This window comes from Strigops habroptila, chromosome W, assembly GCF_004027225.2.
Source record: "Strigops habroptila isolate Jane chromosome W, bStrHab1.2.pri, whole genome shotgun sequence".
Taxonomy (NCBI): Eukaryota; Metazoa; Chordata; class Aves; order Psittaciformes; family Psittacidae; genus Strigops; species Strigops habroptila.
This window is the reverse complement of record NC_044301.2, coordinates 27,692,604-27,822,357: the sequence shown is the minus strand read 5'-3', so window position 1 is coordinate 27,822,357 and position 129,754 is coordinate 27,692,604. Positions and strand designations below refer to the sequence as shown.

At 44.1% G+C, this 129,754-nt stretch overlaps 2 protein-coding genes across 4 annotated transcripts; both read left to right on the top strand.

Moving 5' to 3' along the window:
* Positions 1-8,236: 8,236 nt before the first annotated feature.
* On the top strand, positions 8,237-35,945 carry LOC115618959 (zinc finger SWIM domain-containing protein 6-like). 3 transcript variants are annotated; one of them, XM_030510951.1, is made up of 2 exons: positions 8,237-8,959; positions 35,912-35,945. In XM_030510951.1, the coding sequence occupies exons 1-2, from the start codon at positions 8,401-8,403 to the stop codon at positions 35,923-35,925; spliced, it is 573 nt and encodes a 190-aa protein (XP_030366811.1). In that variant the 5' UTR covers positions 8,237-8,400; the 3' UTR covers positions 35,926-35,945. The 3 variants fall into 3 exon arrangements, with proteins under 3 accessions (XP_030366811.1, XP_030366809.1, XP_030366810.1); XM_030510949.1 differs by lacking the exon at positions 35,912-35,945 and adding an exon at positions 32,398-32,779; XM_030510950.1 differs by lacking the exon at positions 35,912-35,945 and adding an exon at positions 18,468-19,206.
* Positions 35,946-45,753: 9,808 nt separating this feature from the next.
* LOC115618985 (zinc finger SWIM domain-containing protein 6-like) lies at positions 45,754-114,137 on the top strand. The gene is made up of 14 exons (XM_030511002.1): positions 45,754-45,933; positions 55,058-55,067; positions 55,441-55,589; positions 56,113-56,263; positions 88,542-88,721; positions 90,310-90,486; positions 90,771-90,917; positions 93,599-93,745; positions 97,264-97,524; positions 99,877-100,012; positions 105,506-105,663; positions 106,164-106,327; positions 110,810-110,891; positions 113,234-114,137. The coding sequence occupies exons 1-14, from the start codon at positions 45,754-45,756 to the stop codon at positions 114,094-114,096; spliced, it is 2,805 nt and encodes a 934-aa protein (XP_030366862.1). The 3' UTR covers positions 114,097-114,137.
* The last annotated feature ends 15,617 nt before the right edge of the window (positions 114,138-129,754 follow it).

Sequence of the window (129,754 nt, the reverse complement as noted above, 5' to 3'; positions counted from 1 at the left end):
TCATCCTTGACCATTGTTCTCCTCTTCAGTTCACGCACCCATTGCTCCAGAACTGAGGCAAGTTTTCCATCCCACTTTCTCATGTCTTCTCTGTGATCCCGCAGGTAAAACCATAGGGTGGCCCGTGGCGTGTACCTCCTATATTTTCTTTCTCGAGCAGTAGGGTGCCTTCTGTTAATAGTTGAGACATGGGTTGGTACGCATGGGGAGCTGGATAGATCGGATAAATCGTCTCTCAATTGTTTGAACTCCTAGGACAGTTTTTCCACAGCTGAAATGATGGAAGGGGTGAGATTGTCTTTGAACCCTCGGAGTTGGCGAATCAGGCAATCCACTGTTGGTGATATTCCGTCATTCCAGGTCATTGATGCCAATGTGTGGGCATATGATGATGGCACACTCCGTGTAAGTTTCCGCCACATGGGTCGTGTACATTTGACTTCATCTGGATCTACGGATGTGTTCCTGGCATCCGGCCTACGATAGATCATCTCTATAATGGCTGATTCCCTCAGGGACTGGAGGCCTTTCTCTATCGTGGTCCAGTTGGCTGAGTGACTCGTAATATCGTCTTTGTAGGGAAACCTTTCCTTCACAGCTGCCAGGAGCCGCACCCAAAGGCTGAGGGCTCACTTCTCTCTTGCAATCGCTTTGTCAATTCCTCCTTCCCTAGCAAGTGATCCCAGCTGCTTGGCTTCCCTACCTTCTAGTTCGTGACCGTCGGCCCCATTGTCCCAGCATCGGAGCAACCAGGTGACAACGTGCTCCCCTGGAAGACGGGTGAAATCTTTTCGCATATTGCGCAGCTCGGTTGAGGTCCGGGGTCGAGAAGTCACCTCTTCTTCTTCTTCCTCTTCCTCTGACCCACGTAGTAGTAACTCTTGTTCAGATCCTCTTCCGTGTAGTAATTGCATTGGGACTTCATCTTTCTTCACTTCACGGGTTGCTCTTTGTGCCTCTCGTCTGCTTTTGCTTACAGGGGCAACAGATATTATCACAAACTGGCCATTTGGTTTAGCTGCAGTGTTTGTCACTGTGGTTGGAGTGGCTGCAGTTTCTGCCACTAGGATTGGAGTGGCTGTAATGTCTGTTGCCGGGGTTTGAGTAGCTGCTGTGCTTGTCACTGGAGTTGGTGTAGCCGCGGTGCTTGGAGTAGCCACATTGTCTGTTACTGTCGAGGTGTGAGTAGCTGCTGTGCTTGTCACTGGGGTTGGTGTAGCTGTGGTGCTTGGAATAGCCGCATTGTCTGTTGCTGTCGGGGTTTGAGTAGCTACTGTGCTTGTCACTGGGGTTGGTGTAGCTGCGGTGCTTGGAGTAGCTGCGTTGTCTGTTGTGGTCAGGGTTTGAGTAGCTGTTGTGCTTGTCACTGGCGTTGATGTAGCTGCCGTACTTGGAGTAGCTGCATTGTCTGTTGTTGTCAGGGTTTGAGTAGCTGCTGTGCTTGTAGTTGGAGTAGCTGCGTTGTCTGTTGCTTTGCCATCAGATCCAGAGACATTTTTTTTCCCTTTGAAGGTGCTGGATAGTGTCGAACAGGGCTCTCTAGGCGTAGGCCAAGCCCCAGCACGTTGCCATGATTTGTCCCTCTCTGGTATAACCAGGACAACAGCACACCTCGTCTAAGTGTTCTGCTAATTTTTCCACATTCTGCATTTGTTCAGTGGTGAAGTTCCAAAGCACTGGAGGGGCCCACTGGCCTAGATACTTGCCCATACTATCCCACACACCCTGCCACTCATAACTGTCCAGCCTCAGGGAAAATCTCTTGGTGGTCCTCCTATATCGTCATCTAACCCTAGACCAGATTTGAACCCAATACTGCTTAACATTCAAGATCAGACGAAATAGGGTGTTCCCAGGGCAGGATGGCCGCGGGTAATCACACTCCGTATGTTTGCCAACATGCTGATCCCCAGCACAATCAGCAGGCAGGTCTCAAGGGTATTCAAAGGCCATCCAAAACCTTCAGAACTCTCAACTGCTGCTGCAAAAAGGCTGGTGGGGGAACGGGGGGTGTAAGGGAATGCCTCCTTCCTAGGTTGACCCCCCGAGGAGAAAAAAAAAGATATGCAATTGCTAAAATATTTCATTACATACCTCCCAATGTATAGAGATGATGGCCATGCTGGAAGCACAAACCAGACCAGTTTCATGATCAATGAGTCTATTGTATTACAAGTCATTACCATGAAGTACAGTGAAACAAGAACCTTAGCCCAGGCCCCCCAGTCGATAAACACTAAAACAGCAAATACTGGCTGTAAGTAAGGTACGACATGCTGAAACTCTGAGATCAAGCACAAGAACTCTGAGAGCAAATAAATCAACATTGTGACGAGCGACTATTAATCCGAAACAATGAGTGCTTATCACAAGTATGATTAGACACACTCTGGTCAGATCTGTCGTTATCTCAACCCTTTGTGCCCCACGTTGGGCACCACAGAGAACTGTCATGGTTTAAGCTCAGCTGATATCTCAGAACCACGCAGCCACTTGCTCACTCCCCCCCTTCTTCCTCCCCCCACTCCTGGAGGGATGGGGAGGAGAATCGGAAGAATGTAACTCCCACGGGTTGAGATAAGAACTGTCCAGTAACTAAGATCTAATACAAAACCACTACTGCTACCACCAATAATAATAACGATAAGGGAAATAACAAGGGGAGAGGATACAATTGCTCACCACTTGCCGACCGATACCCAGCCTGACCTGAGCAGCGGTCTGGGCCTTCCGGGTAACTCCCCCCGGTTTATATACTGGGCATGATGTGCTGTGGTATGGAATACCCCTTTGGCTGGTTTGGGTCAGGTGTCCTGTCTCTGCTTCCTCCCGGCTTCCCCTCCTCCCTGGCAGAGCATGAGACTGAGAAAGTCCTTGGTTGGAATAAACATTACTTAGCAACAACTGAAAACATCGGTGTTATCAGCGTTGTTCCCAGGCTGAAAGTCAAAAACACAGCACTGCACCAGCTACTAAGAAGGAGAAAAATGACTGCTATAGCTGAACCCAGGACAGGACAATAGTAGCAGGACAAAGGAACTTCAGAGTCTGATTATAATTTGCAAGCCGTTATGGAGCTACACCAACGCAGAGGGAGCCCAAGGAGAAGCATTCCTTGTGCTTATGGCAGAATTTCAAGAGCAAAGATGCCATTACCTCTTCATGTACTCCCTAGCCCAGTGTCCTGGGTTCAGCTATAGCAGTCATTTTTCTCCTGCTTAGTAGCTGGTGCAGTGCTGTGTTTTTTAACTTTCAGCCTGGGAACAACGCTGATAACACTGATGTTTTTAGTTGTTGCTAAGTAATGTTTATTCCAACCAAGGACTTTCTCAGTCTCATGCTTTGCCAGGGAGGAGGGGAAGCCGGGAGGAAGCAGAGACAGGACACCTGACCCAAACTGGCCAAAGGGGTATTCCATACCACAGCACATCATGCCCAGTATATAAACCGGGGGGAGTTACCCGGAAGGCCCTGATCACTGCTCGGGTCGGGCTGGGTATCGGTCGGCGGGTGGTGAGCAATTGTATCCTCTCCCCTTGTTATTTCACTAATCGTTATTATCATTGGTGGTAGCAGTAGTGGTTTTGTGTTATACCTTAGTTGCGGGACTGCTCTTATCTCAACCCGTGGGAGTTACATTCTTCCCATTCTCCTCCCCATCCCTCCAGGAGCGGGGGGAGGAAGAAGGAGGGGGGGGAGGGGGAGTGAGCGAGCGGCTGTGTGGTTCTGAGTTACCGGCTGGGCTCAAACCACGACACCCAGAAATGAAAAAAAGCCTTCGACAGCATCCTTTGTAGTTATTAATATTCATAGACTGAATGGAAAGTAGCTATTCCTGCCGAGTAGTAGATGGATTAAAAAAAGGTGGATCTATAGGCTTTTCTATCTGCTTATCTCTGGGATTTCTTAAGTGAATTTGATAATTTCTGCCTATATCTGAAGCAACAGAAGAATGAGTAAGTTGAGATAACTGACACATGGGCTACTTCTGCTTATTATAGAAGTTCTTTTTTTTTTTCCCCATTGGCGTAGCTCTCATTCTTCTTATTTCTCAATTTTTATTGTAAAGCTTCTTTACTATGACAGTAAGAATTCTTCCATTGGCATTAGTGTTATTTTTATTGCAGCAGGTGGTTAACAGCTGGTAAAGAACAGCCATTACCCAATTTAGAAGAGTATTTTTACCGACTTGCTAGACACTTGCTTAAAACAGAAATAGCTCTATATGAACACAGAAGAAAAATTGCTTCAGGATGTGAACAATTATTAACACAGCATAAGTGGTGGGGTGAACGTTAAATATAATTTCCCTCTGCTCTTGTACACATGCAATCATGAAATTCTTAATTTTTAACCTTCTATATATTCCCTTTCTCTGCTCTCAGAAATAATGAAATCAATACTATATTAATAGCAAAAGAAAGTACTACATCCTCATCTTTTGCTTGTAGCATTCAGGCTCCCAAATACCTCAAATTTAGTTGAAGTATATAAATCCAATTGTCATGGTTTAAAACCCAGCCGGTAACTCGGAACCACACAGCTGCTCACTCACCCCCTCCCCCCTTCCCCCCTCTGGGCAGGATAGAGAGGAGAATCAAAAGAATGTAAACCCCGCAGGTTAAGAACAGTTTAATAACTAAAGTACAATATAATACAATACTACTGGCAGAGCATGAGAGACTGAAAAGTCCTTGATCAGGGTAAGCACTATTTAGCAACAATTAAAACGTTGGTGTGTTACCAGCATTGTTCTCAGACTGAAGCCAAAACACAGCACTGCACCAGGTACTTGGAAGGAGAAAAAAATAACCGTTACAGCTGAAACCAGGACACCAGTAGATCACTTGTAAAATATATGCATAAAAGTGAAGAAGATGCCAGTTAATATCCCAGCAAGGTATCTGTGAATTTATGAAACTGGCATCTCAAGAGTAACAGATTTGTGCAGTCTATACCCAGAAGCACAAGCATCAGCTTATACTCATTTTCTATCCAGAAGGTAGCTCTCATGAAGCCAAAGAAAAAACACCTTGTAGTATATACAGAAAATAAATTCTGCAGAACACAATTTAGTCCCTGTATGTAGTCTGCAGTTTAAACTCCTTGGTTAAAAAACATTAGCCATTTTCTTGGTATAAACAACTGGCAGCAGAAAAGACAAAAATACGTTCTATACCTAGATGTAAAAAAACCTCTACCTGCGAAATTGCAAATCAATGCTATTGTCTAAGAGCTTGCTAGCATATTAAAAAAAAAAAAAAAGCCAGTACTTGCAATTCTAAACCAACTTCAGGTTTTCTGCTAATCTTGCTTTAAAAATCACATTCCGCAAGTCTGATGCAGTTAATTGAATTGTCCATCCAATTTCAATGGAAAACACTGTTTCTGCAAAGCTCTTCAATCACCTGTTTAGAAAATAAACATCAATAGCAGTAGACTCATTTTTTGATTTTTTGGTGGAAACAAAAAGTAGATGTTACGTTTCAAGTCAACTTGATGTTATTTGTACTTCTTAGACCTTACACCTGACACACTTGACATTTTTTCACTGCATTCCCTGATGAAGCCATCTCCCTACTGTGCACCTCCCAGCTGAACACTTGCATTGCATCATGGAAAACATAGTCTAGTTGTGTTAGCGGAGAGAATGAACACATAACCACTCTAAGGAGGTTATATGTGGTGCTTTATTTTGAGGCCCCGGGAACCAGGGGTACGCACCCAAATCTGGTTCCAAAGACCATCACAATTCGCCCGCAATTTATCCTGTAAAGTATTACATATGCATCGCCTCTCCCAACATGCTGATACATATTCATGACTCATCCCCGCTTCGTATTATAATGAGTATAAAAGTCATTTCCATATGTTCTGCGCTTGCGTAGTGCCTCCTGGTGGTCGTGGGCAGGGGTCTCAGGATGAAGTAAGTAGTCTTCCTCAGATGAAGTAAGACGTCTTCCTCGCTATGTCCTTTTTACCTTTTAGGGTCCTGGATAAATCCCAACGATTGTGTTTGCGCCAGTATTCTTCTCTCTCTCCTTGACTGGTTCTTAGTATACAACTCTGTTTCTTAACACAATTAAAAGTTCTACTTGAATAATCTTTAAAGTACTGTTCCTTCCAAACCACTACCTTATAGGGATATCGCTTGAATAGTCTCATAAATCTATGTCCATATCCTAGGTACTAGGTCTCTCTGACCTAAGACACAAATCAACCAAATCAGTAAGGCTGGCTGCTATATATGTATGTATTGATTAAAATTTGATTAAACTTCTGTTAATCAAACGTTATGATTTCTAACAGTTGGGTAAACTTGCCTATGTGAATGAAGCAACTAGGCACTCAAATTACAGTTTCTGTATTGTATGCTATCAAGTGTTGTTCACTGTTAAATCCAAGCAAGACAAATGTTGTGGTTTAAGCTGAACCCAGGATAAAAAATAAGTATTTTCAACCCTAAGTTGCCAAAAACGTCATTTTCAAGCTGAAGTTCAGAAATAATTAAAGATACTGATTGTTCTAAAATGATACATCAAAGTCTCTCTCCACAAGAAAGATGGTATCAGCTTTATTTGCTAGCTCTGATCCTTATTGTATATTATTTTCATAATATTTTACATTAGCAGTGTGGCTGTAATTAAGGACAGAACTCCTTGCTACAAAGGTAGCATTTGGTGTTTACCCGGTGTTATATCCTCGGCCTGCCACTGTGGCTCATCAGCATTTCCTCTTTTTTTTTTTTCCTCTCTCCAAGAAGGCCATTCGAGGAGTCAGTATGATCCCAAATGGTATGATTTTTAATGAAAACAGAAAAATAAAAAGAATCCTTCTCACTTTATGCTCTGTGGCAACTGTGAGCATTAAGCACCACACTCCTTGCTAAAAATTAACTGGGACAGATGGCCAACACCAGCTGTTTTACGGACCCTTTTGACACAAAGGCAAACGCAACATGTTAATTGTGTTCAGTTTACTCACTGTGGGTCATGGCACAGAGCCCTTCACCTTGGGCTACCGGAGCAGTTCCAAGCCAGACCATCTGCAAAGCGAGCTGGTCACGTGGAGCTCACACCGGACTTCAACCCACGCTTCCAGGGACCAGCCCATGTGCAAACATATAACATGAACTTTCCCTGTTTTAGTTTGAACCCATTCCCCCTTGTCCTATCACTACAGTCCCTGATGAAGAGTCCCTCTCCAGCATCCCCGTAGGCCCCCTTCAGATATTGTAAGGCTGCTATGAGGTCACCACGCAGCCTTCTCTTCTGCAGGCTGAACAGCCCCAACTTTCTTAGCCTGTCTTCATACAGGAGGTATGGATACAGGAGCCGAGGGTACAGTTGGCTTTCTGGGCAGCGAGTGCACGCTGTTGGCTCATATGTTAAGTTTCTCATCAGCCAACACCCCCAAGTCCTTCTCCACAGGGCTACTCTGAATCACTTCTCCACCCAACCTGTAGCTGTGCCTGGGATTGCTCCAACAATGCACTTTGCACTGTTGAACTTCATCCTGCAGCCCAATGGCCATAGCTATCATAGTGCCTCTAATAAAATGGAAAGTTTGGGGCACGCCTCACTGAGCCTCCTCAAGGGTTTGTTGCTGGGACACGTGGGGTCAGCCATCCAGGCTCCGGCCCCAGAGGAGCAGCACGCCGTCAACACCCCAGCTTCACCCATTTCAGCTCGTCTCTTAAGGCAGGAGCCCAGGCCAGTCCAGACCACACCACTCCGTGCGGGACCGCCTGTAGGCGCCTCCTACCTACTCTCTAAAGCTTCTCTGCCACCTCCCAGCAGCTCTCAACTCTCACGGAGCTCCCGCGAAAGGCTGAGCGTCGCTTTACTTCCCCAGGCAAAGCGCTAGAGGCGGACCAACCCCCACTTTTCCGCGGGTGAGGATGACTACCTCAGCTGTTACCATATTTTCCGGCTGCGGGCGCAGTTCTGCTCTGCCACCCGCCGACTTTTATAGCAGAGGTGACCGGGTCGAGGAATCTGCTGCCCCACCCCCGCATTCCATTCTTTACATGTTGTCAAAGACGAGCGCCGCTAGCCACATCCCCCTTTTCCCACCAGGCGCGCGAAGCACTCTCAGGCTTGCGCGCGTGACATCAGCGGGGTGGGAGTAAAGGCGACACATCGATACGGCATCCCGCGCCAGAAGCGGGCGCACTATCTCCTACCAGCACAGAGCAAACCTTTCTTGGGCTATTCTATTTATGTTTGTGGTGCCGATTTGCATAAGGGTCCGCCTCCCGTCGTGGGCAAGGTGGCTGGTACCGCCTCCCGCTGCCATGTAAGAGAAGAGGGGGCGTGAGCCAGGGGGTGGCTTGCTGTCTTCCTGGTGTCGTTTATAGGGTACAGCCACTTCCGCTATCCACTTAGAAGTGGCGTGATCATGGCGGAGCGTGGTCATCTCCCTCCCCCCACCAAGCACCTCTGCTGCAGACCCGGCTATGGCTCAGGGTGCAGGCCAGGCCAGCGGGTGGCCAGCGCTGGACTCAGTAGTGGGGCGCTCTGCGCCGGATCCTCCTCTGCAGCTACTGCTGCTGCTGCAGCAGCAGCAACAGCAGCAGCAGCCGCCGCCGCCGCCGCCGCCTTAGGGCTGCTGCCGCTCGGCAAAACCCAGAGCCCCGACTCCCTACTGGACATCGCGGCTCGCAAGGTGGCGGAGAAGTGGCCCTTCCAGCGGGTGGAGGAGCGCTTCGAGAGGATTCCAGAGCCGGTACAGCGCAGGATCGTCTACTGGTCCTTCCCCCGCAGCGAGAGGGAGATCTGCATGTACTCCTCCTTCAATACCGGTGCCGAGGACCCCGCCATCACCCCCGGAGGGGCTACCGCCGGCGCTGCGCCGGGGGGGGGGGCGGACACCGCCGCCGACGACGAGAACCGCCTGCCCTTCCGTAGGGGCATCGCTCTTCTAGACGGCGGCTGTGTCGATAACGTCCTGCAAGTCGGTGAGTCACCGGCCGGGACCGCACTGCGGAGCTGTGCCGCGGCCACATGGGCAGGGCGCCGCTGGCCTCCTCAGCCGCGGATCTCCCCCTGCGCGTTACCCGTCTGCCATCCCGGGACCTGCCTCCCTTCCTGCGCTCCCCCGGTGGTCGGAGCTCCCCTGCCTCCTTAGCGCGCCCTGGCAGCCCCTCGGGGGCTGCCCCTCCCTCGGCCCGGCCTGTACGAACCCTTCACTCCCAGACTGTAATTCGGGCTGGGCAACTTCCTCTGCCAGTATCCTCCTCGCATCCAGAATACGAAATAAACCCTTCGCCCCGCTCCATGACACATCCACGGCTCCCGCCGCCAGCGGCCGGCCTAGTCTCCGACAAGCGGGCTGAATGCGCTGCCCTCCGCCTGTCCCTTGAACTCCACTGACGCGTCGTACCCCTTCCCTGTAATCCAGAATGCGTAATACCGTTTGGCTCTGCTCCCTCCCACCACCCACCCTCGGTAATCCAGATCATTACCATGCCCCCAGCCACAATAGTGAGGAGATACCACCACACCTCCCCCGGGACCGCCGGTGGAAATGAATCAGCAGAAGGTGGCCGGCGGGGGAAGAGGGTGGAATGCACCGTGGTCCAAAATAAAAGAGGGTGCGAGAGCCCAGGAATGGATGTGCAGTGCTAGGGGAAGGGGAAGGGAGCGAGCCACAAACAAAGGCATTTCTAGGGCAGCAGCGGCGAGCCAGAGGGTGGGGGCGCGGTCCGCCCAAGCCCCGCCACCGAGGAGGGGGGGCGCGCGCGTCGGAAAGGCCCCAGATTCGGAGTGACGGCGTAGAGGGGTCCACGAGTTACTTTGGGATGAGCCTCTGCATGACAACGGCAAGGTGAGGAGGAAAGCGCTGCTCTTCCTCCTCCTGGAACAATGCTTCCCTCATTCCGCCACTGCCCCCGCACCCGGCGGCCGCCGCCTGCCGCTGCTCTTCACCCGTTGCGGGCTGATGCCCCCGGTTAACTCTTCCCTGCTTCCGTTTAAAGGGTACTGGAGGTTGGTGCCCTCTTCCGCGACGAGAGAGCTGCCTGGGGGGAGAGGGGGCTCCATCCCCCAGCCGCAAGCAGCCCCCAGTTTGGGTGGTGATGGCCCCGCGGGGAAGGGGTTTACAGCTTCCCCGGAAAACTTCCGCGGAGGAGTGGTGTGTTTGCACTTCATGCGGTCTGGGTGTGCAGGGCGTATCGCCGTGCGGCGGTGCCTCGAGGACGAGGCGGCGGCAACGACGACGATGACTGGGCACTTTGTTCTCATTTTCATGTTTATTTGTGTTCTCTTCAGTTTTCTGTTTCCCCCTCCCCCGAAAGGGGTAACCAGACAAAAGAGACTGAAAATATCGCTTCTTACAGCCGGCTCGACAGTCGTTGGGCAGGGCGGTACGGCGGCTTCGCGGGGCCGGTTCCTCTGTCGCGCCCTATGTTGGGCCGGACCGTCCCCTGGCGGTGACTCAGCTGTGGCTGCTGCTCGCCTTTTGTTCGCAGCGCCGTATGGGGCTGAGCCGAGCCGAGTTGTGGAGGCGGCGGCACCGGTGCTGTTGCTGCTGCTCGAGGTCGGAGGGTGCTAGCTTCCCCCTCTGCCTTGCCTGCAGTGGATTTCGCTTAGCGGGCAGCCTGCAAACGTGCCTTCTATTTTCCGAAGGGAAGCTCTGTTGCTGTTCTTCGGTTAAGCGCCCTTCCTTCTGCCTAGGTGGAATTCAGCTTTAGACTTAAGGGTTTAAAAAAGTTTTTTCTTTTTTTTTTTTGAATTAGCTTTCTTATAAATTTAATCTTTTGTCTTTCTCTCTTTTTCCAAAGGTCTGAGGTGCATCTGTGGTTCCTCAGGACTGGCAAAACCAGAAGTAGGGCGCTTTTAATTTTGTTGACGGTGCTGAGTTTTTTTTTTCCCTTTTGCTTGCACTTGATTCTGTTTGCAAGCAATGAATAATGACAGGATTGCACATACCGAGGGTTTCTTGGCTGATTAAATTTAAGATAGGAATTCACTGTGGAAATAAAGTGAAGGGGCGATAAATAAAAGATATGCAGTCTTTTATAGGATGCCCAGTGTGGGCTTGGCTTTGCTTGCTTTCAGCAGTGGAATAGGCCTCAATGAGTAGCTGTGAAAGAAAAAAAAAAAGGTATCTTTTTGCATAGCTTCAAAAGGAATAATGTTGGCAAGGGTTAATGTGAAGAAAGAAAATATGCATAAATACAACTGAAGTGTTGACTGCTGCTTCTGGACCCCTTAACTGCAGTCCAAACAAATGCTGTACCTACTGCTGAAAATACATGTTAGGGTTTGTTTGTTGTGTTGGTGGGGATTTCTTGTTTTGTTTTTTGTTTGGTTTTTTTTAACCTTATGCTAGCCTTCTTTGAAAGGCTACACAAAAATAGTAGTGGAAGCTGGTGATATGAAACATGTCAAATGCCTCTTAAACACTGACAAGCATGGGACATTGTTCCTGCTGCATTTAACATTGCTGCTGCCTCACCTCGAGTACTGTGTGCACTTCTGGGCCCCAACAATTTAGGAAGGATGTTCAGGTCCTTGAATGCTTCCGGAGGAGGGCAACAAAGCTGGTGAAAAGGTTGGAAGGCATGTCCTCTGAGGAGTGGCTAAGGACTCTGGGTTTGTCTAGTTTGGAGAAAAGAAGGCTAAGGGGTGACCTCATTGCTCTCTACAGCTTCCTGAGGCAGAGAAGTGGAGATGGAAGTGCTGATCTCCCTTGGTATCCAGTGACAGGACACTTGGGAATGGTTCAAAGCTGTGCCAGAGGAGGTTTAGACTGGATATTAGGAAGCATTTCTTTACCAAGGGGATGGCCAAACACTGGAACAGGCTTCCTAGAGTGGCGGTTGATGCCCCAAGCCTGTCAGCATTTAGAGACATTTGGACAATGCCCTTAATAATATGCTTTAACTTTTGGTCAGCCCTGAAGTAGTCAGGCAGTTGGACTAGATTTTTTTTTTTTATTTTATTTTTAGGATAAAATGTATTGTAAATCGCTTTCCATCAGTTTTTAAAACAAGGAATCTTATTTTCTGTAGAAGCTTTATATTGGGTTGACCTAACAATTTTTCATAATTTCTTTTGAATCAGTTTTCATGTTTCTCCTAATTTCAGGGCTCTCCTTGCTCCTAAGTAAGCTCTGAAAATTGATTTATTTCAGTTTAGGAAAGCAATTCTATCTCTGTATATGATCAGATGTTTTGGTATGTAGCAATTCCTGAATTTGAGCCAGTTGTCATGCCAGCAACCGATGCTTATGCACGTGCACTCTCTCTCTCTGCACTCCAACTTTTAGATGAACAATTAACTAAAAGCAAAATCTGTTTGTGATGGTAGGCTGAAACAATCTAAAAGTCAGCATTGGACAAATTTTTTTCCTTAAAAACAATTGGTTGTAGTATTTTGCCATATCATTTGCTTTTTTTTAATGAACCTGTTAAAATTGAACCCTTACATAAGACAGGTAAAGTTATAGTTAAAAAAACCCAACAAACCCAACACAGAATGCTACCACTAAAAATAACCACAAAAACCCCCCACCAAACCCAAAACCCCCACCCTACTTAAAGTGAGAAGTATATTATGATGAACAGCAGTTTTTACTGGTGAAGGATGAAGTATGTTATGTGGTACACTATAAGATATGTAAGCATGGGTTCAATTCTAATGTCACCTGCTATCTGGGTAATCTAGTTGTTATGTCAAGGCAAATCCTGAAGTTTTGTAGTAGTTAAAGTATGAGTGCAAAGTTATGGTAGAATGCAGCTGACACCCTTTAACTTACTTTCTCTTTAGATGATTTTCTTTGTTGATTAGGTAGGAGAACTTAATGCGTTGTTTAAAAAAAAACAAACACCCACAAACCAAAACAAAACCCATACTATTTTAACTGACAAAAGCTATTCTAATTTATGAATATGCTGTGACAGGAACTAATTTGAAATTTTATAAAGCTTTCATGTGCAGCAAGGGTACAGATTTAATGCAAATTCTGATTGCCTGGAATGCAGTCAACCTGACAGCATATGAATACTTGAGTACTGTCCAACAACTGCACTTGTTCTGGGAGATCTGTCTCCTTGGACTTTGTTTTTCCTTTTGGTTTACTATCATCTAAAACTACTTATGTAAAAAGCTTTTCTTGGCTGGATATGTATGCAGCTCTTGACATGGCTTCATAACCTTCTGTGACCTGTATCATTAGAGATGTTGGCTGGTACTGTACACTGGTTTGCATTTTCCTTCTAGCTACGTGCCAGTTATCATGATTTGTGATGCCCTTGCGATGCATTACCATGCTGTCCTCTGATGAGGTAGCAATATGCATCCAGTCTTTGTTGCCTTGGCCCCACTATTGAAGACCAGGATGTCTAGAAAACTTGTGATGTAAGCCACTACTTTAAATTTTTTTTTTCCCTGACTTAATTCTGCAAATGTGTAAGCAGACCAGAGGAGCGTAGCCTTCTAATAGTAACTAAAGTGTAGAGAATTCCTTTGTGGTAAAGTCAGAACTCATAAAAGGCCTGCTGTAAGAGCTGAGCAGTTGTACAAAATACTTTAATTAATTGTGTCAAATTAGAAAGACTGAAGTGTTTCCTAATGTGGGCTTTTTACCAATGCTTTATTAAACCCTTCTGAAAATTTAAAAATAAAGTGTGAAAGATGGGAATCTTTAGCTGCATTTAAAGTATATCTTAAGATAATTGTGATGTACACCGTTGCATGCTTTAAAAAGGGAGCTTAATCTTTTTATTTATGTATTAATTTTTATTCTAACCATCTACTCTATGTTGCAAGTGACTACATTTGACAGTCTTGAAATATCTGGAATTTTTTGCTTTGGAAATGCATGGGAAATGGCTGAGAAGGTCTGACTTTATTGGAAGGGTGCAGTAAAACTTTTCAGTAAGCTTAAATTCACACTAGTAGAACTAGCTGATCAGATAAATCAGAAGCTCATTTACTGAATTAATGTGCTGAAAATTCAGGTGATTTAGCTTTTGTCCTGCTTTATTTAACAATCTGCCTGTTTACATAAGTCATCTTTCACTTTTAATTGGTGTCAGACCTTTAATATGCGATTATTGGAAAAATGGGGGGGAATGGCACTATAGGCAGAAATTTCACAGTAGTGGGGATTAATATATATTTTTTTTTGGGGGGGAGGTTATTGGCATTCAAATGATCGTTTTAAAGGCTGAGACAATCAAATGTTGCATAGCTGTATGACTTGTAAGAAGTGAGACCTTTGTACGCATGCCAAATTTAACTGCTGACTGGTTACTGACAGCTCTGTAGTAATGCAGATGCAGTATAGAAATTGTGCAGCTGAATACAATGTTTAATTTATACTGACTAATGAAATAAAGAACATTTGACCACTGAGGCACTTAAAATTGGATAAACTTTTATAAAGTGTGTGACAAATTTTCAGTCTGTAATACAGTAGAGGATCAAGTTTGCATGTATTCTAATTATTTTTGTATTTGTAAACTTGTGTTAAAAGCAAGGGTTTGGGTTGAAGGCTTTTGTCATCACTGACTCTCTCGGGTTTGTTTTGTTATGCTTAAAGTTTGACTTTTTCCTATTTTATAGTAGTGGTTTGTATTCTCTCTGCATACCAGTGTTCAGCTATGTGTGCAAGGCATAGTGGCAGCACAAACTCTCTTTAGCAAATCATCTTCTAGCTTACCCTTGTCAGGAGCAGCTGGTGAGCTTTATTAGTATTGAATTTCTATATTCAGCTTTGATATTTTTGACTGGCCTAAAGCTTATAGAGCACTAATCCATATTCAGTGATTAATGGTGATATTTATAATGCATTATAAATAAATGCAGATAGTATGGTCTTCAAGATTTCATATGCTTGTGGTCATTTTGCCTCTTACCTGCAGTTTTGGCTGTGAAAGGATGGCAGGTAAAATGACTGTGTTAAGAATTCATTAACAGAAATGTCTACAGATAATCTGGAAAACATGAGTTAGCAAAGTTGTGTGAAGAACCTTACAGTAAGCTATTGATTATTTGCACAGCAGTTGCCTCAATGAAGCACTTATTTTTCCCCTCTCATGTTTGAGGAATACAGTACACTGCTTTGGGAGGGTGAAAAAGTAGTCTTAGTAAAACACTTGGGTGACATGGTCTAGTGTGAGGCATCCCTGCCCATGGCAAGGGGGTTGGAACTAGATGATCTAAAGTCCTTTCCAACCCTAACCGTTCTACGATTCTATATTTACAAAGTTGGCCTCAGTGACCACATTAAGCACGGCTTGTGCTTCTTCAAGGCAATTCTACTGAGTCTGGTGATTTTTAAGAGTTCAAGAACAGGGAAAAATCGATGTTCTAAACTAATTGTTTAATATATTACCTCAAGGAAAGAAACCTGGAATGCTTTTATTCTGAAATACTGTTATGACCAATGACAACTGGCTGTACTGCTGCTGTTGTACATGTAAAATGAGTCTTGGTTCCCCCACCGATTTAGGTTGTAAACTGAAACCTTGCAAACTGACTACAGTTAGTGTCTTGGGGATAAAATATCAGTCCATTATATTCTGTATCTGGATCTAGTGTAGCTATATTACATAGAAGCATGAAACTTCAATTTTGCTTTTCTAGAGCAGAGGGATGAGTATGACATAAAACTCTTTTTTTAGATCTTTGTTATTGCAAGCCATGATATGTGAGAGAGTCGTCATGCAGCTTTCTTGATCAAATCTAAATGCATGAATTTATAGAGGTGAATTCAGGTAAATGTGCTACTAATGTATGAATGGTAGGCAGTGACTAGGGATGGGATTTGATGTAACAGATACCTTGGCAGTCTGATGGAATAAGGAAGTTGAGAATAACTTGATTGGTGCTACCTTTAGAAACAGCATGCCACTTAATTTTAGTGACAGTTTTCGGCGATCAAACTTTACACTGTCATGTATCTTGGCAATAATTTACAGGCTTAATTTCTAGGTAGTTATATAGATGATAAATGTAAGTGGCTGTTTGGCAGGAGTGAAGAAGTGCTTAGGAGTAAACATTGAATAAGATGTACTTAAAGAGAAGAAATGCAGTAAAATACTGAGTTGACCTTTATAGATGAGAGGCTAGGAAGAGAAGTGGGCAAGCAGCATGCCTGAGATAAGGTAAAGGTCAAAGAACTCAGTAAATCCCTGAAGAAGTGTGTTTAAGGAGGATATAGTCTGAATGACTGCTCCCTCTACATGGTCTACTTTCAATGGGTGAAGGCATGGAAGCTGATAGATTCTTTCCTACAAAATGAAACAAAGCTTTGAAAATGGAAAGCAGGTTGGCAAACTGTAACTTAGCTGTCCTGTAGCTTTTGAAATTGTAAAATATGTTTAAAGTTATGAAGTGGGTGTACTTTTGCTCTTTTTAAACCTTACATCCCAATTTAAATTTTATAAATAAGATGTTTCCTTTGCATGTTAGATAGACACACTCTGTTTTTCAGAAAGTGTTGACCTTCTATTTATTTGAAGGGTGTTTGTCACACTGTACTTTATCAGAAGTAGAAGCTATTTCTGTTGGGTCATGGTGGGGGCTCCATCATTACAGTGGTAAAACAAAACCATTGGCTTCATTTCGTACAACTATTTGAAACAGATTTATTCATAGAGTTAAATATGCATTGGTAAGATCATAGAATATAACTGAATTTTATTATAAGGTATAGTCAAATTGTGTCTTAATTCTCAACAGGCAATAAATGGCTTAATTATAAAGCATTCTGTATTATAAAAAGAGCAGGTATGTGTGGGTTTTTTTTTTTTGTTTGGGTTTTTTTTTGTTTGGGGTTTTTTCTGGGGTTTTTTTTGGTTTGCTTTTTTTTGGTTTTTTTTTTTTTTCCCCTCCATAGTAGTGGATGTTTGTGGTACCCAGACTTGAGAAGAACTGATAGGGTTGTTTTTTGTTTGGTTGGTTTTGTGGGGTTTGTTTTTTTGATTTTTTTTTTTTTTTTAGGCTATATGTTGTGCTGACCTGGGAATAAGGATGGGGGGTGTGTGCAATGTTTGACTGGATAAATGGAATGAGGTGTGAATCATGAACACTCACTTCAGTGAATCCTGTCTGTTATGAGGTCCATCATCCCTTCCCTCCTTGAATAACGAAATGAAGTTAAGAAGTAGAGATGAAGTGTTGAGAAACATCTACTGAAAGGAGGAAGCAGAGGAGGATGACTGTGCAACGAGACACTGAGCTGTGATTTTTTTAGGAAGTAAAAGGAGAGCCACAAAAACCAGTAAAGGTAAAAAGTTCTGGGAGAGGAATCATCAATTTATAGAGGCACTGAAAGGTAAAGGAATATAAATCCTGAAGCATTTCCAGAAAAAAATTCCACTGGGGAACTTGGTGAGAGTCATCCCAGTATGATGCACTGCACTGGAACCAGCAAAGGCTCAATGGCAGAATCATTCCAGGCAAGGGCCTTGGTCTACTCAATTATTTGGCAGTGGAAGTGAGAAGATGGTGATGTGGGGCACGTGGTGTTATAACACAAGCACCTCAGGCAGAAGTTATATGGGTGAATGAGTTGGGGGATTCAGCAGCATGAGTGGAAAAAAAAAAATAGTCTGTATATTAGCCTAGCATACATGTAGCTTGATTGGTGTTTGGGCCAGGTAGCTTGGAAGGGATAGCATTGCATGTGACTTTGGTAAGGAAATTAATGTTCTGAACCTGGGGATGAGGGAGTGTGGTGTGAGGGAATAAGCAGATCCACCTATATTGCAGTTGCTGCCATCTGATGTTGGTTTGAAGTACAGTGGGAAGGGTACGTTTGCAATGTGGGCTGGTGGTGGGACTGCTGCTGAGGTAGCCTGAGATTTAATTTTCCATCAGTAGCTGGGTACAAGTAGTGTAAGATGCCAGGAGCACGTTCAGCACAGGTTGGAGGGACCTTTGGCAGGCTCATCCTCTACAGAGCTTGGTGACATCACACTCTGCTCTCGGCAATAAGCAACTCCTCTTCCATGGGCAAAAGTACTGCCAGGCCTTTGTTCAATTTGCTTTCCTGTGAAAATGAATAGATTTGTGAGCAGGAAGTTGTTGTGAGGTTTGTTAGCAATGTGTTCTAGGTGTCTTAACAGCAGTGTCTAGGGTGGTGGTTACAGCTTGTTAGCCCTGATAAGGGCATGCTGGTGCAGTGATACAGGTACCGGGAGTTGGTGTTATGATGAAAGGGCCTCCATTAACTTAGGCTGTACATGCCAGTCGTTCAGAGACTCTTGTACTCACCTACAAAACCTGGATTGTGTCATAAAGGTGGTGTGCTGATCAGAGGCAGAGACCAGTAGTCTACGGTCTTTGTAAATACAGATTTAAGGCTAAAATCTTCTTTCTAAGGCTGGTAATCTTAGATTGCCTGACAAAGATTATAAATAAAAGCCATAAACCTTTACTCTGAGAGAAGTTGAAACTGTATTTTTAATTATAATTTAGCAGTGTTACACTCTTCCCCTTCCCTTTTTCTAGGGAGTGGGCACATTCCTCATTTACCAAGCCTGCTGCTGTGAGGAAAGTTGCTGATACAACAGCATAGTGTGGTTGTAACACTTCCTTGTGAGCATGGGAGTCCTTCTCCAGGAGCCTATTCCAGCAAACTTGCTCCCTCTTGTCACTTTAACTCCTCCAAGGACAGACTATGAAACAGGCCTAACAAATGTTTTCCATTGTGAAATACTCTAGTCATGAATATGGTAAATCAAATTACTTATTTGCTGTGCTGTGGCTCATTTACTGCTCTGTGCCTCATTGCGTAACTCCTAGAACAGAAAATGCATATTGCTGTGCTTATAAACTTGTGTTTTGGGAATTATTTTTGTGATTGTCATTTGCAAACTTCACCCACTGTGAAGACCACTGTTTGTCATTTACCTTGAAGTTACATGGTTGTTTTAGGCTGGCTTAAATGTAGCCTGCTGTCAAAGGGATGCTGCAGTTCTCAAGTTTGCACTTTGTGCCAGGGTTTGTGGAGCTGTGTGGTGAGCCAGACAACTGGCCTGATTGTGAATTCAGATCTTGCTAGGTGAGTTTTACCTGGTTTATTGTGAAAAATAAACAATTAAAAAAAAGTGGTACTGTTGCGTCAAGGGAGAGTAGATTGTAAGAGGGGGGTACTGAGAAGTGCAGGACTCATTTCTGTGTCAGTCACACTTAGACTGGCTTAAAATGATCATGAAGCTCTGACTGATGCCTGGGGAAAGGAGATGGCTGCTGTGTTTGGGAGTTCACTATTGGCAAAAGGTGGCCTGATTGTTCCAGAGATGGCAGCATAGGCCTTTCCTGAGACATGATGCATGTTGGGCCTGTATGAGTGAGACATCTTCTGCATCTCTTCATCCATACCTAACTATTTATTCCAATTGTGCTTTTTGCCTTCAAAGTTCACATCTTCTTTTGAGACAGTACTGAGCTTCAGCATGCTTATATGTAACACAGACTTTTGAGGCAGTTTTCTCACTTATTATACAGTTGTTTAGGGACCAAATAATGTGTTCTATGTTTTGTTTTCATTCATAGTTGTTGACTTCAGTTGCTAAAATAAGCATTCACAGCTTTTTGTTTGGTTAGGCTTGCTGAGCCAACATAGCTAAGAATGAACTGGAATCTCCTCTTTGTTTCTTGGGCTTTGATCAGTTGCCCCTTGGCAGCCTCACTACAGGCTGCAAGGGTCATGATGGTATAGCAGAGATTTCACTTGGCTTGCATGGCCTTCATTACTGGTAGTAGTGCATGAGAAGGAAATGATGGAACAGGACTTGCAGATCTCAAGCTGAGTTTGTAGGGCTGGCATGTAGGGTGGGGGGAAAACCTCTTATTGCTCGTAAACTGAGTACTTTTGATACGGACCTCACTGAGAGTCTAAAATAGCTTTGTGGGGTTCCAGTATCATTACTGCTTCCCCAAGTAGAACAGCAATTGAGTAGAATGTTGGTGCTTTTGTTTAACTCGTATAGTGTGGAAGTTAAATGAGACAGCTGCTCCAGTAAGTGAGGTGTATTTACTGAATTGATCTGTTTCAGGACTAGAATAAAGCAGGTGTGATCTATTCCAGATGGACTGAACTACACAGCACTAATCTTGCCCATAACTGGTGGAGGGAAGAAGTGATTGGAAGCCCTGTTGCGTGCTTCATAGTGCTAATGAGTCCATTTTCAGGGCAGAAATGGTTTCCCTTTAACATAAATGGAGATTTCATGGGGCTTTATGCAGGCATGTCTGGGAGAGGATGCTTTGGCTTTGTCAACTGCTTGCACTGGGGAGGGGGGGGATTAAAGTTTATCAACAAGACTTGCTTTTACCAGTAGCCTGTTTCAATGTGGAAGGATTAATCTGGGTTGCTCACTTCCTAGAGCCTTCTGTCATGGTTTAACCCCAGCCGGTAACTCGGAACCACGCACCTCACTCCCCCCCTTCCTCCTCCTCCCACTCCTGGAGGGATGGGGAGGAGAATTGGAAGAATGTAACTCCCATGGGTTGAGATAAGAACAGTCCAGTAAGTAAGGTATAATACAAAACCACTACTGCTACCAACAATAATAATAACGATAAGGGAAATAACAAGGGAAGAGGATACAATTGCTCAGCACCCGCCGACTGATACCCAGCCCAACCTGAGCAGCAAACTGGGCCTTCTAGGTAACTCCCCTCGGTTTATATACTGGGCATGATGTGCCATGGTATGGAATACCCCTTTGGCTAGTTTGGGTCAGGTGTCCTGTCTCTGCTTCCTCCCGGCTTCCCCTCCTCCCTGGCAGAGCATGAGACTGAGAGAGTCCTTGGTCAGAATAAACATTACTTAGCAACAACTAAAAACATCGGTGTTATCAGCATTGTTCCCAGGCTGAAAGTCAAAACCACAGCACTGCACCAGCTACTAAGAAGGAGAAAAAATGACTACTGAAGCTGAACCCAGGACAGTATCCACCCCTTATTCCATACCATTCATGTCATGCTCAGATCCCACATTTTTCAATATACCATCGCTTTTGTCTCATATATATATATACACGCACACCCACATGCAAAGAGAGAGATATCATTCCTTAGTCCATGGACCAATCCCTATAAAATTGCTGAATTCATCCAGTCCGTGATGTCACGCTCCACCTCTTGTAATAGTCTTTCAGGGCAGGAGGGATGGTGTGTAGTATTGGGTTGTTGCCTGCTGTTGACACTGCCGAACTCGTCTGGTCACTGCTGAGCTCGTCTGGTTTCCTCAAAATTCATTCTTTGTTGGGGTGATGATCGGAGGGAAGTCAGGGTCAATTGCTGGCGACCTGAAGATATCTAGCTGGTGGGCTATAAAAGTGTTATAGAGCAGGAACAGCATACAATTGAGTTCATTGGCTGTTTTCCCCCAAAATTAAATCCCCTTGAGGTACACATCAGACTTGCCCATCTTCCTGCATTACCCACCAAGAACATCCAGGTCCCTGAGCAAAAGCAACCCCACGAGTGGGTTTGCCTTTACCTGAAGCAGGAATAACCCAGACTGTCTTCCCCAACAAATTCTTTATGTGCACCACAGGAACTTTATCCCCCTCTACAGTACGTAAAAGTTCTGATTGGGCTGGGCCATCCCTGTTGGCAGATCCCCTAGTGTTGACCAACCAGGTGGCTTTTGGTAAATGTGTATCCCAGTGTTTGAAAGTCCCACCACCCATTGCTCTAGGTGGAGTTTTTAACAGCCCATTGTACCATTGGATTTTCCCAGAGGCTGGTGCATGGTAGGGGATGTGATATACCCACTCAATGCTGTGCTCTTTGGCCCAAGTGTCTATGAGGTTGTTCAGGAAATGAGTCACGTTGTCTGACTCAATTCTCTCTGGGGTGCCATGTCACCACAAGACTTGTTTCTCAATTCCCAGGATAGTGTTCCGGGCATTGGTGTGGGGCACAGTGGATATTTCCAGCCATCCGGTGGTTGCTTCCACGACGGTAAGCACATAGTGCTTGCCTTGGCGGGTCGGTGGGAGTGTGATATAGTCAATCTGCCAGGCCACTCCCTACTTGGACTTCAGCCATCGTCCTCCATACCAGAGAGGCTTTAACCGCTTGGCTTGCTTAAATGCAGAACATGTTTCACATTAATGAATAACCTGGGCAATAATGTCTATTGTTAAGTCTACCCCTCGATCACGAGCCCATCTATATGTTGCATCTCTGCCTTGACAGCCTGAGGTGTCATGGGCCCACCAGGCTAAAAATAATTCACCCTTATGTTGCCAATCTAAGTCCATCTGAGCCACTTCAATCTTTGCAGCTTTATCCACCTGTTGGTTGTTCTGGTGCTCCTCAGTGGCCTGACTCTTGGGTACATGAGCATCTAGGTGGCGTACCTTCACCACCAGGTTCTGCACCCGGGCAGTGATATCATGCCGCAGTGCAGCAGCCCAGATGGGCCCAGATGAGTCAGTATAGCGATAAAGTACTGGCCATTTCTTTGTTCTTCAGCAACGTCCAAGGCCAGCTGGATGGCTTTCACCTCTGCAAACTGACTCGATTCACCCTCTCCTTCAGCAGTTTCTGCAACTTGTTGTAGCAGAATCCATACAGCTGCCTTCCATCTCCAATGCTTTCTTACAATATGGCAGGACCCATCAGTAAACAAGGCATATTGCTTCTCACTTTCTGACAGTTCATTATATGGTGGGGCCTCTTCAGCACGCACCACCTCCTCTTCTGGTGACATCCCAAAATCTGTGCCCTCTGGCCAGTCCATGATGACTTCTAGAATTCCTGGACGACTGGGATTTCCTATTTGAGCTCGCTGTGTGATTAGTGCGGCCCACTTACTCCACAAAGAATTGGATACATGATGTGGAGAGGAGACCCTGCCTTTGAACATCCAGCCCAGCATGGACAACTGGGGTGCTAGGAGGAGCTGTGCTTCAGTGCCAGTCTCTTCTGAAGCAGTTCAAACCCCTTCATAGGCTGCCAGTATCTCTTTTTCAGTGGGAGTGTAGCTGGCCTCAGATCCTCTGTATCCCTGACTCGAAAAGCTGAGGGGTTGACCTCGAGTCTCCCCTGGAGCTTTCTGCCAGAGGCTCCAGGTAGGACCATTCTCCTTGGCTGCAGTGTAAAGCACATTTTTCACATCTTGCCCGGTTCGGGCTGCTCCAAGATCTACCGCATGAACTATTTCTCGTTTAATTTGTTCAAAGGCTTGTTGTTGCTCAGGGCCCCATTTGAAATCATTCTTCTTCCGGGTCACGTGGTAGAGAGGGCTTACAATCAGACTGTAATTTGGGATGTGCATTCTCCAGAACCCCACAACACCTAAGCAAGCTTGTGTTTCTTTCCTGTTAGTCGGTGGAGACATTGCTGTTATCTTGTTGATCACATCTGTGGGGATCTGGTGCTATCCATCTTGCCATTTTATTCCCAAAAATTGGATCTCCTGTGCAGGTCCCTTGACCTTACTCCATTTTATGGCAAAACCGGCCTTCAGCAGGACTGGGATTATCTTCCTACCTTTCTCAAAAACTTCTTCCTCTATATCACCCCACACAATGATGTCATCAATGTACTGCAGGTGTTCTGGAGCTTGCCCCTGTTCCAGTGCAGTCTGGATGAATCCATGGCAGATGATAGGGCTGTGTTTCCACACCTGGGGCAGTCGGTTCCAAGTGTACTGGACACCCCTCCAAGTGAAAGCAAACTGTGGCCTGCACTCTGCTTCCAAAGGGATTGAGAAAAATGCATTGGGAATATCAATTGTGGCATCCCCCTTGGCTGCCTTTGACTCCAGTTCATATTGAAGTTCTAGCATGTCCGGTACGGCAGCACTCAATGGTGGTGTGACTTCATTCAGGCCATGATAGTCTATGCCAAGGATGCATGGAGCCTCTGGACCAGTCACGGTGGGGTGCTTTTGCCACTTCTTCCAGGGCAGGCTAATTTAAGCCTCCAGTACAGTCAGCTCTCTCCTTGGCTCTCAAGTTGATGGATCAGCTTATGGATGGGAATCAGAGTCTCACTTGGTGCGATATTGCTGCCAGTGGAAGTTTTTTTTCCCGCAATTGGACTTGCTGTTCTTCGACCTTCAGCAACCCCACAACAGAAGGATCCTCTGAGAGACCAGGCAAGACGGACAGCTGCTTCATTTCCTCTGTCTCCAAGGCAGCTATACCAAAAGCCCATCCGTACCCTTTTGGGTATTTTTGGGTCTCCTGAGACAGTCTATGCCAAGGATGCATGGAGCCTCTGGACCAGTCACAATAGGGTGCTTTTGCCACTCCTTCCCAGTCAGGCTGATTTCAGCCTCCAGTACAGTCAGCTCTTGGGATCTTCCTATCGCTCCAGAAATACAAATGGGTTCTACCCCTTGATAGCTTGATGGCTTCAGGTTACATTGTGCATCAGTGTCTACTGGAGCCTTGTACTCCTGTGGGACTGATGTGCCAGGCCATCTGATCCACATAGTCCAGTAAAGCTGATTGTCTCTCTCCTCCACCTGGCTGGAGGCAGGGCCCCTCTAATAGTGATCATAACATTCTTAACTTATTTCTAGTACAAAGGGATTAGAATTCCTTTTCATAGGAGTCAGAGTAAAATCATCTCTTCCACTCCATTTGGGAAACGGCCCACCGGAGCCTGCAGCAGCAACTGTCTTGTGAGGATACCCATTCACCGGTGTTTTTCCTTGCAATTCACGTACCCCTTCCTCCAGAACTGAGGCAGGTTTTCCATCCCATTTTCTCATGCGTTCTCCATGATCCCGCAGATAAAACCATAGGGCGGCCCGTGGCATATACCTCCTATATCTTCCCTCTCCAGCAACAGGGCACTTACTGTTAATAGCTGAGATGTGGGTCCGTACATATGGGGAACTGGATAGATTGTCTCTCAATTGTCTGAACTCGTGGGTCAGGAGATTTTCCACAGCTGAAATGATGGAAGGGGCGAGATCGTCTTCCAGCTCCCAGAGTTGACGATTCACCTCATCCACTGTTGGTGCCGCTGCATCCCTCCAGGTCATTGATGCCAATGAGCAGGCATATGATAATGGTGCACTCCGTGTAAGTTTCCACCACATGGGTCATGTACATTCAACTTCATCTGGATCTACGGGTGTATTCCTGACATCCGACTTACGATAGATCATCTCTAGAATGTCTAATTCCCTCAGGTACTGGAGGCCTTTCTCTATCGTGGTCTACATGCCTGGGCGACATATAACATCTTCCTTATAGGGTTACCTTTCCTTCACAGCTGCCAAGAGCCGCCTCTAGAGGCTGAGGACTGGTTTCTCTTTTGCAATCGCTTTGTCAATTCCCCCTTTCCTAGCAAGCGATTCCAGCTGTTTGGCTTCCTTACCCTCTAGTTTGTGACTGTCGACCCCATTGTCCCAGCATCGGATCATCCAGGTGATGATGTGCTCAACTGGAAGATGGCTGAAATCTTTTCGCATATCCCACGGCTCAGTCAAGGACAGGGATCGAGAAGTTACCTCTTGTTCTGCCTCTTCCTGGGCTTCTTGTAATGGTTCCTCTGATTCTAGTAATGGCCCTTTTCTTCATCTTCCTTCACTAAATGAGTTGTTTTTCATTTCCATTATCTCCTGCGTATAGGGGCAACTGATACCAACAGCGATTGGTTCTCTGGTTCAGTTATGTCACCCATCGCCAGGGTCTGAGTGTTTGTTGTGCTTGTTGTCGGGGTTTGAGCAGTCGCAGTACTGGTCACGGGAATTCAAGCAGCTGCAGTGCTTGTTGCCGATGTTTGAATAGCCACCGTAATGCCGCTGGGGTTTGAGTGGCTGCAGTGCTTGTTATGGGAGTAAAAATAACTGCATGCCTGCTACCGGAGTTTGAGTAGCCGTGGTACTGGTCATCAGAGTTTGAGTAGCTACGGTGTTTGTCATGGAGACTGAAGTGGCTCCAGTGCTTGTCGCCAGGGTTTGAGTAGCCATAGCTCTTGCCACTGTGATTTGAGTAGCTACAAGTGTCTGTTGCAGGGGTTGAAGTAGCCAAAATCCTTGTCACTGGAGTTTGAGTCCCTCTTTTTCTCCTTTGAGCCGCAGTGTTTCTCATGCGGGTTGGAGTAGCCAAATGTAGCTGTTTAACCCTAAGCAAGATATGAACCCTATTTGGCAACATGCTGGTTCCTCGCAATAAGGTCAGGCTGGTTTCAGCATCCCAGGAATATTCAAAATTTTCAAAATTCTCAAATGCTGCTGTAAATAGCCTAGTGGGGGAGATGTGAGGGAATTTCTCTTCCATTGATTGTCTCCCCGAGGAGAAAAAGGAAGAGGTATGATTATTAATAGTTCCCGTTAGATGGCTCCCAAAGTATAGAGGTGATGGCAATGCTGAGAACACATACCAGATCAGTTTCATGACCAGCAGTTCTATTGTATCACAAGCCACTACTATAAAGTACAACAAAATGAGAACCTTAGCCCAGGCCCCAAGGGTGATAAACACCAAAACAGAGAATGCGTACTGCAAGTAAGATATGACATAACGCAACTCAGACCACGCACAACAACTCTGAGAGCAAATAAATCAACATTGTGACCAGGGACTATTAAAACAATAGTAATGAATGTTTAGCACTTGATTTGATTTCTGCCAGCATAGCCCTCCCCCCAAAATAAGGTAAAAATAAATCCTTGCCCTTCAGCAACACCACAATCCGGGGAATTAAGTTTCCAGATGTGTTTCCAATTTGCACTCATGTTGCCAGATGCTTTTACACTTGTGCTTCTGGAGGGGGGAAAAAAAACCAACAAAAAAATAAAGCCTGTCCCCCCCTACAGAATGCCTTTGTTCTACCCAGAGGCCAGTTCACTTTACCCCTAAAAGCCTGAGCTTTTGTCAGCTGTTCACACAATAAACAGCTGTGGATGTACAGAAAAACTGTTACTACTGGCAGAAAATGAAAGCTGGCAAATAGTTTCTGTGCTCATAACGGAAGAAAGTCTCCAAAACACACAAGCATTTCAATATATTCTGAGATATTCTTTTTCTCTTCCCTCCCACACCTATTTGGTGATAGCCATCAAAATTAGTCTGCGTAAACAGCATGATAAGTATAATTAACCTCAGAGTGCCAAAATTAGGCTACCCTCCTGTGGGAAAATCATGTGTGTGTGTGTGTGGGAGAATTAGAGAAAACTGGGGTCTAAACGAAGTTGTTGTATTATAGAAAACTTTTTAGGGTAAAATACAGTTGCCACTTCCAGGATGGTTGGCATGCACAGAATCTACTCCACCATGGTTCCCTAGGCAACACAACCTGCCATCTTAGAGGAGCAATGGAGGGTTGAGCAGAGTGGAGACACTGCGGCCAGGCTCTGTTGTACTCCCTGCAGGATTGGGAACTTGATGGTACCATACAGCTGATAAGCCGCGTAGCAGCTGTCAAATGGAAAAGATAAGAGATGTCTGTTGTTGAGCCGGCAGCTGTGGCAAAATCACTTCCCTTAGGTGAACCTTGCTCATTATTTTCTCATTATAATACTAAGGCAGACCTCCATGCCAAAGTTACCCACCTCCAAGGTACGACCACCCCTCACCGAGCACGCGCTTTATATTTTTTATTGGCTATATCTTTAAGTGAGAAGCGAGAGAATTTTATACTAATCAGTAATAAGAGAATGCATGACTAGAGTCACTCAAGCTCCACCTGAGAGTAAAGAAAAGTATAAAAGTGGATGAGAGAGGGGAGGAGATAGGGAAGACTCCATCGTAACTTCTGGGATCAGTCGACAGGCTGAACCTGTCTTCTGCCCCATGGGGATGCCTACTGGGTAAAAACTTTATCTTATACACGCTAAATAACTGTCATGGGTTCAGCTGTAACGGTTATTTTTCTCCTTCCTAGTAGCTGGTACAGTGCTGTGTTTTTGCCTTAGTCTGAGAACAATGCTGATAACACACCGATGTTTTAGTTGTTGCTAAGTAGCACTTACCCTGATCAAGGACACTTCAGTCTCTCATGCTCTGCCAGTGAGGAGGGGCACAAGAAGCTGGGAGGGAGCAGAGGCAGGACACCTGACCCAAACTAGCCAAAGGGGTATTCCATACCACAACACATCATGAAACTGGGGTGAGTTAGCCGGAATCACTGCTCGGATCAGGCTGGGTATCAGTGGGTGGATTGTGAGCAATTGTATTGTACATCACTTGTGTTTATTGTTTTTCTTTTCCCCTTTTAGTTTTATATTCCCCCCCTTATTATTTCACTTATCATTATTATTATTAGTAGTAGTTGTAGTAGTTTTGTGTTATACTTTAGTTGTTGGACTGTTCTTATCTCAACCCATGGGGTTTACATTCTTTTGATTCTCCTCCCCATCCTGCCTGGAGTGGGGGGGAAGAAGAGGGGGAGTGAGCAAACGGCTGCATGGTTCTGAGTTACTGGCTGGGCTTAAGCCATGACAGTTCTTTTTGGCGCCCAACGTGGGGCACAAAGGGTTGAGGTAACGACAGGTCTGACCAGAGTGTGTCAAAAAAAATTTGTGATAAGCATTCATTGTTTTGGATTAATAGTCACTCGTCACAATGTTGATTTATTTGCTCTCGGAGTTGTTGCGCTTGGTCTCGGAGTTTCGTTATGTCACATCTTACTTGCAGCCAGTATTCGCTGTTTTAGTGTTTATCAGCTTTGGGGCCTGGGCTAAGGTTCTCATTTTGTTGTACTTTATGATAGTAGCTTGTGATACGATAGAATTATTGATCATGAAACTGATCTGGTATGTGTTCTCAGCATTGCCATAACCCCCATACTTTGGGAGCCATGTAATGGGAATTATTAACAATTACACCTCTTTTTTTTTCCCCCTCGGAGAGCCACCCTCTGGAGGAGACATCCTCCCGTGCCTTCCCCTCCCCCACCAGGCTATTTACAGTAGCATCTGAAGAATTTTAAAGATTTTGAATATCCTTTGAATACCCTTGAAACCAACCTGGTCTTTTTTCTGGGAAGCAGCATGTTGCTGCACATTGTTCAGGTCTTGTTTAAGATTAAACAGCTATCTAAGAATACCACCAAGAGATCTTCCCTGAGGCTGGACATTCATGAGTGGCAGGGTGTGTGGGATAGTATGGGCAAGTACCTAGGCCAGTGGGCACCTCCAGTGCTTTGGAACGTCACCCCTGAACAAGTGCAGAATCTGGAAAAACTAGTAAAACATTTAGAAAAGGTGTGCTGTTGTCCTGGCAATACCAGAGAGGGACAAATGACCACAAGTTACTGGAGCTTGGGCTATGCCTACAGAGCCCTGCTCAACACTATCCAGTACCCTCAAGGGGAAAAGGGTGTCTCTGGATCTTATGGCAAAGCAACAGACACCGCGGCTACTCCATCCCTGACAAGCACAGCAGCTACTCCAACTCCGACAACAGACACTGCAGCCACTCCAACCACAGCGAAAGACACTGCAGCCACTCCAACTCTGGTAGCAGATACTGCAGCTGAACCTGCAATCTGTGCCGCTATCAGTTGCCCCTATACGCAAGAGGAAATGGAAACAAAAACCAACTTGTTTAGTGAAGGAAGATGAAGAAGGGCCAATACCAGGACTACAGGGGGCAATACCAGAAATAGAAGTTCCCTCAGTACCTGAGCAAATTAGCCATTCTAGAGACAATTCATCATAAGTTGGGCGACGAGGAGCCACCCATGGATCCAGATCAAGTCAAATGTACGTGACCCATGTGGTGGAAATTTTCACAGAGTGCACCATCATCATATGCCAACTCAGTGGCCTCAGGACGGGCTAATTCAAAGACCCAAAAGGGTACTGATGGGCTTTTGGTATAGCTGCCTTGGAGACGGAGGAAATTAAGCGGCTGTCTACCTCGCCTTGCCCAAATGGCTTCTCACTGGTTTCTTTCAAGAAATAACTGTTCCATGAGGAATGAACTTTAACAAGAGATTTTTAAACAAAAACAACTCTGGCCCTTTTCTTTTGAGCTTTTAAAATCTTTTGGCAGGCATTAACCACTTCTGATTGTGTGTTTTCTGGCAGCTGAATTTAAGCTTTAGAATTTTTGGACAGTTATCAATATAGTTTAGTCCTAATTGTCTCCTTGGTTTTGTTTGGTGGTGGTGCTTTGTGTGGTGTGTTGTTTTGTGGGTAGGTGGGTGGTTGTGGCATTTGTTTGTAAGGTGTGGGGCTTTTTTTTATGTTGGGGTTTTTGAGTACTTTATCTGACTCCTTCCTGAGATTTCTGTCTAGCTTAAAGCCATGGCCTAGAAGACTGGTAAGGATTTCACTCTAACAAACAGGAAAAAAGTGTTTCTTTATGTTCAGGAGGAACTTCCTGTGTTTCACTTTGTCCTGTCACTGGGCACCACTGGAAAGAGCCTGGCTCCATCCTCTTTGCCCCCTCCCTTCAGATATTTGTACAAATTGATGACTTTCCCCTGAGCCGCCTTCTCTTCTCCAGGCTAAACATTCCCAGCTCTCAGCCTTTTCTATGTATGTGAGGTGCTCCAGTCCCTTCATTACCTTCATGTCCCTTTGCTGGACTCTCTCCTGTATGTCCATGTCTCTCTTGTACTGGGGAGCCCAGCACTGGACACAGGACTCCACTTGTGGCCTTGGCAATGCTGAGCAGAGAGGGAGGATCACCTCCCTTGACCTGCTGGCAATGCTCCTCCTAATGCAGCCCAGGATGCCACTAGCTGCCTTTGCCACAAGGGCTTCTGTTGAGCTTGGTGTCCATGAAGACCCCCAAGTCCTTTTCTGCAAAGCTGCTTTCCAGTTGGTTGGCCCACAGCACGATACAAATACCTGGCCGCATAAACAATTTTTTTTTTTTTATAGGCTACTGATGGAAGAGAATCTTACACTTTCTGTGCAGTAGTACAGATACAATTTGCATTACTGCAGAGCTGAACGTCAGTGACCAGAGGCTTGCACAGCAGGTAATGCATCAGAACTTGATTTATTCTTTGGCACGAGAGGCTTCGCCCAAAGAAGTTCTGACCAAGACAGTAGATTGCTTGGATCTGAGCCTGTGGTAACTGCCTTTCTGCTGCTCATGGGACACACTGGCACATCAGTGTTAGTGTGTCTTCAGTATGTTCAGTGATATAGGTGCAGTTTAGCTTACAGCAAATGTCAGCTGGGGCTGTCAAGAAATCTTCTTGTGCTCAGTCCCAAGGTACCTCTAAGAAACACTTTTGGTCTTTATTTCAAGCACAGTATGCATCACTTTGGTTAGTGGGTTTTTTTAAAAAACATCTTCTGTTCCCTTACTCGCCAAATTTACTCAGCGTTTGCTTGGGAAGGGAGCACGGCTGTAGATGGCTACAGGCTGCTCAGAAGGGATAGGCAAGGAAGGAAGGGTGGAGGGGTTGCCCTCTTGTCCTGGGTTCAGCTGTAGCAGTTATTTTTCTCCTTCCTAGTAGCTGGTGCAGCACTGTGCTTGAGGGTTGAGTAGCTGCATTGTCTCCCATTATATGCCTCCCAAAGTATAGAGGTGAACGAGAACCTTAGCCCAGGCCCCAAAGCTGATAAACACTAAACCAGCAAATACTGGCTGCAAGTAAGGCATCTAGAGATGGATAGAGTGCAAGGAGTTGTCTCTGAAGAATAGCCACAAGCAGGTTGAAAGCTTATGGGTAAGAATCGGAGACCGAGGCAACAAAGGAAACCTTGTGACTGGTGTCTACTATAGGCCGCCCAATCAGGACAAGACTATTGATGAAGCCTTCTTACTCCAGCTACAGGAGGCGTCATGCTCACAGGCTCTTGTCCTGCTAGGGGACTTCAACCACCCTGACATCTGCTGGAAAAGCAGCATGGCAAGCTGTAGGCAATCCAAGAGACTCCTGGAGACTTCCTTGAGGATAACTTCTTAAGCCAGGTAATAGACAGTCTTACCAGGCAGAATGTGATTCTGGACCTGATGGTCACCAATGCAAGTGAGCTAATTGGTGACGTCAAGATTGGAGGCAGCCTGGGCTGCAGCGATCATACACTCGTGGAGTTTGCAGTCCTGAGGGAGGTGGGACAGGCAAAGAATACAGTCAGGACCCTAAATTCTAGGAAAGCCAACTTCCAGCTCTTCCAGGAGTTAGTCAACAGGACCCCCTGGGAAACTGCCCTCAGGGACAAGGGAGCAGAACAGAGCTGGATGCTTTCCATAGAGCACAAGGTGTAAGATCCCCAGGTATAAGAAAAAAGGAAAGAAGGGAAGGGATCCCCAGGTGTATGAAATTGGGCAAGGAAGGCAAGAGGCTGGCATGGCTGAGTCGAGACCTGCTGGTCAAACTAAAGGGCAATAAAAAAAATGCACAGGCAGCGGAAGCAGGGGCAGGTATCCTGGGAAGAGTATAGGGACACTGCCCGGTTGTGCAGAGATGGGGTCAGGAAGGCCAAGGTGCAGCTGGAGCTGAACTTGGCAAGGGATGCAAAGAATAACAAGAAGGGCTTCTACAGGTATGTCAACCGGAAGAGGACGGTCAAAAAAAGCGTGCCCCCCCGATGAGCAAGACTGGTGAACTGGTAACAACGGACAAGGAGAAGGCTGAGGTACTCAACTACTTTTTTCTTTGCCTCAGTCTTCATTGGAAGGCTCTCTCCCCATACCTCTCGAGTGGATGAACTGCAAGGTGGGGACTGGGGGAGCAAAGTCCCTCCCACTGTAAGTGAACATCAGGTTTATGATCACCTGAGGAACCTGAACATACACAAATCCATTATGGGACCTGATGAGATCCATCCCAGCGCCCTGAGGGAATTGGCTGATGTAGTTGCCGAGCCACTCTCCATGATATTTGAGAAGTCATGGCAGTCAGGTGAGGTCCCTGGTGACTGGAAAAAGGGCAATCTCACACCCATTTTTAAAAAGGGTAGAAAGGAGGACCCTGGGAACTACCGACCTGTCAGCCTCACCTCTGTGTCTGGGAAGATCATGGAACAGATCCTCCTAGAAGCTATGCTAAGGCACATGGAGGACAGGGAGGTGGTTCGAGACAGCCAGCATGGCTTCACCAAGGGCAAGTCCTGCCTGACCAACCTATGATGGAGTAACTACATCAGTGGACAAAGGAAGGGCTACGGATGTTGTCTATCTGGACTTCTGTAAAGCCTTTGACACAGTCCCCCACAACATCACAGATTCACAGTCATTAGGGTTGGAAGGGACCTCCGGAGATCATCTAGTCCAAGCCCCCTGCCAAGGCTTGGCTGCTAAAGCAGCTTACACAGGAACGTGTCCAGGTGGGTTTTGAATGTCTCCAGAGAGGGAGACTCCACAACCTCCCTGGGCAGCCCATTCCAGTGCTCTGCCACTCTCAATGTAAAGAAGTTCTTCCTCATATTGAGGTGAAACTTCTTGTGTTTTAGTTTATGGCCATTGCTCCTCGTCCTGTCGCTGGGCACCAATGAAAGAGACTGGCACCATCCTCCTGGCACCCGCCTTTGAGATATTTATATGCATTAATGAGATCCCCTCTCAGTCTTTTCTTCTCCAGACTAAACAGACCCAGCTCCCGCAATCTCTCCTCATAAGAGAGATGCTTCAGGCCCCTGATCATCCTTGTGGCCCTCCGCTGGACCCTTTCCAGTGGCTCCTCGTCTTTCTTGTACTGAGGCACCCAGAACTGGACACAGTACTCCAGATGTGGCCTCACTAGGGTCAAGTAGAGGGGGAGGATCACCTCCCTCAACCTGCTGGCCACACTCCTCCCAATGCACCTCAGGATACTATTGGCCCTCCTGGCTGCAAGGGCATACTTCCATCTCGTAGTCAACTTATCATTCGCGAATACTCCCAGGTCCTTCTCAGCTGAATTGTTCTCTAGTAGGTCAGCCCCCAACCTGTACAGGTTCTTGGGGTTCTTCCACCCCAGGTTGCAGTACCCTACACTTGCCATTGTTGACGCCATCCGTCTCTCTAATTTGGAGATATATGGATTTGATGGGTGGACTGTTTGGAGGATGAGGAACTGGCTGGCTGGTTGCATCCAGAGGATAGTGGTCAATGGCTCAGTGTCCGGATGGACACCAGTGACAAGTGCCATCCCTCAGGGGCCTGTATTGGGACCAGTAGTTTAATATCCTCATCAACAACATAGACAGTAGGGTTGAGTGCACCGTCAGCAAATTTGCAGATGACACCAAGCTGAGTGGTGCAGATGTCACGCCCGAGGGATGGGTTGCCATCCAGAGGGACTTGGACAAGCTTGAGAAGTGGGCCCATGTGAACTTCGTGAGGTTCAACAGGGCCAAGTGCAGTGTCCTGCATCTGGACTGGGGCAACCCCTGGTATCAATACAGGCTGGGGGATGAAGGGATTGAGAGTACCCCTGAGGAGAAGGACTTGGGGGTACTAGGGGATGAAAGATTGGACATGAGCTGGCAATGTGTGCTTGCAAATCGTATCTTGGGCTGCATCCAAAGAAGCATGGCCAGCAGGTCAAGGGAGGTGATTCTGCCCCTCTACTCTGATGAGACCCTCCGTGGAGTACTGCATCCAGCTCTGGAGTCCTCAGTACAGGAAACTCATGGACCTGTTGGAGAGGGTCCAGAGAAGGGCCACAAAAATGATCAGAGGGATGGAACACCTATGAGAAAAGGCTGAGAGACTTGGGGTTGTTCAGCCTGGAGAAGAGAAGACTCCGTGTAGACCTTATTGTGGCCTTTCATTTCTTAAAAGGGGCCTATAAGAAAGTTGGAGAGAGACTTTTTAGCAGGGCCTGTTGCAATAGGACGAGGGGAATGGTTTTAAACTAAAAGAGGGGAGATTCAGGCTGGACATGAGGAGGACCAACAGGGAGGGACTGGTTGGAAATGTGACGCTCCAGGGCAGCCTTGGCTGTAGTGATCATGAGATGGTTGAGTTCGAGATCCTCAGGACAGTGAGAAGAGCATGCAGCAAGCTCACTGCCCTGGACTTCAAGAGAGCAGACTTTGGCCTCTTCTGGAACCTGCTTAGTAAGGTTCCATGGGATATAGTCCTAGAGGGCAGGGGGGCCCAAGACTGCTGGTCGATATTCAAGGATCACCTGCTACATGCTCAGGAGTGTTGCAACCTGACTAGAAGGAAGTGCGGCAGGAGGGCCAGGAGACCTCCATGGATGGATAAGAGCTGCTGAGGAAACTTAGAGGGGAAAAAAGAAGCTTATAGAAGGTGGAAGCGAGGACAGGCGACCTGGGAAGAATACAGGAGCATTGCCCGGGAAGCTAGGGACCAGGTCAGGAAAGATAAGGCCCAGTTAGAATTAAATCTGGCAAGGGATGTGAAAGATAACAGGAAAGGCTTCTATAGGTACGTAGCAAATAAAAGACAGACTAGGGACGACGTGGGCCCTCTCCGGAAGTTATCGGGAGACCTGGCTACCATGGATTTGGAGAAGGCTGAGGTTCTTAATGACTTCTTTGCCCCAGTCTTCACCAGCAAATGCTCTGACCACACCACCCAGGTGTTGTGGTTTGAGCCCAGCCGGTAACTCAGAACCACACAGCTGCTCGCTCACTCCCCCCCTTCCTCCCCCCGCTCCCGGAGGGATGGGGAGGAGAATCGGGAGAATGTAACTCCCACGGGTTGAGATAAGAGCAGTCCCGCAACTAAGGTATAATACAAAACCACTACTGCTACCACCAGTGATAATAATGATTAGTGAAATAACAAGGGGAGAGGATACAATTGCTCACCACCCGCCGACCGATACCCAGCCCGACCCGAGCAGTGATCTGGCCTTCCAGGTAACTCCCCCCGGTTTATATACTGGGCATGACGTGCTGTGGTATGGAATACCCCTTTGGCTAGTTTGGGTCAGGTGTCCTGTCTCTGCTTCCTCCCGGCTTCCCCTCCTCCCTGGCAAAGCATGAGACTGAGAAAGTCCTTGGTTGGAATAAACATTACTTAGCAACAACTAAAAACATCAGTGTTATCAGCGTTGTTCCCAGGCTGAAAGTTAAAAAACACAGCACTGCACCAGCTACTAAGAAGGAGAAAAATGACTGCTATAGCTGAACCCAGGACACCAGGTCTTGGAAGGCAGATGCAGGGACTGGGAGAATGAAGACCTTAGGCCCACTGTATGAGAGGGTCAGGTTCGAGATCATCTTAAGAACCTGAACGTGCACAAGTCCATGGGACCTGATGAAAGCCATCCGCAGGTCCTGAAGGAGCTGGCGAATGAAGTTGCTAAGCCACTGTCCATCATAGTTGAAAAATCATGGCTGTCAGGTGAAGTTCCTGATGACTGGAAGAAGGGTAATATAACCCCCATTTTCAAGAAGGGGAAGGTGGAAGACCCGGGGAACTACAGACCAGTCAGCCTCACCTCTGTGCCTGGCAAAATCTTGGAGCAGGTTCTCCTGGAAAGCATGCTAAGGCACATGAAAAACGACGAGGTGGTTGATGACAACCAGCATGGTTTCACTAAGGGGAAATCCTGCCTGACCAATTTGGTGGCCTTCTATGATGGGCTTACGGAACCGATGGACAGGGGCAGAGCAGTTGACGTCATCTACCTGGACTTGTGCAAAGCGTTCGACACTGTCCCGCATGACATCCTTGTCTCTAAATTGGAGAGACATCAATTTGATAGATGGACCACTCAGCGGATAAAGAACTGGCTGGATGGTTGCACGCAAAGAGTTGTGGTAAACGGCTCGATGTCCAGTTGGAAAACAGTAACGAGTGGTGTCCCTCAGGGATCGGTGTTGGGACCTGTCTTGTTCAACATCTTTGTCGGCAACATGGACAGTGGGATCGAGTGCGCCCTCAGCAAGTTTGCCGACGACACCAAGCTGTGTGGTTCGGTTGATACGCTGGAGGGAAGGGATGCCATCCAGAGGGACCTTGACATGCTGTGTACAGCTCTGGTGTCCTCAACATAAAAAGGACATGGAGCTGTTGGAGCAAGTCCAGAGGAGGGCCACGAGGATGATAAGAGGGCTGGAGCACCTCCCGTATGAAGACAGGCCGAGAGAGTTGGGGCTGTTCAGCCTGGAGAAGAGAAGGCTGCGTGGAGACCTCATAGCAGCCTTCCAGGATCTGAAGGGGGCCTATAAGGATGCTGGGGAGGGACTCTTCCTTAGGGACTGTAGTGGTAGGACGAGGGGTAACGGGTTCAAACTTAAACAGGGGAAGTTTAGATTAGATATAAGGAAGAAGTTCTTTACAGTGAGGGTGGTGAGGCACTGGGATGGGTTGCCCAAGGAAGTTGTGAATGCTCCATCCCTGGCGGTGTTCAAGGCCAGATTGGATTGAGCCTTGGGCGACATGGTTTAGGGCACGGTGTCCCTGCCCGTGGCAGGGGGGTTGGAACTAGATGATCTTAAGGTCCTTTCCAACCCTAACTATTCTATGATTAAGAAATTTTTTACAGTGAGGGTGGTAAAATCCTGGCACAGGTTGCCCAGAGAGGTGGTGGATGCGCCATCCCCAGAGACATTCAAGTCCAAGCTGGATGTGATTCTGGGAAATCTGATCTAGTTGAAGATGTCCCTGCTCATTGCAGGGGGGGTTGGACTAGATGACCTTTGAAGGTCCCTTCCGACCCCAACTATTCTATGGTTCTATTCTATAACTGTTGGTATGCGAAGAAAAGCTATGTAAAATGATAGCCATTTTCTTAATCCAGGATGCAGATACCATGGTGAAAGTTAGTAGTGCAGGAGGGATTTGAAAAAAAAAATATATATATATGCTTTTTAGTAAAAGACATTACCTTTATCCTGGTTTTAGCCTGGATAGTGTCCTGGGTTCAGCTATAACGATTATATTTCTTCCTAGTTGCTGATACAGTGCTGTGTTTTGGCTTTAGTCTGGGAACAATGCTGATACACTGATGTTTTAGTTGTTGCTAAATAGCATTTACCCCGATCAAGGACTTTTCAGTCTCTCATGCTCTGCCAGTGAGGAGGGGCACAAGAAGCCAGGAGGGAGCAGAGACAGGACACCTGACCCAAACTAGCCAAAGGGGTATTCCATCCCACAGCACGTCATGCCCAGCATGTAAACTGGGAGGAATTGAATGGAAGGGGCCGATCGCTGCTCGGGGACTGGCTGGGCATCAGTCAGCAGGTGGTGAGCATCCCTGTTGTTTGTTTGGGTTTGGTGGTTTGTTTTGGTTTTGGTGGTTTTGGGTTTGTTGGTTTGGGTTGGTTTGGTTTTTTTTAGTTTTCTCTCTCTTTGTTATTTCCCTTTAGTAGTAGTAGTGTAGTATTGTACTTTATTTCAACTATTAAACTTGTTTTGGGTTTTTTGAGTTTTCTCTCTTTCTCTTTTTTGTTACCTATGTTGTCATTATTATTAATAATAATAAATTGCACTTCAATTATTAAACTGTTCTTAACCCACAGGTTTTATCTTTTTTCCGATTCTCCTCCCCATCCCACTGGGATAGGGGGTAGAGTGAGCAAGCAGCTGTGTGGTATTCTAGTTGCTAGCTGAAACAAGTAAGCGATCTGTCTTTGACTTTTAACTCCAGTTTGTGCGTTTGACCCCGTCTCAGTAGAATTCTAATATGTTGTTTCCTTTGCAAATTCTCATGTTCTAAAATAGTCTTCCTTTGGGGGAGTTTAGGCAAAATCCCCCCCCCCCCCCCCCTCTCTCAACTGTGAAGATCTCCTTTGCGTTTGAAGGCTTGGTGGGGAAAACCTCAAGCATTTTCAGCCATTACCTCTGGATGTGTAAGGATGAAGTCATAGCCACAACCTAATTGTCAAATACTTGTTTTTTGTTGGGTGTATTCATTTAGGGGGACCTAAATTGACTTGCTATCTGTTAAGCTGTAGCCTTCCTACGTACTTCTGAGCACATCTTCAGTAGGTGGAGATAAACATGCAAGAAAAGTTCATGGTAGAGATTATATAGCTGACTCTGTTTTGTTTAGAATATGTTGCAGAAATGCTACTGTTGCTTTTAAGAGGATGTTCAATAAAATTAAGTTATGAAAAAAGACATAGAGTTTATCTTGAAAGTAGTACAGAAGATTTCATGGTAATTAAAGGTAAGTTCATATGGATCACTGAAGATGTATGACTAGGTAAAAATTAAAAATGTTTGGGATCGTGCCAGACACAGGAAAGTATCTCACGTACAGCCAGAGGACTCATTACATTAGTGACAAGTGAGCTTCTAGATGCATGATCATTCACGTTCCTTCCATGACATGAACATGTTTAGCAAAGTATTCGTTTCACCAATCCCATCCCTGTTAAAGTTTGGCCTTGCATGTTACCTAACATTATTTCAAACTAGTCACTGAAATCAGTAAGAAAATGTGTGAGTATGGGGAAGCTACTGTAGATTCTTGCGAGTAAGACTTAATTAGGGAAAATTCAGTCCACAATGAAATCACATAATAGTGGAATTTAGGTACTGAAGAGCATGTTAATGTGTTTGATTATAAATACCTAACCAAAGGAGGCAAATAGATCATTTACGCCCAAAAGGCAAAGTTACTTGGGTTTGAGGAACTTGGCTCGACAGGAGTGTTTGTGCAATTAATAATACTCATCCTGGCTCCTTCTGTTCATATTCTCTGCCCCTACAATTTTACTATCATGGTCACTGGAGAGCAGTATAACTGAGATGACATTGGCGTGTTTGGGATCTTCATTGGAATTTCTGCACACTTAATTATGTTTTCTTTCTATTCTGTCAAGATGACAGAGACAGAAGATTTCTCATGAGCAGAGGATTTAAGCAAGCAAAGCACAGCCTATTGGGTCTGGCTGATCATGCTTCAGATCCTTTTCTCAGTAATGAAGAGAAGCAGGTTAGACTAGCCTAAAATTTCTGGAGCTGTGTGAAGTTCAGGCTTTGAGCAGATGTGGTTCTGTTTGGGTGGAGCAGAGACACTCCCAGGGATGGGGCATCCCCCTTGTCCTCTCGCTACATGCCCTTGTACAAAGTCCCTCTCCAGATTTCTTGTAGGCACCCTTTAGGTAGCAGAAGGCTGCAATAAGATCTCCCCGGAGCCTTCTCTGCTCCAGGCTGAACAAGCCCAGCTCTCTCAGCCTGTCTTCATAGGAGAGGTGCTCCAGCCATCTGATCATCTTCGTGGTCCTCCTCTGGACTTGCTCTAACAGCTCCACATCTTTCTTGCGTTGGAGGCCCCAGCGCCGAATCCAGTACTCCAGATGGGGTCTCATGAGAGCTGGCTACACTCCTTTTGATGCAGCCCAGCATACAGTTGGTTTTCTGTGCTGCAAGCACACGCTGCCTGCTCATATTGAGTTTACCAATAAACACCCCCAAGTCGTCCTCCTCAGGGCTGCTCTCAATCCAGTCTCCACCCAGCCCGTAGTTGTGCTTGGGATTGCCCCCACCCAGGTGCAGGACCTTGCACTTAGCCTTTTTTAACTTCATGAGGTTCGCACTGGCCCACCTCTCAAGCATGTCAAGGTCCCTCTGGATGGCATCCCTTCCCTCCAGCGTGTCGACTGCACCACACAGCTTGGTGTCATCGGCAAACATGCTGAGGGTGCATTCAATCCCACTGTCCATGTCACCAAAAAGATGTTAAACAGCACTGGTCCCAATACCAACCCCTGAGGAACACCAATCATCACTGGTCTCCACTTGGACATCGAGCCATTGACCACAACACTTTTGAGTACGACCATCCATCCAATCCACCAAGTGGTCCATCCATCAAACCCATGCCTTTCCAGTTTAGGGACAAGGATGTTGTGCAGGACAGTGGCAAGTGCCTTGTACGAGTCCAGGTAGATGACATCAGTTGCTCTTCCCTTATCCACCAATGCTGTGGCCCCATCGTAGAAGGCCACCAAATTTGTCGGGCACAATTTGCCATTAGTGAAGCAATGTTCGCTGTCACCAATCACCTCTCTGTTTTCCGTGTGCCTTAGCATAGTTTCCAGGAGGATCTGCTCCAGGATCTTGCCGGGCACTGAGATGAGACTGACTGGTCTGTAGTTTCCTTGGTCTTCCTTTTTTCCCTTTTTAAAAATGGGGCTTACATTTCCCCTTTTCCAGTCAGCGGGAACTTCAGACTGCCATGACTTCTCAAATCTGATGGATAACGGCTTGGCAACTTCATCCGCCAGTTCCCTCAGGACCTGCAGATGCATCTTGTCAGGTCCCATGTACTTGTGCACCTTCAGGCTCCTTAGATGATCTCGAACTTGATCTCCTACAGCAGGCAGTTCTTCATTCTCCCAGTCCCAGCCCTTGCCTTCTGCAACTTGGACGGTGTGGTTGGAGCTCTTGCTGGTGAAGACTGAGGCAAAAAAGTTGTTGAGTACCTTGACCTTCTCCATGTCTCCTGGGTAACTAGGTCTCCTGTTTTACCCTGGAGGGGGCCCACATTTTCCTTCATCTTCCTTTTATCCCCAATGCACCTATAGAAGTTTTTCTTGTTGCCCTTAATGTCCCTGCCCACGTTGAGTTTTGTTAGGGCTTTAGCTTTCCTAACCTGATCCCTGGCTACTCTGACTATTTCTCTATATTCTTCCCAGGCTACCCATCCTTGCTTCCACCCTCTGTAGGCCTCCTTTTTATGCTGGAGTTTTTCCAAGAGCTCCTTGTTCATCCATGCCATCCTCCTGGTGTTCTTGCCCAAAATCAAAAGATGCAAAGATGCATCCACTTTGGATGCATCGCTCCTAAGCTTGGAGGAGGTAATCCTTGAATATTAACTAGCTGTCTTGGGCTCCTCTTCCCTCTAGGGCTATAGCCCATGGTCCTCCACCATGGAGATCCCTCAAGGGGCCTAAATCCACTCTCCTGAAGTCCAGGGCAGCAAGCTTGCTGTGCACCATCCTCACCACCCTAAGGTTCTCAAACTCCACCATTTCATGGTCACCGCAGCCAAGGCTGCCTCCAGCTTCACATTCCCCACCAGCCCCTCCCTGTTGGTGATTCTAAGGTCCAGCATAGCCCCCCTCCTCATTGGTTCCTCTATCACTTGGAGAAGGAAGTTATCATCAACACATTCCAGGAACCTCCTGGATTGCTTGTGCCCTGCTGTTTTGTCCCTCCAACAGATATTGGGGTGGTTGAAGTCCCCCATGAGGACCAGGGCTTGCGAACATGAGGCCGCACCTATCTGTCTATAGAAGGCGTCATCCACTCAGTCTTCCTGGCTGGGTGGCCTGTAGCAGACCCCCACTGTGATGTCCCTCCCTTTAATCCTGACCCATAAGCTCTTGGTTGGGTCCTCATCCATTCCCAGGAGGAGCTCCCCAGCCTGTCTTTCCTGACGAGCCTGTATCCTTCCATTCCAACACTAGTCATAGGAGGCATCCCACCACATCCCCGTGATGCCAACAAGGTCGTAGCCCTTCAGGTGTGCACACGCTTCTAACTCCTCTTGCTTGTTCCCCATGCTACGTGCATTGGCATAGAGGCATTTCAGTTGGGCCCCTGATGATGCTGGCTTATTGGCTGGAGTGGCTGGAAGACCTTTGTACTGCTCTTCAGGTGGACAATGCTTACCCGTGTTCCGTCTCCAGGCTCTTGGCATCTCCTACTGGCACCAAACTGGTAGGAGTGGGATGGATTGAGGTTCCCCTCCCCTGGCAACTTCAGCTTAAAGCCTTCTTCACCAGCTTGGCAAGCCCTTTCTCTGAGAGGTTGTCCTGGGTTCAGCTGTAACAGTTATTTTTCTCCTTCCTAGTAGCTGGTGCAGTGCTGTGTTTTGGCTTTAGTCTGAGAACAGTGCTGATAATACACCAATGTTTTTAGTTGTTGCTAAGTAGCACTTACCCTGATCAAGGACTTTTCAGTCTCTCATGCTCTGCCAGTGAGGAGGGGCACAGGAAGCCAGGAGGAAGCAGAGGCAGGACACCTGACCCAAACTAGCCAAAGGGGTATTCCATACCATGTAGCGTGTCGTGCCCAGTATAGAAAGTGGGGGGAGTTACCCGGAAGGCCCAGATTGCTGCTTGGGTCGGGCTGGGTATTGGTCAGCGGGTGGTGAGCAATCGTATTGTGCATCACTTCAGTTTATTGTTTTTTTTCCTTTCCCCTTTTAGTTTTATATTCTCTCCCCTTGTGATTTCCCTTATCATTATTATTATTGGTGGTAGTAGTAGTGGTTTTGTATTATACCTTAGTTACTGGACTGTTCTTATCTCAACCTGTGGGGTTTACATTCTTTCGATTCTCCTCCCCATCCCACCCGGTGGGTGGGGGTGGGGGGAACGGGGGTTGTGAGCAAACGGCTGCGTAGTTCTGAGTTACCGGCTGGGCTTAAACCATGACAGAGGTGGACCCCAGGAGACCAGGTTTCTCAAAATGAGTTCCATGGTCTAGGTAGCCAAACCCCTGGCTGTGGCACCAGTCCCATAACCATTCGTTGATTTGCCAGATTCGACTCGCCCCTTCAATCTCATTCCCTTTGACCAGGAAGACTGATGAGAAAACTACCTGTGCTCCAGAGTCCTTGACCACCGCTCGTAGGGCTCTGCGATCCTTCTTGATAGTCCACACTGCTCCTGGCTCTGTTGTGCCCATGTGAAACAGCAGCAGATAATCATAAAATAGTATGGGTTGGAAGGGACCTTTAAAGGTCATCTAGTCCAACCCTCCTGCAATGAGCAGGGACATCTTCATCTAGATCAGGTTTCCCAGAATCACATCCAGCCTGGCCATAAATGTCTCCACGGATGGTGCATCTACTACCTCTCTGGGCAACCTGTGCCAGTATGTTACCACCCTTGTAAAGAATTATTTCCTCACATGCAGCCTGAATCTCTCCTTTTTCAGTTTAAAACCATTAATAGTCACTTGGCTGCATGAGGCTCCGTAGTCCTGATGTAACATCCCTGATGTGAGCCCCCGGTAGGCAGCACACCTTTCTGGAGAGCACATCAGGCCAGCAAATGGATGCTTTCTACTATCACTCGTCACCTTTTCCTAGTTGTGCTTGTTATTTGGGGTGCACATTGGGCTGCCATCTTCATCTCCAGTGTCTTTCCTGCTGCGATGGGTCTTTCATTATTGGTTTGCAAAGCAACGAATGGGTTCTGCAAGGGCACCTCTGGCTTTGGGGGAAGTCTTCCTCCTTTGGGTCCTTGCCATTGCAAGCTTCCATTCCCCTTCATTATAGGCCCCCCGCTCCCTTCTGTGTGGTCTGCTGGGGGCATTTGGCTGTGGCTCTGTTGCCAACCATGCTTGGAAACAGCTATCTAACTTATTCTCAGCCTCCCCGATGCTACACAACCCCCTCACCACCTCCTGCAGCTTAGCCACTTGCTGCAGGAGGTCCTCCACCTGGGCACACCGTCTGCAGGCAGGTCTGCTGCCTGTCCCTGCCCCAAGAGAAAGCTCTAGGCACCTCCTGCAGCCTCTCCCTGAGTCTGAGTGAAGGCCACCACCAGCGTAGATGATGCAGAACCCTTCCCTGGAGCTGCAGCCTTTGCTTTCAACGACTGCCCACCATTCTCCACTAAGCGTCAGGTAGGATGTGTACCCCGACCCGTGCAGACGGCCTGTGGAATGTCCCTCCTTCAAGGAGGCACCCTTCTGCCTAAACTGCCACACCATGCCCTGCTTGCCACACTCCCTAGGACTGCCCTTGGTGGGAGTGGGGGCGCCGTTATTCCTGGCCCCGCCCACGCCACCTCAGCCAATATTGTGTGAGCATCCGGTTCCCGGCACTCTCCTGGGTTTCTCTGGCTCAGGAACTCTCTTCTACGCCGCTGTCCGCTGTGAGCCCCTGCTCCACTGCGGAACGTGCCTTCTCCGGAGCTCCTAATCATAAGCAATTAATGGAATACTGCTGCTTCATAGAATCACAGAATGCTTCAGGTTGGAAGGGACCTTAAAGATAATCTAGTTCCAACCCCCCTGCTGCCATGGGCAGGGACACCTTCCACCAGACCAGGTTGTTCAAAGCCCCGTCCAACCTGGCCTTGAACACTTTGAGGGATGGGGTATTCACAACTTCTCTGGGCAACCTGTTCCAGTGTCTCACCACCCTCATAGTAAAGAATTTCCTCCTTCCTAACGTCTAATCTAAATCTACCCTCTTTCATCTAAAAGCCATTCCCCCTTGTCCTGTCACTACATGCCCTTGTAAAAAGTCCCTCTCCAGATTTCTTGTAGGCACCCTTTAGGTATTGGGAGGCTGCTGTAAGGTGTCCCCAGAGCCTTTTCTTCTCCAGGCTGAACAAGCCCAACTCTCTCAGCCTGTCTTCAGGGGAAAGGTGCTCCAGCCCTCTGATCACCTTTGTGGCCCTTCTCTGGACTCACTCTAACAGCTCCCCCAACACAAGAGGGACGTGGCCCCAAAGCTGAATGCAATACTCCAGTTAGGGTCTCACAAGAGTGGAGTAGAAGGGCAGAATCACCTCCCTCGACCTGCTGGCCATGGTCCTTTTGATGCAGCCCAGCATATGGTTGGCTTTCTGGGCTGCGAGCGCATACTGCCAGCTCATGTTGAGCTTTCCATCAACCAACACCCCCAAGTCCTTCTCCTCAGGGCTGCTCTCAATCCAGTCTCTGCCCAGCCTGTAGTTGTGCTTGGGATTGCCCCAACCCAGGTGCAGGACCTTGCACTTCATATTGTTGAGCTTCATGAGGTTTGCACTGGCCCACCTCTCAAGCCTGTCGAGGTCCCTCTGGATGGCATCACTTCCCTCCAGCATGTGAACCGCACCACACAGCTTGGTGTCATCAGCAATCTTGCTGAGGGTGCATTCAATCCCACTGTCCAAGTCGCTGACAAAGATATTAAACAGCACCCGTCTCAGTACTGACCCCTGAGGAACGCCGCTCCGGGAGTGGGGGGGAAAGAAAGGGTGGGGGGTAGCGATCGAGCGGCTGCGTGGTTCTGAGTTACCAGCTCGGCTTAAACCACGACAATGGGGAACTACAGACCAGTCAGTCTTACCTCAGCGCCCAGCAAGATCCTGGCGCAGATCCTCCTGGAAACTATGCTAAGGCACATGGTCAATAAGGGGGTGATTGGCGACAGCCAGCATGGCTTCACTAATGGCAAATGGTGCCCGACAAATTTGTTCGCCTTCTACGGTGGGGCCACGGCATTGGCGGATAAGGGAAGAGCGACTGACGTCATCTACCTGGACTTGTGCAAGGTATTTGACACTGTCCTGCACAACATCCTTGTCTCTAAATTGGAGATTCATGGATTTGATGGATGGACCACTTGGTGGATAAGGAATTGCCTGGATGGTCACACTCCATCAGTGTTGCAGTCAATGGCTTGATGTCCAAGTGGAGATCAGTGACGATTGGCATTCCTCAGTGGTTGGTATTGGGACGGGCGCTGTTTAACATCTTTGTTGGTGACATGGACAGTGGGATTGAGTCCACCACCAGCAAGTTTGCCGATGACACCAAGCTGTGTGGTGCGGTTCACACGCTGGAGGGAAGGGATGCCATCCAGAGGGACCTCGACAGGCTTGAGAGGTGGGCCAGTGCAAACCTCATGAAGCTCAACAATATGAAGTGCAAGGTCCTGCACCTGGGTTGGGGCAATCCCAAGCACAACTACAGGCTGGGCAGAGACTGGATTGAGAGCAGCCCTGAGGAGAAGGACTTGGGGGTGTTGGTTGACGAAAAGCTCAACATGAGCCGGCAGTGTGCGCTCGCAGCCCAGAAAGCCAACCATATGCTGGGCTGCATCAAAAGGACCATGTGGGGTTGTATTTGGAGGACAGTGGACATGTGATGAGCCAGCCATATGAGGGCATCTTCTAAGCATGCAGCTGCATACCAAGAAGAAGATAAGAGGATGTGAACCAGCCATCAGAGAGCTTCTTCTAAACACGTAGCTGCATACCAAGAAGAAGATAAGAGGAAGAAAACATCTGCAGTCGGATACATGGGAAGAACACCAGGAATTAGGTGATCCAATAAGGACACTTACCGAGCCGCGTGATTGCCTCGTGCAAGAGGGCTTTTACCAATCAAAAGGCGCGTGACCGCATGTAGAGATAGAAAACTCTGTATATAAAGGGATCGTGGGAACAATAAAGTGGCTTCTGCTTGATTCACATTGAATTGTGTAGGGTCAATTGTCGTCTCTCCTCAGGACCATGGCCAGCAGGTCGAGGGAGGTGATTCTGCCCTTCTACTCCACTCTTGTGAGACCCCACCTGGAGTACCGTGTTCGGCCCTGGAGCCCCCAACACAAGAAGGATGTGGACCTGCTTGAACGAGTCCAGAGGAGGGCCATGAAGATGCTCAGAGGGCTGGAGCACCTTTCCCCTGAAGACAGGCTGAGAGAGTCGGGCTTGTTGAGCTTGGAGAAGAGAAGACTCTGGGAGACCTTACATCAGCCTTCCAGTACCTAAAGGGGGCCTACAGGAAATCTGGAGAGGGACTTTTTACAAGGGCATGTAGTGATAGGACAAGGGGGGAATGTCTTTAAACTGAAAGAGGGTAGATATAGATTAGACATTAGGAAGGAATTATTCACTATGAGGGTGGTGAGACACTGGAACAGGTTGCCCAGAGAAGTTGTGGATGCCCCATCCCCGGCAGTGTTCAAGGCCAGGTTGGACAGAGCCTTGGGCGACATGGTTTAGTGTGAGGTGTCCCTGCCCATGGCAGGGGGGTTGGAACTAGATGATCTTTATGGTCCCTTCCAAGCCAAACCATTCTATGATTCTTCACAATTTTAAGTAGTTGCCAGCATTTAGAACTAGGCAGTGAACACAAAGTATGCTCCTGCCCAAAACAGATTTTTTTTAATCAAATTTTTTAACTGGTAGTACATTCTCAGCAGTCACAGTCTATTTTCAGAGCCTTTGACAATTTTCAGATTAAAAGTTAATGTGACTACTAACTATATGTACCTCTATTCCTATACATACGTATATCTATACCTCTAATTAAATTTATCATAGAGATGAATTAATTCCTTCCAGTTAATTTTCTTAGAAAGATGCAAAACTGGAAAATTTAGAAGTTTGTCAATCAAAACGAGATATTCATAAAAGAAAGGGCTGAAAAGACATCTCATTTTTTAAAAGAGTAGAGGAAGTGCAAACACTCCCTTGTATGCTGGGAAAGGTCAGGGAAAAAGTTACATGATTACCACAACTATGTTTACAGAAGGTAAACAACCCACTATAAATGGCCAGAACAACACATTCAGACTGTGTAATCCTAATTCCTTCATACTTCCCAAGTTAAGTTTGTCTTCATTATTGAGTTTTTACAAAAAACAGCATACTTCAGTTTTTAAGATTTCCAATATGAGAATCTATCAGAGCTCCTGGTTAGCTGATCTACTGCCTGGCTACCATGACTCAAAATTCTAAGCTTATTTCAAGTTTTCTAGTTAAATTTGTCCAGCTCCGTTTACCAATATTCAGCTTCCTTTTGTTTGATTGGTAGAAGTGTCTTCACTATCAAGTTTTTAGTCTATGTAGGTCTCTTAAATCATGAAGGAGATCCTCCTCCTTTGTCTTGCATGACAGGTCTGAGCAGACTGAGATTCTTGCACCTCTCAATTTAGATAACTTTTCCCATTTTTCAGTTATTTTCCCAGTATCCATTCAAGATAGAAAACTGGAAAATATCACAAGACTAGATTGTTGGACCACAGAAATTTGTGAAGATTCAGTAATTTCTCTCCATAGATCTATTACTTCTCTTTAGCTCTGGTATTTACTAGAAGCAGTATCAGAAAATTAAATAGCAGCTTATTTGGGCTCACAGTAAAACTCTGACCTTAATCTTGGAAGTCTCGACTTTACAGTTAGGGCCACAATGAGCTTTGTACCAGCTCCAATACAGAACAATTTTTTAGAACATTTTAGAACATTCATAAGTAAATTGGTTCAACAGTTTAGGAATAAAAACTTCAAAAACTGTTTTAATGCAGGTACATGAAGAAATTTGGTTCCTACTGTAAATGTACTTTCATCCAACTGAACTAAATGGAAACCCAAACTTTCTGTATGGTACTAAAAATAAACCCCTCAAGCTATGCTTATAAACTAAAGTGAATTACTTTCACCATTATTCCTCAAATCCGATAAATGTAGTTTAACCACAGGAAAGAATACCCTCTTAGAAAATAGCTCCCGCTTACTGTCATACTCCAGCCTCATATACCCTCAATTTCAGATACTATTATATCACATGCAAATAATCTTCTACTGTTTCTAAAGAAGGAGCAAGGAAATCACCCTCAAAAAAGATGGACACAACCCATCTTTGCACAACAGCAGCCTGGCTTCATCTACCAGGGAAATTAACTTGACAGCAACAGTTGAGACATTCCAGGGCCTTTACATTGTCATCCATAACTCAGGGCTTAGAGTGCCAAAACTGTCTTGTGATGCTAACTCATAAGTACTCTTAATTTAGTGTCTCCAACAGCATAAATCATTCAAATGCACTGACATATATTAACGGTTTATTCTGTGAAAGAGCTGTAACCTCAATTGCATGAACTGAAAGCACATGCATTTTGTAACTGTTATGGCAACCACACCATGGCAGCTAAGACTAAGCAAACTGATAGTAAGAAAAGGATTATCGGTTAAGCAAAGACAGTCTACTGGACATGAATATGACATAGTTGTAGACACAAGTATGTGTAAGATCGTCCATAAGTCCCACAATGAAAGGCCAAGGGAAATGGTGCAAATCATGGTGCATCCCATCTCCTTTGAAATATGGGCATTCCTACAGCTTTCATTTCAAGGTCAGAAATGTAATATGTGCAACTGATTAATCTAAACTATGAAATTTGAAGATGCAGGGCATTTGTACTCTCCTTAGCTTTAAGGCAGAACATGATTCAAGTAGAACTTCAGATACCCAAAGAAATTATGTAAATATGGATATAAGCTTGGCACTCAAATTTCAGAATTAAAGCCTTGCTATACCATTTTTGAAATACCATAAAAAATGGGGAAAAGTGACTGTTTCTACTGCATAGTGGATCCTAAAAAGGGATTGCATGAAGTATGCATATCCAGAAAAATAGTATTAAAACACAGAAACTGTAATGAATGCTTAACTTCAGTGATTCTTTTCATGGCAGCCCTGAAGTAGTTGCCAAATCTGGCATAAAGAAGAAATTTCTCCAGGGACATACTGGCAAGAATCCTAGCTGCTTTGTCCTTTTCCCCCTTCCCTTAAGTACTAAGCAGAGATAACCTGTTTAGAGCAGCTGGCATGTCCCATTCATACAAGTTTGTCTCTCTAATTGCAAAGGGAAGGAATGACTGAGATAGAACCATAGATGGAGAATAGCTTGATTTAGTTAGGGTTCTAGAGATGAATATAAAATTTTATCAGAAAAAATCAGAGCAGTTTCCAAATCAAAAAAGCATTATTTAACACTCAATCATTAGTTTGCTCATGGCAAAATGGTAATTAAGTCTCTCTTAGAATCATAGAATCATAGAATCGTAAGGGTTGGAAAGGACCTTAAGATCATCTAGTTCCAACCCCCCTGCCACGGGCAGGGACACCGTGCCCTAAACCACGTGGTCCAAGGCTCTGTCCAACCTGGCCTTGAACACCGCCAGGGATGGAGCATCCACAACCTCCCTGGGCAACCCATTCCAGTGCTTCACCACCCTCACTGTAAAGAACTTCTTCCTTATATCTAATCTAAACTTCCCCTGTTTAAGTTTGAACCCATTACCCCTTCTCCTACCACTACAGTCCCTAAGGAAGAGTCCCTCCCCAGCATCCTTGTAGACCCCCTTCAGATCCTGGAAGGCTGCTATGAGGTCTCCACGCAGCCTTCTCTTCTCCAGGCTGAACAGCCCCAACTCTCTCAGCCTGTCTTCATACGGGAGGTGCTCCAGCCCTCTTATCATCCTCGTGGCCCTCCTCTGGACTCGCTCCAACAGCATTATGTCCTTTTTATGTTGAGGACACCAGAACTGTACACAGTACTCCAAGTGAGGTCTCACAAGAGCAGAGTAGAGGGGCAGGATCACCTCCTTCGACCTGCTGGTCACGCTTCTTTTGATGCAGCCCAGGATACGGTTGGCTTTCTGGGCTGCAAGTGCACACTGCCGGCTCATGTTAAGCTTTTTGTCAACCAACACCCCCAAGTCCTTCTCCGCAGGGCTGCTCTGAATCTCTTCTCCGCCCAACCTGTAGCAGTGCCTGGGATTGCCCCGACCCAGGTGTAGGACCTTGCACTTGGCTTGGTTAAACTTCATAAGGTCGGCATCGGCCCACCCCACAAGTGTGTCAAGGTCCCTCTGGATGGCATCCCTTCCCTCCAGCGTATCAACCGAACCACACAGCTTGGTGTCGTCGGCAAACTTGCTGAGGGCGCACTCAATCCCACTGTCCATGTCGCCGACAAAGATGTTGAACAGGACCGGTCCCAACACCGATCCCTGAGGGACACCACTCGTTACAGGTTTCCAACTGGACATCGAGCCATTTACCACAACTCTTTGCGTGCGGCCATCGAGCCAGTTCTTTATCCACCGAGTGGTCCATCTATCAAATTGATGTCTCTCCAATTTAGAGACAAGGATGTCATGCGGGACAGTGTCGAACGCTTTGCACAAGTCCAGGTAGATGACGTCAACTGCTCTGCCCCTATCCATCGGTTCCGTAGCCCCATCATAGAAGGCCACCAAATTGGTCAGGCAGGATTTCCCCTTAGTGAAGCCATGTTGGCTGTCACCAACCACCTCGTTGTTTTTCATGTGCGTTAGCATGCTGTCCAGGAGAATCTGCCCCAAGGTTTTGCCAGGCACAGAGGTGAGGCTGACTGGTCTGTAGTTCCCTGGGTCTTCCACCTTCCCCTTCTTGAAAATGGGGGTTATATTACCCTTCTTCCAGTCATCGGGAACTTCACCTGACTGCCAGGATTTTTCGAATATGATGGACAGTGGTTTAGCAACTTCATTCGCCAGCTCCTTCAGGACCCGTGGATGGATTTCATCAGGTCCCATGGACTTGTGCACGTTCAGGTTCTTAAGATGGTCTCGAACCTGATCCTCTCCTACAGTGGGCCTAAGGTCTTCATTCTCACAGTCCCTGCATTTGCTTTCCAAGACTTGGGTGGTGTGGTCAGAGCATTTGCTGGTGAAGACTGAGGCAAAGAAGTCATTAAGAACCTCAGCCTTCTCCAAATCCATGGTAGCCAGGTCTCCTGATAGCTTCCGGAGAGGGCCCACATTGTCCCTAGTCTGTCTTTTATTTGCTACCTATCTATAGAATCCTTTCCTGTTATCTTTTACATCCCTTGCCAAACTTAATTCTAGCTGGGCCTTAGCTTTCCTAACCTGGTCCCTAGCTTCCCGGGCAATGCTCCTATATTCTTCCCAGGCCGCCTGTCCTCGCTTCCACCTTCTATAAGCTTCTTTTTTCCCTCTAAGTTTCCTCAGCAGCTCCTTGTCCATCCATGGAGGTCTCCTGGCCCTCCTGCTGCACTTTCTTCTAGTCGGGATGCAACACTCTTGAGCACGTAGCAGGTGATTCTTGAATATCGACCAGCAGTCTTGGGCCCCCCTGCCCTCTAGGACTGTATCCCATGAAACCTTACTAAGGAGGTTCCTGAAGAGGCCAAAGTCTGCTTTCTTGAAGTCCAGGGCAGTGAGCTTGCTGCATGCTCTTCTCACTGTCCTGAGGATCTCAAACTCAACCATCTCGTGATCACTAGAGCCAAGGCTGCCCTGGAGCGTCACATTTCCAACCAGTCCCTCCCTGTTGGTGAGCACAAGGTCCAGCATGGCACCTCTCCTCGTCGGCTCCTCTATTGCTTGAAAGAGGAAGTTGTCTTCCACACAATCGAGGAACCTCCTGGATTGCTTGTGCCGGGCCGTACCGTCCCTCCAACAGATGTCAGGATGGTTGAAGTCCCCCATGAGGACCAGGGCCTGCGAGCGTGAGGCTGCTCCTATCCGTCTGTAGAGCGCTTCATCCACAGAGTCCTCTTGATCAGGCGGCCTATAACAGATCCCCACTGTAATGTCCCCCATTGCTGTTTTCCCTTTGATCCTGACCCACAAACACTCTGTTACCTCATCACCCGTCCCCAGACAGAGTTCCATACTCTCTAGCCTATCATCACTGACATAGATAGCAACGCCCCCTCCCCGTCTGCCTGGCCTGTCTTTTCTAAACAGCCTGTAACCTTCCATTCCGACACTCCAGTCATAGGAACCATCCCACCATGTTTCTGTGATACCAATGACATCATATTCCCGTAGCCTTGCACACATCTCTAATTCCTCTTGCTTGTTCCCCATACTACAGGCGTTTGTATAGAGGCACCTTAGCCGAGCTCCAAATGAAGCCGACTCAATGGCTGGGGCAGCTGGAACATCTCTACATCGCTCCAAGCACTTATTACAGGTGCTGGCAACTGACCAGGAGTGTTGGGATGGATCAATGCTCCCCTCCCCCAACACATCTAGTTTAAAGCTTTCCTGACCAGCCTGGCAAGCCTCCTACCAAAACAGCTCTTCCCCTTCTTTGTCAGACCAGCTCCACCAGCCTCCAGTAGACCTGGCCTCCCAAATGGAGCCCCATGTTCTAAATAGCCAAACCCCTGACTATGGCACCAGCATTCTAACCATTTATTAACCTGCCAAATGCGCCTAGCTTTTTTAAGGTCCTCCCCTTTGTCCTGGAGAATCGATGAAAAAACTATCTATCTGAGCTCCAGAGCCCCTAACCACCTCTCCCAGGGCTCTGTAGTCCTTCTTAATGTTCTCCAGGCTACTGCTATCTATATCTATCTCTAGCACCCACATGGACCACTAGAAGGGGGTAATAGTCAGCAGGACTTACTAGATCTTAATTGATCTATAATGATTCCTTGCCTAAACTCAACATTTAAAATTAAGTTCTAGATGAGGAGCAAATTGTTACTAATAAAGATTTAGGAATGATCCTTCAGGAAATATATTGTACTATTTCTCTGCATGACATAACCTTGTAAAATGATATTTTAGTTTTAAATTTTAACACAAAAATGTATCACTAATCCAGAAAACGTCCAAAATATCAGCAAATGTGAACTCAAAGTAAATAATCAGGCTGTTCCAACAGTTAAAATGCAACCCACAGTAAGGCAAAAAGCGCTACTGAAAAAAATACTGTTAGAACTACTAAGGCAAAACCATATTATTCCGCTCAGGAAATACCTTTGAGAACAAGACATTTAGTATGCATAACAGACAGGACTGTAAGGACATCACCCAGAAAAGCTTTATCCCACAAATGAGGCTCATGGCAATATCATGAGAGGTTCCTACACTTAAAAACTTTAGATACCAACAAGTGGTTGAGATAGACAGGAGAAGCTTATGCATTAAAATATGGAGAGTACCCAGCTGGAAGTACAGAATATCTTTTAAGTTCTCATCTTCATGAAATATGAGAACCAACAGAGATCAGGATCAGCATGAGGAAAAATGAGAACAGGTTTGCCAGTTTTATCCACTGCCCTGCCTCTCTGGCTATACCCTCTTCCCCATGTGTGTTGGGTCTGGCTGGGCCATTTTAAAATTTTAAAATATGGGATCTGAACATGACCTGAATGGTATGGAATGGTATGGAATAAGGGGTGGATACTGTCCTGGGTTCAGCTGTAGCAGCCATTTTTCTCCTTCTTAGTAGCTGGTGCAGTGCTATGTTTTCAACTTTAGTCTGGGAACAGTGCTGATAACACACCGATGTTTTTAGTTGTTGTTAAGTAATGTTTACTCTGACCAAGGACTTTCTCAGTCTCATGCTCTGCCAGGGAGGAGGGGAAGCTGGGAGGAAGCAGAGACAGGACACCTGACCCAAACTAGCCAAATGGGTATTCCATACCACAGCACGTCATGCCCACTATAGAAACTGGGAGGAGTTACCCAGAAGGCCCAGATCACTGCTTGGGTTGAGCTGGGTTTCGGTCAACAGGTGGTGAGCAATCTTTTTCTCTCCCCTTGTTATTCCCTTTATCATTATTATTATTGGTGGTAGTTGTAGTAGTTTTGTATTATACCTTAGTTAGTGGACTGTTTTTACCTCAGCCCGCGGGATTTACATTCTTTCCATTCTCCTCCCCATCCCTCTGGGAGCAGCAGGAGGAAGAACAGGGGGGAGTGATTGAGCGGCTCCGTGGTTTTGAGTTACCGGCTGGGTTTAAACCATGACACTATGATTCTATGATCTGTAGCAGTGCTTACTAGCAGTCACTAAAACTGGTTGAAGATTGCTGAAGGTACAAAAATTACACAGATGTTTTGGGGAAAGTGGTTTTAACATTGCAGTTGTTCCAGTACTATGTAAAGTGTAATTTTCTTTGTAAAAGCATTCTGGAATAGCTGCTGAGATGGGAGGAAAAAAACTTGAGTTTAATATTTTTTTATAAAGTATTGTTTATTTAAATACCTTTTCATAAGCTGTCATTTCTAAGTGTTTAAGACTACTGAGGAGAAATTTAGGTCTCTTTTAAAGAACCTTTAGGTTAAAGTTAAGACATCCAAAATGGGATAATGCACAAATCCATAAACCTCTGCAGTACTCCTTTCCCCTGGACCCACAAGCCTCTCTTCTTTATATAGAACAATGATTTTTCGTCTTGCTGTTTGCAGGTGCTCCTGACCCAACAGCAGGTGCAAGCATAGATGATGAAAACTGCTGGCATTTGGATGAGGAACAGGTCCAAGAACAGGTTAAACTCTTCCTTTCCCATGGTGGATACCATGGATCAGGGAAGCAGCTCAATTTGCTTTTTGCAAAGGTATGTCAAGTACTCTAAACCTTCCCTCTTTTCTCTATCCCCACTCCCCCAGCCAGTCTTATTAACATCTTACTCGAAGTCCTGTTGTTCTAAAACAAGGCAAAGCCTTTGGGAGAGTGATGGAAAGTTAATAAAGCAGTGGTACACAATCTGGTGTGTCTTGAGATCAGTTTAAGGATATGAAGTAACATTTCAGCTGTCTACAGCTTTTCTGTTCTCTTCCTTCCTACCCCCAAAATGTTGGAGAAACCTGTAGAAATGGTCTTGCAGTAGCTTGCATAATAGAGTTATGGATTACTTGTGGAAGAAGAGTGTTTGCAGAATTGCAATGGGATACTGAAACTAAAAATTGTTACAATTGGGAAGGCAGACTATATTTTTCTACTTAAATTTTTTTTCTCTTCAGATATATAAATTATATTTCTTATTTAACAGAGGTGGAATATTTAACACTGCAGCATATTGTCTGTACTGTGGTTTGCTTTCGTTTTTTCAAGTTTGTATTAAAAGACTGATTTCCTAGGTGCGAGAGATGCTAAAGATGAGAGATTCAAATGGAGCTCGCATGTTGACGTTGATAACAGAACAGTTCATGGCTGACCCTCGTCTGTCACATTGGAGACAACAAGGAAATGCAATGACTGACAAGTATAGGCAGCTCTGGGATGAACTGGGTAAATGTATAGACTTCAAAATCATTTAGGTGTTCATGTGTATAATGAAGAAATAATTACATATTTGGGATGGAGAGAAACTTTGTTGTGGTACTAGGTAAAGCAGGATAGAGTTTTCTGCAGTTTTGCTTGTTCACTTAAGGTTGGGTGAAATTGAATTTCTGATCTACTACATGAGACAGCAGGAGAGGAAGCATGGTATGAAACAAGTATGATTGCAACATATGTAAGTACCTGAGGATTTAAAAAGAATAAAGCAAAAAGTGGAAATGTAGCTATACAACTGAGGGAAGGTATATAAGCCACTAGTGCAAACTGAAAAGATTAAGGAAGAAATCGATTCACAACTAGAGAGAAATAGAAGGCAAAAAGAGAAAAATCATTAGGAGTATGAGGAGATAGCAACAAAGGAAAGCAGAAGTCCATTATTGAGCAGGAAAGGAGATCAAATAACAGAGGGCTATAACAATTAACACTGCTCTACAGGAAAGGTCAGTTGTGACCAGATATATGACTTGTACAGTGGAGAGAGGAACACAGGCTGAAATGGGAAAGGAATATTTAAACTGGTAAAGTCTGAAGACACTTGCTCTAAAGTGTTTGAGAAACTCGCTGACACAGTTTTGAACTGCTGCTTTCAGGAGTTCTCAAAATCTATAGGAATTTGTGGTAGGGAGAGGAAATTTAAAACAACTTGAAAGTAAATGTCACCAATATTTTAAGGTGGGTAGGTGAGTGGAAAGAATAATATTAAGTAACCACCAGCATGCTTTCCTAGATGTAAGGTATTGGAACGAATTACTAACCAGTTGGTATGTAAGCATATAGAAGATAAAAGTGATAAAAGAAAACCTGAATTATTTAAAATACAGTGGTAATTCTAATTTGTTTCTCTAAAAGATAATTCACTGAGTGTATGAGTAAAGGAATTAATGTGTATATCTTAGCTATAGTAAGGTTTTAGATGCTGTCTTGGAGGTTTTCTCAAAGCAAGTTGAAGACACACAGCCTAAATGGAATTGCCTTGTGATTCATGAAACTTGGAGTAGTTACCTGTGCTCTCACTCAATCTGGAAAGGCACTTCAAGTCTAGACTTACAGGACTGTCTTGAGACATGTTCTGGTAAAACTTCCCAACCACCACCCCCACCCCAAAAAACCCCAACCAAGACCCAACAAAACAACAACACAAAACTTACTGATGACACCCCTTGGGACAATATGTAGACACTGTGGAGAACAAAGCCAAAAGTAATGCTCTTGGTACATTTTAAAGGTCCAAAAACAAGATAAATGACATTAAATCCAAGAAAGAATAGCATGCTTCATTTAGAAAGGAAAAGTCAAAAGCAAAATTTAAGTTTTCCACTGTTAAAGGTTAAAGATGACCATGATTGATTGCATGTTGTCTGGTAGGCTTGACTGGATATAACCTGGTTTGCATAAATTATGTTCATTCTAAATGAAGCATTAGGCTAATAAAGCACTGGCTGTCTATAGTTGATATTACGGACTTCTGTGGTGGAAAGCCTTAATGTCAGAGCGGGTGGTTCTGTCAGTGTAGATATAAGTACTTCGCCTTCAGGTATATTCTTAGTACGTAATACTACATACTACATATGTAATACATACTCCTAGTATGTAATTTTTATGATACCTTATCTCACTGGAGAATAATGCTTTTTGCCAAGCTTGACATGTATACAGCAAAATTTTATCCCACCATACTGAAAAACAGAGGGTCTTATGCTTCATTGCTTATGTGGGTTGAGCTGGTAGGTGGTGGGAGAGGCAGAAATGTGTTCTCCATCTGTTACCTGTAGCAGTCTTACTACATACTGCCAGTAAACATAAGAGGTTTTGTTAAAATTTTCTTATCATCAGCTCCTCTTCTTGTTTCATCAGTCCCATATTAACATCATCTTCTTGACAGCACCTATCTGAAGGTAGAACCTCTCTGCCTGTGGCATCAAATAACCAATATTTTAGATCAAATTGATTAGTTTACCTCTATTTAATCAGAATTGTAGCTGCCACTCCCAAAAAGCTGCAGCCTCACTGCTGCTTCAGCTGCTGTATTTGCAATCTGAGGCAGACCCTATTGTTTCAGTCCTGAACTGCTATGCCTCCTCTAACAGTATCAAAATATGTTGATTGATTGTGTACCATGGTTTCAATTGCAAATACATTTCAATCACTTCAGGTGTGCAATAGGCTAAGGATAGAACTTAACTTAGTTCTTCCACCTTCAGCTTGTGTGTATGTTGCTAACCTGTCCACTTCTTCCCCACACCAGTAGGATTCCTTCCACTGGTGCTTAGCAAGTTCCCTGAAAAAATTTGTTAATTGGATGATTCTCTCCAACTTGACTCCTACCTTGTGTGAAAATTAGAAGCTGCTGCCATGTTTTTGATAGGATTTCACCTTGAGCTTCACTCTAGTTAAACGCATCCCTTTTTCAAGGTGAAACATGCATGTGAATATGCAAAAGTTGAAGGAGGTTTTAAGGGAGACCAGAGTTACAATGGCAAACTACAGAAGGAAGAGCAGGATGTCCCTGGCAACCCTTGATCTGTGCCAGTAGTGGCAGAGAACTCAGACATTGGGTTTAAGGGGGCGATGGTATCGCTAGGTTCTAAAATAATGTTGGTTTCCTATCTTGTCATCTTCTAGGATGTCAGAGAACTAAAATATCAGTAAAGGGAGTGGGACATGCATTTGCATACTTTTTGTATTATCTGTTCAGAGTAATCTGGGTGTGGCATATATGTATGTCTTAAAAAAAATCTTTGTCTGTGATCTCTATTTCACAGATAGGTAACAACATTGTAGTTATGGAGATTTTTAAGACATGTAAAGTATGTAAATATAGACTGCTTAATAAAGGCTGGCTTGCTTGCACTGGTATGCTGTCTGCCAACTGCTAGGCATACGGCCACTTTCTCAGTTCCATTTTGTCATAGGTTTTTACACATACTTAAATAACTTCAGCTTTGCTCCTTGACTGGATTGCTTGAGCCTTTCATTAAAAATTAACTAACTGATGCTGTCTGGCATTGGCCAAGCATACTGGAAGGATACATTGGGCTCTGATCAGAATTCCTGCTGAAGTTTATGGTAAATTGTGTAGAAATCAGATTGGGTTTGTGTGTTTGAAAATGCTGATTTAAAAAAACAAAATTAAATACTTCACATCTAAGTATGAGCCTGGCAATTTTCTAATACAAAGTTCTAATTCTATAAGAAATTCTGATTCAAAGGCCTCAAGTTAGCTAGCTAGTTATGTGCAATGCTGTTTTGTTGTGTTTTAAAGCCTCTAGATCAGGAGGAAGAATATAATTATGCTCAGCAGATTCCCCTATTGTACATCAAATAATAGATTGAGCCAAATGCTCCAAAGACATAGTATTGGAAAGATTAAGATTACAGGTCAAAGCTATAAGATTTGCTCATATACTTCTTATGTTAGAAGAATTTAGATGAGCTTCAGTGATGCACTGGTGAACACTTCCAACTTGCCACAGTAATACATGAATGTTTTTACCAGAGTTTAGAGTGGAGGTTGAATTCATGTTGTTGCTGTTTAAATGGTGTCTAGGTTGGTAAATTTCACATGCTGATCTTAATGTGTTTAACTTGGTGACCATGGTTGAAGACTTCAGTATATCAGAATGATTAACTATCTGAAGCCCTCAGTTTGTCTTTTTAATTAAATTGCATTGGTAAAATGGTGGAATATGGAAATGCACAGTAAATATCTGCTGATGCCTGTTGAACTGAGATCTCAGATTTGAAGAAAAGGTCAGTTAACCTTCTTTGTAGTCTATAGGGGAAAAAATGGTCCATGCAATCTTACTACAGCAGTAATCTATCAAAAATTAAGTAAAAGTTTCTTGTTCTCTATGAAAATGAAAAAAATTCCTTAATAAAAGGAGAAAATTTGGCTTTGTGCCCCAGACCAGGGATCATGATGGTTGTGAGGCTCTGCTTTGGAATTAAATGTTGAGCACTGCTAGATGCCGGACATTGAGAAGAGGCTGAATTTTGTTAGCAAATGGGATCTGCAAGTTAATTGGTGTTTTCTGCAGGCTTCTGGCTGTGAAATGAAATTCCCTTTAGCCACATGGATAATACAGGACCTGAATACAAATGCCACATGTCACCATCAGGGCCCACTTTGAAAGAATAGCGTTCCTACTCAAACACTGCACCATTATAGATCATTTAAATATGGGGACTGCATTTAAACTAAAAGCCCCATTTGCCTTATACTGCAATTTAAATGTCCTCTTAGCAAAAGCTAAGTGGCAAATTAAATTAAGAAAGTGCCCACATTTTTAAAGCTGTAATGCAAAACAACCTTTTATTGCTTCTCATGTGCCACGAATGAATCATTATTCTTGTTAACCCTAAACCAAGCCATAACTGGAGCAGGGCTGCTCTTGTGGCAGCTTAATAAAACTGAAACTGTTAAACTAAATCATAGATGCTTAACCTGATGAAAGTAGTCAAGTAGAAGAATCTAAGATAAGTATCTACTACTTGGTAGAGTGAGGGAGCCAAACAGCTTGTCAATATGTAGATTATAAGATCAGATTTTTTTTTGTGAACTACCATTTTCAATATCTGTATCTTCTTGCTTGCCTTTGTGGTGAAGAGACCTCACATAATTTGCATGCTACAAAACAACCATTTCTAGTAGATTTCCTTCACTGGGAAGGAATGGGGGGGATAAGATGGAAAAGATCTCGTAGGTCAAGATAAAGACACTTTAATAAAGCAAAATACTGTGCATGGAAGCAAAGGAAAGCAAAAGATTTATTCTCTACTTCCCATCAGCAGGCGATGTCCAGCCACTTCCCAGGAACTCGGGCTTCGGTACCTGTAGCAGTTGCTCCAGAAGACAAGTACTGTAATAACCAATGCCCCATCTCCTCTTATTTTCTCTTAGTTTTTATTGCTGAACAGATGTTATATGGTATGGAATATCCCTTTGGTCAGTTTGGGTCAGCTGTCCTAGCTATGGCCCCTCCCAAGCTCTTGCCCACCCCCAGCCTACTGGCCTTTAGGGGTGGTGGTGGGGAATATTGGAGAGACAGCCTTGATGCTGTGGGAGTACTGCTCAGCAGTAGCCAAAACACTGGTGTATTATCAACACCTTTCTAGCTACAAATACAAAGCACAGTACTATGAGGGCTGCTATCGGGAAAATTACCTCCATCCCAGCCAGACCCAACACACATGGGGAAGAGGGTATAGCCAGAGAGGCAGGGCAGTGGATAAAACTGGCAAACCTGTTCTCATTTTTCCTCATGCTGATCCTGATCTCTGTTGGTTCTCATATTTCATGAAGATGAGAACTTAAAAGATATTCTGTACTTCCAGCTGGGTACTCTCCATATTTTAATGCATAAGCTTCTCCTGTCTATCTCAACCACTTGTTGGTATCTAAAGTTTTTAAGTGTAGGAACCTCTCATGATATTGCCATGAGCCTCATTTGTGGGATAAAGCTTTTCTGGGTGATGTCCTTACAGTCCTGTCTGTTATGCATACTAAATGTCTTGTTCTCAAAGGTATTTCCTGAGCGGAATAATATGGTTTTGCCTTAGTAGTTCTAACAGTATTTTTTTCAGTAGCGCTTTTTGCCTTACTGTGGGTTGCATTTTAACTGTTGGAACAGCCTGATTATTTACTTTGAGTTCACATTTGCTGATATTTTGGACGTTTTCTGGATTAGTGATACATTTTTGTGTTAAAATTTAAAACTAAAATATCATTTTACAAGGTTATGTCATGCAGAGAAATAGTACAATATATTTCCTGAAGGATCATTCCTAAATCTTTATTAGTAACAATTTGCTCCTCATCTAGAACTTAATTTTAAATGTTGAGTTTAGGCAAGGAATCATTATAGATCAATTAAGATCTAGTAAGTCCTGCTGACTATTACCCCCTTCTAGTGGTCCATGTGGGTGCTAGAGATAGATATAGATAGCAGTAGCCTGGAGAACATTAAGAAGGACTACAGAGCCCTGGGAGAGGTGGTTAGGGGCTCTGGAGCTCAGATAGATAGTTTTTTCATCGATTCTCCAGGACAAAGGGGAGGACCTTAAAAAAGCTAGGCGCATTTGGCAGGTTAATAAATGGTTAGAATGCTGGTGCCATAGTCAGGGGTTTGGCTATTTAGAACATGGGGCTCCATTTGGGAGGCCAGGTCTACTGGAGGCTGGTGGAGCTGGTCTGACAAAGAAGGGGAAGAGCTGTTTTGGTAGGAGGCTTGCCAGGCTGGTCAGGAAAGCTTTAAACTAGATGTGTTGGGGGAGGGGAGCATTGATCCATCCCAACACTCCTGGTCAGTTGCCAGCACCTGTAATAAGTGCTTGGAGCGATGTAGAGATGTTCCAGCTGCCCCAGCCATTGAGTCGGCTTCATTTGGAGCTCGGCTAAGGTGCCTCTATACAAACGCCTGTAGTATGGGGAACAAGCAAGAGGAATTAGAGATGTGTGCAAGGCTACGGGAATATGATGTCATTGGTATCACAGAAACATGGTGGGATGGTTCCTATGACTGGAGTGTCGGAATGGAAGGTTACAGGCTGTTTAGAAAAGACAGGCCAGGCAGACGGGGAGGGGGCGTTGCTATCTATGTCAGTGATGATAGGCTAGAGAGTATGGAACTCTGTCTGGGGACGGGTGATGAGGTAACAGAGTGTTTGTGGGTCAGGATCAAAGGGAAAACAGCAATGGGGGACATTACAGTGGGGATCTGTTATAGGCCGCCTGATCAAGAGGACTCTGTGGATGAAGCGCTCTACAGACGGATAGGAGCAGCCTCACGCTCGCAGGCCCTGGTCCTCATGGGGGACTTCAACCATCCTGACATCTGTTGGAGGGACGGTACGGCCCGGCACAAGCAATCCAGGAGGTTCCTCGATTGTGTGGAAGACAACTTCCTCTTTCAAGCAATAGAGGAGCCGACGAGGAGAGGTGCCATGCTGGACCTTGTGCTCACCAACAGGGAGGGACTGGTTGGAAATGTGACGCTCCAGGGCAGCCTTGGCTCTAGTGATCACGAGATGGTTGAGTTTGAGATCCTCAGGACAGTGAGAAGAGCATGCAGCAAGCTCACTGCCCTGGACTTCAAGAAAGCAGACTTTGGCCTCTTCAGGAACCTCCTTAGTAAGGTTTCATGGGATACAGTCCTAGAGGGCAGGGGGGCCCAAGACTGCTGGTCGATATTCAAGAATCACCTGCTACGTGCTCAAGAGTGTTGCATCCCGACTAGAAGAAAGTGCAGCAGGAGGGCCAGGAGACCTCCATGGATGGACAAGGAGCTGCTGAGGAAACTTAGAGGGAAAAAAAGAAGCTTATAGAAGGTGGAAGCGAGGACAGGCGGCCTGGGAAGAATATAGGAGCATTGCCTGGGAAGCTAGGGACCAGGTTAGGAAAGCTAAGGCCCAGCTAGAATTAAGTTTGGCAAGGGATGTAAAAGATAACAGGAAAGGATTCTATAGATAGGTAGCAAATAAAAGACAGACTAGGGACAATGTGGGCCCTCTCCGGAAGCTATCAGGAGAACTGGCTACCATGGATTTGGAGAAGGCTGAGGTTCTTAATGACTTCTTTGCCTCAGTCTTCACCAGCAAATGCTCTGACCACACCACCCAAGTCTTGGAAAGCAAATGCAGGGACTGTGAGAATGAAGACCTTAGGCCCACTGTAGGAGAGGATCAGGTTCGAGACCATCTTAAGAACCTGAACGTGCACAAGTCCATGGGACCTGATGAAATCCATCCACGGGTCCTGAAGGAGCTGGCGAATGAAGTTGCTAAACCACTGTCCATCATATTCGAAAAATCCTGGCAGTCAGGTGAAGTTCCCGATGACTGGAAGAAGGGTAATATAACCCCCATTTTCAAGAAGGGGAAGGTGGAAGACCCAGGGAACTACAGACCAGTCAGCCTCACCTCTGTGCCTGGCAAAACCTTGGGGCAGATTCTCCTGGACAGCATGCTAACGCACATGAAAAACAACGAGGTGGTTGGTGACAGCCAACATGGCTTCACTAAGGGGAAATCCTGCCTGACCAATTTGGTGGCCTTCTATGATGGGGCTACGGAACCGATGGATAGGGGCAGAGCAGTTGACGTCATCTACCTGGACTTGTGCAAAGCGTTCGACACTGTCCCGCATGACATCCTTGTCTCTAAATTGGAGAGACATCAATTTGATAGATGGACCACTCGGTGGATAAAGAACTGGCTCGATGGCCGCACGCAAAGAGTTGTGGTAAATGGCTCGATGTCCAGTTGGAAACCTGTAACGAGTGGTGTCCCTCAGGGATCGGTGTTGGGACCGGTCCTGTTCAACATCTTTGTCGGCGACATGGACAGTGGGATTGAGTGCGCCCTCAGCAAGTTTGCCGACGACACCAAGCTGTGTGGTTCGGTTGATACGCTGGAGGGAAGGGATGCCATCCAGAGGGACCTTGACACACTTGTGGGGTGGGCCGATGCCGACCTTATGAAGTTTAACCAAGCCAAGTGCAAGGTCCTACACCTGGGTCGGGGCAATCCCAGGCACTGCTACAGGTTGGGCGGAGAAGAGATTCAGAGCAGCCCTGCGGAGAAGGACTTGGGGGTGTTGGTTGACAAAAAGCTTAACATGAGCCGGCAGTGTGCACTTGCAGCCCAGAAAGCCAACCGTATCCTGGGCTGCATCAAAAGAAGCGTGACCAGCAGGTCGAAGGAGGTGATCCTGCCCCTCTACTCTGCTCTTGTGAGACCTCACTTGGAGTACTGTGTACAGTTCTGGTGTCCTCAACATAAAAAGGACATAATGCTGTTGGAGCGAGTCCAGAGGAGGGCCACGAGGATGATAAGAGGGCTGGAGCACCTCCCGTATGAAGACAGGCTGAGAGAGTTGGGGCTGTTCAGCCTGGAGAAGAGAAGGCTGCGTGGAGACCTCATAGCAGCCTTCCAGGATCTGAAGGGGGTCTACAAGGATGCTGGGGAGGGACTCTTCCTTAGGGACTGTAGTGGTAGGAGAAGGGGTAATGGGTTCAAACTTAAACAGGGGAAGTTTAGATTAGATATAAGGAAGAAGTTCTTTACAGTGAGGGTGGTGAAGCACTGGAATGGGTTGCCCAGGGAGGTTGTGGATGCTCCATCCCTGGCGGTGTTCAAGGCCAGGTTGGACAGAGCCTTGGACCACGTGGTTTAGGGCACGGTGTCCCTGCCCGTGGCAGGGGGGTTGGAACTAGATGATCTTAAGGTCCTTTCCAACCCTTACGATTCTATGATTCTATGATTCTAAGAGAGACTTAATTACCATTTTGCCATGAGCAAACTAATGATTGAGTGTTAAATAATGCTTTTTTGATTTGGAAACTGCTCTGATTTTTTCTGATAAAATTTTATATTCATCTCTAGAACCCTAACTAAATCAAGCTATTCTCCATCTATGGTTCTATCTCAGTCATTCCTTCCCTTTGCAATTAGAGAGACAAACTTGTATGAATGGGACATGCCAGCTGCTCTAAACAGGTTATCTCTGCTTAGTACTTAAGGGAAGGGGGAAAAGGACAAAGCAGCTAGGATTCTTGCCAGTATGTCCCTGGAGAAATTTCTTCTTTATGCCAGATTTGGCAACTACTTCAGGGCTGCCATGAAAAAGAATCACTGAAGTTAAGCATTCATTACAGTTTCTGTGTTTTAATACTATTTTTCTGGATATGCATACTTCATGCAATCCCTTTTTAGGATCCACTATGCAGTAGAAACAGTCACTTTTCCCCATTTTTTATGGTATTTCAAAAATGGTATAGCAAGGCTTTAATTCTGAAATTTGAGTGCCAAGCTTATATCCATATTTACATAATTTCTTTGGGTATCTGAAGTTCTACTTGAATCATGTTCTGCCTTAAAGCTAAGGAGAGTACAAATGCCCTGCATCTTCAAATTTCATAGTTTAGATTAATCAGTTGCACATATTACATTTCTGACCTTGAAATGAAAGCTGTAGGAATGCCCATATTTCAAAGGAGATGGGATGCACCATGATTTGCACCATTTCCCTTGGCCTTTCATTGTGGGACTTATGGACGATCTTACACATACTTGTGTCTACAACTATGTCATATTCATGTCCAGTAGACTGTCTTTGCTTAACCGATAATCCTTTTCTTACTATCAGTTTGCTTAGTCTTAGCTGCCATGGTGTGGTTGCCATAACAGTTACAAAATGCATGTGCTTTCAGTTCATGCAATTGAGGTTACAGCTCTTTCACAGAATAAACCGTTAATATATGTCAGTGCATTTGAATGATTTATGCTGTTGGAGACACTAAATTAAGAGTACTTATGAGTTAGCATCACAAGACAGTTTTGGCACTCTAAGCCCTGAGTTATGGATGACAATGTAAAGGCCCTGGAATGTCTCAACTGTTGCTGTCAAGTTAATTTCCCTGGTAGATGAAGCCAGGCTGCTGTTGTGCAAAGATGGGTTGTGTCCATCTTTTTTGAGGGTGATTTCCTTGCTCCTTCTTTAGAAACAGTAGAAGATTATTTGCATGTGATATAATAGTATCTGAAATTGAGGGTATATGAGGCTGGAGTATGACAGTAAGCGGGAGCTATTTTCTAAGAGGGTATTCTTTCCTGTGGTTAAACTACATTTATCGGATTTGAGGAATAATGGTGAAAGTAATTCACTTTAGTTTATAAGCATAGCTTGAGGGGTTTATTTTTAGTACCATACAGAAAGTTTGGGTTTCCATTTAGTTCAGTTGGATGAAAGTACATTTACAGTAGGAACCAAATTTCTTCATGTACCTGCATTAAAACAGTTTTTTGAAGTTTTTATTCCTAAACTGTTGAACCAATTTACTTATGAATGTTCTAAAATGTTCTAAAAAATTGTTCTGTATTGGAGCTGGTACAAAGCTCATTGTGGCCCTAACTGTAAAGTCGAGACTTCCAAGATTAAGGTCAGAGTTTTACTGTGAGCCCAAATAAGCTGCTATTTAATTTTCTGATACTGCTTCTAGTAAATACCAGAGCTAAAGAGAAGTAATAGATCTATGGAGAGAAATTACTGAATCTTCACAAATTTCTGTGGTCCAACAATCTAGTCTTGTGATATTTTCCAGTTTTCTATCTTGAATGGATACTGGGAAAATAACTGAAAAATGGGAAAAGTTATCTAAATTGAGAGGTGCAAGAATCTCAGTCTGCTCAGACCTGTCATGCAAGACAAAGGAGGAGGATCTCCTTCATGATTTAAGAGACCTACATAGACTAAAAACTTGATAGTGAAGACACTTCTACCAATCAAACAAAAGGAAGCTGAATATTGGTAAACGGAGCTGGACAAATTTAACTAGAAAACTTGAAATAAGCTTAGAATTTTGAGTCATGGTAGCCAGGCAGTAGATCAGCTAACCAGGAGCTCTGATAGATTCTCATATTGGAAATCTTAAAAACTGAAGTATGCTGTTTTTTGTAAAAACTCAATAATGAAGACAAACTTAACTTGGGAAGTATGAAGGAATTAGGATTACACAGTCTGAATGTGTTGTTCTGGCCATTTATAGTGGGTTGTTTACCTTCTGTAAACATAGTTGTGGTAATCATGTAACTTTTCCCTGACCTTTCCCAGCATACAAGGGAGTGTTTGCACTTCCTCTACTCTTTTAAAAAATGAGATGTCTTTTCAGCCCTTTCTTTTATGAATATCTCGTTTTGATTGACAAACTTCTAAATTTTCCAGTTTTGCATCTTTCTAAGAAAATTAACTGGAAGGAATTAATTCATCTCTATGATAAATTTAATTAGAGGTATAGATATACGTATGTATAGGAATAGAGGTACATATAGTTAGTAGTCACATTAACTTTTAATCTGAAAATTGTCAAAGGCTCTGAAAATAGACTGTGACTGCTGAGAATGTACTACCAGTTAAAAAATTTGATTAAAAAAAATCTGTTTTGGGCAGGAGCATACTTTGTGTTCACTGCCTAGTTCTAAATGCTGGCAACTACTTAAAATTGTGAAGAATCATAGAATGGTTTGGCTTGGAAGGGACCATAAAGATCATCTAGTTCCAACCCCCCTGCCATGGGCAGGGACACCTCACACTAAACCATGTCGCCCAAGGCTCTGTCCAACCTGGCCTTGAACACTGCCGGGGATGGGGCATCCACAACTTCTCTGGGCAACCTGTTCCAGTGTCTCACCACCCTCATAGTGAATAATTCCTTCCTAATGTCTAATCTATATCTACCCTCTTTCAGTTTAAAGACATTCCCCCCTTGTCCTATCACTACATGCCCTTGTAAAAAGTCCCTCTCCAGATTTCCTGTAGGCCCCCTTTAGGTACTGGAAGGCTGATGTAAGGTCTCCCCAGAGTCTTCTCTTCTCCAAGCTCAACAAGCCCGACTCTCTCAGCCTGTCTTCAGGGGAAAGGTGCTCCAGCCCTCTGAGCATCTTCATGGCCCTCCTCTGGACTCGTTCAAGCAGGTCCACATCCTTCTTGTGTTGGGGGCTCCAGGGCCGAACACGGTACTCCAGGTGGGGTCTCACAAGAGTGGAGTAGAAGGGCAGAATCACCTCCCTCGACCTGCTGGCCATGGTCCTGAGGAGAGACGACAATTGACCCTACACAATTCAATGTGAATCAAGCAGAAGCCACTTTATTGTTCCCACGATCCCTTTATATACAGAGTTTTCTATCTCTACATGCGGTCACGCGCCTTTTGATTGGTAAAAGCCCTCTTGCACGAGGCAATCACGCGGCTCGGTAAGTGTCCTTATTGGATCACCTAATTCCTGGTGTTCTTCCCATGTATCCGACTGCAGATGTTTTCTTCCTCTTATCTTCTTCTTGGTATGCAGCTACGTGTTTAGAAGAAGCTCTCTGATGGCTGGTTCACATCCTCTTATCTTCTTCTTGGTATGCAGCTGCATGCTTAGAAGATGCCCTCATATGGCTGGCTCATCACATGTCCACTGTCCTCCAAATACAACCCCACATGGTCCTTTTGATGCAGCCCAGCATATGGTTGGCTTTCTGGGCTGCGAGCGCACACTGCCGGCTCATGTTGAGCTTTTCGTCAACCAACACCCCCAAGTCCTTCTCCTCAGGGCTGCTCTCAATCCAGTCTCTGCCCAGCCTGTAGTTGTGCTTGGGATTGCCCCAACCCAGGTGCAGGACCTTGCACTTCATATTGTTGAGCTTCATGAGGTTTGCACTGGCCCACCTCTCAAGCCTGTCGAGGTCCCTCTGGATGGCATCCCTTCCCTCCAGCGTGTGAACCGCACCACACAGCTTGGTGTCATCGGCAAACTTGCTGGTGGTGGACTCAATCCCACTGTCCATGTCACCAACAAAGATGTTAAACAGCGCCCGTCCCAATACCAACCACTGAGGAATGCCAATCGTCACTGATCTCCACTTGGACATCAAGCCATTGACTGCAACACTGATGGAGTGTGACCATCCAGGCAATTCCTTATCCACCAAGTGGTCCATCCATCAAATCCATGAATCTCCAATTTAGAGACAAGGATGTTGTGCAGGACAGTGTCAAATACCTTGCACAAGTCCAGGTAGATGACGTCAGTCGCTCTTCCCTTATCCGCCAATGCCGTGGCCCCACCGTAGAAGGCGAACAAATTTGTCGGGCACCATTTGCCATTAGTGAAGCCATGCTGGCTGTCGCCAATCACCCCCTTATTGACCATGTGCCTTAGCATAGTTTCCAGGAGGATCTGCGCCAGGATCTTGCTGGGCGCTGAGGTAAGACTGACTGGTCTGTAGTTCCCCATTGTCGTGGTTTAAGCCGAGCTGGTAACTCAGAACCACGCAGCCGCTCGATCACTCCCCGCTGTTCTTCCCCCCACTCCCAGAGGGATGGGGAGGAGAATGGAAAGAATGTAAATGGCATGGGTTGAGGTAACAACAGTCCAGTAACTAAGGTATAATACAAAACTACTACTACTACCACCAATAATAATAATGATAAGGGGAATAACAAGGGGAGAAAATACAATTGCTCACCACCTGTTGACCGAAACCCAGCTCGACCCAAGCAGCGACCTGGGCCTTCTGGGTAACTCCCCCCAGTTTCTATAGTGGGCATGACATGCTGTGGTATGGAATACCCCTTTGGCTAGTTTGGGTCAGGTGTCCTGTCTCTGCTTCCTCCCAGCTTCCCGTGCCCCTCCTCACTGTTAAAGCATGAGACTGAAAAAGTCCTTGATCAGAGTAAACATTACTTAGCAACAACTAAAAACATCGGTGTGTTATCAGCATTGTTCCCAGACTGATGTCGAAAACACAGCACTGCACCAGCTACTAAGAAGGAGAAAAATGGCTGCTACAGCTGAACCCAGCTGGACAGTATCTACCCCTTATTCCGTACCATTCAGGTCATGCTCAGATCCCATATTTTAAAATGTACCATAACTTTTTGTCTTTTTTATATATATACATGTGCATACACCCACACACACACAAAAAGAGAGATATCATTTCTTAGTCCATGGACCAATCCCCATAAAGTTGCCGAATTCATCCAGTCCATGATGTCAGGCTCCATCTCTTGTAACAGTCTTTCAGGGCAGGAGAGACGATGTGTGGTGTTCAATTGTTACCTGCTGATGACACCACTGAACTCATCTGGTCACTGCTGAGCTCCTCTGGTTTCATCAAAGTTCCTTCTTTGTTGTGGTGATGATCGGAGCGAAGTCAGGGTCAGCCCATGGTGACCTGAGGACAGTTCTGCTGCTGCCGCCGGCTTTTCCCATGACTTTATTCTCCACTGATGATCATGACAGCACATACTTTCTTTTCAGAGTGCAGAGTGGTGGAGATGGGCATCTAGCCGTGATGGGCTATAAAAGTGTTATCTAGCAGGCAACAGCATATAATGGAATTCACTGCCTGTTTTCCCCCAAAATTAAATCCCCTTGAGGTACACATCAGACTTCCCCATCTTCCCGCATTGCCCACCGAGTATATCCAGGTCCCTGAGCAAAAGCAACCGCACAAGTGGGTTTGCCTTTACCTGAAGCAGGAATAACCCAGACTGTCTTCCCCTGTGAATTCTCTATGTGCACCACAGGAACTTTATCACCCTCTACAGTACGTAAAATTTCTGACTGGACTGGACCAGCCCTATTGGGAGATCCCCTCATGTTAACTAACCAGGTGGTGTTTGGTAAATGTGTATCCCAATGTTTGAAAGTCCCACCACCCATTGCTCTCAGTGTATTTTTTAACAACCCACTGTACCAATGCCATGCACTTTCGCCCAAGTGTCTATAAGGTTGTTCCAGAAATGAGTCCCACTGTCTGACTCAATTCTCTCTGGGGTGCTGTGTCGCCACAAGACTTGTTTCTCAAGTCCCAGGGTAGCGTTCCAGGCAGTGGCATGTGGCACAGTATATCTTTCCAGCTATCCAGTGGTTGCTTCCACTATCATATGCACATTGCGCTTACCTTGGCGGGTAGGTGGGAGTGTGATATAGTCACACGCCGGATCTGCCTGGCCTCCCCATAGTTGTACTTCAGCCATCATCCTCCATACCAGAGAGGCTTTAACCTCTTGGCTTGCTTAATTGCAGCACATGTTTCACATTTGTGAATAACCTGGGCAATAGTGTCCATTGTTAAGTCCACCCCTCGATCACGAGCCCATCTATATGTTGCGTCTCTGCCTTGATGGCCTGAGGTGTCATGGGCCCACCGGGCTAAAAGTAATTCACCCTTATGTTGCCAATCTAAGTCCATCTGAGCCACTTCAATCTTAACAGCTTTATCCACTTCCTGGTTGTTCCGGTGTTCCTCAGTGGCCTGACTCTTGGATACATGAGCATCAATGTGGCGTACCTTCACCACCAGGTTCTGCACCAGAGCAGCGATATCTTGCCACAATGCAGCAGCCCAGATGGGTTTACCTCTGTGTTGCCAGTTGCTCTGCTTCCATTGCTGCAACCACCCCCACAGGGCATTTGCCACCATCCATGAGTCAGTAGAGAGACAAAGTACTGTCCATTTTTTTCTTGTTCAGCAATGTCCAAGGCCAGCTGGATGGCTTTCACCTCTGCAAACTGACTCTATTCACCCTCTCCTTCAGCAGTTTCCATCAGTAAACAAGGCATATTGCTTTTCACTTTCTGACAGTTCATTATATGGTGGGGCCTCTTCAGCATGCATCACCTCCTCCTCTGGTGACATCCCAAAATCTTTACTCTTTGGCCAGTCCATGATGACTTCTAGAATTCCTGGATGACTGGGATTTCGTATTCGAGCTCATCGTGTAATTAGTGCGGTCTACTTACTCCATGTGGCTTCGGTTGCATAACGTGTAGAGGAGACCCTGCCTTTGAGAAACCAGCCCAGCATGCGCAACCGGGCTGCCAGGAGGAGCTGTGCTTCAGTGCCAATCTCTTCTGAAGCAGCTCGAACCCCTTCATAGGCTGCCAGTATCTCTTTTTCAGTGGGAGTGTAGCTGGCCTTGGATCCTTTATATCTCCGACTCCAAAAGCCGAGGGGTCAACCTCGAGTCTCCCCTGGAGCTTTCTGCCAGAGGCTCCAGGTAGGACCATTATCCCGGGCTGCACTACAGAGCACATTTTTCACATCTTGCCCAGTCCAGACTGCTCCAAGGGCTACTGCATGAACTCTCTCTTGTTTAATTTGTTCAAAGGCTTGTTGTTGCTCAGGGCCCCATTTGAAATCATTCTTCTTCCGGGTCACGTGATAGAGAAGGCTTACAATCAGACTGTAATTTGGGATGTGCATTCTCCAGAACCCCACAACACCTAAGAAAGCTTGTGTTTCTTTCTTGTTAGTTGGTGGAGACATTGCTGTTATCTTGTTGATCACTTCTATGGGGATCTGGCACTATCCATCTTGCCATTTTATTCCCCTAAATTGAATCTGTTGTGCAGGTCCCTTGACCTTGCTCCATTTTATGGCAAAACCAGCCTTCAGAAGGGTTGGGATTATTTTCCTCCCTTTCTCAAAAACTTCTTCTGCTGTATCACCCCACACGATAATGTCATCAATGTACTGCAGGTGTTCTGGAGCTTGCCCCTGTTCCAGTGCAGTCTGGATCAGTCCATGGCAGATGGCAGAGCTGTGTTTCCACCCCTGAGGCAGTCATTTCCAAGTGTACTGGACACCCCTCCAAGTAACAGCACACTGTGGCCTTCACTCTGCTGCCAAAGGACTTGAGAAAAATGCATTGGCACTATCACCTGTGGCATCCCCCTTGGCTGCCTTTGACTCCAGTTCATATTGAAGTTCTAGCATGTCCGGTACGGCAGCACTCAATGGTGGTGTGACTTCGTTCAGGCCACGATAGTCTACTGGTAGTCTCCACTCTCCGTTAGACTTTTGCACTGGCCATATGGGGCTATTAAAGGGTGAGCGGGTCCCGCTGATCACTCCTTGGCTCTCCAGTCTACGGATCAGCTTATAGATGGGAATCAGGGAGTCTCGGTTGGTGCAATATTGCTGCCGGTGCACTGTTGTGGTAGCGATTGGCACTTGTTGTTCTTCGACCTTCAGCAACCCCACAACAGAAGGATCCTCTGAGAGACCAGGCAAGGGGGACAGCTGCTTAATTTCCTCTGTCTCCAAGGCAGTGATACCAAAAGCCCATCACTACCCTTTTGGGTATTTTTGGGTCTCCTGAGATAGTCTATGCCAAGGATGCATGGATCCCCTGGACCAGTCACAATGGGGTGCTTTTGCCACTCCTTCCCAGTTAGGCTGATTTCCGCCTCCACTACAGTCAACTCTTGGGATCCTCCTGTCACTCCAGAAATATAAATGGGTTTCACCCCTTGATTGCTTGACGGCATCAGGGTGCACTGTGCACCGTTATCTACTGGAGCCTCATACTCCTGCGGGACTAAAGTGCCAAGCCATCTGATCCACACAGTCTGGTAAACCCGATTGTCCCTCTCCTCCACCTGGCTGGAGGCAGGGCCCCTCTAATAGTGATCATAAGATTGTCCACTCATGTCTTGTAGAAAGGGATTAGTATTCCTTATCACAGGAGCTGGAGTAAAATCAGCTCTTCCACTCCATCTGGGAAACTGCTCACCAGAGACTGGAGCAGCAGCTTTCCTGGGAGGATCATCCTTGACCATTGTTCTCGTCTTCAGTTCACGCACCCGTTGCTCCAGAACTGAGGCAAGTTTTCCATCCCACTTTCTCATGTCTTCTCCGTGATCCCGCAGGTAAAACCATAGGGAGGCCCTTGATGTGTACCTCCTGTATCTTCTCTCTTGAGGAGTAGAGCGTGTTCTGTTGATGGCTGAGACATGGGTTGGTACACATGGGGAGCTGGATGGATTGGATAAATCGTCTCTCAGTTGTTTGAACTTGTGGGTCTGGACCTTTTCCACAGCTGAAATGATGGAAGGGGTGAGATAGTCTTCGAACTCTTGGAGTTGATGACTCAATTCATCCACTGTTGGTGGTGCTGCCTCACTCCAGGTCATTGATGCCAATGAGTGGGCATGTGATAATGACGCACTCAGTGTAAGCTTCTGCCACATGGGTCGTGTACATTCAACTTCATCTGGATCTACAGGTGCACTCCCAGCATCCAGCCTATGATAGATCATCTCTAGAATGGCTGATTCCCTCAGGGACTGGATGCCTCTCTCTATCGTGGTCCAGTTGGCTGAGCGACTCATTGTCCTCGTAGGGAAACCTTTCCTTCACAACTGCCAAGGGCCGCCTCCAGAGGCTGAGGGCTCATTTCTCTTTTGCAATCGCTTTGTCAATTCCTCCTTCCCTAGCAAGTGATCCCAGCTGCTTGGCTTCCCTACCTTCTAGTTCGTGGCCATCGGCCCCATTGTCCCAGCATCGGAGGAACCAGGTGACGATGTGCTCCCCTGGAAGACGGGTGAAATAATTTTGCATATTCCACAGCTCAGTCGAGGTCCGGAATCGAGAAGTTACCTCTTCCTCTGATTCCTGTAGTAATAACTCATGTTCACATGCCGTCCCCTGTAGTACGGTGCATTGGGTCTTCATCTTTCTTCACTGCATGGATTGCTCTTTGTGCCTCTCATTTGCTTTTCCCCTTGCTTAAAGGGGCAACCGATACTGGCATGAATTGGTTCTTTGGTTTAGCTACAGCGTCTGTTACTGGTGTTGGAGTGGCTGCAGTGTCTTTCACTGTGGTTGGAGTGGATGCAGAATCTGTTGTCAGGTTTGGTGTAGCTGCTGTGCTCGGGATTTGAGTAGCTGCATTGTCTCTTGCTTTGCCATCGAATCCAGAGACATCTTTTTCTCTTTGAAGGTGCTGGATAGTGTTGAGCAGGGCTCTGTAGGCATAGGCCAAGCCCCAGCACATTGCAGCAAGTTGTCCCTCTCTGGTATTGCCAGGATGACAGCACACCTCATTTAAGTGTTCTGCTAATTTTTCCGGATTTTGCACTTGTTCAGGGGTGAATTTCCAAAGCACTGGAGGTGCCCACTGGCCCAGGTGCTTACCCATACGATCCCACACACCCTGCCACTCATGAATGTCCAGCCTTGGGGAAAATCTCTTGGTGGTCCTCCTACATCATTGTCTAAACGTAGACAAGACCCGAACCCAAAGCTGCTTAACTTTCAACACCAGATGAAATAGGGCATTCTCATGGTGGGATAGTCGTGGGTAAAATACGCTATATGTGTGCCAACATGCTGATCCCCAGCATGAGCAGCAGGCAGGTTTCAAGGGTATTCAAAGGCCATCCAAAACCTTTAGAATTCTCAAATGCTGCTGTAAATAGCCTGGTGGGGGAGCAGGGGGTGTGAGGGAATGTCTTCTTCATAGCTTGACCCCCCGAGGGACGGAAAAAGAAAGATGTGTAATTGCTAAAAAATTCCATTATATACCTCCCAAAGTATAGAGGTGATGACCATGCTGGGAATGCAAGCCAGACCATTTCATGATCAATGAGTCTATTGTATTACAAGTCATTACCATGAAGTACAGTGAAACAAGAACCTTAGCCCAGGCCCCCCAGCTGATAAACAGCGAAATAGCAAATACTGGCTCTAAGTAAGGTACAACATGCTGAAACTCCAAGATCAAGTGCAACAACTCTGAGAGCAAATAAATCAACATTGCGACAAGTGACTATTAATCTGAAACAATGAATGCTTATCACAAATATGATTAGACACACTCTGGTCAGATCTGTCGTTATCTCAACCCTTCCTGCCCCACGTTGGGCACCAAAAAGAACTGTCGTGGTTTAAGCCCAGCCAGTAACTCAGAACCACGCAGCTGCTTGCTCACTTCCTCCTTCTTCCCCCATGCTCCCGGAGGGATGGGGAGAAGAACTGAAAGAATGTAAATCCCATGGGTTGAGATAAGAACAGTCCAGTAAATAAGGTATAATACAAAACCACTACTACTACCACCAGTAATAATAATGATAAAAAGCCACAACCAATAAACATAAGTGATGTGCAATGCAATTGCTCACCACCCGCCACGTTACCCAGCCCTACCCGAGCAGCCATCTGGGCCTTCCGGGTAACTCCCACCACTTTCTGTACTGGGCATGATGTGCTGTGGTATGGAATACCCCTTTGGCTAGCTTGGGTCAGGTGTCCTGTCTCTGTTTCCTCCTGGCTTCCTGTGCCCCTCCTCACTGGTAGAGCATGAGACTGACAAGTCCTTTGTTGGAGCAAACATTACTTAGCAACAACTAAAACAGTCTGTTCTCAGACTAAAGCCAAAACACAGCACTGCACCAGCTACTAGGAAGGAGAAAAATAACTGTTACAGCTGAACCAAGGACACTAGATTGAGTTCTGTCAGTGCTTTACCTTTCCTAACCTGAACCCTGGCTGCTCTAACTATTTCTTTCTCTTCCTCCCAGGATACCTGTCCTTGTTTCCACTCTCTGTAGGCCTCCTTTTTATGCTGGAATTTTTCCAAGACCTTGTTCTTCCATGCAGGCCTCCTGGCATTCCTTACCGACTTCATCTTTGTTGGGATGCATCGCTCCGAAGCTTGGAGGAGGTGATCCTTGAATATTATCCAGCTCTTGGGCCCCTCTTCTCTCCAGGGCTTTATCCCATGGTATTCCACCAAGCAGATCCCTCAAGAGGCCAAAGTCTGCTCTCCTGAAGTCCAGGGTAGCAAGCTTACTGCACACACTCCTCACCACCCTGAGGTTCTCAAACTCCAGCATTTCGTGGTCACTGCAGCCAAGGCTGCCCTCCTGCCTCACATTCCCCACCAGCCCCTCCCTGTTGGTGATGACAAGGTCCAGCATAGCCCCCCTCCTCATTGGTTCCTCTATCACTTGGAGAAAGAAGTTACCATCAACACATTCCAGGAACCTCCTGGATTGCTTATGCCAGGCCCTGCCATCCCTCCAACAGATATTGGGGTGGTCGAAGTCTCCCTCGTGAGGACTAGGGCTTGTGAACATGAGGCCGCACCTATCTGTCTATAGAGGGCCACATCCACTCTTTCTTCCTGTCTGGGTGGCCTGTAGCAGACCCCCACTGTAACGTCCCCTATCCCTGCCCTCCCTTTAATCCTGACCCATAAGCTCTCGGTTGGCTCCTCATCCACCCCCAGGCAGAACTCTGCGCACTTGTCATGGTTTAAGCCCAGCCAGTAACTCAGAACCACACAGCTGCTCACTCACTCCCCCCTTCTTCTGCCCCCCCCAGCTCCCAGAGGGATGGGGAGGAGAATAAAAAGAATCTAAATCCCACAGGTTGAGATAAGAACAGTCCATTAAGTAAGGTACCATACAAAACTACTACTACCAACACCAATAATAATAATGATAAGGGAAATAACAAGGGGAGAGAATATAAAACTGAAATGGGAAAGAAAAAAACCCAATAAACACAAGTGATACACAGTACAATTGCTCACCACTCACCGACCGATACCCAGCCCAATGTGAGCAGCGATCTGGGCCTTCTGGGTGACTCCCCCCAGTTTCTATACTGGGCATGACGTGCTGTGGTATGGAATACCCTTTTGGCTACTTTGGGTCAGGTGTCCTGTCTCTGCTTCCTCCCCGTCTTCTTGTGCCTCTCCTCACTGGCAGAGCATGCCAGCATGGTTTTTCATGGTGTCCTCCCCCATTTTTTTTCCCCATTTAATGAGACATTTGTTCATATTGTGGGTGGAATTGGTGACATCATTAATCTAGTCAAACAGGTACAGAATGCCAGGAATGCATTTTGGGAAACTTGAGTATAGGCTGCTGCAAACAGCAGTTTCCATTTGCTAAAAATGGATTTAGATATTTTCCCCAGAAATTAATTACAAGTAGCTGCCCTTCATTTTTCTGTAATGAGGGGTAAGTTTGATCAGCAGTTTCCCCATATAGGGGCCATTAGGCAGAAAACAGAGAATCTCTTATTTGAGGCAAGTGTAAGCTTTTACATTGGTGGTAACTTTTAAGGACCAGCTCATGAGGGCTTCCACTGAGCAGCATCAGAGTGAAATGGGAAGAATATCCCCGGGCTCCTTATAGTTGGCATGTAGTAAAATCTGGGCACAAGTGAACATCCTTCTCAGACTTTTCAGTGCTAGGAGCAGGACAGGAAACGGTGAATCTTAAGAACCAGAATGGAGCAGATGGCAGGGGAAGAGGAAGGCACTTGGGGAGGAAGAGGAGGAAGAAATGAATACAGGCAAATGCACACACACTGGGGGGGAGATCACATATATACACACAAAAACTTGAAACCCACATAGGCTGAAGAGTGTGGGGTCATTTGCATTATGCTTCCTTCTCCCAGATGGTAGCCTTTGTAGCGCTACAGGAGCTGAGTCTGAGGCTCTTTCTGTTCCATTCTCTTCTCAGTGGGGGAGTTTTGTCTTGCACTCCTCTTTCTGCAGGGAATCTGGCAGCCATGAAAGCTGGATGAGATCTCAAATGTACAGGCAGCTTGCCCTGAAGTCACCAGGAGCAGGGTGCAGTTGATCTATTGAAATTTTAAGTTGTTTACACTGTGTTTATTAGAAATACACTTGTCCGTGCACTTCATTTGCATAAAAATATTGTGGATTTCTGAGACAATCACTGCTAAAAATGTAGTTATGCTTAATATAGTTTCCCTCTTTAAACCAAAAAAGTTTTTAAAGGATTTGGGTGCTTTGGGGTATCTATTCCCTTTCCTGCCTCTTAGATGTACTGCATGCGTAGTGGAGCTTCTGAAGAAGGCACATGAATTCCTTTGCTTCTGGTGGTGTTTCATAGAATCATAGAATAGTTAGGGTTGGAAAGGACCTTAAGATCATCTAGTTCCAACCCCCCTGCCATGGGCAGGGACACCCTACACTAAACCATGTCGCCCAAGGCTCTGTCCAACCTGGCCTTGAACACCGCCAGGGATGGAGCATTCACAACTTCCTTAGGCAACCCATCCCAGTGCCTCACCACCCTCACTGTAAAGAACTTCTTCCTTAGAGCTAATCTAAACTTCCCCTGTTTAAGTTTGAACCTGTTACCCCTCGTCCTACCACTACAGTCCCTAAGGAAGAGTCCCTCCCCAGCATCCTTATAGGCCCCCTTCAGATACTGGAAGGCTGCTATGAGGTCTCCATGCAGCCTTCTCTTCTCCAGGCTGAACAGCCCCAACTTTCTCAGCCTGTCTTCATACGGGAGGTGCTCCAGCCCTCTTATCATCCTTGTGGCCCTCCTCTGGACTTGCTCCAACAGCTCCATGTCCTTTTTATGTTGAGGACACCAGAGCTGTACACAGCATGTCAAGGTCCCTCTGGATGGCATCCCTTCCCTCCAGCGTATCAACCGAACCACACAGCTTGGTGTCGTCGGCAAACTTGCTGAGGGCGCACTCAATCCCACTGTCCATGTCACCGACAAAGATGTTGAACAAGACAGGTCCCAACACCGATCCCTGAGGGACACCACTCGTTACTGTTTTCCAACTGGACATTGAGCCATTTACCACAACTCTTTGCGTGCGGCCATCGAGCCAGTTCTTTATCCGCTGAGTGGTCCATCTATCAAATTGATGTCTCTCCAATTTAGAGACAAGGATGTCATGCGGGACAGTGTCGAACGCTTTGCACAAGTCCAGGTAGATGACGTCAACTGCTCTGCCCCTATCCATCGGTTCCGTAGCCCCATCATAGAAGGCCACCAAATTGGTCAGGCAGGATTTCCCCTTAGTGAAGCCATGTTGGCTGTCACCAACCACCTTGTTGTTTTCATGTGCGTTAGCATGCTTTCCAGGAGAATCTGCCCCAAGGTTTTGCCAGGCACAGAGGTGAGACTGACTGGTCTGTAGTTCCCTGGGTCTTCCACCTTCCCCTTCTTGAAAATGGGGGTTATATTACCCTTCTTCCAGTCATCGGGAACTTCACCTGACTGCCAGGATTTTTCAAATATGATGGACAGTGCCTTAGCAACTTCATTTGCCAGCTCCTTCAGGACCCGTGGATGGATTTCATCAGGTCCCATGGACTTGTGCACATTCAGGTTCTTAAGATGGTCTTGAACCTGATCCTCTCCTATGGTGGGCCTAACATCTTCATTCTCACAGTCCCTGCATCTGCCTCCCAAGACTTGGGTGGTGTGGTCAGAGCATTTGCTGGTGAAGACTGAGGCAAAGAAGTCATTAAGAACCTCAGCCTTCTCCAAATCCACAGTAGCCAGGTCTCCCAATAACTTCCGGAGAGGGCCCACATTGTCCCTAGTCTGTCTTTTATTTGCTACGTACCTATAGAAGCCTTTCCTGTTATCTTTCACATCCCTTGCCAGATTTAATTCTAACTGGGCCTTATCTTTCCTAACCTGGTCCCTAGCTTCCCAGACAACGTTCCTATATTCTTCCCAGGCCGCCTGTCCTCGCTTCCACCTTCTATAAGCTTCTTTTTTCCCCTCTAAGTTTCCTCAGCAGCTCCTTATTCATCCATGGAGGTCTCCTGGCTCTCCTGCCACACTTCCTTCTAGTCGGGACACAACACTCCTGACTTTCTGAGATGCAAAAAAAGAAAAGGCCACTCATTTTGTAGTGTCATGGTGTAATCAGTAGTGTGCATTCTGCCTTGCTGGGTGATTGAAATACCACATGTGGTTAAGATATTCCGCTTTGCTTTTGCTTCAGTCTGTAAACACCGGGAATCTGGTTACAAAGTATTAAATTGGCTTTTTTTTTTTGTTACTGAGAGGTACAGTGTCTCCTCAGTGCCCTAAAGCAATACTTGATTTTGAAAATAATTAAGCAAGCCCAAGATAACTATTCTACAAGGCTTTCCAATATGCCCCATCTTCACTTTTGTTTTGTACATTGCAAAAAATATAGTCCTTTTGTCTTGGGAAGTGCTGAATGCTTAATGCTTAATAATAAGAACCAGTTGTAATGTAATTCAGAGGGACTTGGACAAGCTAGAGAAGTGGGCTCATGTGAACCTTATGATGTTCAAAAAGGCGAAGTGCGAGGTCCTGCACCTGGGTCAGGGCAATCCCTGGTATCAATACAGGCTGGGGGATGAAGGGATTGAGAGCAGCCCTGCAGACAAGGACTTGGGGGTACTGGCGGATGAAAAGCTGGACAAGAGCTAGAAAGATGGGGACAAACTTTTTAGTAGGCCCTAAAAAGTTGTGATAGAAAAAGGGGTAATGGTTTTAAACTGAAAGAAGGTAGGTTCAAACTAGATATGAGGAAGAAATTTTTTATAATGAGGGTGGTGAAACACTGGAACAGGTTGCCCAGAGAGGTGGTAGATGCCCCATCCCTGGAAACATTCAAGGTCAGTGATTCAAAGACCTCGTTAAGAACTTGCTAACAAAGTTTTAAGTTGACAAGCAGGTATTCTTTATTGCGGCTCCGGGGAACACAGGATATAGCTCCTCCTAGCATGTTCCATCCGAGCATCAAACTGTGATTATATCGTTGTTAATCATACATATTCATTACATTATATGCATATTTATGAAGTTGCTTATACATGACATCACATTTCTAGAACATTCTTCCCGCATGCGCACTTTATTATGGTAGTGGTCTTTGGGACCCCTGGTGGTCGTTTCTTCATCATCTTCCTCTTCATCACCTTGTCCTTTGGCTGAACTTCAAGTTTGGAAAGTCCCGTCGTCAAGCCAACTACCACTAGTTCTGGCTAGTACCACAGTTCTGGCTGGTCATTGTGAAACATTTACCCAAGATACTTTCTCACTGTCATCTATTAGAATATCCTACTTTTTCAATGATGTCATCTATTACAAGGCCACAAAGCCTAACTGAATTTAACTATTTACAAAAGATTTGTACTTCCTTGTCTCAAATCCCCCCTTTTTATGTCCTTTTGCAAATTCTTTTGCAATTTTCTTAGATTATCCCATTACTATTTAAAGTTTTCCTGAAATATTTTCCCATTTCTACCTTATGTTTAATTTTGTTTCTTTTCCATTCTTCATAATTTATCACTGACTGTTTGCAACACCAAAAGAAACATTGAATGAGAATGCAAGTAATTACAATTAGGAGTATCAATATTATTATTCCTATGAACAACTGCCTTAACCAGGAGAGATTTGGCAACCAAGATGTTAATTTCTTTCATATTTCTTCAAATCCCCACGAAGTATCATCCTCAGCAACCCTATGCAATACTTTAACCTGTTCCCATATATCCTTTAGATCAGTTGTGATTCTTCCACTCTGGTCTATGTAAATGCAACAACTGTCATTGTTTACAGAGCAAACTCCTCCCTGTGAGGCTAACAATATATCCAAAGCCATTCGATTTTGCAAGACTACTTTGGATAGGCTAGACAGCTCTCCTCTAACTAGTTTCCACAACTGATTATACGGAACTATAATTTGTCCATCAGGTATTTGAACCCAACCTTCTCTATTTTCCTTACCTTCTAAATCCTCAATTAGTTTTCTATCTTGTTTTGAATATTCAGGTTTCGTTTGTTTAATTATTAATTTACCATCAGGAATTAAGGACATAATTTCAGCCTGTTCTGCAGCACATTTAGCTTCATAACCAGCCAAATTATTTCCAATTTCTTGTTCAGTGTTACCTCTCTGATGTCCTTTACAATGCATAATAGCCACTTCTTTAGGTAGTTGCACAGCCTCTAATAATCGCAAAATTTCTGTTGCATGTTTGATTTGTCTTCCTTGTGTGATTAAAAGTCCTCATTCTTTCCAATTAGCACCATGTGCATGAACTACACCAAAGGCGTACTTAGAGTCAGTCCATATATTTATCTGTTTATCTTTTGCCAATTCCAATGCTCTAGTTAGAGCTATTATTTCAGCTTTTTGTGCAGATGTATTACAGGGCAAGGGTTTTGCCTCTATCACCCGTGAGGTTGTGATTACAGCATATCCTGCTTTTCATTTGCAGTTTCTCATGAAGCTACTGCCATCAGTAAACCAGGAATCTTCATTTTCCAAAGGTTCTTCTTTTAAATCTGGTCGACTGGAGTACACAGTTTCTATTGTGGTCAGACAGTCATGAGTTAATGGTTCAGTGGAAGTCTCCTGAAGGAAAGATACTGGGTTCACAACATTAGTAACCACGATTTTAATGTCATCTTGTTCCACAAGAGTGGCCTGATATTTTAGAAAACTTGATGGGGACAACCAATGAGTCCCTTTTTTCTCTAAGACTGCTGATACAGTGTGCGAGACCAGCACAGTAATTTTCTGTCCCAGGGTAAATTTGCGAGCCTCTTGGATGTTCATAACAACAGCAGACACGGCTCTTAAACACCCAGGCCAACCTTTACTCGCTTCATCCAATTGTTTTGAGAAATAGGCCACTGCCCTTTTATAGGGTCCTAACCTCTGAGCCAAGACCCCTAAGGCTACTTCCTGTTTTCATAGGAGTATAGCCAAAAGGGCTTAGTCACATCTGGGAGCCCCAAAGCTGGAGCTCTCATGAGTTCTACTTTTAGATGTTTAAACGCTGCCTCAGCTTAATCAGTCCACTTCAAAAAGGATGGATTTCTTTCAACAGTTCATACAAAGGCCTTACCAGGATACCATAATCATGAATCCAAAGTCGACAGCATCCTGTCATTCCCAGGAACGTCTGAAGGTCTTTGACTGTAGATGGTCATGGTGTCTGACAAATAGATTCCTTCTGAGTTGCTCCAAGTTCTTGCAGTCCTCCTGTTGTTTCATATCCTAGATAAGATACTCGAGTCTGGATTAGTTGAGCCTTTGGTTTGGACACTCGATATTGCTTAGTCCCAGAAAATTCAACAATTCAACAGTCCACTGTACACATTCTTCCTTAATTTCAGTAGCAATTAACAAATCATGAACACATTGTAGCAAAGTTCCTGTCTGAGTGGGTGCATTCCATGATTCTAGTTCTCGGGCTAATTGGTTTCCAAAAATCATTGGACTGTTTTTAAATCCTTGAGGTAACACTGTCCAAGTTAACTGAGTTTTTCTTCCCGTATCGGGGTTTTTCCCATTCAAAAGCAAACAAATTTTGGCTTTCTTTGGCTAAGGACAGGCAGAAGAATGCATCCTTTAAGTCCAGGATGGTAAACCATTTTGGTTATTGTTTAATTTGGTTAACAAGGTATATGGATTAGCCACTACTGGATGAATATCCTCCACAGTTTTGTTGACTGCCCTTAAATCCTGAACTAACCTATAACTCTTTCCATCTGGTTTCTTTACTGGTAAAATGGGAGTATTATATTCTGATTCACATTTAATCAATAATCCATACTTCAAGAATTTATCTATAATTTCTTTGATTCTTTTCCGATTTTCCAATTTTAAGGGATATTGTTTTATTTGAACTGGGCAGGCCCCCCCTTTTATTTCCACTTTAACAGGCAAAGCATTTTTCGCCTTACCTGGAACCTCAGATGCCCATACCCCCGGATATACCTGATTAAAGACTTCTTCTATTTCAGGGAGGTCCTCCTTTTTCGCTTTTCTGTTGAATTAAAGATAAACTCAGGATTTCAATTAATTGTTCATCCTTAACTCTTAATTCCATTTCTCCTTGCAATATGCACACTGATCTGGTCCTACAGGAAAAGGATTTGCTCTTTCACTCCTTCCTGACATTCCTCCTTTACCTCGGCCTCGACCTCTTGTGCTAATTCCTCTACCAATCCCTGCTTATCCTAATATGACCCAACCTTTTCTTCTCTGTCCCCGATTTCTATACATTCTCCATGCTTCCTCTATCAACTTTTCTATATCGTGATTATCTGGCTCTTTAAGCTTTTGAAGCTTTTTCCTAATGTCTTCTGATGATTGTCGTAAAAACAGGCTAGTTATTTGTTGTTTCCCTTCTTCTGAAGAGGGATCTAATGTAATAAATTTTCACATCGCTTCCTTCAGTCTGTCTAAAAACTCAGTTGCTGTTTCAGCCTGCCCTTGTTTTACAGCATACAAGGCTGACCAATTTACTGGGTTTGGAATTGCATTTTCCAATCCAAATTTTATCCAATTTTGATATCTTTTCAAAGCAGTATAATCCGCAGGCATATCATAGTCCCAATCTGGTGCTGTGGTGGGAATATGATCTCCCACTCTGCCTGCTAATGCTCCTGCAGTAATCTGAGCACTTACATAAGAGCGGATGGTTTTTAACACTAGCTGTTTTTCTGTTTCAGTTAATGCATCCAGCATTACATCTACGTCTCCCCGGTCAGGATCTTGGCTTTTAATGATTAACTCAAACCTTTTGCCACTCTGTTGGTTTCATATTACTAGTCTTACACACTCACACATGGGATCCCACAAGCACACTTCACACAACTACAATACCTAAACCAAAACCAAAATCCAATTAGACAAACAACTTTTAATGACACAATCACAACATACAGTACAGCCTTAACCATATCATATTGTCAATACCAAAATCGTCACCATGATAATCTGCAAAACTAGGTCAAATACCGGCAAGTCACAAACAGTTCCAAATGTGTACCAACTGGGCGCTAGCAGCCAGGTATACACGTTGCCTACGAGATTTCTGTATCTCGATTTACGGAAGGTTCCAAACAAAAGGTTAACCCATCAAAATCCAAACTTCAAATAGACTCCTGTGCAGGACGTCTCCTATGACTTATGGAATATTAACCAAAACAAAATAATATTTACGAAAGAAAACCTTAAAGATGGTCCTTGTCTGCTCCTGCAGTGATCCGAATGAGTCGGGGGGGGCCCTCTGGGAAAATTCCCAGGGGGCCCCAGGGAGCCCTGTTCTCAGCGGGTCCTGCAGCTGAGCAGAGAGGGTCCCATCTGGGGTGCCAAATTGATTCAAAGACCTCGTTAAGAACTCACCAATAAAGTTTTAAGTTGACAAGCAGGTATTCTTTATTGCGGCGCCGGGGAACACGGGATATAGCTCCTCCTAGCGTGTCCCATCTGAGCATCAAATAAACTGTGATTATATTGTTGTTAATCATACATATTCATTACATTATATGCATATTTATGAAGTTGCTTATACATGACATCACATTTCTAGAACATTCTTCCCGCATGTGCACTTTATTATGGTAGTGGTCTTTGGGACCCCTGGTGGTCGTTTCTTCATCATCTTCCTCTTCATCACCTTGTCCTTTGGCTGAACTTCAAGTTTGGAAAGTCCCGTCGTCAAGCCAACTACCACTAGTTCTGGCTAGTACCACAGTTCTGGCTGGTCATTGTGAAACATTTACCCAAGATACTTTCTCACTGTCATCTATTAGAATATCCTACTTTTTCAATGATGTCATCTATTACAAGGCCACAAAGCCTAACTGAATTTAACTATTTACAAAAGATTTGTACTTCCTTGTCTCATCAGGTTGGATGGGGCTCTGAGCAACCTGATCTAGTTGAAGATGTCCCTGCTCATTGCAGGGGGGTTGGACTAGCTGACCTCTAAAGGTCCCTTCTAACCCAAACTGCTCCATGATTCTATTCTATAATTTGACTCTGGGGAGTTAGTGTGTTGAAGAGTGTCTAAAGAAAGTCATATGATTTTATTTTAAAAGAGGTTTTTAAAAACAGTATTGGCTTTATTCAGTCCCATGGCAAGTTTCAGACACGTAAAAAACCCCAAACAACAACAAAAGCCATACAACCAAAAAAAAAACCCAAAACAAAACCCCCCAAAAAGCCCACAAAAAAAAACCCCAACAGGACAGTGTGCTCTACAGTATGTAACTACTGTGCAGTAATAATCTGCATTGGTGTAGTGTCTCTCTGGTGTTCTGCACTGTACAATATCTTATATTATTGTTGTTTTCAGATTTCTTTGATATTTCTTCCCCATTTCATGTTGGACCAAATAGCAGCAGACTTGGAACTGTAAGGATCAAGCTCTCTTTCAACTGGCTCCTGTGCTGTGGCATATTGACATACTGAGTTACTTTTTTTTTCAGCCTGTCATGAAGATTGTATAGTTTAAGCATATTCTTTAAATCTCTTGTAGTGTATAAGGCACATTCTTAATGAGCAAATGAACTGTAGCTAAACAGTACTTTCAGATGTCTTCATGCTTCTGTCAAAGATCGTACTGATGTAGAGGCAGCTGATTTAGAGAAAAATCTTTCCATTTGAAACTTGTTGCTCGAGACCCTCATGTATTAATGCCTGCCCTGCTATATAGTGTCAGGGAACAGGTTCTGAAATGATGGTATATGTGAAACATCAGTGCAAATTAGCTTTCTCTTTGAGCTCTGTAAACAGAGAATGTAAAACGAAATTTCTAGTGTAACCAAATTACTGAAGTAGTAGGAGTAAAAATATCTTATTCCTACTAGACTGCACAAAACCAGTGTTTACAGGATCTCTGAGGCCCAGATGTGTTTGGGAATGAGTTATATGATCAGCAGTACTTCTGCTGGGTTTTGAGTGTGGAAGTATGTGTTTACAAAATACATGTCTTACTAATGCACTTGTTTGGTTCCTGTAATGGGAAGCTGGAAGATACATAGTTCTTGTTTGCTTTTGACTGATGTTCCTGTGTGATGGGCCATACATTGTGAAGTTTGGATTTTCTAATACAAAAGATGCACTTAATGCCTGTTAATTGAGAAGGTTGGCTTGATACAGTCTTTCAACTGCTTTAGATAGGCCACACCAGCTCCAAGATTCTGCATCAGGAATTCAGTCTGCCTGGTGTTAGGCATAGCTGGGAAACAAACAGTGTAGTCTTTGAGAGGAGAAAAAGTGTTATAGTATAGAAGTTTGCAATTAGTCAGTGGCTGCTGTGTTTTTAATAGAAAACCTAATTAAGCAATATTTTTAAAAAATCAGGTGCTCTGTGGATGTGTATAGTCTTAAATCCCCACTGCAAGTTGGAGCAGAAGGCCGGTTGGCTAAAACAGCTGAAAAAATGGAACAGTGTGGATGTTTGTCCCTGGGAAGATGGAAACCATGGAAATGAGCTGCCCAATTTAACCAATGCTTTGCCTCAGGGTGCAAATGCTAACCAAGGTGAGCCTAAATATATGCACTGATTGCAACATATAATATAGCCTTTATTTTATATACTATAGCCTTGCAGAATTCAGCACATTTCCTGGGACAAGTAACTTTCTTGTTGAGGATTGACCAGCCAAATCTATTTTCACTAATACTATCCTTGCAGAAAGGATAAACAGAAGGGGTTTTGTGCTGGGACTGCAATTTTTTCAAAGCAAGTATTTGTGTATAGTTAAATCTTCTAACTTTTCACTTGGTCCTTCTAAATACTTGTTGCATGAAAATTGGATGTCCCTGAAGTATGTAATGTAAAAGCCTGTTGTTTCTTTACTTAAAAATCATCTTATATCCCTTCTGCTGTTGGGGTTTTTATTTTGTTTGCAGTTACAAAGCCTTTGATCCTTACTTAAAGGGAGATCTGTTGTAATGACATTAAACTGAGTGAATGAGAAACTAAAGCAGCTATCTGTGGGATGTGCTCTGTACGTGCAGTCTGCATTGACAAGTGGGGGGGTGCAGAGGCAACACTGCCTTCTTGGAGGAGGTGTCTCTTCTTACTCAATATCATGCTTTCTAATTTAAAACATGATTATCAAATCTGACAGAAGCCTTCTCCAGTCATCTTCAAGCAAAGATTGTTACTTTGCTAATAACTGAGGAAGATGAAGGATATTTACCTGGGGAAAAAACAAAAATAAACCCCTCATAATCATCAAAACACGCAGTATTTTGATACATATTTCATATAATCATGATAAAATTAAAATTAAATGCTTGTGGGAGGTGACAGATTTGGACTTAGATGGGTTTTTCCTTGTTGCTTTTTCTTGGAAGATGACCTCTGAAGGAAATAGACTTGGTTCATTTTTAAATCTTGCAGCTAGCTGGGGACATAAGTTCATTCAACATATAACTTCCTACAGAGGTGTTTTGCTTTCTGGATCTTGTGATGTTCAGCCCAACCTGGACAGGCTTGTAGCAACTCTGACACGGCATTTCAACATTCATAGACACAGTACCATGTCAACAGAGCACTTTTGCCATAGGAAGATATCCAGTAAGGATTATGTCAGTCCCATGGCCTCAGTACTTAGCTTTCTTTGCAGTATTTATACATGTTTATGACAAAATTATACAAGTGCTCAAAGTTAATATCACTTCTCAAAGAGAACAATTAAAACCCTTTCATGTGATGTTTATCTGTCCCTCATCCTAGTAGCTCTGGGTCTGGGAAGGAGAGAAGCTGGGGATGCTTGAGTAGCTGTGTGCCATATACTTTCTAGTTTGTTTTTAGAGGAGCTCTGTATATGCTGTTTAATAACTTTCATCTCTAGCTGTTTCCTTTGCAAAGTCCTATTTAGCATTAGCTGGTTTGTAGGTCTCTCTGAATGCAAAGTGAATGGCACACACTTTGTCTGAGCTGTTGGGTAATAGTATGTGAAATATCATCTGTGGTCTGCTCCTTGCGGAGCCAGGCAAGGCAGGTTGCCATAAATTGGGGGTTGGTGAACAGGCAGAAGATGAGAATACTGTGAATGACTGATTCGCATATGAATGAGCAAAAGCTGATGCAGCTTTCTGATCATTCTGAAAATGACAGATTCATCGAACAGGCGTCATCGGACAGTGTTCACTCGAGCCATTGAGGCATGCAATCTGCACTGGCAGGACAGCCACTTACAGCACATTATCAGCGGTGACCTATACACCAACTGCTGTTACCATGACAACAATGAAAACTCACTCTTTGACTCTCACGGGTGGCCCCTCTGGCATGGTAAGTGGCTAAACTGGAAAGACAAAAGTCATGTTTCCATGACTTGCTGCTTTGTTCAGTTTCTATGGCATTATTTTGGGGGGATGGTGGGGAGATGAATGAAAAGCTTGGCAAAAAGAACAGAGGCTCCCTTGAAATGCTGTCTCAGAAGTAGTCCTTTAAGTCTCTCTTGCATAGTTTTAAAACAAAACAAAGAAAAAAGCTCTTTTGAGTAACCTAGCAAAGCAGGACATTTTAGACATGGAAGCATTGCTATTCCTCAATTATCATCTTCTCCATTTTAGAACATGTTCCTACAGCCTGTGCGAGGGTGGATGCATTACGATCTCATGGATACCCACGAGAAGCACTGAGGCTATCAATAGCTATTGTTAATACGCTAAGAAGACAGCAGCAGAAACAGCTGGAAATGTTCCAGGCTCAGAAGAAAGGTAAATGTGGGGAAGAGGGAAGGGCAAAGGATATGGTAAGGTGACAATAACACTGGACTGTAACTCTGCATGAGAAAACTGCTTTTGAAACTAAAGCAAAAGAGGTGACTTAACTCCTCCATTCAAATGACCATAGTGGCAATGCCACATTCTGGATGTCAGAAGGGTTTTTTTTAAGCTGGGTTGTGAGCTCTACAGGGCAAGGGCTCTGTTCTGCCTTCTGCAATATGTCTGACATGATGGTGCCTTTATCCCATTAAGGCTTTTTGGTTACACAGTGTAAATATTCATCCTGTGTAATTTATAGGCTTTTAAACAGAGCTTTGCATTTGGCACATCAGGTATTTAAAATATATTTTTTTCCTCTGACGTATAATTTAGCAGAGCTATATATTTCTGAGGTGGAAGCCTAAAGAGGACATTGAGGGTAACAACAAGGCAAAGTCTGCACTACAGAAATTCATCAAATTTGGCAGTTTGTTCTAAAAGTCTCTTATGATGCTTAAAACTTTAGTAGATTCACATTGCTGGAAATGAGATTTTTGAAACATTGGCTTTATAAAAATTTCTGTGGTGTCCCTCTGAGCACTACCCCTATTTTTTGAAGGAACATTCTACCAAAAATAATCCTGCACTGAACTTTCTTATAAGTTTGAAGAGGTAGTGGAAGAAGAAAGGGATGACTTTGTGGTTAAAGAATGCATGTGGGAAAACTGGAATTACATTCTCAGCTACTACAAGAACACCTTTCATTCAAATTTTATTTCAGAACTTTGTTGCTACTCTTAACCATGTGTATCCTCATGCATTGCAGGTAAAAAATATCAGTGTGAAGTCATGTGTGTAAATTTTTCAAGTCTATGTGCAGGTGTTTTCCCAGAAATTTCATTTAGAATTTGAAGACAAGGTAGACACCTAACTGGAAAAAAAAAAATAGCTGGCAGTTCCTATCATCTGCCTCCATTTCCATTTCGCACTACCCAAGGAAGAAGTTTTGAGTACTATTGTGGGTCCTAGATTTGAACAAAACTTAAAAGCACTTTGTATTATTACTTAGGAGAATTTTTCTGAGTGTTTTTATTGTGGAATATATCTTTCCTTAACATGTGCTTCCTTAAAAGCTTTGCGTGTTTCCCAGCTTCTCAGACTGGGGAGGTAAGAAGGGAGGAGGCTATGCCAGTGTGTGTATGTGTGTGCATACTGCTGACAGGTGGTGAAGGGTCTGCTGCAAGTGTGCTGGTCCTAGTACTGCTTCTTTTCATTCTCAGTTGCTAATGCAGTATCTAGACATTCAATACTTCTGTTAAGTTCCTTTCCCTGTGAGCAGTTTCTATAGCTGTCAAACTAGTATTATGCTAAAAATTGTGTATGAAGTGCAATTCATCCTACCCCAAAACAAAGAGGTTTTTAATTTCTGTGTTGTTACTGCTTTGTTTGTTTGTTTGTTTTTTTCTCTTATGTTTGGAATTTAAAAATATTTTTAATGCTGCAAAATATGCTGGTCTTCTCTATAAGCAGATTAATTCTGCAGCTACAGTTTCAGTTCAGCAACCGCCACATGCTTCTACTTAGCTTTCATTCATGTGACTGATCTGACGTCTGTGGAACCACTTGCATGATTTAAAGTTAAATGTCTATATGAATGGAGGACTGAAGCCTTTGGCATAACATGAGTGAAGCTCATAAGTAGATATAATAGATGAAATGGAATATAAGCAAGTCAGAAGTCACTGATATTAATCCTTTTTGGTAATACTACATGCTTCTGCCTGTCGTCTTTAGTACATGCTATTTCTTAGTAAGACAATTACTGTTTTTAATATTCATATCAGTTGATTCTTTAAAAAAAAAGCCACCCTCCTGAACACTCAGTCAACAGTGTGGCTGTGTTTCACTTTGTAGCCCCACATGTTTAAAGATGCAAGAAGCAAGCTTTGTGAGTATACACATGGTTACTTAGAAAGAGGGCACTTTGTGAATGAGAGAGAGCAGAGGCAGGTACAAGTCAGTGTGCAATAGGCAGAGAAACAGAGCATCCATAATGGCTTGTATACAGTTTTTTAAATGGTCACCCGTAATGCAACCGACCTCTCATAGTTCAGTTGCGTATGCGTCTAGGAGAAAAAAGTTGGGAGTTGTAGTCAAAAGGGAGCTACTGCCATAAGATTCTTAGTAAAAACTAAAAAAGGGATTTGTGAAATCTCTAACCTCTGTTACCACAGCAACATTTCCTTAATTAATTCATTGTGCTAAACAATTTTTTCATGTTATAACTGATTGATGGATGAGGGCTACAAAAAAAAGTATCCATGAAGGTATTTGTTGACTGAATCTTTAGAATGACAAAAAAAAAAAAAGCACATTTTCAGAAGAATTAGTGGTGTCAACTAAGAAATTTCAAAAGATACTGCAGTTGAAATTTTTGACTCAAAATGCACTTTGCTAGTGCTCAAAATGTTTGGCCTTTGTCCATTTTCTTTTTTTTTCCTCTTTTAACATATTCACAAAGGTCAATGAGTTCAGCCTGAAAGATAGTATATTCTCTTTCTGAGCAGAAGCTACTGGAAATACTTTGAATTTTGTACCAAGAGCATTTTAATCAGTTTTACTTCTAGAATTGTTTTGAGGGGCTAACATGTGCTCTCTTTCCCTCCCTTCTCCCTCCATCTTTTCTGTCACAGAACTTCTCCACAAAGGAGTAACCTCAGTAACTAATCTTGAAGGTTGGGTGGGACACCCTTTGGATCCGATTAGCACCCTTTTCAGTAGCCTGATGGAAGCCTGCAGAGTGGATGATGAGAGCTTCCATGGATTCTCAGACTTCATGGGTAAGGCCATGAAAAGGGAGCAATCTTCTCTAAGTCTTCAGTAACTGGAGGCATTTTTCTATCTTGACTTTCTATATTAAATATGAAGCCAGTGTCTGTCTTTATAGTATAACTCATATTTGCATACTCATACTGTCCTGGTTTTGTATGGGATAGAGTTACTTTTCTTCCTAGTAGCTTGTACAGTGTTGTGCTTTGGCTTTAGTCTGAGAATAATGTTGATGATAACACACTGATGTTTTAGTTGTTGCTAAGTAGTGCTTACCCTGATCAAGGACTTTTCAGTCTCTGGTGCTCTGCCAGTGAAGAGGGGCACAAGAAGCTGGGAGGGAACATAGCCAGGACACCTGACCCAAACTAGCCAAAGGGGTATTCCATACCCCAGAACATCATGCTCAGCATAGAAACTGGGGGAAGTTAGCCAGAAGAAGCCAATTGCTGCTTGGGAACAGGCTGGGCATCAGTCAGTGGGTGGTGAGCAATTGTACTGTGCATCACTGTTGGTTGTTGGGTTTTATTCCTCTTTTTATTTCCTATTATTATTTATTATATATTATATTTTACTTTGTTTCAATTATTAAACTGTTTTTATATCAACCCATGGGTTTTACCTTTCCCTGATTCTCCTCCCCATCCCACCGGGATGGAGGGGAGTGAGCAAGCAGTACTTAGTTGTGGTATTTAGTTGCCGGCTGGGGTTAAAACATGACAATTCCCTAAGAAAACACAAGGGAGAGAAAATGTTTAAAGTAAAATTTTAAGTTATATGAAAGCACTTCAAAAACTACCAGTTACTCATTCTTGAAGACAACTCCATACTTGATGCTTGAAATAAAACCAAGTAAGACTTTATAGAGCAACCCTCTCCACATACATTGTTCTGTCCTCTTTTTGAGAAATTACAGGAAATCACAGAGTTGTTGAGGTTGGCAGGCTCTTCTGGAATGTTTTCTTATTATCAGATGGAATTTCCTGTATTTCAGTTTGTGCCCATTGCCTTTTGTCCTGTCACAGGATACCACTGAGAGGAGTCTGGCTCTGTCTTCTTTACATTCTCCCATCAGATATTTATACATGTTGGTAAGATCCTCCTGAGCCTTTTCTTTTCCAGGCTAAACAATGCCAGCTGTCTCAGTCTCTTATATGGGAGATGCTCCAGTACTTTAATCATCTTTGTGGCCCCTCACTGGATCTACTCCAGCATGTCCATGGCGAGCCCAGTACTGGACAGGGCACTCCAGGTGTAGGCTCACTAGTTCTGAGCGGAGCGGAAGGATCACCTTCCTTGATCTGCTGGTGATGCTCCTCCTATGCAGTCCAGGATGTTTTTTGACTTCTTAGCTACAAGTGTATATAGTAATTCAAATTGATGATGAAACAATTTATAACATGCATGGTCTGTAAAGGTTATGAATTGGAAAATAGTGTTGCAGTATTGATATACAATTTAGGACAGGATGTGTATGCCTATTTTAACTTAAGCATTTGCTTCCCAGGAGCTTAACTGATTTATTCCTTATTCTCAATCTCTTTCCACCTCTATGTTAGTTTCTTATCACCTTCTGTGTGGTCAGAAACTCAATTCATCCCTCTACTTACAAGTCTTTTATATGCACATCCCAAATCTTCTTGGGGCTTTGCCTCAAAACCCATTTTATTCAATTAGATTTTCTTCAACAGACTTCTAAACCCATATCCACAAATTCTGGAAAAAACATTAATTAAAAGAAATCAGATTCTTTGCAATTAGGAAAAAAAACCCCCCACAACAAAAAAACAAGGCCATGAAATAAAAGTAGTGTGTGTGTTGAAAAGTAAATTCTCCCTACACACACATATGCAATCTACCAAATGCATTCTGCCTTCTTATTTGCTGCAGCTGTCTATCTCCTTTTTGGTGGGTTGATCCTGGTTGGATGCCAGGTGCCCACCAAAGCTGCTCTATCACTCCCCCTCCCCATCTGGACAGGGGAGAGAAAATATAACAAAAGGCTCATGGAGAGATCACTCACCAATTACCATCGTAGAATCATAGAATAGTTAGGGTTGAAAAGGACTTTAAGATCATCTAGTTCCAACGGGCAAAACAGACTCGACTTGGGGAAATTAGTTTAATCTATTACCAATCAAATCAGAGTAGGGTAATGAGAAATAAAAACAAATCTCAAAACACCTTTCTCTCACTCTTCCCCTGCTCCAGCATGGGGTCCCTCCCACAGGCTATACTTCTTTATGAACTGCTTCAGGGGTCCCCCACAGGGTCACAAGTCCTCCTAGCAAACCTGCTTCAGCACGGGCTACTCTCTCCACAAGGCCGCAGGTCCTGCCAGGAGCCTGCTCCAGCATAAGATTCTGACAGGGTCACAGCCTCCAGGTGTATCAACCTGCTCTGGTGTAGTGTCTTCCACAGGCTGCAGGTGGATATCTGGTCTACCATTAACCTCCATGGACTGCAGGTGGACAGCCTGCTTCACCATGGTCTTCACTAGGGACTGCAGGGGAATCTCTGCTGAAGCACCTCCTCCCCTTTCACTGACCTTGGTGTCGGCAGGGTTGTTTCTCTTATATATTCTCCCTCCTCTCTTCCAGCTGTAATTTCTGCACAATAACTTTTTCACCTTCTAAAATATGTTATCACAGAGGTGCTACCACCATAGCTGATGGGCTCAGCTTTGGATAGTGGCTGATCTATCATTGGGTCTTTTGGATACTGGGGAAGCTTCTCATAGAAGCCACCCCTGTAGCCTCCCTGCTACTAAAACCTTGCCATGCAAACCAAATACATCCTTACTTCTGTACATTACAACTTTTCTCAAACTAGACTGTAAACTGCTAGGGGTTGGAGTAGCATTTTGTCATATGGTGTGTCTCTGAAGTGCCTAATGAATCAGTAGTACTCCACAAGCTTCGCCTGTGTGGAATTTACAAGTAATCTTTACTAAAAGTTGCCCTTCTAGTGTTAATAGAAGTCAGAAACATTATACATGTTTATCATAAATACAACTGTAACAAATAAAAAAGCATGAAAAGAGCTCTAGGAAACAGGTTGCTTTAAAGTTTTGTGGAGTTCCCAAGTCTACTGTATTTGTACAATCCTAATAGCTTCATATGAAATCTATGCAGGTATATAAGCATCTTCCCTTTCCACTTCTATAACATCAAAACTTTAAGGAGATATGGAAATGGGTGGGGAAAAAAATTGAAACAGATCGTCCAATTTTGGCCTTATTACACAAAGCTGGAGAAACTGCCTTTCTCCAAATCATGCAGTTTAAAATGAAAACTTTTTTTTTTTTGAGTAGTTTTTTTAAAACTGAATTGTTTTGTATATTTCTGCCATGTGGAATTGGATCAGGTAGTTCAGATTGAATCATTTGATCTTGAGATTGTGCTAGTAATTTAAATAATTTTTAAAAAACAAATACTGACAGAGGAAGCATTTGTAAATATGGCATTATAGGCAGATTATGGATTAGAATGATTTCCTGATGTGTTGTTCTTTGTGTCACCCTTTACAGAGAATGTGGGGCAATGCAAATCTCTGGAGTACCAGCACCTGCCTGCACACAAGTTCTTAGAAGAAGGGGAATCTTATTTAACGCTGGCTGTGGAAGTAGCATTAATAGGGCTGGGACAGCAACGAATAATGCCAGATGGCTTATATGCACAAGAGAAGGTTTGTCGAAATGAGGAGCAACTCATTTCTAAGCTACAGGAAATTGAATTGGATGATACTCTGGTGAAGATTTTTCGAAAACAAACAATCTTCCTATTAGAAGGTAGCTCGATGTAGATGCTCACTGCTTCTTTAAACTGTCTTCACTTATACAAGCCCACTGAATTTAGTATTCCAGTGGAAACTGCCTTACATACTTAAGATGTTTTCTGATGTAGAGCTCCAGTAAAATTTTATTTCCAGTCTCTTATGAGAATCAAACATACTTCAGATATCACATGACTGTAGAGATAAGGAATCTACTGATTTATAAGCCTTTCATTTTAATTTTTGTTGCATTTTGTTCTTTAGATTTGTTGCTTGTCATAATCTCAATTATACAACCCAAGCTCACAGTTAAATAATATAGATATTAGTTATCATCAACAGTTCTCAGGTAGCAAATTTCTAAATGTCACTTGTATCCTGAAAAAAGACTGGCAGCTTAGTAAATGTATGAGGACTTTTACCTCTGTTCCCAAGTGAAGAGCTCAGAAAATTCACTTAGAATTACTGGGACAGAAATATAACATTTTCTTTGTACCAATTAGGAAAATTACTTGCCTCTGAAATTTGTATCATACATGAAAATTAAAATATATATTCAAATATTGAGGCTTAAGGCCTAATCTTATGACTAAATTTGATTAAGACAAATAACTTGTGTTTGGCAATTAGCCAGTATATTGCAATAAAATCTGCACCAAAAAAGTGCATGCTTTTGCCTTAGCTTTTAAAAAGGCTTAACATACAACACTTAAGCCTCATGTTCAGAGAGTAGTCTTGTGGGTTCTAAGGTTGTCTTTCTAGTTTTGGGGTTTTTTTAAATTGAAGAAAAAACTTTAAAGGAACCAATTAGCTAAAGGCACGGTCCAAGTTTTGAGTGCTTGCTCAGGGGATGGTGGGGAGTGTGATACTGCTCTAGATAAGTTGTGAAGACTGCTACACGGAAGTCAGGTTTTGCTTTGTTTCTGTAAGACATTTTTCTTTTAAAACTACTTCTTTAATGGAAGAGACACAGTATGTTGTTTAGGGTTCAGCTTTGAGTCACTATTATTGCCCCAGATCCTTAAAGACTTTGGTACCTACTGATGGTGCTATTTGAAACTGCAGAGAAGCTGCACCATAGGGAGAGTTTCCATTATGGTCTGGCTGTAACCGCTGCTTTATGGCCTTTGGAGAAGAACAGCTGCTTACTGGATCTAGCTATTAACCACCATAGAGAGATCCTATGAATTATAAAATCAATTCACTCCATCTATTTACTGGTAAGGATGTTTTATGAGGAAAAGGCAGGATTTCTATGTTCTCTGATACTTCTAGTTTACTGATTTGATCACTGATACTCTTTTTGTTTTCTTAGAGTAGTAAACAAGTGATCATAGCAGGAAAATTGCTAAAATAACTACCTATAACTGGTGAGCAGTGTGCAACCATGGTTTTGCATTACTGTGTGCTGAGAAATCTGGCTTTTCTTCAATAGCTTTAGTTTATTCCAGGTTAGACAGAAACTGCCAGCTCACATGGAGGAAAAACTGTGCAGTGATTTAAGATCCTAATCATATCAAATGTGTTTTTATAGTTAAAGTCCTGTAGATATAATAAAGAAAGCTTAATCCAATATTAAGCTGATTTCTATGCTGTTAATGCAGATTAATGTATGCTGTATGTAGCTACTATTTGAATGTGTGGGAAAGCAGAACGTAAGACTGTGTTGCAAGAACTGTTCTAATTTTTGCTCTGCTGCTAGGTTAATGGCAGAATATATTTTAATATAAATGCTTTGTCACGTATTCTTTGTGTCCTACCCGAGTTTCTGTCTGGACTGCCAACAATATACATGAGATGGCTTCTTTCATTGAAGCAATGCTAGCTAGTTTTGAATGGCTTTCAACTTCATTTTAAATGATTGAGACACACACTGTCACCTACTTAATCTTCATTGACGTTTCCTTTGTGATCAGCCCGTCTTCAGAAATGCCCACCTATGGAGCTCAGACTTTCTTAATGCCTAGTGATTTTTATCTTTGCATTTTGAGGGTGCATAGGGATTCATGTGCACAATATAACCATGCAGAGGCAAAGCTAGGATTATCACCTTCTGCTTTGGCATACCATAGACTTGATGCATGAGCCCCATGGAGTCTTGGGACCATTCTGTCATTTGTATGTGCACTGGTAGTGTGCTTAATACTATACAATTTGCAGTCTGTCTTCTTGTCTCAAAGAATATATGGTATTTAATATACTTGTAATATATTTCACAAAAATATTAATGTAACTTTACCTTTTGTAGCACGAACTGTCTCTGAATACCAATTCTAACTCAAGATTTAATGAATGTTTTTAAAGGTCCAGAAGTTGGGTTTTAACAGTCTGTAAAGACTGACATTATCTTTCTTTCTCTTTCCCACAGCTGGACCATATAGTGGTTTAGGTGAAGTCATCCATCGAGAGAGTGTTCCAATGCACACATTTGCCAAGTATCTTTTCACCTCTCTCCTACATCATGATGCCGAATTGGCATACAAAACTGCACTGAGAGCCATGCGGTATGTATTCACAAGTCATCTAGAAAGAGCACAAGTAGTTTGGAAAAAGGGAAAAGCTTGGTAATCAAGACCATATTTTTTTCTAAAAGAAGCATTGTTCCCTTTAAGGAGAAATTACTTTGATTCTTTCATCTGTAAGAGCAACTGATGTCTGTAGTAACTACAGTATAATAATTTATAAATGTACAATTAGTGTTTGTTTACAACAACTGTAAAATAGCATTCTATGTTACAAGTCCTTATAAAATTCCAGTCTCGGGGCATGTGGTTTTGTGTTAAAAGCTTTAGTGTGTGTCCTCTTACTGATTTGGTTGTGTGTGCGATGGCAGTGACAAGGAAATGAGGAAAGAGGCATCTCACCAGCAGTCTCAGGATCATCTACTGCTTAGCAGATGATAAGACTATTTGTTCTACCAGCCTTCTTTATAAATTAATTCTCAGTGATAGATTTGAAACCATATGGTGTGGTCTGAGCCAGTACGTTTTTCTTGTGCTTCATAAATAAGCAGTCTTGCGCCCTCCTGGGTGAATGTTGGGATTTAAATGGAGTATGTCATATGACAACAAAATGTCTGACTTGCATCCCATTTGTCTTCAGTAATCAGGGAAAAAGATGTTTCTTACGGAGTGCTCAGTGTGTGTTGGCTTTATCTCAGGGCAGGCCAGATTATTCATGGTGGCTAAGAAGGGCCTTCTGACGGAAGTTTCAAGGGCCTAAATGATCAGTGATAAATCTCTGTTGTCCACATACAGTGCAGGGAAGAAACTGGTCCCATCTGGATTGTCTGGTCACTGTCAAGAACTTGTACTAAATGACAGTTGAAAAAGAATAGCCACAACTGAATACTAAAAGCAATCAAGTCCCAGATTTAAAACAAACAAACAAACAACAACAAAAAAAAAAGTGTTGGTTTTTCCTGGTCATATTATCAAGAATGATTACAGAGTGATTGAAGGACACACTATCCACATAAGTAGCATTCAGCTTCATTAGAGAGGTTGTGTCATAGTGGTTTCGAAGTGTATATTCTGGAGCTAGTTTCGTCAGAAAACTAAATGGGGAGAAAATAATCATAGAATCATAGTTAGAGTTGGAAAGGACCTTAAGATCATCTAGTTCCACCCCCCCTGCCATGGGCAGGGACACCTTTCACTAAACCATGTCGCCCAAGGCTCTGTCCAACCTGGCCTTGAACACTGCCAGGGATGGAGCATTCACAACTTCCTTGGGCAACCTGTTCCAGCGCCTCACCACCCTCACTGTAAAGAACTTCTTCCTTAGAGCTAATCTAAACTTCCCCTGTTTAAGTTTGAAGCCATCACCCCTCGTCCTACCACTACAGTCCCTAAGGAAGAGTCCCTCCCCAGCATCCTTATAGGCCCCCTTCAGATACTGGAAGTCTCCTATGAGGTCTCCACGCAGCCTTCTCTTCTCCAGGCTGAACAGCCCCAACTCTCTCAGCCTGTCTTCATATGGGAGGTGCTCCAGCCCCCTTATCATCCTCATGGCCCTCCTCTGGACTCGCTCCAACAGCATTATGTCCTTTTTCTGTTGAGGACACCAGAACTGTACGCAGTACTCCAAGTGAGGTCTCACAAGAGCAGAGTAGAGGGGCAGGATCACCTCCTTCGACCTGCTGGTCACGCTTCTTTTGATGCAGCCCAGGATACGGTTGGCTTTCTGGGCTGCAAGTGCACACTGCCGGCTCATGTTAAGCTTCTCATCAGCCAACACCCCCAAGTCCTTCTCCACAGGGCTGCTCTGAATCTCTTCTCTGCCCATCCTGTAGCTGTGCCTGGGATTGCCCCGACCCAGGTGTAGGACCTTACACTTGGCTTGGTTAAACTTCATAAGGTTGGCATTGGCCCACCTCACAAGCATGTCAAGGTCCCTCTGGATGGCATCCCTTCCCTCCAGCGTATCAACCGAACCACACAGCTTGGTGTCATCAGCAAACTTGCTGAGGACGCACTCGATCCCACTGTCCATGTCGCCGACAAAGATGTTGAACAAGACAGGTCCCAACACCGATCCCTGAGGGACACCACTCGTTACTGTTTTCCAACTGGACATTGAGCCGTTGACCACAACTCTTTGCGTGCAACCATCCAGCCAGTTCTTTATCCGCTGAGTGGTCCATCTATCAAATTGGTGTCTCTCCAATTTAGAGACAAGGATGTCATGCGGGACAGTGTCGAACGCTTTGCACAAGTCCAGGTAGATGATGTCAACTGCTCTGCCCCTATCCATCGGTTCCGTAGCCCCATCATAGAAGGCCACCAGATTGGTCAGGCAGGATTTCCCCTTAGTGAAGCCATGTTGGCTGTCACCAACCACCTCGTTGTTTTTCATGTGCCTTAGCATGCTTTCCAGGAGAATCTGCTCCAAGATTTTGCCAGGCACAGAGGTGAGGCTGACTTGTCTATAATTCCCTGGGTCTTCCATTTTCCCCTTCTTGAAAATGGGGGTTATATTACCCTTCTTCCAGTCATCGGGAACTTCACCTGACAGCCATGATTTTTCAAATATGATGGACAGTGGTTTAGCAACTTCATTCGCCAGCTCCCTCAGGACCCACAGATGGATTTCATCAGGTCCCATAATTCCGTGTTCAAAGGACTAAACAGGAGTGCATACATAAGAACAAAACATAGGTACTATCAGGTCAGGCCAAAGGTCTACTTAGCCTGGTTGGTTGTTTTTTTTTTTTGCCTCCAAGAATGTCTAATAGTGGATGTTAGGGAAGGAGTCTAAGAAATGTGAAGAGTGACCTTGCATACTGACTGCTTATGATTAGAATTTTAAGAAATAGATTGAGAAGACAGAAGTACATTACTGATAAACTGTTGAGAACATTCAAATATATGATCAGAAATCTGTGGGAGCCATCTAGGTACACCCCTTTTCTTTCATTGCAAGTTAAGTGCATCAATAACCCTGGTCGTACCAGATCAGCAAGATAGATAGTAAAAATGTGTGGTGTGTGGTTATGTGTGGTGGGGTTTTTTTGTTTGGTTTTGTTTGATTGTTTGGGGGTTTTTTTAAGATAAAAAGATCCATTTTATAAAGTAGACTTACGTCCTTGTATTTATTTCCAGTCATTACCCTGAAGTGTTTCTCAAGAGATCATTTCTGGGAAGTTTTCCTTCTTAAACTAAACTACTGAAACCAGCAGCTTTGCACAGCACACTGAATGCTTCAGTGAGCATGATGGCAGAATGCCATTCCTCTTGAAGAAGGATTTGGGCTTTCCCCAGAAACAAATCATAACTGAAAACTTCTTTTCTGGAAGTGCCCTTTCTCAACTGGAAAAACAAGCAAGTCACTGAAAGATCCAAATGATGAAATCTCTAGTTAATCATGGGGAGCTCCAGCCATCTTTTGGCATGAAGCTGCTATCTTAGCCAAAGAAGTTACTTCTCAAACAGACTGCTATAGTCTGTTTCCATCTGGTAAAATCACAGGAGACATCAGCATAATCAGGGCTGTTCTCCATAGCTCTCTTGGCATCACTTTAAAAGGCAGATGAAAGTTCAGCTTTTTTATATTATTTATTTATTTATCTTTAATATATTTTTTGCATATATTTGGCACTCAAGAAATGTGGACTGCTGTCTTGAACTGTGGTGATGGCAGATGCAGATACTTCCTATTCCATGCCTGTCTGCATTCCTTGGCACTTCTCAAAAATTCTCATAAAGAAACTTGGTTGCTCTTTCCAGTGTACAAAGCACTCCTGATGCAAAACAAATTAAAAAACTAACTAAAACTAAAGATTTCTTTGAGAGGGAGAAAGAAGAAAGCAAACATGAAGATTTAACGTCTGTCTCATGTTTGTGAGGTGGAATATATCAGAAGAAGGAAATTTGAGCATCCCTTCCTCCATGGCTAGGGTAAAATATTTCCGCATAGAAATCTGTGCAGTTGCTCATGCTTTTAGAAGTCGAGCATATTTCTTTCTTCACCTGAACATTTATCAAAGAAGTTAACTTCCCAAGACTACAGCTAGTTGCTCTCCAGACATAAGTGTTTAGTGTCAGTCTACACACAAGTCTACATGGGTCACTGACCTAAGATGGCAACTCTGGACTATTTTGTCTCTCTGTATTCAAAATCATGTGTTGCTGTTTAATTTTTTTATTCCTCTTTTAGTGTGTGGAACACTCAGTGTGAAATCAATGGAATCTGAGACCATAAGGCCTTTCATGCATGCACCTCAGTTCTGCAAGGACAGGGTTCGCTTTCCTTGATGGTCACTTCTGTCTACAGTTCTCTGCTTGCGGCATTGAAACATATGGAGTAGAGCATTGGAGAATGTGGATCTGTGGTGACCTAGTTGACTGCTCACTTGGAATCTGAACTTGAATATTTAGCTTAATTTGGCTGATACCTTGTTAAGCCTGAATTTCAACCTAGGCTTTGGGAGTCAGACTTTAATGGTGATGTTTAATCACAAAGTAGCTTTGCTAAAACTTAGCTAAATAATTGATGTTCTAAAGGGAAAAAAAGTGAAGAATGCTAAATCTGCTTGTTATTGTTATGATGTTCCCTAATCTTCCCAAAATTGTGTGAAAGCCACCAATTCACAACAGTATTTCTTTTTTCACAGCAAAGGAACATAGAAGCTGGCAATGAAATTCTAAGTGACAAGATTTCCCCCAAACAGCTTCTTTTTTTCATGCTCTTTGTCTATTTACTGTTACTCATAACCTAAAAATCCTTTTTGCATTATGTAGTTGGGTTTTTTCCTGTTTATTTGAACCATTTAATAATGAATCATTTTTTCTTCTCCCTCTCTCTGCTTGGAAAAAAAATCAGCTGAAGAATTTATATCTATTTTATTTTTAGGTATATAAAGCTATATAAAGAGGTGTCTCAGTGGTACTAGGGAAGAGATTTGACCTGATACAAATCAAAAAGGTCTATTTTTCATATTAGCATGCATTATCAAATGTTGGTAGGTAGAGTTTAAGGGCCTTAAAAACTAGTTCATATTTTAACAGTAAAATGTCCTTTTGGTGTGCCTGAAATTATTGCAAGGTCAAAATCCAAATGACTTGTTGAATATCCCTCTCCCTTACTTTGAGCATCTGCAAGTAAAGAAAAGTATATTCCAAATATCAAATATTGGAAGACGTTTCTCAGTATGATGGAGAACTACTCCACTTTCCTTTCTGAGGGCTATGGTTCAAAGACTGAAACAAGGCGAGAGAAAAAAGCTTCAACTCTATGGATGATACAGAAAGTCTCTGCTGCCTTGGCTAATGGATGGCTTAATTGTCCTGTGAATTCCTACAGATGCCCACTGATGTAGGCAAGTTTGGCAAATGGACTTTTAAGATTCCCCAAGAAGAGAAATGGTTTTCAATACCTTTATACCCAAAACTACACATTTCATAAACAAGGTCAAGTGTTCTTGCAGCTTTAGTTTTGCTTATGAGTAACCTAATATAATAATGATATAATGAAAGAGGATTTCTTCCTTATTTCAGGTTGCTAGTATTGGAATCTACAGCTCATTCGGGAGACATGTCCCGCCCGCACCACATTGCATCAGTTGTTCCAAACCGGTATCCCCGCTGGTTCACCCTAAGTCACATCGAATCCCAGCAGTGCGAGCTGGCATCGACCATGCTAACAGCAGCCAAAGGTACATTGCTGTCAGTTACATACTCGACTAAATGTACGCTTTTAATATTACATGTAATAAGCACAAGTTTGGGAATCCAAATCACAATCTGACAGGAGCTTGAAATGGGAACAACAAACTGAACTGACTTAAACCTGTCAATTTTCTAGCAAAGTGGTTAAACTAGCTAGATGGTAGCCAGATGGGCTTGAATTGACACTTATGGGACAGCTTTTTGTTCTGACACACGATATAGGTTATGAAACCCAGGAGTGGAAAAATCACTTTTAAATTTCACAAATCGGGATTACTTTTGGGCATGTACCATCAGGCAGGCACTAGAGGAGTTTGTGCTGTCTCGTATCTTTCGTTCATGCAATTTAATTATGGCAGGTCTATAAAAAATGAAATGTGTATAACTGAAATGTACTATTGCATAGCAATGGCCGGCTCAATTATAATGCATTTCTGGATGTTTTGGGAGCTTGTTTTGTTTTGGTGATTCTGTTCACACTTTGCAGGTGATGTTCAGAGGCTGGAAACAGTGTTAGAATCCATCCAGAAAAATATCCACTCCTCATCACACATCTTCAAACTTGCCCAGGATGCATTTAAAATAGCAACACTCATGGACAGCTTGCCAGACATCACTCTTCTGAAAGTTTCTCTGGAGTTGGGACTTCAGGTATTTCCCTCATTCATTATTACTGCAGTAGAAGACAGAAATTTTACCCTGCATTGGTGGGTACAGCTCTTTAAGTCACTTGGGAACATACCCTCTTTGGGCTCTGTCTGGAATTTTTAGTTTCCATTTTCTGATGCAAAGCACAGTTGACTGGTAAACACAGAGCAAGGATCTGCACCTTTGTACCATTCGAGTGGAAGAGAGAGCTGGGAGCAGCTGGCTGCAGGGGACTCCTGTTCAGGGGTGAGAGGGCTAATACAATAGGTTCAGGAGTATATGTAGGGATGGCTAGAGAGCAAAATTATTCTGCTTGCCAGAAATGCACTTTTGCAGATCTTTTCCATGGCCTTGAGGGGTTTCTTATCATTCCTCCCATCCTTTCCTCTTTTCCTTCAAATGAGATTTGGTAGGTGCTTGTTAAATTCCTGGAGAAAGCCGAGGTCAACCATAATGACCTGTTTCTAAGGCAGACTGTGCTAACAGCAGCCCTCTCACTTCCTTCATAAAATACTTCACTCCACAAGCTGCAGGATGGTCATCTGCATCAGACTCAGCTTGACATGTGCAAGAACCTCAGATCAGTTTTCAGGCTCTCAGGAGAGACTTCACAAGCTAAAAAGAGACAGCTAATTTTTTTAGGTATCTGGAGTAATATTGCCTTACACTGATGAATCTTGTAGTTTACACAGCTCATTTCAACAAAAATAAATCTCTCTATCCCTCTTCAGGGAGTTCTTAAAAACAATAAAAAAACCCAAACAAACAAAAAATGCAAAGAACAGAAAACCATTTATTACTTTGCTTCAGTAAACAAAGCTCCAAACACTTCTGGGGAAAGGATATTATTCCAGTTGCTTCTCATGCCAAAGAAAGGTACTATTTGCCTATTCTAGACTTTTAGAAGCTAAAGTCTTTAATCAGAAAGCTGACATTGTGTGCCTTGTTAGCCTTTCTTATTCCCATGGTTGCTGTGGAAATCTGTTTCTCTTATGGGTAGTGAGATCTTCTGTTCCTCTAGAATAAGAAATTCTTATTAAAAAAAATAAATCCATCAGGACAAAGTCAAGGTTATTCTCTGTATTCTCTGTGGAAGAGAGCTTAGCTTTCAGATAAGCTATGTAATTCCCAGGGGCTTCTTGTCATTTTCAGACTTACTAACCTGTTGAGAAGCTCTCTTCAATTGATAGCACAAATCTTGGATAGAACTTGAACAGATCTGGAACTCCCTTTTAAGAAGAGGTGGCTCAAGAATGTATTGAGCAGAAGTGAAATAGTTCTTTGGCTACATGCCCTACAGTATAAATTAACTTCAGCTTCTCTGTGGTCAAGACATCAATATATGCTTTATTTGAAATCCTTGGGGTTTTTTTTATCTTCAGTAAAGGGTTCCTCTCTTAGTGCTCTCAGCTTGTCAGTTTAATCAAATGAAAGGTACCTAATTCCAGAACAGTTCAAGTCAGGAAACTTTTTCAGGTCAAAAACTAGATATAGTATTGTTATTTGCTCTCAAGTTAGGACTGTCTATACTGGAACTGCTATTATTATGCCCACTGTGCATGCTGAAGGCTCTTGTGATTGATGATCCTTTTACAGACCACCACAGTGAGGGAAGTCATCAGAGAAGACTTTCAGAGTAGTCATTCAGGCCTTTTCTTTTTGTGTGTGTGTGTTTTTTGGTTTGTTTGGGGTTTTTTTTAACCTCCTTCCCTCCCTCACAAGTAGCAGAATTCAGTCCATAACCCTCTATTTTTTTCTTGTATTCACTCTACTTAGGGGAATCTGAAAATTCGTCTTGGATATTGGAAGTGTTAGCCTTCAGTTTGTGTGTGCATTGATACAGGAAGTCACCTAGACTCTTTCTCTTTGATGGAGAGAATAGGACAGATACTTGCACTGCAAAGAATTTTGAAGTCTTTCTTCCAGAAAGACTTCAAGCAAAGACTGGTTCCATAATTTGTTAGCCATATTTTAATATTTTAAAATATGTTGGGTTGTTCCTTGCAGATCAATTTACTTTCTCTCAAAATGCTGTTTTCCAATCTAGCACTTAAAATACTGTTTAGTCAAAATGATACCACGATGTCTGAGGCCAACAAAGCTGGCCTTATGTTGTAACTTTGGGTGATGTACAACCAGTGTCCAAGCTCCCAAGGTGTGAATGTTTGGAGGCCAGCATGGGCATCACTGCTGGTTGTTTAAAACCAGACTTCTTAAAAATAATCTGTCATTTGTGCTCCTCAGCAGTCTTTCTATCTTCTTAATTATTCTATCTACAGCTTAGGACTAAAGGAGGTGGCAGGAATAACAAATATGACACAGGGCTACATGCCACTTTGAAGTCACCTTAGGATCAGGAGGGGGATATGGGTCGAGAACCCTCTTACAAATTTTGCTGACTCCAAGCTGTTTTGTGAGTGCATTTTACAAGTTAATATGTAATGATCATCACTGAAAGCCCTGACTGACCTATTATGCTCTTTGTTTAATTACTACAAATAGTAATGCCACAGTATGATCAATGATATTGTAAGGGGAAAACTATTTGCTTTCTTCATCTAGATGTCTGTGGAGTCTGTCCAGTCAGCTGAAACGAGCTTTCCATGAAACTTCCATGCAGTGTTCATTTTACTGCATGAACATATTTGTCCACATTTTGAGAAACAACATAGGCAATAACGGCAAATGATGTAAAATACAGGCACTGCAATCAGAGCGTATAGTCCTTTTTCTATGATTCTGATGGTTTTATGATGGAACTTCTTTGCAAGGACTTGTTCTTCAGAGAGCAAAATCATCTCTACGACTTGCTAATAATATCTGGATATATCTAGATGTGTATATATATAACATTGCAGCATAAGCAGCCAGTTAAATCGCAGTACACTCTAACTCCTCTCTGTATTGTTGAAGTCAATGAAAAAAATGCAGATGGGGGAAAAATTAGATGGGTTAGTTTGCTCAACAAGAGTTGACATGTTTTGTGGTGGGCTGATCCTGGCTGGATGCCAGGTGCCCACCAAAGCCACTCCATCACTCCCCTCCTCAACTGGACAGGGGAGAGAAAATATAATGAAAGGCTCATGGGTCAAGATAAGGATGGGTAGAGATCACTCACCAATTACCGTCACTGGCAAACCAGACTCGACTTGAGGAAATTAATTTATTACCAACCAAATCAGAGTAGGGTAATGAGAAATAAACCCAAATCTTAAAACACCTTCCCTCCACCCATCCCTTCTTCCTGAGCTTAACTTTACTTCCAATTTCTCTACCTCCTCCCCCCAAGCGGTGCAGGGGGACAGGGAATGGGGGTTGTGGTCAAGTTCATCACACATTGTTTCTGCCACTTCCTCCTCCTCAGGGACAGACTCCTCACATTCTTCCCCTGCTCCAGCGTGGGGTCCCTCCCACAGGAGACAGTCCTCCATGAACTTCTCCAATGTGGGTCCTTCCATGGGCTACAGTTCTCCACAAACTACTCCATCATGGGTCCTTTCCATGGGGTGCAATCTTTCAGGAACACACTGCTCCAGCATGAGTCCCCCATGGCATCACAAGTCCTGCCACCGAATCTGTTCCAGAGTGGGCTCCTCTTGCTCCACAGGTTCACTGGTCTTGCCAGGAGCCTGCTCCAGTGCAGGCTTTCCATGGGGTCACAGACTCCTTCGGACAGCCACCTGCTCCAGCATGGGGTCCTCCACAGGCTGCAGGTGGATGTCTGGTCCACTGTTAAACTCCATGGGCTGCAGGGGGACAGACTGCCTCATCGTGGGCTGCAGGGGAATCTCTTTTCCAGCACCTGGAACACCTCCTCTCCCTCCTTCTTCACTGACCTTGGTGTCTACAGAGTTGTTTCTCTCACATATTCTCACTCTTCTCTCCGGCTACAATTGCTCCTGTGCAATAATGTTTTCCCCTTCTTAAATATGTTATATCACAGATGCGATACCATCATTGCTGACAGACCCGGCCTTGGCCAGTGGCAGATCCGTGTTGGAGCCGGCTGGTATTTGCTCTATTGGATGCAGGGGAAGCTTCTAGCAGCTTCTCAGAGAAGCCACTCCAGTAGCCCCGCGCTACCAAAACCTTGCCACAAAAACCCAATACACACTTTAAAGACTAAATACTTATAGGGAGGAGACACAATATAATTCAGTTTGGATAATTGGTTATTGGTTGGGCTTTTTTGTAGTGTGTTTTTTTTGGGGGGGTTGTTCCTCTCCCCAAATAAAACAAAGTTTCTCCTCTGGCCTTGAAGGACCTGTAGTTGGAATTACTCTCTGTATGCTTTTCTAAGATAGTTGAGCTCTATTTGTCAAGTCTTTTGACATATCAACTAAAAAGAAGTAACAGAGTGGAGAGGGCAAGAGGCTGCCTTTTTGAACCTCAGTGTATTTGAGTAACTTGAATCCCTAAATGTTGGTGTATTGTCTTCATTTTGCAATAGGATTAATTTGTATTTTATTTGTGTTGTTTTAATAGGTGATGCGGATGACGCTGTCAACACTGAATTGGCGACGGCGGGAAATGGCGAGGTGGTTAGTAACATGTGCAACAGAAATAGGTATGTTTTGAGATGCTTCTCAAGGGCTCCTGCTTTTTTGTCAGCTAATCTTAGAGGGCTTGATCTTGTTTGTCAGCACCCAGGCTCTGTAAATGTCTCCCACTTCCTGTTCATCTATAAAATTCCTTTGGTTAGAAGACATTAATTATGGCAATGATGAGTAGGTTTTTTGAGCATGTGATAGAATAAGCACAAGCCAAGTGAGATAATAGTTGAGTAATGCAGTGTGACTTCTTTCCCCTGCAATGTAGGGGCATGCATAACCTCATGAGAAATACCCCAGATTTCTCCTTGTCCCCTCCACATTGGGTTTGGGTTTGAGGCTGCAGCAGAGAAAAGGCTCATGGTTATGGGCTGTTACACTGTTCTACAACTTTGCTTGCACTTTGCTTGGTGAGGCTCCAAAAAACTGATGAGAGTGCTATCTATCTGGTCAACTTTGGGGAAGAGGAACCAGAAAACAGGTGAATGAAATGCCGAGGCTGTCTCTGTGTGGCAGACCATCTCATGAAGGGGCAATCATTGCTTGCTGTTTGTTTTCTTGGTTGTTTTTTTTAAAGCCCTGGGTAAATCCAAGCTTAGAGCGCAGTGCATCTTTGTTATGTGGCTATGACATAGTGCAGGCCTCTCATCTGCACTGGAAAGCAAACCAAACACTAATGCACCCATCCATGTAAGGTGAAAATAAGGTGGGAGCAGAACTAGCTTCATACTTAGAGGACTGTAGTGGGAGAATAGTGCACTTGGCAGGACATTATGTTAATTTTGGGGTTTTGCCATAAATTTCTTGTGTGTTTTGATGAGGCATCCCTTAGCTTCTTGTCCTGGGTTTGGCGCTGAACCCAGGACACTCCTCTGTTCTGATTTGCCATCTGCAAGATGAAGATACAGAATCTGAAAGTGAAGATGCGAGCATTAAAAACTGTGGTAGTGAGGACAATGTAAGTACTATGATAAGGGAGCAATTTTAATTGCCACTAAAGGTATTTTTGGAAAGTATGCTTCCCTACTGTATTTACTACTTTTTCATACATCTTGAGTTTCAGAACTTTAAAGGATTGCTGCTGCTTATTCTCTGGGAATTTAATGTTAGTAGCATGGGAAAATACAGCTTGCCTTTGTATGCCCTCAGCCAGAAAATTGTTTGTCTGCAAATTTTCATGCAATGCTCTTGTTCTATTGCTTTTACATCTTTGCTAAGATAATTATTACTGAGGCTATCTTGCAGATATTAGTTCCTGGGTATTATTTTGTGCAGTTACATATTGGCAAATAAAATGTTGGGTTTAATATTGCTTTAAATTAGTTTGCATACTCTAATAGAAGCATCCCATAAGAAAACTTTAATGTATTCTTGAGACTTAAACAGATTCCTTGTTTTATCAACTTGATTATTTAAATGAAGATCTGGTATTTTCTGACTATGCTGAATTTTTGCACAAGTGAAGGGGTGCACAGGAAACATCAGAGTCCTATGGAGAAAAGGACCTCTGAGTGTGGTTTAGGTGGGCTCACAGATGTGTGTAAACTGCCTCTATCAATAATAAGACACTCTAGTTGGCTATAAGACTCAATTCATGGAACCCATTAGTCACTGTTTCCCCCTTCTTCCCCACCACCACACACATGTGCCAGGAATAAAGTGATACTAAGGAAAATATCTATTTTGGGTAATATCCAGTAGTGCATATTGCTCAGAGTATTTCCCTTATAAGGAAATTCAGGTGCATATGAATTTGATACAAGATGTACCTGAAAAGCCTGTTGGGAGGGAGTGGGGGTTAGGATTTTTTTCTTTTTTTTTAAAGTGTGCTTAACATTAAATTCCATGGTGTTCTATTAAATGAGACATTTAGTATGCTTTCATATTCTTTTGTGCATGCACTCACTGTATCTTGAGATGCACACTGAGAAAGGAAGTTAAAATTGCCTTTTAAGTGTTCAGTGTGAGGGCTGCTTTTGAGTCATGTGATGAGACCAAATAAGCCAGAACTTGTTATCCAAATTGTCTTAGATAAATAGCTCTGTTGTCATACCAGGAGATTAAAGTTATCTTGCAGGCTTTTTTGTTATTATCTGCATTACAGTGATTGCTACAGAGTTTGCACAGTAGACTTTGTTTTAATGTCCTTTTCCAACCATGTTATCTGGTTTAAGCCCTTCTTGCCTGAAGCACATCTCCTTGGATGTACTGGCAACCTCTTAGACTTTGAAAATGTAATCTTTTGCTGAACCCTAACCATTCTATGATTCTGTGATTCTATGATTCTGTGATTCTATGATTCTATGATCTGTATCTGCTAGGTTTTATCAGTTGTGGCTGATCCTTTCTTTCTCCCCAGGTGTTTATGCACTGGATAGTATCATGCAAAACTGGTTTACACTTTTCACTCCAACAGAAGCTACTAGTATTGTTGCTACAACAGTGATGTCCAACAGCACCATTGTCCGTTTGCATCTGGACTGCCGTCAGCAGGAGAAGCTGGCCAGCAGTGCTAGGACGCTTGCTCTACAGTGTGCTATGAAGGATCCTCAAAACTGTGCCCTATCTGCACTGACCTTATGTGAAAAGGATCACATAGCTTTTGAGACCGCTTACCAAATTGTTCTAGATGCTGCTACAACCAGCATGAGTTACTCGCAGCTTTTTACTATAGCAAGATACATGGAGCACCGTGGTTATCCCATGCGGGCGTACAAGCTGGCCACTTTGGCCATAACGCATCTCAACCTGAGTTACAATCAGGACACACACCCTGCCATTAATGACGTTCTGTGGGCTTGTGCACTCAGCCATTCCCTTGGGAAAAATGAGCTAGCAGCTATAATACCTCTGGTGGTCAAAAGTGTCAAATGTGCAACAGTACTGTCAGATATTTTGCGTAGGTGTACTTTGACCACTCCTGGCATGGTGGGACTTCATGGAAGGAGGAACTCTGGTAAGCTCATGTCATTGGACAAAGCCCCTTTAAGACAACTCTTGGATGCCACAATCGGAGCCTACATTAATACAACACATTCACGTCTCACTCACATCAGCCCGCGACACTATAGTGAGTTTATAGAGTTCCTCAGCAAGGCCCGAGAGACCTTCTTAATGGCTCATGATGGACACATCCAGTTTACACAGTTTACTGACAACCTAAAACAAATCTACAAAGGCAAAAAGAAACTGATGATGTTGGTTCGTGAGCGGTTTGGTTGATGAAAATGTGGAGGGGGGAAGGGGGGATTTGTTTTTACTTGAGCTTTGAGCCTGCCTTTGTATCCTTTTGAACTTAAAGGAACAGAGCCACACTGGTATTATATGTCTATCATTATATTTAGTTTGCAAAATGAACTGTCATGTTGTGAAAGTTTATTTTTTTCCCTTTTTTCTGTTTTGTGTGAGAGAGAGGTTAAAAAAGTTTTGGTTTACACTGAGTATATGTTGTCAAGTGGCAAAAGCCCACATCACTCTCCTATTCTTTTTCTACATGTTCAGAGCCTCAAAAAAAACCCAACATATATTGCAATGGCTTTAAAAAACAAACCAAACACCTCCATCTTGTGATAAGTACCTCGAATGGATTCAGCTTTACTCCTTTGTAACTCATCCTTACATTTCAGCATATTTAAACAAACCAACAAATGAAATACAGTTAAGAGGCTGACCACATGGCTTTGCAGTTCTGTTCATCCAGAAGCATGGCACACAATGCTTGTGCATGTGGAAACTTAGCGACTGTCAACATACATTCTCAGGGATTTATCAAAAAAAATTAAAAAAGAATGAGAGCATTTATTGTACTGTATATATATTCTAGTATATGTCTGAATATTGAAAAAATATAACATTAATTTATAAAAACAAAAAAATCTATGTAATGCAAAATACTTGAACCTGCAGTACCTTGATTTTAAACAAAAAAGAAAACCTATCTGAAGGATTAAAGTGCGCCTTGCTTCTCAGGTGGCGAACTATATGCTGGGCATCTATGCAGAGCCACCTTTTGGTTTGCATGGTTGGACTGGTACCTACTGGGGGAAATTTTATATAAATATATATATACACAACCCATGTATACATATATATGTATACACATATCCTTGTAACAGGCACTATAGTAAAGAGGGACAACAAAAAATACACAGCCAGAGCAGCAATCCCTAGCTGCTACAGTATGCCAGAATCAGGTTTTGTGCCACTTAACCTAGGAAACTTAGAGAAATATCCTTTTTGACACAAAAGGCAAAATGATTGACATGATACATTAAGCCTTTGCAGTGAGCTAATAATAAGCTAACCTTTGTGCACAAATATATATATTCTGCATAGGTATTTTGACTTTGTGCAGAACAAAGTTGTGTAGGTATAACTGTTCTACTTTTCCGTTTGTCTTTTTTAATATATTTTATTTTCTCTAGAATTGCTCGAACAAAAGCAGCCTTCTATCTTGCCTTGTCTTAATGCTTTAAAATAACCAAACTGGAGATCTAACTACCAAACCATTCATTATATTATTAAATACCAACTTTGGTTACAGTATAGTGTCTTTACTTTAGCTGATTGTTCTGTATCCTTGGTTTTTTTTAAAGCAGTTTTTATGTTTTGGTGCAAAAGTTGTCCAGTGTCTCTTGTTCCCTTCATTAGAGAACATGCTAGAGGTATGTTTGTAGGTATTTTTGTTTAGAAAAACTATTTCATGCTCTCCATCTTATTTATTATTATAGGTAAAAAGGTTGTACTTCATCACCCATGTAAACATGCTCATGAAGTTGAAAGATTTGATACACTGATATCAATTTATTTAAATCACCATTTTATAAACTTGTTAATGATCAACAATTTCTTGGTTTGATTAAAATTAGTTTTTTGAAAGTTGATTCTGTCTCCATTATGGTGTCTGTTACTGGAATTGAATTATGTATGGATAGTTCATAGATCTTAAATGCCCAGATTGCAACTTTGGTGCATTATGATGATAAGCAATATGACCACCAAGACCAAGAAAGAAAACTTTTGTTCCTCAAAAATCTTCTGAGGAATGGTAGTGTTCACAATTACAACAGCTCCTTTGCTGGTGGAAGAAGACTTGGTGCATCAGAGGGACTAAATGCTGCCTGCGATTGAAGATGTGTGGTCTATACAATGAGTCGTAAGACATGATATATTGCCCTGGTGGGATGGAAGAGTGTATGGGGGTATGTTCCCACTCAGTGGATTATTTGGGTGACTATGAGAGTTGAAATGTGCTGCAAATATATACAATGATAATTCTTGCTCTTCTTCGGCTTTTCTAAAACATTTTGATATTCTGAACTGTGCAGCTCACTCCACTCTGCATGGAGTTCCCGCTCACCAGCTGGCTGCCAACATTTCTGCTTTTTTGGAGCCTTTGCCCTGTAAGATTTGTGACTGCTAATATGTGCAATCAGTGCTTTGGATGATCAGTCAGCAGTTTTTGGAGTACAGATGAAATTCTGGAGGATGGGTTATTTAGTTTGGTTGGTTTTTTTGTTTGGTTTTTTTTTTGGGGGGGGGTGCTGGTGGATTTTTTCTTTGGTTTTGGGGTTTTTTTAATATAAAAAGTAACACTGGCTTCCTAGTATTAAGTATAGAAGATACTGAGTGGCATTAACAAATTCATGTTCTATAGAAAACCCGTATTCTGTCATGTTCTTTGTATATCTGTACAAAGTTTCATGCTGCAAGCTTTCAAAAGTCTCTGTGAAAGTCACTTTTAATAATAATGCTTTAGTGTTCTGTCAAATTAGTTCGAGCTAGTTTTCTTTCAGGTTTGTCTAGAAGTAATTAAGTTTTTACATAAGTAGGTATAAGTAACATAAGTGCAGCAAAACTAGACTACAATCTAAATTTGTAGTTCCATAGGATGGATTTGCACTAAAAGTAAATTTATTACACTGAGACACCTTCAATTTGATTAAAATACAGATTTTTACTGAAAAATCATCCAGCCTTCTATTTCTGATTTTTAATGAAGGATATAATTTGGAAAAATAATAACATAGCTGATACCTTTACAGAATTGGGAAGTATGATACCCTCAAGTATTCTCTTGCTCTGCCGTTCCAACTAGGGATAAAATATAAAAAGTGTTCATAAACAAACATTTTCCCATCTTTTAAAGTGCTTGTCCCCTTGAAAGTATACTTTTTGCAAGGGTAAGTGGGGAAGGAACACAAACCATGAATTGTTATGTCCAACCCTTGCCTCGTGACGATGCAACAGATGATAGTAAAGATTTATGGGAATTTCAGCATGTTACAAACTACACTGAATATGTATATTAAGTTACATCAGCTGCTGTATTTGCAGACATCTGCAAGGTCACAGGATTGAAGATGTCTATTAACATGTACTGGATTTTAGTGGGGCTGCATGCAGCTGGATCCAACCCCAGTCTCAGACTTGGTCAACAGTTTATGTCTAAGGATTGTGTAATGCTTGCAACTTCTTGTCCAAATTTGTCCTGCACACCAATATTGTCATATTACAAGGGGGTTTCTTTGAACCCTTTATATTTGACCAGCCTGCCAGTTTCCCATGAAAGACAAGACCCTTCTGCCCAACTAGTATGTCTGCATCCTGTTACTAGACAGCTCATCGAACAGAAGGGTGATTTGTCTAATCTTTTCAGGGACCTTCACCAATAGTGTCATTGAGTCAAATCCCTTATTTTGATCATTCAAGTCTCTGGAGACTTACACAGAACAAACTTCAGCTGAAGTCTTTAATTATACAAAACACAAGTTTGTGACAGGATAAGGTTCAGAGATTGCCAGTGATAAGATACTGTCTGCAAAACCAAGCTTGAAGTGATACACAACCAGACTATAATCACTAATAACAGCTAGAGTGAGTTAGTTGAGTGTGCATAAGATAAAGTTCTTACCCAATAGGTGTCCCTATGGGGGAGAAGACAGGGTCAGCTTGTCGACCGATCCCAGAAGTTACAATGGAGTCTTCCCTATCTCCTCCCCTCTCTCATTCACTTTTATACTTTACTTTCGGGTGGAGATTGAGTGACTAGCCATGCATTCTTTTATTATTGATTGGTGTAAAATTCTCTCGCTTTTCTCTTAAGGATATAGCCAATAAAAAATAGAGCTCATGCTCAGCGAGGAGTGGTTGTACCTTGGAGGTGGGTAACTTTGGCATGGAGGTGTGCGTTACTATTACAATGAGATTATAATGAGCAAGGTTCACCTAAGGGAAGTGATTTTGTCACAGCTGCTGGCTCAGCAACGGACATCTCTTACATTTTCCATTTGACATCTGCTATGTGCCTTATCAGCTGTATGGTAACATCAAGTTCCCAGTCCTGCAGGGAGTACAACAGATCCTGGCCGCAGTGTCTCCACTCTACTTTCCATTGCTCCTCTAAGATGGCAGGTTGTGTTGCCTAGGGAACCATGGTGGAGAAGATTCTGTGCATGCCAAACGTCCTGGAAGTGGCAACTATATTTCACCCTAAAAAGGTTTCTGTAATACTACAACTTCTGTTAGACCCCAGTTTTCTCTAATTCCTCCCCCCGCCAAGTGGTTTTCTCACAACATCTCTGGCTAATTTCAATCCAAGCTGAGCTTTTGCTTTTCTAACTGCATCTCTGTGCACCCTGGCAATGCTCTTACAGCTCTCAACAGTTATTTGTCTGCTTTTCCAACTCTGGTATGCTTCTCTTGGTTTTGAGCAGACTCAGAAACTCACAGTTAAGCCAAGGGGTTCTCTTGCTCCACCTACTTCCCTTACCTTTAAAGGGGATGAAATGCTTTTGTGCTTCCAGGAGAGTGTTCTTGAAAAACTCCCAGCACTCATTAGATTGTCTATCCTCCATGTAAGCTTCCCATGGAATCCCTCCCAGCTGAGCTCTGAGCCAGCTGCTCTTCTGAAAACTAAAAAATTTGTCTTACTACTAATCTTCAGCATACTCAGCTGGATCCCAAACTCCACAATATTATGATCACTGCAGCCCAGGCTATCACCAACCGAGATATTACAAAGCAGGCTTTCTTGGTTTGTGAGTAGCAAGTTCAGCAGCGCCTCATTCCTGGTTGGCACATCTAACATTTGTATGAGGAAGCAGTCCTCTGCGCTTTCCAGGAACTTGATGGATGATGTCGGCTGCTGTGTTGTTCTTCCAACAAATGTCTGGGTAGTTGAAGTCACCTATAAGAACCTCTCATGCCTCCCTGTCAGCATGGCAGATGGGTGCCTCAGTGTCCCTTAAAAGAGTCACCCATGACAAGTATTCGTTGTTTATTTTTGTGCTATCCACTGTGTACTGCTGATTTAGTTTCTCCTTGCCCAGTGCAGTGATGGGCATATAGCTGCCATGGAAGCAATAATATACAGTATTATATAGAAATTAACATTATACAGTTTAAGTCATTGGCTATTCTCACCCAAAATCAAATCCCTTGAGGTCCACACCAGACTTCCCCATCTTCCCACATTACCCACCAAGTGCACCCAGGTCCTTGAGCAAAAGCAATCCCATGAATGGGTTTGCCTTTGACTAGGGCAGAAATAACCCAGATTGTTTTCCCTAACATATTCTTTCTGTGCACTACAGGAAATTTGTTTCCTTCTACAGTACATAAAAATTTTAATTGGGCCAGGCTGGCCCGATTGGCAGATCCTCTATCCCAATGCTTGAAGGTTCACAACTGTCCTGGGTTCAGCTGTAACAGTTATTTTTCTCCATCCTAGTAGCTGGTGCAGTGTTATGTTTTCAACTTTAGTCTGAGAAAAATGCTGATAATACACTGATGTTTTTAGTTGTTGCTAAGTAATGTTTACTCCAATCAAGGACTTTTTCAGTCTCATGCTCTGCCAGTGAGGAGGGGCATGGGAAGCCAGGAGGAAGCAGAGACAGGTCACCTGACCCAAACTAGCCAAAGGCGTGTTCCATACCACAGCATGTCATGCCCACTATATAAACTGGGGAGAGTTATCCAGAAGGCCCAGATCGCTGCTCAGGTCAGGTTGGGTATCGGTTGGTGGGTGGTGAGCGATTTTATTGTGCATCACTTATGTTTATTGTTCTCTTTTCAGCTGAACCCAGGACAACAACCCATTCCTCTCAGTATAGTCTTCAACAGTCCATTATACGACTTGATTTTCCTGGAGGCTGGTGCATGATAGGGAATGTGATATACCCAGTCAATGCCATGCTCTTCAGCCCAAGTGTCCGTGAGGTTTTTCCGGAAATGGTGTCACTCAATTCTTTTAGGGCTGCCATGTCACCATAAGACTTTCTTTTTAAGGCCCAGGATAGTGTGGCATGGGGCACAGCATATATTTCCAGCCGTCTGGTGATTGCTTCCACCATTGTAAGCACATGGCACTTGCCTTGATGGGTTTGGAGTGTGATATAGTCAATCTGCCAGGCCTCCCCATATTTATATTTCAGCTGTCATCCTCCATATATGAGAGGTTTTAACTCCTTGGATTGATTAATTGCAGCACATGTTTCACATTCATGAATAACCTGGGTGATAGCATCCATGGTCAAGTCCAGCCCTCGATCACAAGCCCATCTATATGTTGCATCTCTGCCTTGATGGCCTGAGGTGCCATTTTTCTTGCTCAGTAATGTCTAAAGCCAGCTGGATGGCTTTCACCTCTGCAAACTGACTCAACTCACCTTCTCCTTCAGAAGTTTCTGCAACTTGTCGCAGGGGACTCCACAGAGCTGCCTTCCATCTCCGACGCTTTCCCACAATATGGCAGGACCCATCAGTAAACAAGGCATATTGCTTCTTACTTTCTGACAGTTTATGGTACGGTGGGGCCTCTTCAGCATGCATCTCCTCCTCCTCTGGTGACATTCTGAAATCTTTGCCTTCTGGCCAGTCCATGATCACTTCCTAGATTCCTGGATGACTGGGATTTCCTATTTGAGCTCGGTGTGTGATCAGTGTGACCCACTTACTCCATGAAGCCTCAATTGCATGATGTTCAAGGCCAGGCTGGATGTGTTCAAGGCCAGGCTGGATGTGGTTCTGGGCAACCTGAACTAGTTGAAGATGTCCCTGCTCATTGCAGGTGGGTTGGACTTGATGACCTTTGAATGTCCCTTCCAACCCAAACTATTCTATGATTCTATGATTCTATGATTCTATGATTCTATGTGTAGAGGAGACCTTCCCTTTGAACATTCGGCCCAGCACAGGCAGCCAGGGTGCCAGGAGGAGCTCTGCTTCAGTACCAATCTCTTCCAAAGCGGCTCGAACCCCTTCATAGACTGCCAGTATCTTTTTCAGCTGTAGTATAACGGGCGTCAGATCCTCTGGAACCCTGACTCCAAAAGCCGAGGGGTTGACTTCGAGTCTCCCCTGGAGCTTTCTGCCAGAGGTTCCACGTAGGACCATTTTCACTGGCTGTGGTGTAGGTCATAATTTTTACCTCTTGCCCTGCCCAGACTGGCCTGAGGGCTACTGCATGAACTATCTATCTCCTGTTTAATCATTTTTCTTCTGGGTCACTTGATAGAGAGGGCTTGCAATCAGACTGTAATTTGGAAAGTGCACTCAACACATAAGAATGTTTCTGTTTCTTTCTTGCTAGTTGGCAGAGGCATTGCTGTTATTTTGTTGATCACATCCATTAGTATATGCTGAAGTCCATCTTGACATTTTATTCCCAAATACTGGATCTCCTGTGTAGGTACCTTGAACTTTTTGTTTTATGGCAAAACCGGCTTTCAGAAGGATTTGGATTTTCTTCCCTTTTTCCTGTTGTATTATCCCAAACAATGATATCAATGTATTGCAGCTGTTCTGGAGCTTCCCCCTGTTCCAGTGCAGTCTGGATAAGTCCATTAAAGAGGGTAGGGCTGTGTTTCCACCCTTGGGGCAGTCAATTCCAAGTGTACTGGTCCATACACATTTCCACCACGTTGGTTGTGTGCATATGACTTCATCTGGATCTGTGGTACCTGCATGTTGTTCGGGTCATAATAAATCATCTCTAGCACAGCTAATTCCCTCAGGTACTGGATACTTCTATTGCGGTCCACTTGCCTGGGCAACATATAACATCTTCCTTCACGCTTAAGAAGAGTCGCCTCCAGAGGCTGGGTACTTGTGTCTCTCCCAGTCACCCTTTCAATTCCTCCTTGCCTAGAAAGTGATCCCAGCTGCTTTGCTTCCCTACCCTCTAATTGAAAACTACTAGACCCATTATCCCAGCATTGGAGCAGCCATGTGATTGTGTACTCACCTGGACAGTGGCTGAAATCTTTCTTCATATCCCACAGGTCAGTCAGGGATAGGGATCAAGAGGTTACCTGTGGCGCATTACAGCACAGACTCAGATCAGTGGGAATGCTGAGACTGAGACAAACTTTATTTCGGGCAAGCCCTATCTATACAGTTTCTACACCCAGAACTTCCCCTGGGGTTTCTCTGCCCAGAAATTCCCCTGGGGTTTCTCAAAGGACTTTCCACAGGGACTTTCCACAGCATGTTGCTTATCTGTGCCCGAGGCTATCACGCGCTGTTCACGCGCCACCGCATCAGCTTCACACACAGTCCATGCGCTCCACTGATTCGTCCAGGTATTCATGACTCAGCCTTACGGCCCAGCCTGGCCTACTGAGCCCAGGGCTTGTTCGGTATCAAGGTCTCGCTGCTTCTGTTTAATGGACTGCTCAAGCTTGTCATGCTGATGTCATTTCTCCCCACAGTTACCTATTGTTCTGCCTCTTTCTCTTGTTCTTGTGATGGCCCTGCTTCATCTTCCTTCACTAAACAAGCTGATTTTCATGTCCATTTCTTCTTCTGTATATGGGTGACTGATAACAGTACAGGTTGGTTCTTTGGTTCAGCTGCACTGCCTGTCACTGGGTTGGAGTAGCCACAGTGCTTGTCATTTTGTTGTCAGATCCAGAGACCTTCTTTTCCCTTTGAGGGTACTGAATACTGAACAGGGCTTAGTAGGCATGTGTCATGAAAGGGAATGGTTTAGGTCGCTTAAAGAATCACTGTCAAAGTTATTAGCAAAAACAAGCCTTAATATAAATTTGTGAAAGCACAACAAAGTTTGTTGGATAGGTTTACTCTGCTGCTTACTGCATGGGTAATACATATAAAGAAAAATCAAATTACAATCAATTAAGAGTGATTTATACAGAGGCTGGAATGTAAAGGGGTAAGGGAGGAAAAGGTAAGGGAGACTTTTAGTTGGGTCACAAGATTCAGAGTGAACCCTCCCCCCTTGCTTCCTAAAGTCCTTCTCAGAGAGGAGTCCAGATGCAGTCGGATTCAGTCTTAGGCTTGGACTCAGTCGACAGTTTATGTCTAAAGGATTTAGCAACACTTAATCATAGCAACACTTAAATGTTAGATTAACCACTGATCACCTATAAACATAACAATGATATCAATTTTATAGATTCAAGATAATAGCAGCTATACTATATTTGTTAGAGGATGTTCAAGTCAATACGCACAGACATATGTATAGGCAGATGTACAAAGGTAACACACAGAGACAGATATATGTATATATATACATAGGTAGGCCTATTTAAAAATTCCCTTTGAGAATCAGTGAAATACATCTAATGCCTTTTTGACATCTTTTTGACGTTTCTCAATGGGTGAGGTTTGAGCCTCGTGTAGTGGGGATATCAGCCCAGGTCCTGTCATCAGACGACAGTCCTCCTTTTGCGAACTTAAGAGTTCATGAACTCTGAGAGGCATCCCACTCAGAGGGAGATAGCGGTGCAGCCCACTGCAGTGCAGAAGAGCTCAAAGGGTTCACTGTTTATAGGGTTGCAAGATGGTTGGCTTTAGTCATCAGTAAATTCACTTGAAACATTCAGATAAGGAATGTTCCAAGGCTATCAGGAGAATGACTGATTATCCCTGCTCTCATCCCCTGTGCAGGAGTTCCTGGTATGGGTTGCATGCACTTGCTTTAGCCTTGCAAGAGTTCCCAATATTCTTAGACTAAAGCCAAAGCATAGCACAGTACCAGCTTCTAGGAAGAAAATTAACTCTGTCCCAGCTGAAACAAGGACATATGGCAGTGGCTATGTTACCTGAATAAATCACTCATTGCAAGCTATTTCTCTGGCTTCCTGTGATAATTAGTAATTCCTGAATGAAGATGCTAGATGTCCTGGGTTGGACAGTAGGAGTCATTTTTCTCCTTCTTAGTAGCTGGTGCAGTGCTGTGTTTTTGACTTTCAGCCTGGGATAACACTGATGTTTTTAGTTGTTGCTAAGTAATCTTTACTCTGACCAAGGACTTTTTCCAGTCTCATGCTCTGCCAGTGAGGAGGGGCACGGGAAGCCGGGAGGAAGCAGAGACAGGACACCTGACCCAAACTGACTAAAGGGGTATTCCATACCACAGCACATCATGCCCAATGTATAAACTGGGGGGAGTTACCTGTAAAGCCCAGGTTGCTGCTTGGGTTGGGCTGGGTATTGGTCAGCAGGTGGTGAGCAATTGTATTCTCTCCCCTTGTTTTTTCCCTTATCATTGTTGTTGGTGATGGTGGTAGTAGTAGTTTTCTATTGTACCTAAGTTACTGGACTGTTCTTAACCCGTGGGAGTTATATTCTTTCGATTCTCCTCCCCATCCCTCCGGGAGTGGGGGGAGGAAGAAGTGGGGGAGTGAGTGAGCGGCTGCGTGGTTCTGAGTTACTAGCTGGGTTTAAACCATCGCTTCTTGTCTTACATTGTTCCAGGGATTGAAGGATTCCGGGTGGAGAAGGACGTAAGCCACGCACGCACACCAAACTGCTAGAAAGTTTATTACAAGATCCAGAATAGATATACAATCCAGAGATATAACCATGAAAGGTAGTTGGATCCACCCCCTTCTCGATCTCTCTCGAACCCCGGGCTTTTTAAATGCCAAAAGTGCAGACTCATCCTGACGCAGGGGGCTAACCTGTGTCAGGAGGAGTGGCCTTGCTGGCTCTTTTTTCCCACGCACACTCGTTCTAATGCAGGGAGCCATTTTGCGCCAGAAGGAGTGGCCTTGCTGGCCCTTTGCCATACACGCTCATTCTAGATGATCGGGGTGGTCCACCACGGACCAATTTCACAGTGTTAGACCCATCTAACACATGCATGTATACATACATATATATATATATACACCCACACACACACAAAAAGAGAGAGAGATATCATTCCCTAGTCCATGAACCAATCCCTATAAAGCTGCTGAATTCATCCAGTCCATGATGTCAGGCTCCATCTCTTGTAACAGTCTTTCAGGGCAGGAGAGACGGTGTGTAGTGTTGGACTGTGGCCTGCTGATGACACCACCAAAATCGCCTGGTTTCATCAAAGTTCTTTCTTTGTAGGGGTGACGACTGGAGGGAGGTCAGGGTCAGCCGATGGCGACCTGAGGACAGTTCCGCTGCTGCTGCCGGCTTTTCCCATGACTTTATTCTCTACTGATGATCATGACAGCTCACGTTGCATCTCTTCCTGGATGGCCTGAGGTGTCATGGGCCTACCAGGCTAAAAACAATTGACCCTTATGTTGCCAATCTAAATCCATCTGAGCCACTTCAATCTTAGCTGCGTGATCCACCTGTTGGTTGTTCTGATGTTCCTCTGTGGCTCCACGCTAGGGTACATCAGAATCTACGTGGCGTACCCTCACCACCAGGTTCTGCACCCAGGCAGCGATATCTTGCCACAGTGCAGCAGCCCAGATGGGTTTACCTCTGCGTTGCCACTTGCTCTGCTTCCATTGCTGCAACCACCCCCACAGGGCCTTTGCCACCATCCATGAGTCAGTAGAGAGATAAATTACTGGCCATTTTTCTCCTTCAGCAATATCCAAGGCCAGCTGGATGGCTTTCACCTCTGCAAACTGACACAATTCACCCTCTCCTTCAGCAGTTTCTGCAACTTGTCGTAGTGGACTCCATGCAGCTGCCTTCCATCTCCAATGCTTTCCCACATTATGGCAGGACCCATCAGTAAACAAGGCATATTGCTTCTCAATTTCTGACAATTTATTATATAGTGGGGCCTCTTCAGCACGCATCACCTCCTCCTCTGGTGACATTCCAAGATCTTTGCCCTCTGGCCATTCCTTGATGCCTTCTAGAATTCCTGGACGACTGGGATTTCCTATTTGAGTTGTCCTGGGTTCAGCAGTAGCAGTCATTTTTCTCCTCCTGAGTAGGTGGTTCAGTGCTGTATTTTCAACTTTAGTCTGGGAACAATGCTGATAACACACCGATGTTTTTAGTTCTTGCTAATTAACGTTTACTCCAATCAAGGACTTTTTCAGTCTCATTCTCTGCCAGGGAGGGGAAGCCGCAAGGAAGCAGAGACAGGACACCTGACCCAAACTAGCCAAAGGGATACTCCATACCACAGCACATCATGTCCAGTATATAAACTGGGGGGAGTTACCCGGAAGGCCCAGATTGCTGCTCAGGTTGGGCTGGGTATTGGTCGGTGGGTGGTGAGCAATTGTAATTTCTCCCCTTGTTATTTCCCTTACCATTATTATTAATGGCAGCAGTAGTAGTTTTGTATTATGCTTTAGTTACTGGACTGTTCTTATCTCAACCCATGGGAGTTACATTCTTTCGATTCTCCTCCCCATCCCTCTGGGAGTGGGGGGAGGAAGAATGGGGGGAGAGTGTGTGAGCGGCTGCATGGTTCTGAGTAACCAGCTGGGCTTAAACCACGACACGAGCTCGTTGTGTAATTAGTGCGTCCCATTTACTCCGTGTAGCATCAGTTCCATGACGTGTAGAGGAGATCCTACCTTTGAGCATCCAGCCCGGCACGGGCAACTGGGGCGCCAGGAGGAGCTGTACTTCAGTGCCAATCACTTCTGAAGCAGCTCGAACCCCTTCATAGGCTGCCAGTATCTCTTTTTCAGTTGGAGTATAGCTGGCCTCGGATCTTCCGTATCCCCGACTCCAAAAGCCTTTTAATTTGTTCAAAGGCTTGTTGTTGCTCAGGGCTCCATTTGAAATCATTCTTCTTCTGGGTCACGTGATAGACAGGGCTTACAGTCAGACTGTACCGTCTAGGCTTCAACCACAACACTAGATAAGGGTAAATGTTTATATTTTGCTAGTATCTGCAGACCCAATGTGTGTCTGCGTCTTCTTGCATTGCCTGCCTTTCCAGCATAGGCATGAGAATCAGTGCAGAAAGAATCTTTCCATTCAAAACTATATGGCATTTCCTGGCAGCATCTTTCCTTCCTGAGCCTGGTACCTTTCCAAGATATGAGAATGGCTGCTGCTGTGCAGTATATTCTGGTTAATCAATCTATGCCTCCACCTCTCAGATAGTATCAGTGTGATAGCATATGAACCTCAGATATAAATTGAAATAACATAATTTATGTAGCAATTAAAGGAAAAAATAAGGTGGTAATATTTGTGGGATTGTTTACTATCTTCCACAGTGCAGATCAAAATTGGAGGGATCAGGAGCAGCAGGCTGTTTAGCTTTCTGACACAGCCGGATAAAAGCAGCTTTATCTGAATAGCATTGCCATTAGCACTAGGTTTCTCATCTGGACATTTTGGTTCCCCAACAGTGGGACAGTGGATGAGTTGGATCCTATTATTAACTTGTCTCAAAGTATCATGTAAAAATAATAAGCATAGAGAAAGAGTGCTTTCAGATCTTGAGAGCGTCAGAGACAAAATGGACTTAAATATGTAATGGGAACTAAGTTGCATTCAGGGATTTCTGTAATAAAGATAACGGAATCCTTAAATGAAAGAGGGTCAATGAGCTTTTGCTTTGATCTTGCCTACTCTGTAGAAACTGCTCTAATGATGGCCTTATTTACAAAACATTGGTATCACATCATGTTTACAGCATGACCTAGGTAATATTGATAGGAACCATCTGTGCTGTAACCACATTCCTAGCCTGTGCCCTTCTGAGATCTGCTGTTAAAATAGATTGGGAATTTGTTTTAAACACAATCTGGGCTCAGCAAAACTAAGTGATACTTTTGATGAAGCTATACTGAGTGACTAGCTGGTCTTCTAAATAGTTCCTGGTGGGATCACATTAAAATCAATTGCTTCAAATATGGCTTACTTAGCTGAGGTAATTTCTTCAGCTAACCTTGGCCAGTTTTTCCTTTCCTCTATACCTTTCCAGAAAGACTAAGTTTAATTTCTTCTCCTTAATTATGGTAAATTGCATGGTCTTCTTGGCTCATACCAGAACCAACTGTGGGACTTAACTGCTACTGAGCAGCCTCTTCTGAAAATGATGGTAATAAATGCTATAGTTTCTTGGTAGGGACTTTTTAATTAGCAAAAAGCAATCAGGTGTTTTGGTTTTTTTCTTTCCCAGAGTAACCCTCTGCAATCTACAGGACACAACAGAAGGCAGCCAGCCAGAGCAGTGATCTGTTCAGGTTTAAACTTTGGGAATTTCTCAGTCTTGAGTACTGACAGGTGCCTTCCAGGTGGCAGGAAGCTTGCAACATATGAGAAAAACACCTCAACATGGGTTCTAAAGAGATTGGCTGGAAATAAAATTTTCCTTCAACATAGGATCCCTCAGCAGATTTGTTACAGGTAGAGCTGGTTAAATTCAGTACTAAATGTGATATTGTAAATAAGAAACCTAAGGAGAGCTGAGGAGCCCTGTTGTTTAGAAATGCTGTAAAGTCTATTCTCCTGAAACATGTATTATCATTCTCTATTCAAAAGTTTTCTGGTTAAAGAAGGTCATGTGAGGAAGAAACTGTTCTCAATAGTTATCCTCGCATATACCTCTACTTTTCCCCAAAGAGCACTGCAAAGATAGTGATACAAGGCTCTCCTCAGCGAGCAGAGGTGGGCTTTAGTGATACCTATTGAACCAGGTAATGACAGATTGGAGAATGCTTATGGGTTATTTCATGCCTTTTTTTTTTCTGAAGTGTGTTCAGTTCTTAGGTGACATTTTAGAAGTACCTATTTTAAAATAGACACCCATCGGTGTGATATTCAGCTCATAAGAGTTTCCAGGATGGGACAGATGGGTGTCTTTGCCACTCACAGGTGTTATGCCCATTCCATATATGACACAACAGCCAAGGGTCTTGTAGCGAAAGGAGCTTCATGTCACCTGAGAGATTTTTCCCACAGCGGAAATTGACAAAGCCAGCTCCCAAGGCACCCAGGGGTGTGTGGCTGGAAGAATATGTGGGTGTGCTTTGTTGCACTAATTCACAACTTATGTAAACAGTGCCTAGAAAGACCAAAGCCAGCACAGGCTGCTGAAACTTGTATTAGGACTGGGGCAGTCTAACTGGCTTCATAACTCGTTTTTGTATCATAGCCATTGTTGAGTGCAAGAGAATAAATAACCTCTCTTTGTTAATTTATTTGTCTCTTGTTATTCCATCCAGTCCTCCCCAAAATGCAAGCAGCTCCTCCACTGATGTTCTTTTAATATGGAGTGTGAGCAAAAATATTTCATGTATAGCTGCCTCAAACATAGGCTGTAACCTTTTTGGAATGTGTGATTGCAGCTTTTAAAGGCATATTTGCACTAGCTTTAGTTATCTTGGATACTGAGTGAAGTCATGCTCTTTAGCACAAGACTATGCAAAGTAGGCTTGCTACATGCTTACTTGGATGATTACTTTGGTGCCTAAATTCAACAGAACAATGAATAAATATTTCCATATAATATTTCCATTATTATATAGAGCTAAAAGATGCCAGGGAAGCTGAGAGGAAGCTGGGCTGCTTGCTCCAGGCTCAAACTGCGCAGGGGCTGCAAACGTCCAGCATTGCTCGTATAGGAAAGAAGGAGGGCAGCAACCCAGGAAGCTGGGAATTAGTCACGAGAAAAACGAACAAAAAAAGGAGGAAGAGGACAATTAACGACAAG

Coding starts and splice junctions, on each gene's coding strand:
- LOC115618959 (XM_030510949.1), top strand. CDS start 8,401: ATGGCGGAGCGTGGTCATCTCCCTCCCCCCACCAAGCACCTCTGCTGC. Junction 8,960..32,397: donor CGATAACGTCCTGCAAGTCG/GTGAGTCACCGG, acceptor GGGCTTCTACAG/GTATGTCAACCGGAAGAGGA.
- LOC115618985 (XM_030511002.1), top strand. CDS start 45,754: ATGGGGAACTACAGACCAGTCAGTCTTACCTCAGCGCCCAGCAAGATC. Junction 97,525..99,876: donor AACAATCTTCCTATTAGAAG/GTAGCTCGATGT, acceptor TCTTTCCCACAG/CTGGACCATATAGTGGTTTA. Junction 105,664..106,163: donor CATGCTAACAGCAGCCAAAG/GTACATTGCTGT, acceptor CACACTTTGCAG/GTGATGTTCAGAGGCTGGAA.